At 45.3% G+C, this 136,137-nt stretch overlaps 6 protein-coding genes and 1 pseudogene across 7 annotated transcripts; 5 read left to right on the forward strand and 2 right to left on the reverse strand.

Moving 5' to 3' along the window:
* Window positions 1-1,123: 1,123 nt before the first annotated feature.
* Window positions 1,124-41,997, forward strand: Clpx (caseinolytic mitochondrial matrix peptidase chaperone subunit X). Its single transcript, XM_057768901.1, has 14 exons — window positions 1,124-1,424; window positions 11,340-11,500; window positions 13,751-13,868; window positions 21,107-21,261; window positions 22,837-22,996; window positions 24,445-24,486; window positions 29,593-29,769; window positions 30,233-30,397; window positions 31,267-31,355; window positions 33,344-33,508; window positions 35,610-35,909; window positions 37,147-37,239; window positions 39,950-40,056; window positions 41,541-41,997. Exons 1-14 carry the CDS (start codon window positions 1,346-1,348, stop codon window positions 41,629-41,631), a joined length of 1,902 nt encoding a protein of 633 aa, XP_057624884.1. The 5' UTR covers window positions 1,124-1,345; the 3' UTR covers window positions 41,632-41,997.
* Window positions 41,998-44,803: 2,806 nt separating this feature from the next.
* LOC130874077 (U6 spliceosomal RNA) lies at window positions 44,804-44,893 on the forward strand (annotated as a pseudogene).
* Window positions 44,894-45,482: 589 nt separating this feature from the next.
* Pdcd7 (programmed cell death 7) lies at window positions 45,483-58,049 on the forward strand. The gene is made up of 5 exons (XM_057769055.1): window positions 45,483-46,393; window positions 51,785-51,923; window positions 54,608-54,844; window positions 55,092-55,179; window positions 56,989-58,049. Exons 1-5 carry the CDS (start codon window positions 45,530-45,532, stop codon window positions 57,110-57,112), a joined length of 1,452 nt encoding a protein of 483 aa, XP_057625038.1. The 5' UTR covers window positions 45,483-45,529; the 3' UTR covers window positions 57,113-58,049.
* Window positions 58,050-67,043: 8,994 nt separating this feature from the next.
* Window positions 67,044-79,555, forward strand: Ubap1l (ubiquitin associated protein 1 like). The gene is made up of 5 exons (XM_057768991.1): window positions 67,044-69,324; window positions 70,872-71,411; window positions 73,610-73,819; window positions 78,448-78,549; window positions 79,381-79,555. The coding sequence occupies exons 1-5, from the start codon at window positions 69,199-69,201 to the stop codon at window positions 79,513-79,515; spliced, it is 1,113 nt and encodes a 370-aa protein (XP_057624974.1). The 5' UTR covers window positions 67,044-69,198; the 3' UTR covers window positions 79,516-79,555.
* A 14,310-nt stretch (window positions 79,556-93,865) lies between these two features.
* Kbtbd13 (kelch repeat and BTB domain containing 13) lies at window positions 93,866-95,242 on the reverse strand. The gene has a single exon (XM_057766324.1). It carries the CDS (start codon window positions 95,240-95,242, stop codon window positions 93,866-93,868), a length of 1,377 nt encoding a protein of 458 aa, XP_057622307.1.
* Window positions 95,243-102,244: 7,002 nt separating this feature from the next.
* Rasl12 (RAS like family 12) lies at window positions 102,245-114,087 on the forward strand. 2 transcript variants are annotated; one of them, XM_057767669.1, is made up of 5 exons: window positions 102,245-102,381; window positions 104,353-104,409; window positions 109,222-109,295; window positions 109,922-110,112; window positions 112,223-114,087. In XM_057767669.1, exons 1-5 carry the CDS (start codon window positions 102,279-102,281, stop codon window positions 112,596-112,598), a joined length of 801 nt encoding a protein of 266 aa, XP_057623652.1. In that variant the 5' UTR covers window positions 102,245-102,278; the 3' UTR covers window positions 112,599-114,087. The 2 variants fall into 2 exon arrangements, with proteins under 2 accessions (XP_057623652.1, XP_057623653.1); XM_057767670.1 differs by having other exon boundaries at window positions 112,227-112,592.
* Window positions 114,088-114,264: 177 nt separating this feature from the next.
* Window positions 114,265-116,796, reverse strand: Slc51b (solute carrier family 51 subunit beta). Its single transcript, XM_057766261.1, has 3 exons — window positions 116,709-116,796; window positions 115,392-115,482; window positions 114,265-114,472 (listed from the first exon to the last, which is right to left on the reverse strand). The coding sequence occupies exons 1-3, from the start codon at window positions 116,794-116,796 to the stop codon at window positions 114,265-114,267; spliced, it is 387 nt and encodes a 128-aa protein (XP_057622244.1).
* Window positions 116,797-136,137: the final 19,341 nt, after the last annotated feature.

Here is a 136,137-nt window from a genome sequence, read left to right on the forward strand (position 1 = left end):
CGCTTATGAGTTCAAGGCCAGCCAGCTCTAACAGTGAGTTCCAGGACAGCCAGTGCTGTTACACAGAGAAATCCTGTCTCGAAAAACTCAACCAAACCAAACAACAACCCTGATGTGGGATTCCCCTGTGTACGCTGTGATTACTGTTGATTAATAAACTGCTTTGGGCCTATAGCAGGGCAGAATAACGGTAGGCGGGAGGAGGGTGGGATAGTTCCCTGAATGCTGGGAGAAAGAAGGCAGAGTCAGTGAGATGCCATGTAGCTGCCAGAAGGGGAAAGACACCAGCCGCCAGCTGGAACCTTGCAGGTAGGCCACGAGTCTCATGGTAAAATATAAAATAAGTGGGTTAATTTAATATGTAAGAGCTTGCAAGGAATATGCTATAGTGATTGGCCAAGCAGTGATTTAATTAATACAGTTTCTGTGTGGTTATTTCGATTATTATGGGAGTCTTGGTGGCCGTGAACAAACAAGCAACCTTCAACAACACAGCACCCCCCCCCAAAAAAACCCCAAAACCAAAACAACAACAACAAAACCCAAAGTCCCCAAAACTGTCATCACTAAGCTTGAAAGAACAGAAAAGCTGTTTCTATCCAATAGTTGTTGCTGGGGACGGGGGTGAAATTAGGTGGCATTTCTATACAGCAGGTGAGGAAACAAAAACATAAAAGAAGCCAGATTGTATAGCCCATGAGGGAAGAAACTTGTTGTAGTACACGAGCTTGTTGGTTACTGTCCATTTAGTAATGTATTTATTATGTGGGATTAGGGCCCAACTACATTCTCAGTGTCTGCATCACTTAAAAAACGCCCTCACCTTTTTTCCTTTTTTCTTTCCATGCTTGTGAGACGCGTAGGAATAATTCCTGACTTGCATCTCTTTGGGTCTAAAACTTTTCAATATCAGAATAAAGGCGCTTTCTGAGGAGTTGTGCGACCGCATAACTTTGGGCTCGCTGCTTGCCGTAACGCGCTCATTGGTGCCCAGGTTACCGCCCCCATTCTTTAGCTTCACGTTAGTCTCTACGCACGCGCGGCGTGGACTACGCCCCCTCCCGGACCTAGGACGCAGGCGCGCGCACGCTCCCCGGCTGGGGTAGGCGGGGGATGGGGGAGAGCCGGAGGGAGGGGAGGAGGGAAGGTGTATACTCTGGTGAGTAGTCGGCCGCGGGACACTCGGATCGCCCGGGCCTGGCTGCCTGGTGGCGAAAACGCTGCGCCAGCATAGAGCCGGCGGAAGGGATCGGAGCCCGTGGGCGCAGCCCTCGAGCGTCACCGTCGGGCCGCTGAGCCCCTCGAGATCCGCAGGACGTGAAGACCCGGCCTAGGCCCCGCGGAGATGTCCAGCTGTGGCGCTTGTACCTGCGGCGCTGCGGCCGCCCGGCTGCTTACCACCTCGCTCACCTCCGCGCAGAGAGGTAACGAAGTAATCCCGCGCCGGAGCCCGCTTTGGGCTCTCGGGAAGTGGGCGGGTGAGGACCCTGAGGAGGAGGGCATGAGGGCTGCCAGGCGCTGCTAGCCTCCGAAGTAGTTGGCGGTCTGTTTTTGAGGAAAACTCCGTGTGCTGCCGCCCGTCCGTGCGCTCTCAGGCCTCCAGGGTTGTGGCTGGAATGGGGCCATCTCGTCTCAACTCTGGGAGAGAGACCGAGTGCTGTATTCGGTCGTTAAAAAGTGACAATCGCTCAGTCCTATTCGGGCCTGTCACTTTTTGCGGGCCTCCGGGTACCCGGTTGTCCCGGCTAGCCCCCTAGACTCAGGCAGCGCAACAACACTCGGTGTCACGGTCATTGTGCGGTCGGTGACGCCAGGACATAAACACAGCTCACGGGTCTTCCAGATATTTGGAAAACTTTGGAATCTTAGAAAAACTGCTGGGGAGATGGGAAACGACCACTGGAATTCTTCAAATACTTACACATAGCAACAATCGCTCTCCGCTTCCCCAGTTTGACAGCCGGGATCTGTCCCCAAGAGTAGCTCTTGTTTACTTTGCTTCTCTACTCATCAGGGCCTGTGAACACCTGCCAAGAGATTCCGGGAATGAAACCCGTTTTTCTTTTCCTCAGATCTATGCATATCAGACTGTTGCTAGATCCTGTAAGACTTTGCGATCTTAAAGACGTCTTTTCATGAGGGCTCGGATCAATAAGAGCTGTTTTCCTAAGTTTTTGGATTAACTGTAAAATCTTCATTGCTTACTAAATATATAATTGACATTTTATTCTACACGTGAAATGAAGTAATGTGGGTGGGAACATTTTGTATTAAGTGACATGTAAATGTAAGATTTAGTCTTAAAACATTGCCACACCTCAACAAGTAGATGTCCCAATTCCAGAGGCTTCATTTACTTGGGATACATCTGTTGAGGGCTTATCGGTTGGTGCTAGGGGTAGTAAATTCTTCATGTTTTAATTTGGTGAAGTCTACAAAAACGTTAACAAGGGTGATGTGTTTTGGGTGTTTTGGAAAAGAGGAAGTTTGGGGCCAGAAGCAGGTGGATCTCTCAAATTTGATAGAGCAGTCTGGCCTTGAATTCAGCTCAGTGTGCTAGGGGAGTGCTAGGATTAAGGGTGTGTGACGCCACTCCCGGCTGATGCATATATTTTAAATGGACTTGACGCGTGGGTGGTAAAGATAACTCAGCAAATAAAGGCATGAGCTATGAGTTCAACCCTGGGAGCTGCAAGGTGGAAAGGGAACTGTCATGAGCATACATACATATATATACATGATACCAATTTTAAATGTGCTCGACCTATATGAGGTCACTTTGCATTTTAAATATCTGCATTCAGAAGTACTTGATGCCCAGATAAAATTACTCAGTGACAGTATTGGCCCTGAGTTTGGGTGAAAGAATATTAGAATTGCATCTAACTTCAATTTCTGACTTCTTTGAAACCGTTCCTTGTAGAAAGGGTGTCACAGTGTGTTGGTGGTGGCCCACAACCTTAACCCCAGCACTCTGAGATAGTCTCAGCACTTGGAGACAGTCTGGTGGATGTCTGAGGTTTCAGGCCAGCTTGCTCTACAGAATAAGTACCAGGAGAGCCAGGGCTACGTAGAGAAACTCTGTCTTGAATCTCCCACCCCCAAAAAGAAAGGATATCACTTCATAAAAATGTCTGACTAAAGAGGTCAAATATGTTGATCATAGGTTTTATAATTATAGTGCATCTACCTTAATTTTTAGTCCTATTTCCCTCTTTTTCTTTTCTTCTGGTAGTCAAATTGTAATAAATTAAATAGGGCAAAGTTAATAATTGATGAAACATTTTTAGCAATTTTGCTGGATAGACCAGGCTGCCTTGAACTCATGATTTCTTCATCTTGCCTCTGGAGTGCTGGAGTCATGGGCCTTCACAAGCAAATCAGGTTTCTCAAAACTTTTTTTTGTTGTTGTACTGAGTATTGAATCCAGGGCCTTGAGTATGCCAGGCAAGCACTTTCTTGTTGAATTATATTCTCTGGCCTTCAAAGCATTTAAGATTTCTTTCTTTACTTTTTCTTTTTTTTTCAAGACAGGATTTCTCTGTAACAGCCCTGGCAGCTCTGGCAGCCCTGGCTGTCTGTCCTGGAATGCTGTAGACCAGTCTGGCCTATAACTCATAGAGACCCAGCTGCCTCTCCTGAGTGCTGGGATTAAAGGCATGAGCCACCACCACCTGGCAAGCCTTTTTTTTTAATTTTATTTTTTATTTTTTATCGTTTTTGGCTAGCAGAATGTACTTAGTAAAAACTATCAAATGACCGGGCGGTGGTGGCGCACGCCTTTAATCCCAGCACTTGGGAGGCAGAGGCAGGCGGATCTCTGTGAGTTCGAGACCAGCCTGGTCTACAAGAGCTAGTTCCAGGACAGGCTCCAAAACCACAGAGAAACCCTGTCTCGAAAAACCAAAAAAAAACAAAAAAACCCTATCAAATGTTATATATAGTAATGATGCTATTTTTCCTTATTAAGCAGTATTTAGAACTCAAGAAGCAATAACTTGTTGACAGGGGTTTCTGTCTCGCCCAGTCCCGCAGTCGTTCAGTCCCAAAGAAACACACAGAGGTCTACATTAATCATAAACTAGTTGGCCTATTAGCTCAGGCTTCTTATTAACTCTTATATCCCACATCAACCCATAATTCTTGTCTGTGTCAGCCACGTGGCTTGGTACCTTTTATCAGTGAGGCATTCTCATCTTGCTTCCTCTGCATCTGGGTTATGACTGCCCAGAATTCTCCTGTTCTCCTCGCTCCATCTATACTTCCTGCCTGGCTACAGGCCAATCAGCATTTTATTAAAGCGATACAACTGACAGATCTTTACAGGGTAAAAGATCATTGTCCCACAGCAATAACTAGTGCATAAAATAAAAATGTAAGCCTAAATTGATATAGTAAGTAGTTGTTAAGTTGCAGGTATTTTTTTAAATGTTTTTTTCTTTTTCAATTTGTGTTAGCAGTTAGAGGTCAAACTTGTGAGGATTTAGCTTTATTCTCTACTTCATCAGTTATTATACACTTTAAATATTGTCACTAGAATTGGCAATCATTTTCATCTTTTGAAACTTTTTTGAGAGTATATCTGCTATTTCTTATTCATTCTTTCATGCTATTTTAAATAGATTAGTTTTTTTTTTTTATAAAGCTGGATCATTTGTAAAGTTTTGTAGACTCCTTAGTTCAAAATGAAGTGCAGGAAGCCAAGGATGATCGCAGTATTGGGGTGGGGGATCTCAGATTCAAGGCCAACCTCAGCTGTGTAGAGTATTCACACCAGTCTGGATGAAACTAACTCTCAGAAAACAAAGGTATGGTGTGGGCTCAGGCCTGTAACCTCTTTGGAGGGTCACCATGGATTTCAAGTTACAGAACAGCTGTAGAATGGAAGCTTGTCCTAAAAAAGAACATTTAAATATATATTAAATGTGTATGTTAATAATACTTAAAAGCTGAATAAATTTGGGCTGAAGATATAGCTCTGAAGAGCACTGGCTGCCCTTCCAAAGGATCCAAGTTCAATTCCCAGCATTCACATAGTAGGTCATACTGTGTGTAACTCCACTTCAGTTCTAGGGATCCAACACCCTCTTCTGGCTTCCTTGGGCACAAGGCACACATGTGTTGCATAGATTACATGTAGATAAAATGCCCATATACATTTTTAAATTTTTTTTTTTTTTTTTAGTTTTTCGAGACAGGGTTTCTCTGTAGCTTTGGAGCCTGTCCTGGAACTAGCTCTGTAGACCAGGCTGGCCTCGAACTCTCAGAGATCCGCCTGCCTCTGCCTACCGAGTGCTGGGATTAAAGGCGTGTACCACCACCGCCCGGCACATTTTTAAAAATTAAAAACTGAGTAAGTTACTTTTTTATGTCTTTAAGACAAGGTTTCACTCTGTAGCTGAGACTTTCCTGGAACTCATTGTGTCTGAGCTGTTGTCAAACTCCTGCATCAGCTGTGAATCACAGACATACACCACAATACCTGGCTTTTCATATTTCTTTTTGTTTTGTTTGTTTTTGCCATAGTGGGAGAGAACCAAGGACTTAACACATGCTAAGCAAGTGCTCTATCACCAAGGTGTAGGCTTGGCCCTTTAAGAGTATTTTGTTTTGAGTTAGGGCTTCACCAAGTTCTCTAGACTAGCCTTGAATTCACTTTGTAACCCTGGCTGGCCTTGAACTTGCCATCCTCCTGCCTCAACCCCTATAGGTAGCTGCTGTGATACTGACAAGGCTTTATCTGTATGACAGATGTTCATAGATGGTTTAACTTTTAACTGGTTTTTATCATTGCTGCCAACAGTGTTGCAAAATGGACAGAAATGTTTCCCTGGCTTTCAGGGGTTTTTCACATGCAGTTCATGACCCCTTCAGGGGTTCCGTAGATAGGAATCAGATTTTCCAATAATTGTTCCCAATAATTTTTAACAGAAAAATGGCATTTTCCTTAATTATCAAGGTAGGTGACAGATCATACTTTTAGAAGTATCTATGAATTTGTCACCAATCAGAATCATACATTTTTATATTATAATTTGGGCTGACTTGGATCTAAAAATCTTGCTTTTTGGCCTTCCTTAAAACAACATTCTTTTTAAAAAGAATTAAGTTTTATTTATTTGTATGTGTGGGGATGAATGCGTATACATATATCATAACACTGTGTTGTGACGGTCAGGAAAATTGTGGGAATAGTTCTTTTCTTTCATTTTCTGGGAATCAGGGGTGGAACTCAAGTTTGTTACAGTAGTCACAAATGTCTTTATCTGCTGAGCCATTTCACTGGTCCCTGCGTTAGCCTCTTGGGTGCGTAATAGTCCTATGTCACTAAGCCTTAATTCTTTTTATCTTCCTTAGCATAGTAAATTTTCTTTGCTATGTATTTTATAGTATGTATTCAAAAAATCTGAAATCTGTCCAAGCATTTCACCAGAGTATATGGGTTTCATGTCACAAAAAAAGAGTTGAACCCCCTGGTGAGTTTGCTGTAGTGCCTTATATTTTCTGTAATGGTTTTAAGATTGGTGAATGACCACTTTGTTTAGTACAGTTGTTTTTGAAGTACAGTCCCAAAGCAGTAGCATTGGCGGTAGCATCAGCATAGCATCAACCTGGGACCTTGTTAGAAGGTCATTCTTGGGTCCTGCCTCCAGCCTTCCGCAGAACCAGTGAGGAGTGCCTGCAGTGTGTTTTAACAAACATATCAGGTAATACTGATGCAAACTTGAGTTTGAGAACCACCTGTTTCCTGACTTGACATCTTGGTTCATGGTCATAGATTACAGCATGTTAAAATTTAGTATGGTATTATAGTACCATACTAAAAGTTTCAGTAAAGAAATCCTGGGCTGGAGAGATGGCTCAGCAGTTAAGAGCATTGCCTGCTCTTCCAAAGGTCCTGAGTTCAGTTCCCAGCAACCACATGGTGGCTCACAACCATCTGTAATGAGGTCTGGTGTCCTCTTCTGGCCTGCAGGCATACACGCAGACAGAATATTGTATGCATAATAAGTAAATAAATATTTAAAAAAAAAAAAAAAAAGAAATCCTTCCCAGCACTCGGGAGGCAGAGGCAGGCGGATCTCTGTGAGTTCGAGGCCAGCCTGGTCTACAAGAGCTAGTTCCAGGACAGGCTCCAAAACCACAGAGAAACCCTGTCTCGAAAAACCAAAAAAAAAAAAAAAAAAAAAAAAAGAAATCCTTAACTAGCCAGGTAGTGGCACACACCTTTAATCTCAGCACTTGGGAGGCAGAAGCAGACGGATCTCTGTGAGTTCAAGGCCAGCCTGGGCTACAAGAGCTAGTTCCAGGACAGGCTCCAAAAAAAGCTACAGAGAAACCCTGTCTTGAAACCTCCCTCTCAAAAAGAAAAATCCTTAACTTTAAATGACACATGAATTATTTTTTCTGCTAGTGTTTCTGTGGTGACTCTGTATGGTTGCATTGGTTTTTGCGTTGGAAACACTGTATACTTAAACATGCAAATCCATGATCACATGAAAATAAAATTTAAAGAGTGAGTTCAGAATTTTATAATGAAAAAAAAGAGAGAAAAATGTTTTCTTAAATGTAACATTATTCTCTCCTCTGCCACTTTCATTGTTATTTCGTACCTCCTAACAGCACTTTGGTAAACTGCTAGGAAGCCACCTTAGCGACTCACTACAGACTGTTGGCTTATGGAAGGTTCTTAGTAGAACCACAGTACTGAAGTAGAATACAATTTTGTTTAATCAAAGGCCATTCACCTCTTTGATCTTAGTTTGTTCCCTGAAACCCAGCTAAAGGCAGAAGGAACTGATGGTACAAAGTTGTGCTCTGACCCCCCACATAAACACCATGGCCTATGCACCTCATACATAGATACACAGTAATAATAAATTAAGAAAAAGAAAAAAAAGTCAGGTGTGGTGGTACATACCTTTAATCCCAGCAATCAGGAGGCATAATCAAGGGAAATCTCTTGAGTCAAGTCAAGATCAGCATGGGCTACTGCTGTGGGACAATGGTTTGTATCCTGTCAATTGTATTTTAATAAAATGCTGATTGGCCAGTAGCCAGACAGGAAGTATAGGTTGCGACGAGAGGAGAATTCTGGGAATAGGAAAGCTCAGTTTGCAGTTGTTACCAGACATACAGGACCCAAGATGTGACTGCCTCACTGAAAAAGGTACCAAGCCACGTGGCCAACATAGACAAGAATTATGGGCTAATATAATTCTTATATTATTAATTATATGAATTATAAGAATTAATAAGAGCCTGAGATACTGGGCCAATCAGTTTATAATTGACATAGACCTCTGTGTGATTCTTTGGGACTTAACGACTGTGGGAAACGGGCAGGACAGAAAACTCAGTCAACATTCTACATATTGAACTCCAGTTCAGGTAGGGTTACATGTGTCCTTAAAAAAAAGAAGAAGAAGAAGAAGAGCAAAAGGTGAAAGAAGACATCTCAAGAACAATAGAATATCCATCAAGAGAGGAATATAAGCCTGGCAGTGGTGGCATATGCTTTTAATCCCAGCACTCGGGAGGCAGAGGCAGGCAGATCTCTGAGTTTGAGAGTTTGAGGCCAGCCTGGTCTACAAAGTGAGTTCCAGGACAGCCAAGGGCTACACAGAGAAACCCTGTTTTGGGTGGGGGATTGGGAGGGATAGAATCTTTAGTCCTTGCTGGTTTTAAACTCAGTATATAGCTGATTATGACCTTGGACTAATCCTCTTGTACTACCTAAGTATTAGGATTATAAGCCTGCCCTACCATTCTAGCCTTATTTTATTTTATTTTTTTATTTTTATTTTATTTTATTTTTTTTTTTGGTTTTTCGAGACAGGGTTTCTCTGTGGTTTTGGAGCCTGTCCTGGAACTAGCTCTTGTAGACCAGGCTGGTCTCGAACTCACAGAGATCCGCCTGCCTCTGCCTCCCGAGTGCTGGGATTAAAGGCGTGCACCACCACCGCCCGGCCGCCTTATTTTATTTTTAAAGACAAGCCCAGCTGGGGTTGTGGTGGCACATGTCTTTAATCCCAGTACTTGGGAGGCAGAGGCAGGCGGATCTCTGAGTTCAAAACCAGCCTGATCTACAGAGTGAGTTCCAGAACAGCCAGGACTAAACAGAAAAACCCTGTCTCAATAAACCCAAATAAAATAAATAAATAAATAATTGCTTTTTTTTTTTTTTAAATGGTGACGCATGTTTTTAGTCCCAGCACTTGCAGAGGCAATTGGATCTCTGTGAGTTCAAGGCCAGCCTGGTCTATAGATCGAATTCTAGGACTGGCCCATAGCTACTGAGAAACCCTGTCTTGAAACAAAACAAAACAACAACAAAAAAGATGGGCCCAGTCTAGCCTCCAGATAGGAATTCTCCAGCCTTAGTTTCCTGAGTGCTAGCTTTGCAAGCTACAGGAATGTGTGCACCTTGCCTGGTTTGGGGTGTGGGTGTGTGCGTGTGTTTCTTTGAGTAGCTCAAGATGGCCTTGAACTTAGTATGTGTCAGGGACTGGGATTGAAAGTGCACTGACATTCTCCGCCTGTCTTCACCATTTTAAAATGTATAATTTAGTAGTGTTAAATATTTTTAAAAGTGTTATTTATGTGTTTCTATGATGTGTGCTTGTGAGCTTATACGCCATGACACATCTGTGGAAGCCAGAGGGCATCTTTGTAGAGTCAGTTTTCTTCTTTGATCTTTATGGGGGTTCCAGGAATCAAACTCCATTCTCCAAGATTGCACATAACCTTTATCTGCTGAGCCGTCTTGCCAGCTGTACATTTACAGTGTTCAACTATTAACACCATCCATGTCTACAACCCTTTCATTTTCAACTCTGTCCAACCAAAACCATCAATTCCTTCAACCCTAACAACCACCATTCTAAAGACTGTCTCAGATTTTCTACTGAGAACCTCATGTAAGTGGAAAAGCATGAAATTTTTGAAAGTGAAACTTCCCCCTGGGTAACCAATATAGAGTTGCTATGATATGCTTATTCTCAAAGACAGAAATAATATACAAAAAGCACAAATATAGCATTTAAATTATAAAGCATATTTTTCAAAAACCTACAGGTAAAGCAAGTGTTGAAAAGAACCACAGGTTAAGACTTACATGGTCTTGCTCACTTTTGGGGGGTTGTTTAGTTTTTGGAGACAAGGTTTCTCTGTGTAATAGTCCTGGCTCTCCTGGAACTCAGTTTGTAGACCAGGCTGTGTTGACAGAGGTTTCTGTCCCACCAGGTCCCATAGCCATTTAGTCCCAAATAAACACACAGAGTTCTACATTAATCATAAACTGATTGGCCTAGATCAGGCTTTTCTTATTAATTAATTCTTACATCTTAAACTAGCCCATTCTTGTCTATGTTAGCCACGTGGCTTGGTACCTTTTTCAGCGAGGCAATCACATCTTGCTTCTTCTGTGGCTGGGTCACAACTGCGGACTGTGTCCTCTTCCCAGAATTCTCCTGTTGTCATTGCCCCGCCTATACTTCTTGCCTGGTCACCCCGTCTATACTTCCTGCCTGGCTACTTGCTAATCAGCATTTTATTTAATTTAATTTATTTATTTATTTAGGTTTTTCGAGACAGGGTTTCTCTGTGGTTTTGGAGCCTGTCCTGGTACTAGCTCTTGTAAACCAGGCTGGTCTCGAACTCACAGAGATCTGCCTGCCTCTGCCTCCCAAGTGCTAGGATTAAAGGCGTGCGCCACCACCGCCCGGCTAGCATTTTATTAAAAATAATACAAGTGACAGGATGAAAGACCCTTGTCCCATAGCAAGGCTGGCCTCAAACTCACAGAGATTCATCTGTCTCTCTGCCTTTCAAATGCTGGGATTAAAAGTATGTGCCACTGCCCAGCTGATCTTGCTCACTTTTTAAAGGATTTATCTGAAAACTGATCTGAAAAAAATTTGCTGGAATCATTCAGAGGCCTGACTTGTTATGCCTCTGACAGGGTTATTCTTTTCTGCGTTGGTGTGTAGCTTTGCTGTGAAAGCTAGCATTTCTCAGTCCTCTTTGGTTAAACATTTATTTACCAGGGCTTTGTTTAAGATTTACTATTATTTTATGTGTGTATTTTTTACTTGTGTGTGTAAGTGTGCTGTGTGTGTGCCTGGTGCCTGCAGAGGCCAAAAGAGGCTATTGGAACCCCTGGAACTGGAATTATAGGTGGTTGTAAGCCTCCATGTGGGTACTGGGAATCAAACCCAGGCCCTCTAAAAGAGAAGCCAATCTCTTAACCATTGAGTGTTCTCTCCAGTCCCTATGGGAATTTATTGAGGCACACCAGTATTTGGTATGAAAACTAACAGAATTCTTTCTCCCTCCAGGTATTTCTTGTGGGCGCATTCATGTGCCAATTTTAGGAAGACTGGGGAACTTGGACACTCAGATTCTGCACAGAGCTCCTTTTAGAAACTTTTCAGGAACACCAGCGTACTTTGCCTCAAAAGATGGGGCAACCAAAGATGGCTCCGGAGATGGAAATAAGGTTATTTTTGTCTTTGTTGGCATCTGTATGTTTCCCACCTTTCTGTTTGTTTGCTTTTGTCTTTGTTTTTTGTTTGTTATTTGTTCTTTGTTTTTCCAGACGGGGTTTCTCTGTAGCTTTGGAGCCTGTCCTGGAGCTAACTATTGCAGACCAAGCTGGCCTTGAACTCACAGAGATCCTCCTGCCTCTGTTTCCTGAATGCTGGGATTAAAGGTGTGTGCTGCCACCACCTAGTTTACAATTTCTCACCTTTAAAGGGCTAAATATAATAATAGTGTTACATATTAGCTTAAATGTATTCTGTAAGTAATATGAATTATGCCGAGCAGTGGTGACACACACCTTTAATCCTGGCATTTGGTAGGCAGAAGCAGGCAGATGTGAGAATTCAAGGCCAGCCTGGTCTACAAAGCAAGTTCCAGGACAGCCAGGACTGTTATAGAGAGAAACCCTGTCTCAAAAAAAAAAAAAAAAAAAAAGAGAGAGAGAGAGAGAAAAATAGGAATTACATAAAACAATATGAAATATGAATTGCATAAAAGTTTAACTTGATCTTATTTTGTATTTTATTTGTTTGTTGTGGCTTTTTAAGGCAATGTCTGTGTGACTTAGGCTGTCCTGCATCTTGCTATGGAATTCTCTCATTTCAGCTTCCTGGGTGCCCCCAGGCCCAGCTTATTCAGTGCTTAATTTGTACCATACAATACTTGTATAATCATTGTATTTAGTAAGCGGTAAGTAAAGTGCTAACATCCCCAAGAGTAAAGTGTCATTAAATAACCACTTGTAGGGCTGAGTGGGGATTAGACATTTCCTGCTTTCATACACAACTCTTAACTTATGCTGGTATAAGCATCACTTTATGGGCTTTATGGAGAGATGGGCTAGTGGATAAGTGGTTAAGAGGTGGCTCCTTTCCCAGAGGATTGAGCTTTAATTCCTAGTACCTACATGGCAGCTCACAACTGTCTAACTATAGTTCCAGGGGATGTGATGCCCTCTTCTGGTCTCCACAGGCACTACATACATGTTGTGTGTTGACATGTGCAGACAAAAAAACCCCATACACATAAAAATTAAAGATTTAAAAAAAAAAAAAAACCTCAGTTTGTCCTCTATCTAAAAATCTTAGACTTCTCTATTTGCTGTCAGCTGTACTGAAACTAATAAGTGGATGATTAGTGATTTATTGAGGTCATGTTACTGTTTTTCAGTGTGTAAATTTAACATACCAGAACTATTTTGTGTGTGTGTATACATACATACATATAAACTAAGTCCTAGAGCATTTTCATTTCTATACCTAATCCTGGCAATAACTGCAGAGTTGGTAAAATTTTCCCATTTGAAATGAGGTTTTAAAAAGTTATTTATAATAGTTAGGGTTTTGCCGTAGTGATGACTTTGGAGTAGGTAAAATGATGGCTTTTTAAAATGAGATGAAAAATTTATTCATCAGAATAAGCCAGGCTGGTGGCTCATGCCTATAATCTCAGTGTTCAATAGGTTGGAGCACGAGAATTTCCATTATACTTGAGGCCAGCCTGAGCTACAGAACTAAAACAGAATGTTAAAAAAGTTTCTTCCTGTTATGATAATAGTTCTCAATTTCATCAAAGAATTACTTTACATAGAGTAACATTCCTTTCCTTGTGCTTAGAGGTTTTTTAGGTTTTTCGAGACAGGGTTTCTCTGTAGCTTTGGAGCCTGTCCTGGAACTAGCTCTTGTAGACCAGGCTGGCCTCAAACTCAAAAAGATCCTCCTGCTTCTGCCTTCTGCGGGGATAAAAGGCGCGCACCACCACTGCCCAGCATACTTTGAATTCTTGAAAGAAAGGCAAGATTATATATTTTAGATTATATATTTTCAAAATGGCTTTTAGATAACTACATGTGCTAAACTGAAACTTACTAGATTTTTATGGTAGATCTTACACCAGTGGCAGTAGATACAAACTACTAATAATTCCAGCCTGGAAATTATAAGATTAATGCAGCTGGGCAGTGGTGGTGCACGCCTTTAATCTCAGCATTGGGAGGCAGAGGCGGGCGAGTCTCTGTGAGTTCGAGGCCAGCCTGGTCTACAAGAGCTAGTTCCGGGACAGGCTCCAAAGCTACAGAGAATCCTGTCTCGAAAAACCAAAATTAAAAATTAAAAAGATTAATGCAAATTATTGTTTCTAGTTAAACTACATATAAAATGGTGTCTTGAAACCAAGATTGACTGTCTTTCTATTTTGTGAACATTAGAAATCAGTGAGTGAAGGAAGCAGTAAGAAATCAGGTTCTGGGAATTCAGGGAAAGGAGGAAACCAGCTTCGCTGTCCTAAATGTGGCGACTTGTGTACCCATGTGGAGACCTTTGTATGTAAGTATTTGAGTTTTCTTTCCCCTTTTTCTGTAAGTTATTGGATGTATAGGAATTAGAAACCAGAATTATTTTTGCTGTGAGCTTTAGTGATTCACTGAATGTCCTAAAACACTAGAAGTCCCCAGAATAGTTAGGACTTTGCACCATAAGAGATAAAGTATTTGCTTGCTTAATTTGCTTCAAAGTGTTTATTTCAAATTTTAGTTTTGTGAGTTTTCTTGTGTATATCCACTGGGTTTTAGGAAAACCAAAACTTACTTATACTATGTTGTTACATTCTTCAAATACGTACTAATTTTCTTCTGTAGGTACTGATGTACTAGAACAGATAACACCTCAATTTTAGGAAATGTTTGATTACGAATGATTCAGACACTAAAAGAAGTCAGTTATCCTACCGATAGTGCCCTGAACTATAAGAGCAGTGTGCATTACATCACATGACTCACTGCCTACGTGCTGTAGAGCTAATCACAGTCGAGGGAAAATTACACTGCCTCACATTTCAGTGTGTGTCCTATGTGTCACTGTCAAAGGTTTCTTCCCTTGTTTTTCTTTTCCCCTTTCCCCTTCCTTCATTCTTTTGTCTTTTTCCTTCCCTTTCCTTCTGTCTGTCTCCTTTCCTTCTTCCCTGTGTTTTGAGACCATCTTGCTGTGTAACCACTTGAACACCATTTCATCCTACTAACTATAGGATTATAATCATGCCTCATTGTACATTTTAACTCTAATATCAATACTTTAGTTGCATTTTCATATTTAATATTAATTCAGTACCATGTGAAAGTACTACACATGGCATATTTTTACAGTTTTGGGAAGACTTTTATGTTTGAGATAGTCTCTACGTAGCTCTGATTGTCCTAGAACTCACTCTATAGACCAGGCTGGCCTCAAACTCAAGAGATCCACCTGCTTCTGCCTCCTGATGCTGGGATTTAAGGTGTGTGCCACCACACCCTGTTTCTAATAAATATTTATTAAGTAGCTCTGTTGCACAGTTTGTGTATAAAAGATATTCTTCATGGCTTTAACTGGTAAAAGAATCAATCTGAATGAAATTTAATTTGGATCAGAATCTAAAGTGGAAGATGTAGAACTGAATAATGAAGTTTCCTAGACTAATTTGACATGATACAATAAAATTCTAGAGTCTGAGAATTGCTGTCCTTTGCTTTGTCAGATCACTGCCCTTATGACTCATTGTATGGTTCTAATTTGCATTTTATTGATGACCTATAGTGTCTAGTATCTTCCTAGGTTTTTGGCCATTTGTGGGTGTTCTTTGGTTAGATGAATGACTATCTAAAGACTTCATTTTTAAATAAGATTGTTTCTGTTGTTAAAGTGCTCTGTACTAGCCGGGCGGTGGTGGCGGTGGCGCATGCCTTTAATCCCAGCACTCGGGAGACAGAGGCAGGCAGATCTTTGTGAGTTCGAGGCCAGCCTGATCTACAAGAGCTAGTTCCTGGACAGGCTCCGTAGCTACAGAGAAACCCTGTCTCGAAGAAACAAACAAACAAACAAACAAACAAAAAACAAACAAACAAAAGGTGCTCTGTACTAGACTCCTGTCCAGATGCTTGCTTCACAGTTTCTTTTAAACATAGTATAGTGCAGGGTGGTATTAGCACATGACTTTAATCCTAGGCTTGGGAGACAGAGGCAAGCGGACAGAGGCCAGCCTGGTGGTCTACAAGAGCTAGTTCCAGGACAGGCTCCAAAGCTACAGAGAACCCTGTCTTTGTGGTTTTTTTTTTTTTTTTTGGTTTTTCGAGACAGGGTTTCTCTGTGGCTTTGGAACCTCTCCTGGAACTAGCTCTTGTAGACCAGGCTGGTCTCGAACTCACAGAGATCCACCTGCCTCTGCCTCCGGACTGCTGGGATTAAAGGCGTGAGCCACCACCGCCCAGAACCCTGTCTTGAAAACAAACAAAAAATCAAACAAACAAACAAACAAACATAGCCCAGTAAACAGACATTTCAGGAAAAGAACAAACGGTAAATATTTCAGGGCTCATGGACCATGTGGCCTCTGTTGCAGCTACTGTACTCTGTATCCGTGTCAGGTCTTGTTTCTGTGACAAAGTACTAACAGAACAACTTAAAGAGGAAGGGTTTCTTTTGGCTCATGGTTTCAGAACATTCAGTCCCTGTTACTTGGCTCAGTGTACTTGGACAAGAATACTATGGAAATGGGAACATGTGAAAAGAACAATTCATTTTATGGCCCACCAGAAACAGAAGAAGGGAATGCCAGCAGTCTGCTGACTTTCTCCCTTCCCACTTCCTTAAATTTTTTCATTACACTCATTTATTTGTTTGTTGTGTGTGCACGTGTGAGCACGTGTGTGGTCACACACAGAAGAAAGATCAAGTTTGAAGGGGTTGGTTTTCTCTTTTCACCTTTATGTGGGTCCCAGGGATCAAACTCAGGTCATCAATCTTGGCAGCATAGACTTTTAGCAACTGTGAGTCATATCACTGGTCTACTCCCCCAACCCCCCGTGCTCTGCTTAGGCTTTCAGAACATGGGGATGTGTGATCCATTTTTAAGGGTATTTCTAAGAGTTAAAAATTATGACTCATAATTCATGTCACCTCCATAGTATTTTAATAAGTAAAATTGTAGCCCTGCCTGCCCTGTAACTCACTCTAGACCAGGCTTGCCTAGAATTCACAGAGATCTGCTTGCTTCTGCCTCCCTGGTCCTTAGATTAAAGGTGTGTGCCACCACTGCGCGACCCTCAGATTAAATTTAAGCAGCCTTTCAATATCAAGCACCAAGGAGATAGGTTGGTGTCTAATCTCTTTCCCTTTGACCTAATTTCCACAGAGAAGTATTTTGGTCTTCTGTTTTCAAGCCAGATTTTCCTGTCACACAGCCTGAACTGGATGAGATTCTTTTCTGCCCTTTAGTTCTTGCCCTCTTTACGATCAGTAACAGTGAACCTGCACCTCATTGTAAAATATGCACACTCTTTTCTCTTTAATGGGAAATGGTGATTACATATTTGAACTTGTGTTAGTTGTGGATTTGATGACTTGATATTTCTTTAAACATTTATAGGTGTTGGTAAATACAAAGTATGGAGTCAATCCTTTCTTAGTTTGTTCCTAGAACAAAACAAAGGTTTGTTGTTGTTTTAATAGAATATTTTTTAAGGTTTGTTTTGTTTTTTAAGGAATCATTTTTGAGAGTAGTTTTTAAAAATGATTTTATTTGTATGGATATTTTGCCTGCATGTATGTCTGTACATTACACATGTGCAGTCCCCACAGAGGCCCAAAGATGGTGTTGGTTCCCCAAAACTAAGGAGTTACAGACAGTTGTGAACAAATATGGGGGTGCTGGGAAATTGAACCTGTGTCCACTAGAAGAATAGGCAATACATTGAGCCATCTTTTTTAAAAAATCAATCAATAAAGATTTATTTTGATGATGATGTGTGTGTATCTCTGTGTGACTATTTGCATGAGTACAAGTACCCACAGAGGTCAGAGGCATTGGATCCCCCTGGGGCTGGAGTTACAAGTGATTGTTACCCTCTTGAGGTGGGTACTGTGAACAAGCTCTGGTTCTCTCTAAGATTAGTACATTCCCTTGACCACTGAGCCATCTCTCCAGCTCCTAGAATATCTTTTCCCCCTTAATTAAAAATTTTTCCATATATTTCTTTTTTTTTTTTTTGAGACAGTTTTTCTGTGGCTGTCCTGGAACTATCTCTTGTAGACCAGGCTGGCAGAGGCAGGCGGATCTCTGTGAATTTGAGGCCAGCCTGGGCTACAAGAGCTAGTTCCAGGACAGGCTCCAAAACCACAGAGAAACCCTGCCTCGAAAAACCAAAAAAAAAAAAAAAAAAAGAACAGGCCCTATTTCACAACACAGTTCCCCATCCTCTAGCTCTTAACATTCCTTCCGCCCCTTCCCCACTCCTTGTTTGGGTGGCCAAAGGGGATTGATAAGGTGTCTCATTTATGGTTGAACACTTAATAGTCATTTACTTGTAGCACTTTGATCAATCTATCAGACTTGGCATTAACTGCTGACCACCATAAGGAAGAGCTTCCCTGGTGAAGGTTAGGAAAACAGTAATCTGTGTATCAAATGTTTAGAATCCTGTTTGACATCATGGCCTTTTGTCAAAACAAAATAGTAAATTTCCCCGCCTAGGACCTTTGACCTCTGAAGTCATGGGTTTTTTTTTGGCCAGCCAAGAGTTCCTTCCTCTGGAACAGGCTTCAAATCCAAGTCAGAAGAGGTTAGTTATTATCATTACCTTTGAGCCACTGTTGCACTAGTGGGTACAACTTACTGAGATGTCAGTTTTGTAGCATGCAGAATTTCCACAACGTAATTGCCCCAGTGGCCTGCATAGCACCTTCTGGTACTGTGAAAGCCAACTAGTACAGAGGAAGTTTTCAGGTCAGTTCCAGCTTGATTTCTCTATGTCCCGTAACCAAGTGCTATGTTCTTGGCATTATGGTTGTACCCTCTAGTTTTCGTGATTAACCAAGAGTAATGGCAGTGGCCTGGTTTGTTTTGCGGGGGGATCTGGGCTCTCCCTGACTGACTCATAAAGAAGATTTCCCCACCTAGCATTAGAATGTTCATTGTTCACCCTTCAGGGTATCTGTTTAAACTTTTAAAATTTATATTTAAGATTAAGTTAAAAATTTATGTATGTATTTTGGGCTTATATGTAACACTTGTGCACGGGAGCCCAAGAAACCCGAAGAGAGTTAGATCCCCTGAAAATGGTGTTATAGACTGCTGAACTGCCATGTGGCTACTAGGGGTGGACTCAGGCCATTTGGAAAAGCAGTAAGCATTCTTAGTCACTGAGCCATTCTCTAGCTCTAAAATTACATTTTAAAAATGAGCTTACAAAGTAGTGGGCTTCTGTAAGTTTTTCATACATATTTAGTTTGGGTTAGCCTACTTCTACTTTCCCCCAGCGTGTATTCCTAATTGGCTTTGTGTTTCAAAATGGAAACACAAATGGTTAAGAAAGTTTGCTACACTTCCAGAAGATCCAAGTTCAGATTCCTGCTCCTACATTCAGTGACTTATAACCACCTGGAACTCTAGCACCAGAGGATCTGACACCCTCTTCTGTTCCCCCTGCTCCCGTCTCTATGCATTGCCTGTGTGTGCACATGGGTGTGCACAGTGCACACACGCGCGTGTTGCATGCGCGCGCACACACAAATTAACTGGGATTTATTTATTTGCTTTTGGGTTTTTTGAGATAGTGTTTCTTTGTATATCCCTGGAACTCACTCTGTGGACCAGACTGGTCTCAAATTCAGAGATCTGCCTTCTGAGAGCTGGGATTAAAGACAAGTGCCACCACCGCTGGAATTTATTTTTAAGATGTAGAATTAAACATTTTTAAATTTATTTTGTGGAGCCGGGTGGTGGTGGCGCACGCCTTTAATCCCAGCACTCAGGAGGCAGAGGCAGGCGGATCTCTGTGAGTTCGAGACCAGCCTGCTCTACAAGAGCTAGTTCCAGGACAGGCTCCCAAACCACAGAGAAACCCTGTCTCGAAAAACCAAAAAAAAAAAAAAAAAAAAAAATTTATTTTGTGGATGTTTAGGTCCCATTTTTTTCTGGTAATCTATATGTACTTGTTTATAAATTTTTTTTGAAAGGAGAGAGGTTCCCACCAATTTTTTTCTTTTGTTTTCTTTTAATATCTTTCCTGTATTTCTACCTAGTAGAAACAGTCTATAGTCATATACTACCCAGAAATACCAGTTCTATATTATTTTCTATGTTTATATAGGATGTTTCATACTGCTTTTAGAGTTTCCTGGGACTGGGATTGAAGACCATACCGATGTTTTAGACTTTTAATTTTAATCCTTTTATCTGCTTTTGTTTTGCATTTAAAAGTTGTGTTGACTTAAATGACTGACATTTATTTTGTTTCTTAATGACATAATCAGAAAAATAGGAATTCGTAGAGTTAAAAATAAAGAAGACATGAGTTTATTTTATTTTTTTTCTCCCAAGACTAGGTTTCTCTATGTAACAGTCTTGCCTGTCCTGGAACTCGCTATTATAGACCAAGCTGGCTTTGGACTCACAGAGATCTGTTTGTTTCTGCCTCCTGAGTGCTGGGATTAAAGGCGAGCGCCACCACACCACCATACCCGGCAAGTTTATACATTTACTAAGTGAAAATTTTAGAGATGTTCATATGTGCAAGATAGCTAAAGAGTGTATCTTCTTGTCGGTCGGGTGATAGCTCACACCTTTAGTCCCAGCATTCAGGAGGTAGGGGGGGCTTCTCTGAGTTCAAGGCCAGCCTGATCAACAGAAGAAATTCTAGGACAGCCAGGGCTACACAGAAATCCTGTCTGAGGGGGAAAAATGTATCTCTTATATTTTCAGTGGTTAAAATTGTTTTATCTGAACTGAAGTATTGAAATTTTTCATTAAAAAAAATAGAGAAAATCTGCTTAGACTCTTGTCACAGTTTATTCAAGTCTTTCAGTAAATAGTCCATGTGATCAAACTAGTTTTAAAATTATCTCTAATCAGACTAGTTTTAAAAATTATCTCTAAGCCTGGCCGTGGTGGCGCATGCCTTTAATCCCAGCACTCAGGAGGCAGAGGCAGGTGGATCTCTGTGAGTTCAAGGCCAGCCTGGTCTACAAGAGCTAGTTCCAGGACAGGAACCAAAAAGCTGTGGAGAAACCCTGTCTCAAAAAATCCAAAAAAAAAAAAAAAAAAAAAAATTATCTCTAGTAAATGAATAGTTGAATTGCAACCAGCTTTCTTAATGAATATTAGATCAGGAAAAGAACCTAGTGGAAATCAATAAAATAGTTTGTATTTAATACATTTTTTTTTTATGTGTGTGCATGTCTAGAGACCATAGCATGTCTTTGACAGTCGGTTCCTTCTTACCATGTGGGTTTTAACAATTGGATTTAGGCTTAGAAGTGCAAACTTAACCTATTAACCATCTTGCTTGCCCAGTTTTGTTGTTGATTTTGTTTTGGTAAGGGCCTTACTTTCTAGCTTAAGCTGGACTTTGGCTGTGTGCTCAGTACGACCTTGAATTTTCGGTCCTGCTCAACTTCTTGTGCTGAGATTGCAGCCACATGCTGCCACACCCATTGGACAAAATGCCAACCAGCCAAGGCTGTGTTCACGGAGCCACACATTCAGCAAGATTTTAAGATGAACTGTATTTTCTCTTTTGACCTTCCACTTTCAGCTTCCACCCGGTTCGTCAAGTGTGAAAAATGTCATCACTTTTTCGTTGTGCTGTCAGAAGCAGACTCAAAGAAAAGCATAGTTAAAGAACCAGAGTCGGCAGCTGAGGCCGTGAAGTTGGCATTCCAGCAGAAGCCACCTCCGCCGCCCAAAAAGGTAGACAGCTTTTCCCAATCTTAGAGACAATGTCTTTATCCTGAAGATATTCTATTGCTTCACTCTTCTGTTTATGTTAAATCCCAACACTATCTAAATAAGTTTATAAGGTTTTTTTAACCTTTTTTGGTTGTTTTTGTTTTGAGACCCATATTCCATGTAGCCCAGATTAACCTTGAACTCCCTATGTAGTTGAAGATGAGCTTCTGATCCTGTAGTCTTCACCTTAAAGTGCTAGTATTATGGCCATATATACTGTGCCTAGCTCTATGAGTTTTTTAATTTTTTATTTAGCTTGTGTGTGTATGTAAATGTGCACATACATGAGCTCATTGTGTGTGTGTGTGTGTGTGTGTGTGTGTAGCTCAGACGTTCACTTTCAGGGCTGCCTTACATGTGTTACTATAGTTTTGATGGTATGAATGCTTTCTAGAAATTTCAGACACTGATTTGGCCCTGTGAAATATGACAGAGTGTTCACTGGTTCCTTTGAATACATGGTGTGTACTTTTTGAGAACCCAGGAGCTCTTACTTCTTGGCCCTGTGTTCTATGTTCTAGCCATCTTTCCATGGTCTGCACAATTAGCACTACTCCTCACTCTCTGCCTCGTTGTATTCTGCTATGTTTAGGGCATTCATGTATGTTTGTTTCCATATATATTATGGCAAATTTAGTAATGCAGAGATATAACTTGAAAGGAGTGAGTAGGATCTGAAAACTTAATTTAAGGCTAAAGTAATGGTCACACAAAAATAATGTAATAGTTTTATCTGTTTACTAATTGGTAGATTTTATAAATCTGAGTCAAAGTTCTAGAAATAGTGATTTAACTTTTCAGGAGTTCATCAATATTAATAGGTTGTGTGTATGCTTGTGTTTGCATATGTACGTGCATGCATGTGGTTATTAGAGATAAGGTGTTACTGTGCCACTCAGTCTGTCCTTGAATTTAAGATTCTCCTTCCTCTACCTACCACATAATAGGATTTCAGACGTACAATTCAACAGTCCCTTCTTCACTAAAAACTGAGGAGATTGATGTCTGGTTCCAAACAGTTGGTAATAGGAAGTATGAACCAGAACTTTAATTTTTATTGACAAAACTGAGTTGTGTGTCTCAGTGGTAGAACATATAAGGCCACATCCAAATCTCCCTGGGTTTGATTCCCAGGACTTCTCTCCCCCACAAAAAGGAAAGAACAAAGCTTTTAAGTTGCTATCCAGGTAAATGAATATCTTTTTTCAAGATTACTTTTTTAAAAAAAAATTGTGTAGGGATATTTATGTGTGTGTGCATGTGTGTGTGCCTTTTGAGATCAGAAGAGGGTGTCGGATTCCTTGGAGGTGGTTACAAGCTGCCTGATTGGGGGTTGGGAACAAAACTCCAATCCTCTGCAAGAGCAGCAAGCACTCTTAACCACTGAGCCATCTCTCCAGCCCCAGCCACTTCATTTTTAATGGGAATCTTCTTCAAATTTGAAATTCTAAGCAAATTTGTTTAGTATGTAGTTCTGTAATGTGTTTGTTTTTATGATGGCTCACAGTGAATTGTTCATACCTAATCATTTTTCAGATTTATAACTACCTCGACAAGTATGTTGTTGGCCAGTCGTTTGCTAAGAAAGTACTTTCAGTTGCCGTGTATAATCATTATAAGAGAATATATAATAATATTCCAGCTAATCTGAGACAGCAAGCAGAGGTTGAGAAGCAGACATCATTAACACCTAGAGGTCAGTGTTTTTGGTAATTGACCAAAATATAGATTACTGTGCTTAATCTTTATTTGTAACTCTTTTATCTGAAATTCATTTACAGTAGTACAACATATTAAATTATTCCTTATATAATGAAATCATTTTGGTGGGTTTCTAGTGGCATTAATTTTTTTTTTAAGTAGGTGAGAATAAGAAATACCAGAATACATTAACTTTTAGTTCAGGTAAGTATTGTTTCTTAAAACTTGGAGTCACAAAGTAAAATGTGTTTCTTGAGGGTGTATTTAGGAGATGTGTGAGAAGCTCGGGTGTGGAGTACCTGCCTGGTGCTCATAGGCCTCTGCCTTTGATTGCCAGCACCACAAAAACCAGCAAGACTGTTGGAGTAGAGATTGATTGTCTTGAATTCTTGAGATACCTTGGACAGAGCACTGCAATGCTCTAGACAACTCTAGTTTTTCTTTTTTTGGGTTCAAGATACAGGATTTCATTTGCCTAAGTCTGAGCTTCACAGAGATGAAAAGTTAATGCAGCATCGCACTCTCTTCCTTGGACCCCAGCTATAGAATGTGAGGTAGAGGGCAAATTTCTAAGTGATTCTCGGTGTAATTCGTATTTAGCTGAGATTCTAACATGTGTCATCGTACTATGAATCTCATCTACTGTGATATTTAGGTTTTTGTTTTTTTTGCAGGGGGGTTGATGGGTTGTTTTTGTTTTTGTTTTTCGGTTTTTTCATAATAGGGTTTTTTTTGCATACTCTGGCTGGGCTGGGATTCACTTTGTAGACCAGGCTGGCCTCGAAGCACAAACATCTGCCTGCCTCTGCCTCCCTGAGTATTGGGAATAAAGGCCTGTACCACTACTGCCCGGCGCATTTCTGCTAAGTGCTTTTTAGTAGGGACTAAATATATAACTGACTTAATGAAGACACTGTTCACCTAGTGAGCTTATTGCAAAATAGTTATGTGGTAATATGAGTTGACCTTTTTTTTTTTTTTTTAGAAAGCAGTAGTCATGCCTGCAGTGGACTTAGGACTTTCATTTTTATAAGGTCCAAAGAGTGCAGTCTAGTCATACAACAACTGTTTTCTGATTTTTTCCAGTGATTTAATTAATATCTAAATTGTGTGAGGTGCTGGAAGAGCAAAAGATTTAACATTTATAGTATGAAGAACTTCAACTCTCATGATACTTAAATTATTATTCTCTTAAAGTAGATAATAATTTTTAAATCCTACTTTTGTGCCTATTAGTAACTGGGAAACCATCATTAAGCTTGGTTTTGTTTTGTTTAAAATAGAAAGGATGTTGCATAGAAATTGTTTGTGAAAAGGTGAAAACAGCGAATACATCCTGTAAATGAATTTGGAAGAAGGCAGGAAGCAGACATTCAGTTTTGACTGCCCCAAGCTCAACAAATATATAACGCTTCATGTTGCCCTTTTTATCTCCTTTCTTAGAGTTAGAAATAAGAAGACGGGAGGATGAGTACAGATTTACAAGTAAGTCACCTCCCTCAGGTCCTGTCTGTACTCTTTATTCTTTCTGAGATTTGCCTTGGTGAAGCATCTCAGTAGCGATGTATTTAAAGGTTTATTTTATTTTTGTATACACTTGTATTTTCTCTCTTTTTTTGTTTTCTTTTTTTTCTTTTGTTCACTTGTATGTTTCTGTATGTGGGTAAGTACAGATGAGAGCAGATTGTACCAATTTGGACAACCAATTCCCAAATCACAACATGGAGACTTACTAGTTACAAATGCTGGACCTTGCTTAGGCTCATTTCGGGCTAGGTATTTTAACTTAACCTGTTTCTCTATATCTACTTTTGCCTTGGGGCCTTTTACCTTTCTTCTTACTTTCATTGCTTCTCATGTCTGTCTGGTTGGTGACTGCCTGGCTGGCCCTGGGCATCTCCCTCATTCCCTCCTTTCTTCTCTCATTCTTCCTCTCCAGCCTATTTATTCTCTCTGCCCACCAGCCTGACTTATCCTTTATCTGCCTAGCTATTGGCCGTTCAGCTTTTTACTAGACTAGTCATGTGCCGTAGGCAGCCAAGGTAAAACAAGTGCAACACGTCTTTTCATAATTAAACACACATCTTTACATCATTAAACAAATGCAAAATAAACAAATATAATATATCCTTACACAGTTAAAGTAATATTCCTCAGCATAAACAAATGTAACACATCTTTTCCCAGTTAAAGTAATATTCCACAACATTGCAAGAATCCATCAAAGCCAGAGGTGTTAGATCCTGGAGCTAGAATTCCAGGTGGTTGTGAACTGCCCATTGTGGGTGCTAGGAACCAAACACAGGGCCTTTCCAAGAGAAGTATGTATGTACTCTTAACTACTGAGCCATCTGAGTGCTGGGATTAAAGGCGTGTGCCACCATTGTCCAGCTAAATTTAAAAATTTTTAAGAGAAAATGATACTGTCTCCTGTGAATGAGTGCTTGTGTGTGCTTGATGCAGGATTTAGTTGTGTAGTCAAGAATGGAATTGTAGAGTGTTGAAGTTACAGATGTGCTACCGTGCCTTGACCAAGTTAATTTAAATTTGTGGAAATACTGATTGATATACAATGAATGATAGAATAAAATTAAGACATACAGATAGTAGGGTTGGAAAGATGGCTCAGTGGTTTAGGGCAGTGCTGCTATCTAATGGCAGCTCACAGCTATTTGTGACTCCATTTCCAGGGGATCCAATGACCTTTTTAGCTTCCACAGACACTAAACAGGCAAGTGGTACACAGACAACATGCAGGCAAAACACCCGTAACGTGAAAATTGAAAAAAATAATAAAAGAAATACAGTTGGTGCACTATAATTAGATTGTATATAAGAATGTAAGATCTAAACAAAGTATGATGGCACATGCTTGTAATCCCAGGACTTACTCTGTAGACCAGACTGACCTCAGACTTAGAGATCCTCCTGCCTCTGCCTCCAGAGTGCTGGGATTAAAGGTGTGCATTCGGGAGGCAGAGACAGGTGGATCTCTGTGAGTTCGAGACCAGCCTGGTCTACAGGAGCTAGTTCCAGGACAGGTTCCAAAACCACAGAGAAACCCTGTCTCGAAAAACCAAAAAAAAAAAAAAAAAAAAAAAAAAAAAAAAAAAAGGTGTGCAACACCACTGACCGGCTATAATATTGTTTCTTAAATCATCAAGTGCCAGATACAGTCCTTAGCTTGAATTTATACTGTATGAATAATTTTTTCCTAGTGGTAATTATTGTGAGATGTTTTATTCTTTTAATTCATTTGAAGGGACCCACCACCTAACTCCCAAATAAATCACACATAGAGACTTATTCTTAATTATGAATGACCAGCCTTAGCTTGACTTGTTTCTGACCAGCTTGTCTTATCTTAAATTATCCCATCTACCTTTTCCCTCTGGGCTTTTATCTTTCTCTATTTTTGTATGCCATACTTCTTTTGCATGGCTTGCTTTGTAGCTGGGTGGCTGGCCCCTAGTGTTCTCTCCTCAGTCTCTTGTTGCTGCTGATTCTCCTTCTATTTCTGTCTGCCAGTACCGCCTATCTTCTTCCTACCTCACTATTTACTGTTCATCTCTTTATTAGGACTGTCAAGTTTTTTAGACAGACACAGTAACACAGCTTCACATAGTTAAGCAAATACAGAGTTAAAAAATGCAGTGTAAACCGGGTGGTGGTGGAGCACGCCTTTGATCCCAGCACTCAGGAGGCAGAGGCAGGTGGATCTCTGTGAGTTCGAGGCCAGCCTGATCTACAAGAGGTAGTTCCAGGACAGGCACCAAAGCTAAAAAGAAACCTTGTTTCAAAACAACAACAACAAACAAACAAAAAAAAGATGCAGTGTAAACAAAAGTCACACCTAAAAATAATATTCCCCAACAGATACTAAAGATTGAACCTGGGGCCTCATACACACTAAACAAGTGCTTTGCCACTGAGCTATATGTCTAGTCTTTGTATGAATAATTAAACTATTGGAAAATAGCATTAATAAGAGCAAGTGCTTCTGTAATAATAATGTTTATCTTACAGACACTGTGCTGTTTTGTTTATGATCAGTTAATCTTTTCCAAACATGCAAGGGATAAACTTTCATTTTTACTTGTATTTTATAGATGAGAAAACTGGAGGACACAAATACAAGCTATTTACACATTGACACACACACAACTGTTGATCTCCATGCCACAGACCATCACACTAACCTCTTTGCTCATAGCTCTCATTGTGGAGAACAACTTACACAGCATGAATGGAGGACTAACTAAAAGAAGACTCACCGCAAAGTATAATCTAGGGCACATACTCCTAGAATAATAGACATTATCTTTATCAATTAAATTAGTCATTTGTTTATTTTATTGTGTGTGTGGACCAACATAGCACGTATGGAGATCAGAGGACAACTTCCAGAAGATTCACTCTGTTGAAGCAGCAGCTTTCTTGTTTCCGCTGCTGCCCTGTGTATTCCAGGCCAGCCGTGCATCTCTCAGTAAAGGTATAGATTTTGCATGAGTTCCAGAGATCGAACTCAAGGATGCCCTTGTTATTCAGGTCGTGGTGCTTTTCTCTGCTGAACCTTCTCCTACCCTCCCCCCCCACTATTTATGTCTTGTGATTTTTAAGAAATTACTTAAGTCATTTTTCTCCATTGGGCAGAGCTAAATCAAAGTTAAGCCCTTTTTTTTTTTAATCACCACAGTTCCTAAGTGGATTTTCTAGAAACTAAAAAGAAAATTTTACCAATAATAGCTAAACTCAAATGAAAGAGTATGCTTTCTTCTTGCCTAATGTGAAAATAATATTGTGAATTACTAACTCTCAGATTTTGCAATTCAAGTTTTGTATATATTGCACTAATATTTTTTTTTTTTGGGAGGGGGTTAGTTTTGTTTTGTTTTTCCAAGACAGGATTCTCTGCAGCTTTGGAGCCTGTCCTGGAATACTTTGTAGACCAGGCTAGCTTCTAACTCACAGAGATCTGCCTGTCTCTGCCTCCCAAGTGCTGGGATAAAAGGTGTACACCACCCCTGCTTGGCTTGCACTAATAATCTTAAGGACTAGAATAACCTTTTGTCTTAAGCATGATGATATTTTTCAAGGTGATGGTTGATAGAATAGGACAAAAATAATTGATATGACTGCTGAACTATTATTCTACCTATTGACTTGTTAAAAATGGTCACTAGACAGCACTAAGATTCTTAACTCATATCTTAGAAGCAACTTAAAAATAAACCCATGGGGCTGAAGAGATGGCTTAGTGATTTAGAACACTTGATGCTTTTGCAGAGGACCTGAGTTCAGTTCCCAGCACGCACATGGCAGCTCACAATCATCTGTAACCCCAGTTCCAGGGAATGCAGTGCCTTCTTTTTGACCTCAAGGACAGAGGCATGCACATAGTACACATATACGCAGGGGAAACATTCATACACATAACTTAGAAAATAGCTTAAAATCCAAAATTATAAGCAAGTATCACAGTCACAGAAACAAGTAATGAGAACTGGCAAAATTTGGTTATTTACTGAGGTAAATAATCTTTAAAGAATCTGGGTTTTTTTTCTCCTAGTTAAGAGAATAATAAACATTCATTTTGTAAACTAATACCCAGTGGTATCATCTTATGTAGTAAAATATTTAGTCTTTTGAAGGCCCAGAAAGATCCTGTTGATTCCCAGAAAAGTCAGTTATTCAGATAAGGTTATTGATACTGAGATTTACCACACTTGGTTTCCTGTTATACTAAAAGAAACATTTTTGTAGGAAGATGAGACTAGAAAAGGTCTGTGTCACAGTGGAAGCATGTCTAGGGAAGTTAGGCAACTTTCCATGATTGCATAAGCAAGAGGCTTGGAGCCAAGCTGAGTTTAGGAACCAAGTTTTCTAATTCCCTGTTCTTCCTCTTCCTTCTCCTTTCTTCTTTGTTCTTTCTTCTCTCCCCGTGTAACTCTGGCCTGGAACTCACTATGTACTTCCTACTTCCTGGAACTCACTATGTACTTCCTACTTCCTGGAACTCACTATGTACTTCCTACTTCCTCTGAAATCACAAATGATCTGCCAACTTTCTCCCATACTGGTCTTACTGTTTTTGATTTTCTTTATAGTCTAGATTTTCATTTTTACAGAAAATAAGAAAGACAGACAGATAGATCTTACTTTTGAAATCAATTATGCTGTATCCTCATAACATCCAAATATGTGTTTGATGTTAATAGGACAGATAATAATGGTGTTTTATAGATAGAAAACAGAATCAGAAACTAATTTGTGTAAGATTATGCAGCTCTTTAGCAGCAAAGGAAGGCTGGCAGCTGTAGCACTGTTCTGTTGCATTGTCTCTGAAAATCATGTTTACACATCATTGTAAGTAAGGATGAGCATTGTCTTCCAGTTCCTTCTGAAGCTCCTTGATTGTAATCATGTATGTAACATTTGTCACTAGTCAGTCTGAAGTTCTCTTAGGTAAAGCAGGGCTGAACTATTTGAGTTGTTTCTTAAAAAGTGGCTTGTTTTTGGATGTAGGATTATATGGAACACTTTCCAAGTTAATTCAGATGCAGCTCTAGTAATCCCTTTGTTTCTGCCCAGAGTTGCTTCAGATTGCTGGAATCAGCCCACATGGCAACGCCCTAGGAGCGTCTATGCAGCAGCAGGTTAACCAGCAAATGCCTCAGGAAAAACGAGGAGGCGAAGTATTGGACTCTTCTCATGATGACATAAAACTTGAAAAAAGTAATATTTTGCTGCTTGGACCAACTGGGTCAGGTAAATAACACTTTTGGAAACTTTATTACTCATTTGTTAAAAATACAGAGTGATACCTGGTAACTATAGTGAATTCTGCCTCTTAGGCCTGCCTATAAGCAGAGCACTTGAGAGGCTGATGCTAGAGGATTGCCACAAGTGTGAGGCCAGCTTGGTGTGCAGTATGAGAACCTGTCTCACAAAACAAAATCTTAGATTGTTTTGGCTGCATCGTTAGTGTTCACTGTTTAGACCTAAAACTGACTTGGAGATATTGGTGTGACCCTTTGGTCTAATTCCTAACTCTTTAATTAATATATTAATTATATCAATCTCTAAATTGGAACATTAAAATTAATAAGATCTGAATATATTAGAGAACAGATATAAGAGTTAATGTTTCAAGTTTCATTACATACTTAGGCTTATTTTTGTAGAACAATTGTAAGACAGTGTATGTTTTAGTTACTATTTTTGTTTGTAGGTAAAACCCTGCTGGCACAAACTTTAGCTAAATGCCTTGATGTTCCTTTTGCTATCTGTGACTGCACGACTTTGACTCAGGCTGGATATGTAGGTGAAGATATTGAATCTGTGATCGCCAAATTGCTCCAAGATGCCAATTACAATGTAGAGAAAGCACAACAAGGTATGTTGTGAGTGTAGCTTATCGAAGAGTCTTTGGAATGCAGTTTAATATTAAGGAGTAGTATAATTCTCATTTTGAATCAAGGGCTATCTAATATTTCTAGTTATTTTAAAGTACCCGATATTACACTTTCTCGTATACTTGTCTACTTTGTCTTATGGCTGCAAAGATAGCTTGTAGGGTGAAATCAGGCTGTTATTATCCTTTCAGGTATTAATATTCCCATCAGCTTTCTTATTCTTACTCCTCATGTTGTGGAGTAACCACAACATGAAGAACTGTGTTACAGGGTTGCAGCATCAGGAAGGTTGAGAACAGTTGCTCTAAGACAACGCTATAGGTGACAAACAGGTCATTGAGATGGCTCAGCAGACAGTAGCACTTGCCAGCAAGCCTGATGACCTGAGTTCAATCCTCAACCCCACATAGTGGAAGGAGAGAACCACCACACGTGCTATGATACATGTGTTCCCATACACATACGCACATACATCTCCACACTAAATAAATAAATGTGTATTTCAGGATAAAGGTAGGGAAGAATAGACTGAAGATTTATTAGTTCTGGTAAATGACTCATACCTACATGCTTCATCTTATCTTCCCAAGGAAAAAGTAATTGAATTCATTATTAGTTATATAGATAACAGACTAGCATTTTGCTTATCATTCTCTAATTATATGCTATAGAATCCCGTAATCGTTGCATGAGAAGGTGAATGAGAAAGGTAGTAGTGTATTCAAGCCTTTGCATGTTAAGTGTAAAAAAATTGACTAACTTTGCTTTGTAGCTATCTGGTCTTTTAAAGCTAAGACTGTCTTGTGCCTTTCTTTTTCATATTGTAAATAGAATCCTCCTTAAATTGTAGGAATTGTCTTTCTGGATGAAGTAGATAAGATTGGCAGTGTGCCAGGCATTCATCAGTTACGGGATGTAGGTGGAGAAGGCGTTCAGCAAGTAAGCAGTTGAATATTTTGTTCAAGCCCACTAAAAGGAAGGGAATACATCAACTTCCCAAGTATTGTACGTTTGGTTTCACATTCAACTAGATTTTGTTTTATTTTTCCCGCCCTAAACTTCATATACCACTTTGTTTACTTAATGTGGGTTTTTGAGACAAGGTCTGTGTAGTCCAGGCTGCCCTTGAATTTGCAGCAGTATTCTTGTTTCATTCTGCTGAATGCTGGGATTACAGGCATGTGCCACCAAGCTTTACATGCTATTTAAAGTAGGTCAGATCCTAAAAAGACGTTATTAATGATTTTAAATAAGAAAGTCCATTGGGGCTGGAGATATGGCTCAGTGGTTAAGAGCACTGACTGCTCTTCCAGAGGACCAGGGTTCAATTCCCAGCACCCACATGGCAGCTCACAACTGTCTGAAGATCCAGTTGCAGGGGATCTGACACATTCACACCAATGCACATAAAGTAAAGTTAAATAAACCTTAAAAAAAGAAAGTCCATTTCTTAGGAAATTTAAAATATTTTAGTTTTTGTTTTAGTTTTATTCTTCAAAGGTCCTCTTAAAGATTTCTAGAAGACTGAAGACTAGACATGAATAAACCATCCATGTTTCTTATTCTTCCTGTTTAATTATATGATTAGTATAAAAGCTGAGATACAGCTCAGTGGTAAAGGACTTGCCTTGTATGCTCAAGGACCTGGATTCAGTTCCTAGTGCCAAAAGAAACAGAGGGAAGGAGAGACAACAGAAAAGAAAGTGGATTTGTTGACACACATCTGTAATCTTTGTGCCTTTATGGAACAGGAAGGAGGATCAGGAGTTCAGTGTCAGCATTGTCTACATGCAAGCTTGAGATGAACTCAGTGACACTCTGTCTCAAAAAGAAGATGGTATAAAATAACATTTCATTTTTTGTAGAATCATAATTAAAGTCACAGTGATCTATTGGCCACCTTGATAAGCTTAATCTCTAATGGCAATTAGCTGTGACAAACCAGATTTTTTGACAGACACGGAATTATTGAATGTCATGGCTAATTTTTTTATGAAGCCATCTCAAAATAGACTCACAAAGTTGACTATAGAATTAAATTAGAATTTGGGCTGGAAAGATGGCTCAGAAGTTAAGAGTACTGACTGTTCTTCTAGAGGCCTTGAGTTCAAATTTCAGCAACCAGATGATGGCTCAAAATCATTTCTAATAGGATCTGATACCCTCTTCTGACTTACAGGCAAACATGTAGGCAGAACACTGTATACATAATAAATAAATATAAATCTTTCTGTCTATGATCTAGAACTTGCCTTCAATAACAAAAATTTTAAAAGTGACACTCAATTTTTACAAGTCTAAATTTAGTCTTTATCCCAAATCAGGAAAAAAAAAATTGGGAGCGAGTTCCAGGACTGGCTCCACGGCTACTGAGAAACCTTGTCTCGAAAAATAAAACAAAGCAAAACCAAAAAAGAAAAAAAGAAAAAGAAAGAAAAAAAGAATTAAGTTAGAATTAAAGAATTTATGTGAAAGATCTACTGTTTCATTTTTGACTATTTGCCCTGTTTTATTACCATTTTTCAGAACCCCATTCTGTCTGTATTAAGAGTTTACTATCAAGCTAGGTATGATGGCTCTTGCCTGTAATCCAGCACTTGGAGAGACTGAGGCAAGAGGATCACTGTTTGAGACCAGCCTGGGCTACAGTGACATGAGGATGGGGGGTGGGATGGGGAAAGGAAGGCTTTACCATCAAACTCAACTTCCTTAGATGATTGTTTCCTGAATTGCAATTCATTCGTGAAGTACCAAAGTGATAAGTGCAGTTGATTTTTATTTTGGTTTTTATTTTATTTTATAAATGTGGGAGTTTTTGTTAGGTATGCTCATTGGCCATAAACATGTATTATTTTCTCCCATTGAATCCTATTCTTGATGTATAATAATGTCTTTTTATGGTAATGCTATAATTCATTCATCATCAGGGTTTACTGAAACTTCTAGAAGGCACAATAGTCAATGTCCCAGAAAAAAATTCTCGAAAACTACGCGGAGAAACAGTTCAAGTTGATACAACAAATGTTCTGTTTGTGGCATCTGGTGCTTTCAATGGCTTAGACAGAATCATCAGCAGGAGGAAAAATGAAAAAGTAAGTATTTCTGAGCTTTTCCTTTGAAATTCTGCATGAGATGGTAAAGTTTCACAGGACAGACACTAGGACACTAGCTTCAGTCCTCGTGTCTACTGGTTAATAGTCATTGGATTCTTAGAAAGTTCTAATGTATATCCCTAATGGTTTGAATTTATAGTAATAAGTAATAAGGTTCCCAAATACTTATGAATTAGCTTTGCATGATGGTGCTGGCTTTTTTTTTTTTTTTTTTTGGTTTTTCGAGACAGGGTTTCTCTTTAGCTTTGGTGCCTGTCCCGGGACTAGCTCTTGTAGACCAGGCTGGCCTCGAACTCCCAGAGATCTGCCTGCCTCTGCCTCCCGAGTGCTGGGATTAAAGGCGTGCGCCACCACCGCCCAGCTGGTGCTGGCTTTTTATCCGGTACTTGGGAAGCCAAAGCAGGAAGATCATTGTGATTTTAAGGCAAGCCTGATCTACTCAGTAAATTCTGGATCAGCCTAGATGATATAGTGGGACCCTGTCTGAATGAGTTTAATTTTATATTTTGTCTAAGGAGTATCATACCATTTGAGATTAGCTGCAGGAAGAACAAATGGACTAGGACCCAGTGAACTGCTTGTCTCATTGCCCATATAGTTTATCATAAATTACCACTGGTTTTTCCAAATAGAAGGAAGAACTTAGAGGGAGTAAGAAGGATTGTGATTTACTGAGTTCTATTGATGTTTCTTATAAAACTTTCTTATACGCCATGATTTTAATGGGGCTTGGATTTCAGGGTGTACATCTAGCACCAAGTAGTCAATGGGTTACAGTAAAATGCCATGGTAATATGGTGGATGGCAAAGAACCCAGAACATACCTGTGTTTTTATGCTTTTGTGTTTTATCTAGTAGCCACCAGCACTCTACATAACATTCCTAAGTGAGTGTATTGTAGATGTGCTTTCTAACAGTTGCTTTAAGTTGTCCTTGAACTCTTACTGTGCTGTTTTTTTTTTTTTTTTAAGTTATAAACCAATTGGCTCATTCGCTCAGGCTTCATATTAGATCTTATAACTTATATTAGTCCGTTATTCTAGTATATGTTAGCCACATGGCTCAGTACCTTTTTCAGCAAGGCAGGTCACATCCTACTTCTTCGGTGTCTGGACAGGACTGGGGAGGAATGGGCTTTCTCCTTCCCAGAATTCTCCTGTTCGTGTGGTAGTTTTAAGTAGTGGTTGCATAGCCTACACTCTGGTCACAGGTACTGAGTTATGTAATCAGTTCTCATTCAGCATGGATACAGTTAGGTCCTTATTTTAGCCAATTTATTTCTTGCTGTTTAATTCTACATAAGTTAACAGAGGATCCTTTATTTCCTTTGTGTGTGAGAAACATTGTGTTGATGGAAGTTTCTGTCCCACCTGGTCCCAAAGCTTTCAGTCCCAAGTAAACACACAGAGGGTTATATTAATTATAAACTGTTTGGCTTATTGCCCAGGCTTATTACTAGCTAGTTTTTACTCCTATCTATGTTTAACGGTGTGGCTTGGTACCTTTTCTCAATAAGGCATACTCTTGATTCCTCTAAGTCTGACTGGTAACTATATCTGGCTATTGACTGCGTCTCTGTGTCCCAGAATTCTCCTAGTCTGGTTACCCAGCCGGTACTTTTTGCCTAGCTATGGCCAATCAGTGTTTTATTAAGCCAGTATGAGTGACAGATCTTTACAGTGTACAAGAGCATTAACCCATAGCAACATAGTAACAGATAAGCTTGTATTTGAGTGTTTGTAACTAAAGGCAGGGACCTTGTAATATTAATAGTAGTGCTTCTTCAGACTTCCAAAAAGGATTTGATGGTAGACAGATGCAGAATTAAATGCAATGTTAAAATTGATTCTTTAACATGTCAAAAGAGGATTTGCCACATAATTTTAACCTATTTGGATTTAGGTTATTTCATTTAGCTGTAAATTTAATGGGAAATTTAAGACCTGACTTTGCTACTTAGAGAAGCAAGCCTTGGTCAAAGCACTTAACCTCTGTGGCCCTGTTTCATATGGGCTTACAGACGTAAAGCACGTTCATAACATCTGTCTATTGTTTATAATCTCTATCATTTCTTGGATAGTATCTTGGATTTGGGACACCATCTAATCTGGGAAAAGGTAGAAGGGCTGCAGCTGCTGCGGACCTTGCTAATCGAAGTGGAGAATCTAATACTCATCAAGATATTGAAGAAAAAGATCGGTTACTCCGTCATGTGGAAGCCAGAGATCTCATTGAGTTTGGCATGATACCTGAGTTTGTGGGACGGTTACCTGTGGTGGTTCCTTTACATAGCCTAGATGAGAAGACACTTGTACAAATACTCACAGAGCCACGTAATGCAGTTATTCCTCAATATCAGGCCTTATTCAGCATGGATAAGGTAAGGTTTTATTTTTCCTTTATGTTTTTTCATATTAGAATTCTATTACAATAACCCATATATTAAGAGATCCTTGCTCATCTGGAATAGTAGCCTGCTCTTCACTTAGTATAGATGTAGGAAGGCATAGTGTGTTACATCCAGCATTTGAGAGTTAGAGTTGTTTTTATTTTTCTGAATTAAATGACCATTGAAGCATAAAATTACAAAGATAGAGAAGTGTCAGTCTAGCTCAGCCTCTGCAGGCCACGTGCACAGAATTGTCCTTATAGAGTTGCGGTTCACGGACTATGTATATATTGTTCTATGTTTTGCCTAAGTAAATTAATTAGTTCTTACATCCAAACACGGAGGTCACTCTGGCCAGCTTATCCAACCAGATTAAAAATATTTTCAACTTTATGAACTTAGCATCTCTAAATAGAAGTTTTCTGTCCATTTCCATGTAAGCACGTTACCACTGAGCTCCAGTGCCGCCCAAGGAACAAACTTGTGACTCATAATAGTGATACTACTACCATAGGTTAATTTATTAGGTACAATTTAATGAGGATGACATTCTATGGTTTTTTTTGTTTGTTTTGGTGGGGTTTGTTTTGCTGTTTTTTGAGATAGGGCATCTCTGTATAACTGCCCTGTCTGTCCTCGAACTCACTTTGTAGACCAGGCTGGCCTCAAACTCAGAGATCTGCCTACTTCTGCCGTCTGAGTGCTGGGATTAAAATCATGTGTCACCACTGCTCAGCGAGAATGACATTCTAAAACATCATGAGAAAGGACAGACTTGTCTGAAGTTTTGCCTTTTTTAAATGCAGGGTTATAATGTTGCACTTGTTAAAATACAGTTAGACGGCTGGGGAAATAGCTCAGAGTAGAGGACAAGGCCCTGTCTCCAGTCAGGCTTTATCACTACAGTAAAAAGCAGAAATTGAGGGAGCAGTGACCATTTGTAATGAGGTCGTTAGTGACAGTGATCGTCTAATCTGCAAGGGGTAGGAAGGTCTGTCAGATAGACTACACCAGCTTAGCCTCTATCTCTTGCCTCTTTCCTGAATCTCAGTTTCTGGAGCTTGTTTATCTGTGAATAGTCATTTGTTCTATCTATAAAAATCTCTGAATCTGGAAGATTAATAATGATCACCACAGTTAGTAGATCAATTATTATGTGACTGTATTAGAAAAAGATCGCCAAGGACTAGCTTAAGTTTTCATTTATCTTTCTTTTATCCATCTGTAGTGTGAACTGAATGTTACTGAGGATGCTTTGAAAGCCATAGCTAGATTGGCACTGGAACGAAAAACAGGTGCACGAGGTCTTCGGTCCATAATGGTAAGTTGGAGTTATAAAATTAACACCCCCCCCCGATTATTATTGATTTGATGTTTTGTTTTGCAGTTGCGAACGTGTGTGTGTGTGTTTCCCCAGTATGCAGATGCATATGCAAGGATGCCAGAGGTTGATGTTAGGTATCTTCCCTTTGGTGGGGTGGGTAGGTGTTGAGACTAGGTCTCACTATGTAGCTTTGACTGTCCTGAAATTCACTTTGTCGACCAGGCAGGCCTCAAACTCACAAAGATGTGCCTGCTTCTCCTCCCAAGTGCTGGGATTAAAGGCATGCACCACCATACCCCTACAGGTGTCTTCCCTAATCACTTTCCATTTTCTTTACTGAGAATTGGTTTCTTTGCTGAACCTAGATCTTGCCAACTTGGATAGTGTAGCTGGCCAGCTTGTCTTAGGAATCTGCTTTCTCTGCTTCCAGGCCCTAAGGTTATAGACAGGCTGCCGCACCCACTCAACTTTTATGTGGGTGTTGGGGATCTGAACTCAGTTCCTTATATTTGCAAAGAAGTACTTTATTCACTGAGATCTCCCCATACCCTTTGTCCAGGTCTTGAGGCTATTAAGCTTTCCTGTTTTTCTTCTGGAAGTAGTATAGAGATCTGCCCTAAAGATTTTTTATTTTTATGATTTTCTTTTGTGGAGGACGGATGGGGTAGTCACAGTTTTTATTTTGCTTCACCTCCCAGAAAAAGGTATTTTATGACTGATAAGTGTGGCTAAATTGTACGAATGTATTTAGCATGCATGAAATACTGGATTCAATTATTTTGTAAATGTATTTAGCTTACATGAAGTAGGACAACACACACACGTGTGTGCACACACTTAATTTGGGCTTGAGATATAGTTCAGTAGGCAGAGTGCTTGCTAAAATGCACGAAGCCCTCAGTTGTAGTCCCAGCATCATATAGGTAGACGTGGTGGGTCAAATTTGTAAAGCTAATACTCAGGAGGTGAAGGCAGGAGAATCATGCATTCTCAGTTATATAGTGAGTTCAAGGCCAGAGTATCGTCAATCCTCTTGCCTTGTTTCTGAGTCTGTTTACTTAACTTTCTTGAACTCATCTATGAAATAGGCATTGGTTCTATTTCGTTACACAATTCTGATTCTGGGAAGATTAATAATGGCTGTTATGATATGTGACTGTATTAGGAAAAGATCGCCAAGGACTAGCTGGTTTTCATTTATCTTTTATCTCTCTGTAATGTGAACTGAATATTACTGAGGATGCTTTGATTGAATCTAAGCCATTGCTTAGATTGAAACCGGAACATAATACATGTGCATGAGACTTCCATTGAAATCCCCATTGCAGACACCATGACACAGTCTCAAAAAAGAGAGAAAATATCGACCCAAAATTGTAAACAAAAAGTACTCTTAAAGCCTTGAAGTTTAAGGTGTTTGCAAATAAGGGCACACACACTATAATTGAAGAAATACAGAAAATATGAATCAGCTGGGTATGGTAGTACATACCTCTTCTAGTACTTGGGGACAGAGGTAGGCAGAGCTGTGTGAATCTGAGGCCAGCATGGTCAATATAATGAGTTGTAAGACAGCCAAGACTAAGTAAAGACAACCTATCTTAAAAAAAAAAAAAATCATTAGGAGAATGTGAAAAATTCTTGTTTGTAGGTGCATATGGAGAGCAAGGCCTCCCAGGCTGGCCTCAAACTGGCAGCCATGTATGGCCTTGAACTCCTGTGTCTGGGGTTACAAATAGCCTTTGACCTTTTGAAATCTCCATCTTAGCTCCTCTGCTTCAGTGTGCTATGAGCTGCTTTTAGAGACCCTAGGTAGGACACAGACTTCCTGATACAACTGATTCCTCTTTTTTTTTTTATTTTTTATTTTTTTTTATTTTGAGACAAAGTTTCTCTGTAGCTTTGGTATCTGTCCCAGAACTAGCTCTTGTAGACTAGGCTGGCCTTGAACTCACAGAGATCCGCCTGTCTCTGCCTCCTGAGCGCAGGGATTACGCGCCACCACCGTCCCCCAGTTCCTATCTTTAAACTTCTCTGTCCTGTTTCTCAGATCTAGATGGATCACATTTCACTGTCTTCTCCCAAAGCAAGTATAGGATTATCTTCCCTGTTAAGAATTTTACTCTTGTCCCATCTTCATCTCAGTGTGACTTCAATTGTATAGCTATGCTTTTACCACAAGCAGTTTGACAGTCTACCCTCTGGTGAGGTCCTGCTGTTTACGGTATTCCTGAGGACAGACATAGACATCCAAATTAGAAGAACAGGTTATTTAGTTGACATGCCTGAAAAATTTGATGTGCCAGCAATTCCCTTCACCCCTATCTATAGGAAAAACTAGATTTCTAAAGCCTTCTTAAGGGCTAATGCTATACTTGAGGCAAGTGTTCATTTGAATCAGAGTTTGAAATCAAGAACTTGGTAGAAGTGATTTTAAGATTGACAGAAAAGTGAGGATTATGAGTTGACTGCCTCAGGCATAGGAAAGGCCAGGTATGCCAGGCAGCAATGAGTCTGAAACTACAGGCTTTGTTTGTGCATGTTGCCTAGATAGGCAGAACAGTAGGCAGCTGACTTATTTATAAAATGACTTGAATGTAATTAGAAGCTATTTTAATATAACAAATATGAAGGCTTTTACATTGATTAAAGTTGAAATGTTTTGCATACAATTTTCTTCCTAATTTATTACCTTTTCTCTCTTTAGGAAAAGCTGTTACTAGAACCAATGTTTGAAGTTCCTAATTCTGACATTGTATGTGTGGAAGTTGACAAGGAAGTAGTAGAAGGGAAAAAGGAACCAGGATACATTCGGTAAAACATACTCTCAGTCAGCATAGAGCTAAAAGTTAAGGCCTTTACTGCTTGAGTTTATTATTCTGTTATTGAAAACCTGGGTAACTTATTTTTTAAGGAATTAATAATCTCATGAATTTTCTATAAGAAAAATCTAAAATTATATATAAAGCAATTTTGTGAGTCATTTTGAAAACTGATCTTCAAAATTAGCCTCTACCTTTTTTTTAATGTGCTTTATGTACATGCGTGCTTTGTCTGATTTGTACATTTGTGCACCAGAAGAGGGCGTCTGATTCCGTGGCACTACAGTTATGGTTGTGAGCCACCATGTGGATGCTGGGAATTGAACCCAGACCCGTGGAAGAGCAGTCATTGCTTTTAACCACTCAGCCAATCCTCCAGCCCCACCTCTCCTTTTTCTGCAACAACAGTATACAAAAGAGATATCCATGTTTCTGTGTGTGAAGGGGAATACTTGTAATGCCAGCATTTTATCACCATCCACACTATGAATTTGAGGCTAAGCTGGATTTCATCATGAGACACTGTCTAAAAACAAAACCAAGGAGGCAGACGTAGGAAGATCTCTGGGCTTGAGGCCAGCCTGGTCTACAGAATGAGTTCCAAGACAGCCAGGGTTACATAGAGAAATCTTGTCTCATAAAACAAACAAACAAACAAACAAACAAACAAACAAAAAAACCCCAAACAAACCAAAAACCTGACTTTGGGTATTTGGTGCTAATTTTCTAATTGATGAATGACTTTTTTCATGGCTTGCCCCATGTGTTTATTGTTTGGACACAGCCTAGCCTTGAAGTCACTAAGTAGCTAGGAATAGGCTTGAACTCCTGAGTGCTGAGGTTGCTGGTATGTACCAGCACATTCAGCTCTTTCTAATAGCTTTTACATGACCAAACCTTTGTTCACAAAATTTATTTTCCCTCAGTGTCATACCTGTCAACAGATCTGACCGTTATTGTTTTATGTATTCTAGGAGTCAGCAGACTTTCTCAAATTCTTCAGAGCCATACTTTCTATACTACAGCTGCTCAAAACTGCCCCCAGCACAGAAGCAGTCATACACAACACATAAATGAATTAATATGTCAGTATCCCAGTAAACCCCAGTTTACAAAGCAGACAGTGGGCTGGATTTGGTTCATAAGTTGCAGTGTATTTCTGTACTAGTTTGATTAGAGAAATCAATGAACTCTTTTATGACTAAAAATCCCTTATTTTACCACTAAACAATCCTAATATTAAAAATGCTTTTCTTAGCTGTCTTCTTTGAGGACAGCCTGCTGTACCCAGGACAGACTCCAAAGCTACACACAGAGAAACCCTGTCTCAAAAAACAAAAACCAAACAACAAAAAAGTTCTTCTTGTTTTCTGTTTTGAGAGGTTATTTAGCTGTGAAGATTAGTTTACTATTCTGAGTCTAGAAATCATATCCACCTCCAATTTGTTGGAAAACAAACATGGTTTTTCATTGCAGGGCTCCGTCGAAAGAGTCCTCTGAAGAGGAGTATGACTCTGGAGTTGAGGAGGATGGATGGCCTCGCCAAGCGGATGCTGCAAACAGCTAAGCTGTCAGACTCCTGCCTGTACATACAGCTTTCCTTTGTTTTGTTTAGGGTCATAACAGTTTCTGCAGTCTTGCATTAAAGGCATTGACTCTATCTTGGATATCATACATGGTCAGAAAGCCTTTAAGATAAGAATCCGATCATGTATATTATTGTAACATCACATTGATTTATACAGAAGACAGTACATGGACTTTAATGACACAATGTTTAGAGATAAAAATGTACATTATTTTGGCTCTGTTTTTAAAAATATGCTTTAACAAAATTCTTAGGAATTCTTTTAAGCAATGCAGGTGTTGCAATAACTGTGGATTTTACAATAATGTTACTCTACAAATGAGAAAATAAATTCTTTAAAGTTGAGTATTGGCATTCCATTCTTTAGTATTACTTTTTTTCTACCCACATTCTCTGGAAATATTAGAATTTTCATTTATTTATTTATTTATTTATTTATTTATTTATTTATTTATTTATTTATGGTTTTTCGAGACAGGGTTTCGCTGTGGCTTTGGAGCCTGGAACTAGCTCTTGTAGACCAGGCTGGTCTCGAACTCACAGAGATCCGCCTGCCTCTGCCTCCCGAGTGCTGGGATTAAAGGCGTGCGCCACCATCACCCGGCTAGAATTTTTATTTTAAAAAAAAGCCTGGACCAGGTAGTTTTCAGATATGGAAAAATACCTTGAAAATCCACATTTTGATGGCATGTCTATTTTCTTACTCTTTTCAGCTAGTGTATGACATTGATTTCCCAACCAATAGCATAAAAAAGATCTATTCTCTTGATAACTTGTCTGGCTTATTTGCCATCTTGAACCATTTTTAGTACCATCAGTGAGTAGATAGAATTGGTAGTCTGATTTAAATATTAGAAGAATATAGACAACTAATTATTTAGGTAGCATGCTGTGTCAGCCATGTACCAGACTAAATAAAATGCCTTAATAGTGTACACTTTTTCTAAAGTACTGAATTGGTCTTTTGTCTATAGGTGCTAGATGTCTGTCAGTTTTTTGACTGTACAAAACATAAAGAAAATCTTATGTTTTATCATTAGTCAGTGTCCTCACTGACATATAAATTATTACTTTGTATTATAGGGCAAAACTAAGACACAGGTATGAGGTAGACTGAAATGAAAATTGCATCTGAGTCCATAATTAAGTATGCTTTTCTTCCAAAATGTTACAAGTTTTTATAACATTCCTTCAGTTCAATCTTATTGAAGTTCTTTACATCACAGTATCTGTAAGTATTCATTTTTTTGGTTTTTGGCTTTAGAGTGTTTTCACCAGCTTTTCCCCTAGGAAACACACATTGCACTTAAAGTCTAAATCCCATGAAGACTTGGGTTTTCCGTGATATAAGGGATGTGAAGTTTCTTGATATGACAGAGGTAGGATGGGCCACACATTGGATTTTGCAGATATTTCAGCCTGGTAGCTGCAGTAAGGAACAGATGTCCCTGCTTTCCATAGTAATGGTTTTGGGTCTCATCAAGTCTTTTGTACTATAATTTTAATATTCTTCCCTTATAAGCATCACTTCCATTTTTAAGAGTAAAAATTGGCAGTTTCTAAATATATATATATATATATATATAAATCCTCCAAAAATGGACTACGAGACAAACACAGCCACATACAATTATGATTTATCCTGGAATTTAGGTGTTGGCACCTGGATAAACAGAAAGATCAATAAAAGCTACTGTGATGCCGAGCAGTGAAGGCAAAGGCAGGTGGATCTCTGAGCTTCCGGCCTGGCTGGTCTACAGAGCAAGTTCCAGGACAGCTGGGCTACACAGAGAAACCCTGTCTCAATAAACCAGCCCCACTCCATCAAACAGAAGCTACAGTAGTGGTGTTCGTGTGGTGGACAGTGATACGGCGTCAGCAGTGCCAAGCAGCCGGATTTGCCTTTTGGGTTTTTTCTCTCTCTTTGTTTTTCCTTTCCTTTGTTTTGAGACAGAGTTTCTCTATGTAGCCTTGGCTGTCCTGGAACTCACTCTTTAGACCAGGCTGGCCTAGATATCCCCAAGTGCTGGGATTAAAGGCATGCACCATCCCACCCCCCTCCACCCCAGCCGGCTGGTCTTTTGTTTTTGAGGCAGGGTCTTTCTTTCTTTCTTTCTTTTTTTTTTTTTTTTTTTTTTGATTTTCGGACAGGGTTTCTCCGTAGCTTTTTTGGTTCCTGTCCTGGAACTAGCTCTTGTAGACCAGGCTGGCCTCGAACTCACAGAGATCCGCCTGCCTCTGCCTCCCAAGTGCTGGGATTAAAGGCGTGCGCCACCACCGCCCGGCTGAGGCAGGGTCTTTCTACATAGCTCTGAACTATATCAGAAGAGTAAGCTACTTCTTTGTTACTTAAAAGTTAATGGTTAACTTTTTTGGAGACTCACTGTACATAGCCACAGACTGTCCTGGGACGGTGGTGACGAGTTCAAAGCCAGCCTGATCTACAAAGCGAGTTCCAGGACAGCCAGGCAGTCAGGACTGTTAACAGAGAAACGGGGGCGCGGGGGGGGGGGGTAGAGGGAGAAGATAATGAAATCCCAAAGCATGACTGAAGGCCTTTACTATGTTTGACATCACAACAGAAGGCATAAAAAGGCGGTGGTGGCGCACGCCTCTAATCCCAGCACTCGGGAGGCAGAGGCAGGCGGATCTCTGCGAGTTCGAGACCAGCCTGGTCTACAAGAGCTAGTTCCAGGACAGGCTCCAAAACCACAGAGAAACCCTGTCTCGAAAAACCAAAAAAAAAAAAAAAAAAAGTGGAATACATCAGTGTTGACAGCCTAGTTCACCAGGCAAAATGGTGCAAGAAGTCATTATATTAAAAGTGCCCTGTCCTCCCCTAAATGGCTAGAGAACAGCCCGTGATGTGTCCACAGAGCTCCATTTGGCTTTCGAGTGTTGTTGACTGTCAGTGTCAGATAGTGGACTGTTCTCTCACACCTGCGCTCCTTCTCCCTGGGTGGTGGCAGCAGTGGCAGGAGCAGGTGACTCAAGCAGGTGACTCCACTTTCAAAACAAACAAACAAAAAAAACAAAAACAAACCTATCACTTTTTTTTTTTTTTTTTTTTTTTTTTTTGCGAGACAGGGTTTACCCCAGCTACGGAGTCTGTTCTTGAAGTCGCTCCGTAAACCAGGCTGGCCTTTAACTCACAGAGATCCACCTGTTTCTGCCTAAAATTGGAACGATACAGAGATGATTAGCATGGCCCCTTAAAAAAAAAGAAAAGATGCCCATTTAACATTCTCACGCCCAGCATCTGGCTTATAACCACTGTTGTTTTTCATTGTTAAGCTTTAACAACCTGGAACCAGGCAGTGGTGGCTCACGCCTTTTAATCCCAACACTAGGGAGGCAGAAGCAGATGGTTGGATGCCAGCTTGGTCTACAGAGTGAGTTCCAGGTCAACCAGTGTTTCACAGAGAATCCTTGTCTCAAAAAAACAAAAAGCAAACAACCAAAAAACCTGATATGACACCTGTTCGGTTGGAAGCTCCGGCCCCTCTAAGAAAGCCGCGACTCCTTCCCCAAAGCAGTTCAAGACCGTGCCTACAGGGTATTTAAACTGCTTTCTAGAGGGCGGCCACATGATTTCTCCCGGTCTTAGCTCTGGGGGCGGAAAGGTCACCGGAAACGTAACTCCTAGTCTTTGAGATCTTAGCCGAAGTCTCACGCTGAGTCCCTGTAGTTCCTCACCTAGAACACTCTTAAAGGACAGGATGTGTGAGTTCGAGCGAACCAATGTAACGCAGGACGGCGCACTTCCGGGAGGCGTGTGAAGCGAGGAGTCGCGCGTTGTAAAACGTCACTTCCTCCCGGAACTCGCGTAAAGAAGTACACACATTACTGTCAGAGCTCGCACCGTTGCGCTACAGACATGGCCCTGCCACCTTTCTTCGCCCAGGGCCGTCAGGGACCGCCGCCCCCGCAGCCACCGCCTTCCGCTCCGTTCGGCTGTCCGCCCCCGCCGCTGCCCTCCCCGGCTTTCCCGCCGCCTCTTCCCCAGCGGCCCGGCCCCTTCCCGGGGTCATCCGCCCCCTTCCTCCAGCCTCCGCTGACACTGCAACCCCGCGCCCCGGCCGAGACCTCCCGCGGCGGCGGCAGCGGTTCCTTCTTCCCGGTACCCCCTCCGCCGCTGCCGCCACCGCCTCCGCAGTGCCGGCCCTTCCCGGGGCCCGACGCCGGCGAGCGTCCGCGGCCACCGCCTCCAGGCCCCGGGCCGCCCTGGAGCCCGCGCTGGGCCGAGGCGCCGCCGCCGCCCGACGTGCTCGGGGACGCAGTCCTGCAGCGCCTGCGCGACCGGCAGTGGCTGGAGGCGGTGTTCGGGAACCCTCGGCGGCCGGGCGGCCCCAGGCCACCGCGCACACCCGTCGGGCCCAGCCTGGGCGAGGTGCGCGCGCGATTGCGCGCCGCTTTTCGCCTGGTGCGGCGGCTCCGCAGCCTGGGGCAGTCCCTGCGAGAGGCCGAGGCCGACGGAGCGGCCTGGGCCTCGCTACACGCTCAGGCTGTGCCACTGCGAGCGGAGCTAGTCGAGCGGCTGCAGCCTCTGGCCCAGGCCGCCTATGTGGGCGAGGCGCAGCGGAGGCTTGAGAGGGTCCGGCGCCGCCGGTTGCGGCTTCGGGAGAGGGCCCGGGAACGCGAGGCTGAGCGGGAGGCGGAGGCCGCGCAGGCTACGGAACGGGAGCAGGAGATTGACCGCTGGAGGGTGAAGTGCGTGCAGGAAGTGGAGGAAAAGAAGCGGGTGAGAATTACTAGGCACTTGGGGCGGTGGTGACTGGAACCTGAATCTGCGTGCTGGTTAGCTTTATACTTATCCGTGAAAACTAGGCTTTCCCACCTCTTTGCTCTGTTTTTCGTTAACGATGTGTGGTGCACAAAACTCTATAACGTACACTATGAAGTCCTGTGAACACACGACAAGTTCACACTGGTGTAGTTCTGGGAGGACACCCCTGTGCCCTGATTCAAAGTTGGATCCGCTTACTGATGTTCAGTACTAACCGGTCTTCGTATTATGTTTTATACTGTCCTAAGCATGCAAATTTAGAGGACTCTCTTCGAGCCACACCTCGAGACCTTTATGGCCTAATTAGCTGGTGTTATTAATAATAGTTTTCCCCAGGGTTCATTTGTTTATTAGTTTGAAACTATGAATTGCTGTGTTTTGGATGGTATGAGTCTGTCTTGTCCAGGTGTTTCCAGGTGCCTGACCTCTTATTCAAATGGTTGAAATAAGAATTCGCACAGGATTGCAAAAATAGCAAGAAAACTTTATTCAAAAAACAAAGCAAATAGTAAGTACAGTTTAGAAAGGATGCACTGTTAAGATTGACAGCCCCATGGCCCACACTAAAGAAAATACTCAGTCTAGTTTTTTGGCACTTCCTTTTGTGGGATTAAGGAGGAGGACCTTGGTTACTTATGTGTCTAATGAAGATGGATTTCTGTTTTGATTGAGAGATTAGGCCCTGTAATCTTTTCTACTGTGTACATCCCTTTCTGTGATGCATTTGATCTTAATCAGAAGCACTTCCCATTGTGTATAGGCATAAGATGGTAAGTAGGTTACTCTCTCTAAAAGTTTCCATAGACAGGGGTTTACCTTTTACCTTACTGTGCATGCACCAAAAACCAGTTCAGGCTGGATGGGCCCTCCTAGTAGCATGTATTGGGAATATGTTTGAATAGAAACTGTCCGTGTTTGATGGTCACTGGGGAGAAGAACCCTATTCCATTGCTTAGTGAGGAGTAAATGTAAAGATGGAGATCTGAGGTTGCTGGAGAGGCAAAGCAGCTTGGCTGCTGAGTACATTATTGTAAGAGGAGAGTGTGTGTAACCCAAATACACTGCTGTCCCAGGTTCTACACTGTTTCTGTATTTGTCTTCCTCACCCCAGTTCAGCACTCGCATCTAAGGTAGACACTACACTAAAATCCTACATATGGCCCTGAGAAACTCATTACCCTAATTTTACACATTGAGACTTAAAGCAGTTAGCGTGGCAACAGTTCCGTAAGTTTGTACCAATAGTTTCAGACTTAAGCCTGGGTTATCTGATTTCAGAGCTTATCTAGCTTGTCTTCTTCTGTAGAGCCAGGAAGAAAAGAAATTGCCAAGTGTTGGTTGATGGCATCCTCGTTACCTTTGAATTCTGTTGCTGCTGTTGTTGTTACTCTTACTATTTTAGATTTATTTGTTTTATTTTATGTGAGTGTTTTGTTTGCATGTTTATATGTGGACCACATGTGTGCCTAGTGCCCATGGAAGTCCAAAGGGGACTTTGGATCCCCTGGAACTGGAGTTTATTTTTGAAATTGTAATTATATCATTTCCCTTTTTCCATCTCTTCCCTCCAGCCTTGCACCTCCCTTGTCCTCTTTCAAATTCATGGCCTCTTTTTCTTTACTTATTGTTACGTATATACATAAATACAACCTGATCCGTACATCTAATGCTGCTTGTATGTATATGATTTCAGGGCTAACCACTTCATATTGGATAATGACTTGAGCTGTTTGTCCCATTTTTCCTGCTCTGAGCGTTCCCCAGTTGCCTATAGTTGTTTGGGGTTAAGCATTTTGGAACTTTCCTCATTCCATGCTAGTGTGTCTATTGGTGTCATTGTTCAAGTCTTGTTTAGGGCAGTGCTTAATGGTCCTTCTGCCCTCTGTTCTCCACAATCAGCTAATATTTTTGTCTTAAGTTTTGTCTTGGTTAGGGTTTATTATTTTATTTTATTTTTGAGATGGGGTTTTTCTGTGTAATAATAATCCTAGCTGACCTAGAACTCACTTTGTAGACCAGGCTGTCCTCAAACTCACTGAGATCCGCCTGCCTTGCCTCCCAAGTGCTGGGATTAAAGGTGTGTGTCACCACCGCCTGGCTTAGGGTTTCTATTGTTGTGATGAAATGCATCACTAAAAGCGACTTGGTAAGGAAAGTGTTTATTTCACTTATACATCCACATCCCAGTTCATTATTAAAGGCAGTCAGGAAAGGAACTCAAACAGGACAGGAACCTGGAGGCAGGAGCTGATGTAACAGCCGTGGAGAAGTGTCGCTTCCTGGCTTACTCTCCAGGGCTTGATCAGCCTGCCCAAGGGTAGTACCACCTGCATTGGACACTCAATTGTGTGTCCCTCTTCCCAGAGGACTCTAGCTAGCTCATGTTCACATAAAATTAACCAGGACAATCTCCCTTTTCCCTGTGTCTGCTACTACCCTAGAGACCAGTATAGCATTGCTGGGAAGTATGTTGATAGCAAGTTTCAGCATTGTACCCGCAGGAACGTTAGCACTAGGGAAACAACATTTTAATCTGATGGAAGTGAGTCACTTCAGCAAACATTTAGTAATGTCCATTAGGTGTTGGGCCTAGTGTCTAATAGCAGGGACCGAGAGGAATAAAATTTTCTTTGATTGCTTAGAGTCTTGGAGGGGATCATGTCAGTACAGCATGGTATAAGTTTTTCAACTGAAGGTAGTATAAGGAGCCCATGGAAAGCTACCTAGTTCATTGGAGGAAGGTTCCCGAGATAATTTAATGACATCTGAGCTCTGAGCTGAGTCTCAAAAGCAGCGCCAAAGCCAAGTGAAACAACAGGTAAAGATAGTTGTAGTTTTCCAGGCAGAAGAGTGAAGTGCATGGTTTTTGACTGTAATGGTGGAATTGCAGGCACTTATTTGACAGATGGGAGAGAGAACTAGGCAGGCAGCTGAGGATATGGAAGACAAAAAAAATTCCTGGAAGATTTGCCTCCAATGTGTGAAAAATGACTGTGTAGAAGTGATCTTTGGGAGCAGAGAAGGACAAACAGTGTTACTCTGAGACGTTGTACAGTCCCAGGCTTTTCCAGTTCCATTTCTTGTCCTCCTTGGGAGCCTGATTATTCAGGTCTGTTAGTCTGCATTGGGGGGGGGGGGGTGAAGTAATTTTTTATTGGTATTTATTGAGCTCTACATTTTTCTCTGCTCCCCTCAATGCCTCTCCCCTCCCCCCTTCAGCCCTCCCCCAAGGTCCCCATGCTCCTAATTTACTCAGGAGATCTTGTCTTTTTCTACTTTCTACTTCTCATGTAAATTACATCTATGTAAGTCTCTCTTAGTGTCCTCATTGTTGTCTAAGTTCTCTGGGATTGTGATTTGTAGGCTGGTTTTCTTTGCTTTATGTTTAAAAACCACCTATGAGTGAGTACATGTGATAATTTTCTTTCTGGATCTGGGTTACCTCACTCAATATGTTTTCTAGCTCCATCCATTTTCCTCCAAAATTCAAGCTGTCGTTACTTTTTACTGCTGAGTAGTACTGCATTGTGTAAATGTACCAACCACATTTTTCTTATCCATTCTTCGATCGAGGGGCATTTAGGTTGTTTCCAGGTTCTGGCTATGACAAACAAAGCTGCTATGAACATAGTTGAGCACACGTCCTTGTGGCATGATTAAGCATCCTTTGGATATATACCCAAAAGTGGTATTACTGGGTCTTGAGGAAGGTTGTTTCCCAATCTTCTGAGAAATCACCACACTGACCTCCAAAGGGGCTGTACCAGCTTGCATTCCCACCAGCAATACAGAAGTGTTCCCTTTTCCCCACAACCTCTCCAGCATAAGTTGTCATCAGTGTTTTTGATCTTGGACATTGTTACAGGAGTAAGATAGAATCTCAGAGTTGTTTTGATTTGCATTTCTCTGATGACTAAGGATGTAGAACATTTCCTTAAGTGTCTTTCAGCCATTTTAGATTCTTCTGTTGAGAGTTCTCTGTTTAGGTCTGTACTCCATTTTTTTTTCTCTTAAGTTTGTATATTTTGGAGATCAGACCTTTGTCTGATGTGGGGTTAGTGTTTTCCCATTCTGTAGGCTGTCGTTTTGTCTTGTTGACTGTGTCCTTTGCTTTACAGAAGCTTTTCAGTTTCAGGAGGTCCTATTTTTTAATTGTTTCTCTCAGTGTCTGTGCTGCTGGGGTTATATTTAGGAAGTGGTCTCCTGTGCCAATGCGTTCCAGTGCACTTCCCACTTTCTCTTCTATAAGGTTCAGTGTGGCTGACTTTATGTTGAGATCTTTGATCCATTTGGACTTGAGTTTTGTGCATGGTGATAGATATGGGTCTATTTTCATTCTTCTACATGTTGATATCCAGTTATGCCAGCACCACTTGTTAAATATGCTTTTTTTTCATTTGATATTTTTTGCTTCTTTATCAAAAATCAGGTGTTGGAAGAAGTGTGGATTGATATCCGAGTCTTCTATTGGGTTCCATTGGTCTGTTCTTATGCCAATACCAGGCTGTTTTCAGTACTGTAGCTCTGTAGTAGAGTTTGAAGTCAGGGATTGTGATGCCTACAGATAATCTGCATTTTTTTTTTTTTTTTTTTTTTTTTTTTTTTTTTTTTTTGGTTTTTTGAGACAGGGTTTCTCTGTGGTTTTGAGCCTGTCCTGGAACTAGCTCTTGTAGACCAGGCTGGTCTCGAACTCACAAAGATCCGCCTGCCTCTGCCTCCCAAGTGCTGGGATTAAAGGCGTGCGCCACCACCGCCCGGCTGCATTTTTAATAGAACTAAAGCTTGACGAGGTAAAATAGAAGCAGGCACTCCTGGACCACACCTGGGAACACTGGGAAGAACTCAGTACAGGTATTGAAGCTGCTGAGGGAAGAGGTTCCCCTCTAAGAAGGTTATATGGAGTTGGGTGACTCATATCTATGATCAACCATTGGGAGGCTGAGGCAAGTGGAATGCTGCAGTTTGAAGCCAGTCTGGGCTGCAGAGTAAGACCATCTCTTAGAAATAAAACAAAATCCCAAAAAGGGGAGAGGGCTGTATGATCGACTAGGAGAGGTGGATCACGTCAATGGAAGACTGAGGTAAGAAGATAGGGAGTTCAGTCAGGACCTGCCTGGGTTCCACAGGGTCAGTCTCAAAGCAAACAAAGCAGCCATGGTTGTATCATTAACCAGGCAACAAAGTCCTTGACTGAATAGTGTAGCGTGCCAGGCCTGGGAAACAGAAATATAGACTCAGTGGGCTGTTGTGGATGGCCTGACCCTCTGAAAGTTTGCCTCCAGGAAGGTGTAGTATATTGTGAGGAGGTTCCTAATGCAGGTTCTTGTGGACTTTTTTCCCTTTCAGGAACAGGAACTCAAAGTGGCTGCTGATGGTGTCTTATCTGAAGTAAGGAAAAAACAATCGGACACTAAAAGAATGGTGGACATTCTGCGTGCTTTAGAGAGGTTGAGGAAACTGAGGAAAGAAGCTGCAGCGAGGAAAGGTCAGTACAGCTTTGCATTTTACTCCCTTTGCCTCTCTTCCTCCTCCTTTATCCCAGTACCTCCCCATCCTAAATATTGTACACATAATATCTTTGAGTGTGTTTTCCTTTTCTTACCTTTTCCTCATCTTTTGTTTCTTTTTTTGTAGCTAGAATCTCAGCTCAGCAGCTCATGCTGGCTTTGAACTTGTGAGAGTTGTCCTTAGCTTCTCTATTGTAGAGATCATAGGCCTGGGCCACCATGCTTGGCTTGCAAATATTTTTGGAGTAAGAACATTTGGTACTTAATTATTTTTACTCTCTAGAGTAAGTAGACTTGACAACAGTAGCTCAGAAATTTGGGATTGACTTTTCTTTAAACCTAATTTTAATGTGTATGTGTGGCTATCTGTGTATGGTGTGTGTGTAAATACCTGTGGATGAAAGAAGAGGGTGTTGATACCTTGGATTTGGAATTACAGATGGTTTTAAGCCATCATGTGTGTGCTGGGAACCAAATGGGTCTTCTGCAAGAGCAACAAGTGTTCTTAACTACTGAGCCATCTCTGTAACCCCGGACAAGGATGGTTTACCATCCTTGTCCGGGGTTACAGAGATGGCGTTTTTTAAAAAGGTTTATTATGTATTGTGTTCTGTCTGCATGTATGCCTGCAGGCCAGAAGAGGGCACCAGATCTCATTACAGATGATTGTGAGCCACCAACCATGTGGTTGTTGGGAATTGAACTCAGGACCTCTGGAAGAGCAGGCAGTGCTCTTAACCACTGAGTCATCTCTCCATCCCCCCCAAAGATGATGTTAATGATTTTTATACTGTAATTTCTCAGGCTGTAAATATCAAATTCCTATATTTTAGTATTATGTTGTATAAGAATAATTAATTAATTTGGTTGGGTGGTTGGCCATCCTGGAACTTACTTGATGGAGGTGGTTCTTGTATTTTATCTGTTGCTTTCATTGGTTAACTAATAAAGAAAACTGCCTTAGCCCATTTGATAGGCCAAACCTTAGGTGGGTGGAGTAAACAGAACAGAATGCTGGGAGAAAGAAGCCGAGTCAGGAGTCGCCATGATTCTCCCACTCCAGACAGACGCAGGTTAAGATCTTTCCTGGTAAGCCAGCTCATGGTGCTACACAAAATATTAAAAATGGGTTAGATCAATATGTAAGAGCTAGCCAATAAGAGGCTGGAACTAATGGGCCAGGCAATGATTAAAAGAATACAGTTTCCGTGTAATTATTTTGGGGCATAAGCTAGCAATGCGGGCGGCCAGGTGCTGGGGACGCAGCCCTGCCGCTCTTTATTACAACACTTACTTTGTACACCAGGCTGGCTTCACACTCAAAGAGATCCTCCTACCTCTGCCTCCTGAATGCAGGGATTAAAGGCGTCTACCACTGTGCCTAGTTTTATTTTGGATTTTTATATAATGTATCACTATGTAAGCCTTGACTGGCCTGGAGTTCATTATAGGTATAGGCTAATCTGACCTCACATTCGCAGGAATCCACCTAACTCTATCTCCCAGGTGTGGGATTAAAGTTATGTGCCATCACACCTGGCTGTTTTGTATTTTTGAGGCCCAGATTGGCCTCACACTTCCTATGTAGTAACCAAGGCAAGCCTTGAACTGCTTATACTTCTGCTTCCACCACATGAGTTCTGGAATTGTATGTGCCACCTACTGTGTCTGACTCTGAAATTTTGAAGCAGAAAGCTTCAGAAAATCTGATTTGAGAATCACCTCCACCAGCCTGGTCTACAAGAGCTAGCTCCAGGACAGGCTCCAAAGCTACAGAGACCAGAGACACCCTATCTCGAAAAATTAAAAAAAAAAAAAAAAAAAAAAAAAGAAAGAAAGAAAGAAAGAAAGAAAGAAAGAAAGAAAGAAAGAAAGAAAGAAAGAAAAGAAAAAAAAGGATGGTCTCTATATCTCTATAGGCTCACATATTTGAATGCTTGGGCCCTAGTTAGTGGCACTGTTTGGGAAGGATTGGGAGGTGTGTCTTTGTAGAAAGAGGGATATCTATTCTGGATGAGAGTTTATCAGCTAGGGGTTGGGGAGGTGACGCAGGGTGTATGCACCTGCATTTGTATCCCCCAGGACCCATGTAAAAGGCCAGATGTAGTCACATATGCCTGTAATCCCAGTGTGAGGCTGGGGGGTGTACTCAGGAGAATAGCTAGGATTGCTAGGTGCCAACCTAGCTCCAGGTTCAGTGAGAGACCCTGCTTCACGGGAACAAGACAAAGAATGATAGAACAGGATGCTGCTCTGGTGCATGGGGATGCACGTGCACACACATGTGCGCTTGCGCAAATATGTTTATGTACATACCACTCACCCCACAAAACACAAATGAGTTAGTTCATCATCATGTAGCATGAGTTGGAACAACCTCGAGATTATAATATGAGATGAATTCCAAAAAGACAGACTTCTAGAGGATGGCAAAGTAGAGAATTCAATAAAGAAATCAAAATAGGTCAGAGAGCTAGAAGGAAAAGGTGCCTCCTCCTGACAGTGGCAGGTGGTGCATCAGTTTTCTCAGCTGGTGCCCTGCTGTATTAGGAAGCGTGTGTAAAGCCCATGGCAAGTGCTGCAGAGGTGTTCCTTTTACCTGTCTTTTTACTGCCTAGCGATGCAGAGACAAAGGAACTTCCATTTGCTTCTCTTTGTACAGGGGTCTCTCCTCCTGCCTCAGCAGATGAGACTTTTGAGCATCATCTTCAGCGACTGAGAAAACTCATTAAAAAGCGCTCTGAACTGTATGAAGCTGAAGAGAGAGCCCTCCGAGTTATGCTAGAAGGAGAACAGGAGGAAGAGAGGAAAAGAGAATTAGAAAAGAAACAGAGAAAAGAGAAAGAGAAACTTTTACTTCAGAAACGAGAAATCGAGTCCAAGTTATTTGGAGATCCGGGTAAGTTTATCCTTACCAGTGGAGAGGGAGGAAAGATCTAAGTTGACAGTTCTTTTTATCATGAGAAACCTAATTTACTCCGAGAGGAAGTCCTGACTACAAGTTGAGATTCTCAGCTCTATGGTGAAAGTCAGGGCTACAGAGGAGATGAAGTTACCCTGTTGTCATAATCAGAGGCTCAGTCACCTGCCTTGAGAGTGCACTGTTAACAGCAAGCAAGGTGACATGTTGTACCTTTCTCTTTCAGATGAGTTCCCACTTGCTCACCTATTGCAGCCATTCCGCCAGTATTACCTCCAGGCTGAGCACTCCTTGCCTGCGCTCCTTCAGATAAGGTCAGAAGGGCAGCCTTGGGTAGCAGTAAACTCTTCATGAAATGCATTTACTGTTGAAGTCTGTTGCCGTGTCTTTTTTAAAAGTTTCTTTTGGGTGTGCAGTGTTGACAGATTTCAAGGGTACCACTTGTATCTTAAAAGTCTTCATTAATTCTTGGAAGTCAGTGTCTCCACTTGAACAGGTAAAGAAACTCGGCTGTGACTGCTCTGTCAACCAGGCTGTTCTTGAACTCAAAGATCTACTTGCCACCACCTCCTCAGTGCTGGGATTAAAGGCCTGCATCATCATAGCTGGCCTTGGTTTTTTGTTTTTTGTTTTTTTTTTTTTCTCTCTTACTGCTAAATCAACCCAGGAAGAGAAACCTTTATTCCTGAATAGTTGCCCATGAAGGCTAAGGCCCATGCTGACCCTGAGTGCCTGCAGCGTAAAGCTCAGTGCTGTCAACAGAACCAGCTACTCAGAAGCTGGGTAATTCTCAGCTGTCTAGTTGTGATGCCCTCATGCAGTCTTTTGAGAAGTCAATAGATAAAACAGTAAATGATTAGATGTCCCAGGCAGTATAAACTTGTTTTCTAGGCTAAAACATCTTAGGACCTAGGGGTCTCAGAGAATGCCTTGAAAATAACTGAAGCTCCTTCCAACACTACAGTAATTTCTGAATCGTGGGAAGGAATTTTTCTGGCATATCAAGTTATTTTTCAGGAAGAGTTAATTCCAGCTTTGTCTGATGCACAAGTTTTAGCCTTTAAACATAATGGGGTGTTCACTCAAGTTACTTTGAATATTGAGTCACAGAATACCAGACCTTGCTCCTGAAGGAGACAGCTGAGCCTCTTGTCTTGATTTTGGTTTTTTTGTTTGTTTGTTTTAATCTTATGTGATTTAATATTTTGCCTGATTGTATGTCTGTGTGCCATATTTGCACCTGCTGCCCATGGAAGGCAAGAGAAGGCATCAGAGTCTATGGAACTGGACAGCTACAGATAGTTGTGAGCTACCATATGATGCTGGATCCTCTCTAAGAGCAGCCAGTGTTCTTAACTGCTGGACCATCTCTCCAGCCTCTGCCTTACTTTTTAATTAGCTGATCACCATCAGTTTTGTGGTTCTGTTTGAAGACACCTGATTTAATATATGCTGTTGAGTACAAGCATTGCATCAGGGCCAACTGTGCTGTAATCTGAGTCCAACAAAACTTGTCTAGATCGCACTATCTTCTCCAAGGTGATTCACAACTCTTAGACTAAGCCACAGCAGCACTTCACCAGGACACTTGGGTGCCATTTTAAACAATAAGGTCACCAGTAAGAAGCATAAAATTGAACATCATGGCACAGAGCAGACCACAGCAAGGATGCTAATTTACTATAAGAGCTGGAAAGAAGAAAGAGAGATGACATATTTTTTTCTCTCTCTACATTTGTGGTTCATGAAAATGCCATATGGGATGATTTAAATTTGCTAATATAGCCAAGTGTGGTAGCTCATGCCTGTAGCCTTAACACTTGGGAGGTGGAGACAGGAGGATAAAGACTTCAAGGTCAGCCTCAGCCCTGTCTCAGAGAGAGTATGCAAATAATGAGTTAACTGTACATTCATTGTTTGGCTGTCTACACAGTTAAAACTTAAGGTTTTCCTTAAATGTGTACATTAGTGTGACCCTTGGCATACTTCCTGGAAACCAAGTTCTGTAGCAGGTTAGTGTATCTGCCATTTGAAAATAGTATCCTAGATATAAAATATAGTTTCTGAATATCTTGCTTGGGGAAAACCAGAAATAAACATTGTTTTGTAATGTTCTCATTAAGGCATGATTGGGATCAGTACCTGGTGCCGTCTGATCATCCCAAAGGCAACTCTATTCCCCAAGGATGGGTTCTTCCCCCGGTCCCCAGCAACGACATCTGGGCAACGGCCGTTAAGCTGCATTAAGACGCTCCAGGAGTGTGATCCAGCAGGCAAGCACTGCAGCTCTAGATATTAGTGATGCTGTCATCTCACGCTGTAGTTTTCTGCACAACTTAAACTCCATGCGCCATTGTCTTAGCTGGAAGTCCTGCTTCTTTCTGGTCTCTGCCCTGGCCAGAGGTGCCTTTTGAAACAGATTAATAAGGTTCTTCGGGAAAGGGCCTAGATGAACTGAGGTTGTTAGCATGGACAGGGGCCTTGGCTCACTCAATGTGCCTCTGTTTTGAGGGGCTTGGTGAAATGTGGCCTGCTCATTTTCTCTAGATTTGTTGTATATTGGTGGATAAGTACAGTCATCACACTTGGTTACTCCTTATCTTCCTGTACCAATTGTCCTCCAGCTCCCAGGAGTACAGGTCAAAGTTTGACCTAAGTTCCGTTAATCCCAGTTTTGGTGCAGTTGGGAGGCTGCCACTGAAGATAACAATGGCTTTAGACTGGGCTGCCAGGAATGCTGACAGCTTAGAACTGTTGTCCTGTGGAGAGCTTAGAAAGCCAGACCAGACCAGTGCCAGACAAGGTTGGCTCCTGCTCTGACAGACATTGCCTGTGTCCTCATGAAAGCATTAGTCTGGAGTTCCAAGAGATCCAGCTATGTGGGGTCTTCAGGAATAGAAATGCGTGTCCCTATGGGACTTTAAATCTCAATCACATGGTAGGGGCTTGGGTAGCTCTGGGATTCCCCCCACCCCCCTTAGCTCAAGCTTCTAAAAATATCCATGTAGTAAAAGTTTGGAAAAGAGCAAGTACGAATGGTAAATTTTATTTTTTATATTCATTAATAAGGGCTATTGTTATTGGACATGATCAGTCATGACATGTTACAGTTTTTGTTTTGCTTTGTTCTGGGTTTTGTTATTTAATTTTCTAAAAGCTAAATAAATATCATTTTCACTTTTTCGTTTGAGCCTTTGCCCCTGATTTATTATCTCAAATCATTTAACACATTTCATCTTCACATTGCTAAAGCATTTCACTCCAAAATTCAAATTTAATAAACAGATGTGTACTCCAGAAAAAATGATTTTAAACACAAAACTTTGTCTGCAAAACATGACTGGATAGCAAGAAAGATCACCATCAATTTTGGAAATGATGTGGTCTTGGGAGCCCTTTGTCCCTTTTGTAATTTAATACACATTGCTCAGTTGTGCATTCGCCTGTACACCTAGAGAATAGAGCTGTTGGGCCTGGAGAGATGGCTCAGTGGTTAAGAGCACTGACTGCTCTTTAGAAGACCCAGGTTCAATTCCCAGCACCCATATGGCAGCTTACAACTGTCTATAACTCCAGGATCCAGCACCCTCACACAGATATACATACAGGCTAAAAAACGAATAAAATAATAAAAAGAGAGAGAACAGAGCTGTTTTAGACTGGACAGGGGCTATTTTTCCCAGCGAGTGTGAGCTCATGCGTTCAAAGGTCTGCACAATTAGCCTCTCTGGACTGCACGGGCCTGTGCACCTCGTCATTCGAACTCTTCACTTCCTGCTTTGAGATGAGCTGCCTGCAGGAAGAGCAGCAATGAAAGATGGATTGTATGAGTTGTGACAGGACGTCCTTATCACCATGGATACCAGCATTGATGGGCAGGGATTAGAGAGATTCAGCAACTGAACCAGAAAAGGAGGCGTTGAACTCTGGGTGGAGAAAAGCTACTCCTGATCTATATTCAGTGCCAGCAAGGCTCTTATAAAGAGCATTTTTGTTCAGTTTTTGTTTGCTAAGTTTTCTGGTACATTGCCTGCCTATGAGTTGTAGCAGCAGCAGCCACTGTTTCTGTCCAGGCTTAGGTGCAGGTGAGTGCTGTACCCGTGACTACACCCCCAACCCTTGGTCATCCCTTAGTTTTTCTTTTTTTCTTTTTTTTTTTTTTTTTTTTTTTTTTTTTGGTTTTTTGAGACAGGGTTTCTCTGTGGCTTTGGAGCCTGTCCTGGAACTAGCTCTTGTAGACCAGGCTGGTCTCGAACTCACAGAGATCCGCCTGTCTCTGCCTCCCGAGTGCTGGGAATCCCTTAGTTTTTCAATCAACAGTATTGGATCTATAGTTCTGTCAAGCCTCCAGCCCTTGATGAATTAATAAAGGATTTTTCACTTTTACCTAAATTTTACCTCACTTCTCCATATATTAAAAATCAATGTTTAATAAAAAGAAATAAAATTTATAATAATAATTTTTAAAAGTTAATTGTTGATTTGTAAGCAGAGTTTTCCTGTGCCAGCAGCTGCTCCCAAATAATCACTTAGAATCTTAATATTGCAAATGGCTTGGCTGGTAACCAGGCTTGTTACGAGCTATGTCTTACATTTTAAATTAACCCATATTTCTTCTTATCTACCCTCTACCATGTGGCTCATGGCTTATTACCTCATTTTCTACACATCCTGCTTCCTCTCTGCTGACATATCCTCTGACTCCACCTTTTATGCCAGCATCCTTAGTTTGGTCGCCCTGCCTATACTTCCTGCCTGGCTACTGGCCAGTCACTTTTTATTAAACCAGTTTGAGTGACATCTTTATGGTGTACAGAAGGATTATTCCATAGCATTGATTTGTCGTATTCTTTCTTAAAGATATTTCTTTTATGTGTATGATTATGTCTGCGTGTATGTCTTTGCACTACATGCACTCCTGGTCTCAGAGACCAGAAGAGTCTGATCCTCTGGGGTTGGCGTCACAGATGGTTCTGAGGCACTATATGGGTGCTGGGAATCAAACCCTGGTCCTCTGGAAGAGCACCTGGTACTTTTAACCACTTAGCCATTTTTCCAGCCCAAGATTAATTATATTTTATATGAAAAAATTCATACCCCAAAACCAGGAATTGTGAGAGACTAACACAAGCTTTTAAGGAATTAGATAAACAAGCCATTAAAGACTCGTTATATGTTAAATGCTAAGCATTTGGCTGGAGTACCTGAGTTTGTGCTGTCTGAGAATTTGCTGCAACAAGCCAGCCAGTTTAATCACTCTGAAACCCTGTATGTTTCTTTGTCCATGTGACTTTTTAAAAAGCTTAGCTGGGATTACACCATCTGTTGTACTGTTTGTGTCTTCATATTTTGTCCACAGAGAAGCTCTTCTGGGAATTACAAGGTAAGTACAAATTATGTCTTTTTCCACTTAGCTTCTTGTGTTAATGTTTTAAAAGGCTTCTGTCAGCTGATGAATGTTTCTGCTTTACCTTGTGAGTTGTGAATGAGCTGTGTACTCTTGTATCTAACCACACAGTAGTTCCGGATTGTCACACCTGGCTGCCGCTGAAGATAGTTTCCAAAGCAGATTCCATTTGCCTTTGGAATAAACTTGTTTTCTCATAATCTCTGAAGTAACAATTGAGGTGTTTGAGGCAGGTGGTGTTATACTTGTATAACTGCACATCTGTAGGAAGTTTCAGCTTTATTAATTCATGTGAGGATCAGGAAGCTAGAATTTGAGCTGTGTCCTTTGGGAGCTAGCTTTTTGTTTTCCATTTTCCGTAACTGTAATTTAAGTGTTAAGAACATAAAAAGGAGTGAACAGGATTCCTGCCTTCCTGGTATTGAAAGAAGTAAAGACTTTGTGAAAGGTTTCTCTCTCTTACCCATCTAGACTCACCTTCACTGACCCAGACTTCATGGATTGTTCCTCATTATCCTGTCTCCCTCTTACCCATCTAGACTAGTCTTCACTGACCCAGACTTCATGAGTTGTTCTTCATTATCCTGTCTCCATCTTGCCCATCTAGACTAGTCTTCACTGACCCAGACTTCATGGGTTGTTCTTCATTATCCTGTCTCTCTCTTACCCATCTAGACTAGTCTTCACTGACCCAGACTTCATGGGTTGTTCTTCATTGTCCTGTGATGGTGCTACTGATCCATCTGTGTTTTTATTGCCCAGATATTTCATACAAAATGCTCATAGATGCTAAGAAATGAATTATAAACTCTCCCCCCCCCCGAGAACACAGGTTAAAAGGAAGATGGCCAATAATACAACAGTCAAAACCTGTTTTGAGTACTTTGAAGGTTTTATGAGATCACAAAGTAGGAGTTGACTTCAGACATAACACATTTAAGATTATATAAACAATGTCATATGGTAAGAATAAGTTACTATTCCACCTACATGTGTGTCCTAGTTCACAGTATAGCTATGGGTCGGAGTAAAGGGGTGCAGGGAGCTGGGAATGTAGTTTGGTTGGCACAGTGCTTGACTAGCATGCAGGAAGCCCTGACTTCAGTCCACAGCACCCATTATAACCAGATCCCACACTTAGAAGATGAAGGCAGGGAATCAGAAATTGAAGGCCATCCTCGGCTGTCGGAGAAGGCTGCTTTGAGCAGGAGATGTTTCAGCTCTGGGGAAAACTTAGTTGTTGAGAAAACAGAAAAACAGGCAGAATGAAGAGTGGCTGTGAGAGGCGCTGTGGATCAAGGGACTATGCATGGCAAATGAAGACAACTCCGGCTGGAGGTACTAGGTAAGAATCGGTCTGGTACCGGGTGTGGTGGCGCACACCTTTGATCCCAGCACTCTGGAGGCAGAGGCAGGCGGATCTCTGTGAATTCCAGGACAGCTATGATTACACAGAAAATCCCCGTAACAACAACAACAACACACACACCATCTGTCTAGCTATTGCAAGCCTTGAGAATTTTAATTTTTTGGAAAGAACCTGAGAACTATGGAAAGAGGAAGAATGTCGCTTAATGTTTTTTAAAAAATATTTATTTATGTATACAATATTCTGTCTGTGTATATGCCTGTAGGCCAGAAGAGGGCACCAGACTCCATTACAAATGGTTGTGAGCCACCATGTGGTTGCTGGGAATAGAACTCAGGACCTTTGGAAGAACAGGCAATGCTCTTAACCTCTGAGCCATCTCTCTAGCCCCCCCCTTTTTTTAATATTTATTTATTTATTATGTAAACAATATTCTGTCTGTGTATATACCTGCAGGCCAGAAGAGGGCACCAGACCTCATCACTGATGGTTGTGAGCCACCATGTGGTTGCTGGGAATTGAACTCAGGACCTTTGGAAGAGCAGGCAATGCTCTTAACTGCTGAGCCATCTCTCCAGCCCCCTGTTGCTTAATTTTGTAGTTTAAAATGATCACACTTCTGTGTGTGGAACAAAATTACAATAATAGCACACGAGAAGATAAATGAAGTGAGGAACACCAGCTTGGGTTCCCACGTTCGCCCTGGAGGTGACAGGCGGACTTAGGAAGAACCTTGGCAGAAGATTTGAGATGGAAGGTGGTAAAGGTCTGAGTGAGTGTTAGTGCTCTGGATCAGCTCATCATACCTTGAGACAAAGACCTCTGGGGAGGAAAATCTACCTTGAATGCTGTTGCAGACTGCACATAGCATTTACTCACTTGTGACCCCTCGCTCCATCCTGGCTTCCGTATCTGCTGTCTGTCTCATGCTGTAACTTCCTGGATGCCTGCTCTTTGATTCTTCTTCTGCTCACAATCCATCCTCCTATCCTCTGATACCCATGGTAAACCCCTCCAAAGCCCCACAAGAGCCGGGCTGCCCCTTCCCAGTGCATTTTAAAGTGTTCAAACTTGAAAATTTAAACTTTAACTAATTTCCTCTGTGGCCTTTGCTATTCTTCAGAAAGAGACCCTCAGAATCTCCAAACTAGAAGCTGGATCAGGGTTGTAGAGAAAACAGTTATTAGGGATGCAGCTGTCAGGTGGAGGATTGGGAAAGGGATTGTTATGTCTGTATTTCAAGTGGACGAGAATTTACACTGGAACCTCACTAGAACCTGGTCTTTTCCTTCTCTATAATTCAAAATTCAAGGGTAGCTGATACTGAAAGAAGTCTGAGGATGGTAAAACCTGCTGAGCTTTCCTGAACTTCCTGGAACATCCCTAGACCTCACAAGTGCCCAGTAAAAATAAGCCAGCAGGGCAGATTTTACCCCAAGACTTGCCTGATCTTGCCCATAGAGAGGCATAATGAGCCATCCACTGACGTGCAGTGACGTGGATTCGGGCGGAAAGACACTGATGAGAACACACAGACTGGAGAGGAGATGTGGGAACTAAGGGCTTTGGCCGCCTGCCCTTGCTTGACCTGCCTGCTCCCAGATTACCCACTCAGCCTCTCTACATGAGGCTGTCCTGTTGGGAACAGGATGGCCACATAGTGACCCCAAGCAGCAGGGCTATATTGTCATCCTGTCAGTGCTGACAGGTTGTGTGGGGCCAAAGGTGAGCCCTAGTCCAGGCTCCTGAGTGTTATCACACTGTCAGGCTATGATCAGGAATTTAGTTTATAGGTAGTTGGGAGCTTGAACTCTGTGTGAAAGAATTGAGGTTTTTTGTTGTTGTTGTTTTGGTTTGGTTTTTTACGGCAGTGAACTCGATATTAAACCCTGTATAAAGACAAGAGAAATGAAGATGCATTTTGAATTCTCGAATTTCAGCCTTGGTAGATACTGTGGACCAGTTCTGATTAATGACCTTACCATAGTGCTTGAAAATTACAAATGTTCATATCTTCAACAGCTTGTCATAGCCAGGCTTTTTAATTCAAGACATTCATGGTTGGGTGTGTGTTAGGTCACTGTTTTACTTTATATACCCTATGACTAAAGAGGTTAAATGATACATCCTATATCTATTGACCACTTGTATATCCTAATGAGAATTTAAAACTTCCTATTGTGCCGGGCATAGTGGCGCACACCTTTAATCCCAGCACTTGGTAGACAGAGGCAGGCAGATCTTTGTGAGTTCAAGGGCAGGCTGGTCTACAGTGAGTTCCAGGATAGTCAAAAAATTACGTAGAGAAACTCTGTGTCGGAAAAACCTAGAAAAAAAACTTTCTATTGTTTGTAGAATTTCATTGTGTAGGCTGAATATGAGTCCTTTGTCAGGAGATATTTTGCAAATTTCCCATTCCGTGGTTGTCTTTAAACTCTGGTGACTAAGACTTCTAGCCTTAATCTGGCTTATCGGTGTTTCCTTCTTGGTTAGCCTTTGTCTTTGTGTTCTGGTGGTACTGGGAACTTGCATGGCTTTCTGCCTGCTGTGAAGCGCTCTACCACTGAGCTTCGTAGCCCAGCCCTCTTCTCACTACCATGTTAAAACAGAGCCTCACTAACTTGCCCTGGCTAGACCTAAACTCATTCTGTAATCCAGGTTGGCATTGAACTTGCAATCCTCCTGCCTCAGTCTTCTAAGTAGCTGTGATTATAGACTTGTGCGACCAAGACTGACTGTGTAACATTAGTGCTTTGTAAACTTCTCTAAGACACCTTCATTTTGGGTATCCCAGAACAAGGCATTGCTACGAGCTGGGACAACATGGAGATGACCTAGCACCATACCTTCCACAATGAGGTGTGTGTGGTCCCCAAGGAGCACCCCATCTGCTCTCTGAGGCTCCCCTGAACTCTAAGAGCAAAAGATGAAAAGATGACCCGGCCGTGTGGTGGTGGTGCACAACTTTAATCCCAGCAGTCAGGAGACAGAGGCAGGCGGATCTCTGTGAGTTGGAGGCCAGCCTGCTCTACAGATTGAATTCCAGGACAGGCTCCAAAGCTACAGAGAAACCCTGTCTCAAAAGAAAAAAAAAATGCTTCTGGGTACACCTTTTCTTGACAGAACCTAACTATTGCAGGAAAACAAACATCAGACAACATTGGCATCACCTTGTTTTGTTTTGGTGCCTTTGAGTCAAGATTTAAAAACTGGAAGAGTGAAGACAACTGCAGTTGGTTGGAGCAAACGGCCTCAAAGTTGTACCGTGGAACTGAGGAGTAAGATTTTTTTTATTGTTTTTTTTTTTTGTCATTGTTTTTGTTTTTTGTTTTTGTTTTTCAAAGCAGGGTTTCTTAGTAGCTATGAAGATAGTTCTAGAACTCACTATGTAGACCAGGCTGGCCTTGAAATCACAGATATCCACCTCTTCTGCCTCTGGGATTAAAGGCGTGCACCACCACTGCCCATCTGTGGCTGAGGATTGATTGTATGTTGCTTTTTTGTTTAATAAACATTCCAATAAACTACATGGTTAAGAAAGTTATTCATCCCCCAAAACCGACCAAGTCTGTGTCCCAGGTTCGCACATGGGAGGTGACAGCATTGCTTTTGTGTAGATTATATGTATTACTGATTTTTAAAAATCTTCTGCTATGGTGGTTTGAAAGAAAATGGCCCCCATAGAGAGTGGCACTATCAATAGGTGTGGCTTTGTTGGAGGAAGTGTGTCAGTGAGGTGGTGGGCTTTGGGGTCTCCTATGTTCAAGCCACTCTCAGTGTGGCACATAATTGCTTCTGTTGCCTGTGGGTCAAGATGTAGAACTCTCAGCTCCCAGCACCATGTCTACACTGCCATGTTCCTCTCCAAGATGATAATGGATGGACCAAACCACTGAAACTGTAAACCAACCCCAATTAAATGTTTCCCTTTATAAGAGTTGCCGTGGTCATGGTGTCTCTTCACAGCAATAGAAACCCTAAGACATCTGCCTTAATACCTTTTTACTTTTGTTTTTAATTTTGAGTAGCCAGTCATAATGCCCTCCTTTTTTGTCCCCCCAACTTGAGATTATAAACTTTTGGTCTCCCTGGGAGTGGGTGGAGATGTTGATGCATCCAGAGGCTCACCTACACACTGACTTGAGACCAGTTTAATAATAAAAGTGAACACCCTACAAACAAATAGAAAAGAAGTGTTTGTTTTGGGTAGAGAGATGACTGACTAACCTGTTATGAATACTTCCTGCTCTTTCAAAGGACCTGGGTTTAGTTCTCAGCACCCACATGGTGGCTCACAATTGTAACTCCAGTTCCAGGGCATCTGATGCCGACTTCTAATCTTGAAAAGCACTAGACGACACACATATACATAACACACAGGCAGGTAAAACACTCATAAGTATGCTTTTTTAAATTAAAAAATATTTATTTTCACATGGTGACAGCCTTATCTTTAACATATATATGATATATATATATATATGGAAATATATATTTGTTTTTTTGTTTGGGTTTTGTTTTGTGGGGTGTTTTTTGTTGTTTGTTTTGTTTTGTTTTTTTTCTGAGACAGTTTCTTTGTGTAGCCAAGAGTGGCCTGGAACTGGCCACATAGACCATGCTGGCCTTGAACTCACAGATACTCGCTTGCCTCTGCCTGCCCCACTGTGCTGAGATTAAAGGTGTGTGCCAGAGCTCTGTTGTTTTACTTTGCCATTTGCGTCTGGAATTGCAGGATTGAAATTAGTGTATGGTGTGACGTAGAGGTCATTTTTCTCCAGTTTTGAAGGTCATTTACATTAAGAACGTGTGCTACCTCTGCTCTTCACCTTCAGACCCAAGACTATTTCGTTTTGCCCTCAAGGTGGATGTCAGGTTGCCGAACATTTACTAAGAGGTCTTTTCCACTGTTCTGCAGAGCACACATTTATCACCACCAGGGTTCTGTGTGGTGTGGCGTCTCTGGATTGTCTTCGTCCTTTGGGCCTTTTGAAGGACCTTGTGTCACTACCGCACTTTTTTTCCTGTTTGTTGGTTGTTGGCTGGGCAGTTTTATTGTTGCTTGTTTGTTTTCTTTAGTTTTGGGGAAAGGGTTTCACTCTGTAGCCCTAACTGTCTTAAACCTCAATATGTAAACCAGACTGACCTTCGACACACAGAGATTCTCCCCAAGTGCTAGATTAAAGTATGATGTCTGGTAGTCTGTCCGTCTCTCTGTGTCTGTGAGTCTGTCTCACTTTCTCGTGTCTCCCCTCTTTCCCCTCCTTTTTTTTTTTTTTTTGTTGTTGTTGTTTGTTTTTAAGATTGCACTGGGGCCACCAGTCAGTGGTGGTACACACCTTTAAACCCAGCACCTGAGAGGCAGAGGTAGAAGAATCTCTGAGTTCGAGGCTAACCTAGTCTGCAGAGTGAGTTCAAGGACAGCCAAGGCTGTTAAACAGAGAAAGAAAGCCTGTCTCAAAAATAAGAGAGAGAGAGAGAGAGAGAGAGAGAGAGAGAAGATTGCACTGGGGCTGAGGAGATGGCTCAATGGCTAAGAACTCTTCAACACTTCCTGTGCTTACAGGGGCCAAAAGTTAGAATCCAAACCCCATGTTGAGCAGCTCATAACATTCTATCTCTGTGGGAACCGGCACACACATCACCTACATTCATGCAACACACATTAAAAAATAAAAGCCCTAGAGTTTGGAGAGATGGCTCAGTGATGACTCAGTGGTTAAGAGCACTGACTGCTCTTCCAGAAGATCCAGGTTCAATTCCCAGGAGCCAATGACAGCTTACAACTGTCTGTAACTCCAGTTTCAGGGGACCTGACACCCATAGCAAAACACCAATGAACATAAAGTAAAAATTTAAAAAAATCCCCTGGATTTTCTTGACTCTTTGTAACCCATTTAATTTTAGAATTAGCGTGGCAATTTACACCAAAAAATGTGCTAGAATTATGATCCTTCAGATCTGTAAATCACTTTGCAGAGAATTACATATTGAAGTTTATCATCTTCCGGCAAGGAATGTTCCTCCATTTTATCTAGTAGCTTTTGGTTTTCTATGTAGAGGTCTTACACATACCGTGTTAGATTAAGACCTTGGTGGTGAATATGTCAATAAACACCAATGGTCTATTTTTAAAAGTTCAATCTTAATTTTTTTCTTTTCTTTTTCACAACAAAAGCTTTGGCGCCTGTCCTGGAACTAACTCTAGTAGACCAGGCTGGCCTTCAACTCAGAGATCCACCTGCCTCTACCACCTAAGTGCTGGGATTAAAGGTATGTGCCACCATCGCCCAGCTCAATCTTAAATTTAAAAAATGCCTTTACATGGTTTATTGTTCATATATAAGGATATAGTCTACTTTGTATGTTGACTGTGTATCCAGCGTCCCTTCTAAATTAGGCTACAAATTCTAAGAGTTTTGCTCATAGATTCTTTTGGACTTTGTTCCTATAACTGTGATCTACCAGAATGATTTCTTTCTTTCCAATCTGTATGTGTACCTTTTCTTCTTGCACAAGCTAACATCTGGTGCCACGTGGGACAGAAGAGACAGTTGCCCTGTTTCAGCACCAGCCTTGAGGATATCGCTCAGTATTTCACTTTGAATGGGGTGTTTGCTGGGGATGGTTAAGGATATTCTTCACTAGGCTGAGGAAGTTGCTTTTTAGTTCTGAGCTGCTGTGACTTGTGGAGTTTTGTTTTGTGTGGGTTTTGTCTTTTTTTGGGGGGTTGTTTGTTTTTATCACTCTAAGTAAGAAGCCCAAAGCCTCATCAGAGCAGGCAAATATTCTCCCACTGAGTTGTATCCCCAGCTCCATGTTTCTTAAAAGTAATAGAGAGGGGGTTAGAGTTGTAACTCAGAGGTGGAGTGCTTGTCAAACAAAGCAAAGCTCTGGGTTTGGGCCTCCACTCCAGACAGTAAAATAGCAGGGAGATGGCTCAGTGGTAAGAACGCTCCCTGCTTTAAGGGGACCAGAGTTCAGTTACTAGCTCCCATGTCAGGAACTTTATGGTCAAACCACTTATAACTCCAGGTTTAGGGCATCCTGAGTCTTTGGAGATATGCAATTATATAAGTTTTCCACTTTATTTTGTTTTTCTTTAAATTTTTTTACATTTATTGTGTGTGTGTGTGTGTGTGTGTGTGTATGCAGCGCAGTGCATGTGTGGAGGTCAGAGGGCAACTTGCAGGAGAATGCACAGGTTTGGATTACCAAACCAGGAAAGTAATTGAAAAACAAATCTTGTAATATTTTAGTAAGTTTATAGTTTTGTATTGTGCTCTATTCGTAGCTATCTTGGTGTGCATGCAGCCTGTGGGCACAGCTGGGACATGCCTGGTAATGCATGCCATGGACATGAAACAGTCAGTACGGATGCTCTGGGTTTTCCTCCTTCCTTCCCCATACAGCACAGGCCACTTCTTCTTTCCCTTCCAGCTGTGGGGCCTCCACACAGAAGAGCACGGCCTGAGCCTGGTTCTGAGGACTCTACGCCCTCTCACTACCACCAGGCCACTTGCTCAGTTCTTCTGAGACAGCTTCACCATCTCTGGCAGAATGAATGTCCTTGATGGTGTCCCCTTTAAGGTACCTAACGGCCTTGTGATGGACACAGAGCCCTACCCTGCTCCAGCTCCAGAGATCAGTGTCCGGTACTGTAGAGAACTCCTCCTGGGCTCGATGGTAAGTGAGTCTGTGTCTAGCTATCCTTGGATCTGATGCCTGAGGCTGAGCCACTGGGGCCTGCCTCGTGACTGTACAGGGAAGCTTGGTTTGCTTTCCAATAGTCTAGGGAGTCTGAAAATAAGCCAGTAGGCTCCATGGAGAAGCTGGTGTCTGGGTGGTGAAGCTGTTTCCTAGGTCACCTGAGAGCCTGCCTGTGTGAGCGGCCTCTGTGAATTGTTTGTCACTGCCAGTGTGCTCCACCTCTTTCCCTCTTCCCTCTCAGCTGTTAGAATCACTCTAACCCTAACCCTAACCCTAACCTAATGATAAGACTCCATTTCCAGAATCTTCTGTTAAAAAGTACAGGTAATGCCGGGCGATGGTGGCGCACGCCTTTAATCCCAGCACTCTGTGAGTTCGAGACCAGCCTGGTCTACAGAGCTAGTTCCAGGACAGGCTCCAAAGCCAAAGAGAAACCCTGTCTCGAAAAACCAAAAAAAAAAAAAAAAAAAAAAAAGTACAGGTAATGCCAGGCATGGTGGTGCACGCCTTTAATCCCAGCACTCGGGAGGCAGAGGCAGGTGGATCTCTGTGAGTTCAAGGCCAACCTGGTCCACAAGAGCTAGTTCCAAGACAACTAGGACTGTAACACAAACTTTGTCTCAACCAAAAACTAACCAAACAGAAAACCATAGGAGGGAGAGAGGAAGTGGTCCTGGAATTCAGAGCACAGAGCACAGAGTCTAGGAAGGAGAGACCTGGGGTGGGTGCAGTGGAGAAGCTCCAGTGGCCTCCAGAGCACACAGCAGGATACCAGGTCCCGCTCTTTGTGCACAGCTATCCCTGTAGCCTGCACTGTGGCCTCTCTTACTCTGACACAGGCCTGTGATGCAGCCGTGCCTGGCCTATATCTTACTAGACAAGGCTAGTCTGGAACTTGTAGAGATCTGCCTGCCTCTGCCTCTCAAGTGCTGGGATCATCACACCTGGCTCTGTTCTGCTCTTTGGGGGGGGGGGGGGCAGTTGATTTTTCAAACTAGGATTTCTCTGTGTAACAGCCCTGGCTGTCCTGGAACTAGCTCTGTAGATCAGGCTGGCCTCCACCTCACGAAGATCCACTGCCTCTGTCTCTCAAGTGCTAAGCTCACAGATGTGCGCGACCATGCCCTGTTTATGTGGTGCTGGGGTTAGAACCCAGAGATTTGTGTGTGCTGCAACCACAAAAGTGGTTTCTATAGAGAGTCTTGAGGTAGCTGTTGCTCAGTGACATACTGAATGGTGAAGGGTGTTTAAATATTGAAGTTTTACCATGGTCATTCTATTAACTCATTACTTGATTTGCCCTTCATGTCAGGGTTTGCCATTAAACTGTTATGATGTCTGTCAGCCCCAGAAACATCTGTAAAGGAGGATGGGAGTGGGCTGTGGGGCTATCCAGAGCTTAGAGCCAGGAGCTTTCCCCAGCTGGCAAATTTGAACAGGGTTCTCAAGGCAGCACTGAGGGCTGTGTCTCCACGGGCCCTGGCTTGCCACAGCTGAGCCTCACATCAGCCTTCTCTCTGCAGTATGACTTCAGCCTGGAAAGGGAGGCTCTCTTCTGGGTGGAAGCAGCCATCCGAGGACCTTGTCCCCAACAATGCAAGGACTTGGGGATGGCATCAGCTCCTCCAGCCTGGTTCTTACTGGTCAGTCCAAAACACAGTCTGATGCCTGCACCTGCTGAGAAGGAAGAGGGGGAGGAGGAAGAAGAAATAGGGGAGAAGAGGGATGAGGACGATGCTTCCTCTGCCAGCGAGGAGGAGATGGGCTCCAGCAGCCCTCAGCCTGGCTCCCCTACAGCCCGTCGCCGCTGCTCGCTGGATGTGCTGCGAAACATAAAGTCTGAGTTTGTTGGTGCCCGGCGACGGCTCTCGGAGAGCAGACTAGCCTCGTGTCCTCGAGCCCTTCTGCACCGCTTCCGAGGCCACCGCACTCTGAGCTTGAGTGCCAGCCTGGCGCCAGCCCCTGACCCAGCACCGCAGCCCCCCAGTGAACCTGTGCTGCCTCCACGACCCTCTACCGCCGGCGCTATGCCTCCACTGCGGAGCCACAAGCCCACTGTCGCTGTAAGACCTTTGTGTTCTCCACGGCCATAGGCTCTAAGCCAAGACCTCCAAGTTGAAGGTCCCCAGCCTGGGTTCCTTCCTCCCTGCACTACTCTCTGCTCATCTGCTCCCACCTGGCCCTATGGTCCTGCCCTTCCTACAGCCTAGTACATTCCGTTTGGAGGCTCGTCCTTCTCTCGATTTCCCACATGTTGCATGTCACAATGATTAACAGCCGCAGTGGAATATGAATTCTTTTAGGAGTGGGACGGGATAATCATTTTTGCTTCCTGGGCACCTAGCAGTAAACCCTACCGACAGGGGGAGCTCAGTGAATGCCTGCTGGAGACTCAGCTCTGGGGCTTCACACTGAGCAGGCTGGAGAAGCTGGCAGCTCAATCAGGAAATACGGAACAGTTGCTTCCACCAGATGCCCACAGGACAAAGCATCAAGAGGATGTGGGGGGAGGTCCATACTCGGTTATGGGATTGGCTTTGACAGACAGGGCTTATGCATCAGGCAAGACCGGGGTAGAGGGAGTGCACAGATAGTTCCTAGAGCAGAAGGGAGCCTACAGTCCAGAGAAGCTTACCATCCGGGCAGCTCACGTGTGCCAAGTTTTGTATTTATATCTTTTTCTATTAAGAAATGAGTAAATTTCAGAGTTCACAAGTCCTGGATCCAGGGAAGACTGAGGCAGATCCAGCCTGATAGCAGAATGTGGGGCTTGGACACAGTGATCTGTTCCACAGTCAGACACGGAGGTGCTACAGAATAAGGCCAAGGAGAAACTGAATCCAAAACACAGAGTCCGGAAATAGGGCCGGGTTGCTGGACCTCTCTGCCACCCTGTACTTATAAAGATCAGTATGACAGGAGGGGCTGGGAACTGGACAGATTCCAGGTGTTGTTGCCAGGAGGATCTTCCCTGGTCAAGATCAGTTTAGTTAGCAGAGCATGGTGGGACACACTTGTAATCTCAGCAACTCAAGACTGAAGCAGGAGAATTGTCACTGTGGGGCCAACCTTGGCTACATGACTACTTTAAGGCTACTCTGCTACGTAGTTATGAAACAAGACATTGTCTAAATGGGGGGCAGCTGGGGCAGAAGGATGAGGCATAGGGAAACTGAGGCAGACAGTAGCTAAGAGTCTTTTTCAAAGACAAAAGCAACACCACTGCTCAGATCTGGATGGCTAGCGGTTAGGGCTAGAGGACAGTCAAAGCAGAGTCCCGAGGAAGTGGCGAGAGGTGGGAACTCATGTGGCCATATTTGCACCGAGGCCCAGGAACAGGCAGCACCTGGATTTCCCTCAGGAGAGGGCAGATCTCGCCTGGTGGTGTGCCAATGCCTTGCTAGTTTGATTCCCGGCTGGGCGTCCTTCCTTGGGATACCAGCCAACCACAGGAATAGCCTCTGTAGTGCAGCATCTACCTGAGTGGGTATGCTGGATTCCGTCCTGCTGGGGCCACCTGGGGTACAGCATCCCCAAGGCAGGGTTCACATCTCAAATGTCTATTGTGCATCAGGTCACTGACGTCTCTGAACCTGGATTTCAATCTGTGATATGAATTAATGGGGTGATTCTCTCTCTCTCTCTCTCTCTCTCTCTCTCTCTCTGAGACAGAATCTCAAGTAGCCCAGGTTGACCTCAAACTTGCTATGTAACGGTAGCTGAGGACAACCTTGAACTTTTATCCTCTTGCATCTGGGATTACAGGCATACACCACTAAGCTCTATGTATGAGATGCTAAGGACTGAACCCAGTACCTTTTGCATTACAACCAAGCATGCTACCAACCTTGTCTGTCTGTCTTTTGCTATTTCTTCCTGACAGCCTTTTACTGTGATGCCCAGGCTCACCTTAAGTCTCTGGGGTCAAGCAATCCTCCTGCCTCAGCTCCCAAATTGATTCCAAGTGTGTACCACTACACTTGGACTGTCTATCATGTCTCATTTTCAGTGTTGTGAAGTCTAAGTGAAACATTAGCCTTTGCTGACAACTTTTACCTACCAGGCCCTTCACCAATGAATCACTTTGCTCATGTTCTGATTTGTGCCTTCTAACAGCCTGATGAGGTGGGTTTAACTGGCCTCTGTTGACATCTTGGCCCTGCAGGACCTAAAGTTCTCCACTATGTGTGTACAGTGACGTCCAGCCCAGCTGACTGTGACCTCCTTTGGTTAGTGACATGCCGTCCTCTCTGTGTTTCAGTCCCTCAGCCCATACACCTGCTTGCCACCTCTCAGTGGGACACTCCAGCCCCTCAACTCCTATAGATTGCTTCCTGATTCAGCAAATGACCTACTGTCTGCCCTGACCAAAGAGGAGCAAGACCTCATCTGGCCAGTGGTCGCTTTGGGCTATCCCCTGGGAAGGGCCATTGTGGCTCTGCAGAAGACAGGAAGGCAGAGCCTAAGCCAGGTGAGTGGGCCCAGGAATGAGGGGCTGCCATGCTGGAGCTAGGTAAGGTCAAACGGCTTTTGACATTTGACTTGAAAGAAGTGTTTCTCCCTTTCTCTCCCTCTCCTGTCTCCTCTCTTGCAGTGCTGGGGCTCGACGGGCCTTGTACACAGTAGGCAGTCTCTCTACCATTGGGCTAGAGCCCCAGCCCTTGCTTCCATCTCTTTATTGGTAGAACCTCAACTTGGCACAAATTACCAAGTTTTTGATTAAATTTCTAGGCCTTACTATTATGCCCTCCACAGGTCTTTAGCAGGAATCCCTATGGCCATTTAGGGGATCTCTATATTTGAACCCATGCCCCAAACACAGGAGGCTGGAGCTTTAACCAATGAAGATCCTCTCTAGAACTGTCTGATAGGGCAGTCTCCACTGAGAGATCTCTGTATGTGTGTATTTGCTTATGCGTGTGCTGGTGGGGGTGGGGGTGAGTGTCTGCACTCGTGTGCAAATGCATACGCAAATATGCATAAAGACCATAGGTCAGCCTTGGGTGTCTTCCTCAGATACTATTATATCTGTTTAGACAGTCTCTTACTTGTAAGTGATGTTTGCTGCCTCAGCTAGGGTGGCTGCCTCGGTCCAGTGATTGGCAATACTTGCCAACTAGGTCCCATTTCTTCAGAAAACTAGCCCCGTTGATTCTAATTGATTGTAAGAGTGGGAGAGAAAAGCTTCAAGGTCCCCTGAGCCGAGCCTTCAGCCTTGCATAGGTAGTCACTTCCATCTCTACTGTTAGAGACATCTTAGAGCAGTCGGATCTAAAGGGTGGAGAAGTAGATTCGACCTCTCGATTGGAGGACTACAGAGAAACCCTATCCATTGTCAACCTTCCACAAAGAGCTTCCAGTGCTCAGGAAAGGCTTCAGGGGAGTTCCCCACACTGAGGGGGCCTTCAAGGCAAGAAGAAAGAGCTCTGCTTCTGAGATAAGAAGAGCTGCGATGACAGGGACAGTGTCTTCGGGAGATGCTACTAACCAGTGTAGCTGTGGGAGGTGTGAGTGGCAGGCTCCTGGGACTTAGATAAGGAAGGAAAGTTGGGGCCAGTTGAGGGTACTTAGATCAAACGTTGGCAAATGACCCAACAGACAAAAGGGACGTACGGAAGGACCGTGAGCAGGGATGGTAGGTGGTACTCAGTACCATTGCCTTCACCCACACCCCTCCCAATGTGCCATCCCTGCTTTGCACCATTGTCTAAACGGCAGGATTCTTTGTGGTTGGAAAGCTGGCTTCATGACAATCGGCACTTCCTTAGTTCCTTTGGGATCACTCCCTGCTGAAAGACATTTTAGTCCAGTAACTCCCTTGGCCTAGATAAATGATAGATGGCCCGGGAGAAAGGACATTGGGTTATGGAGAGAGGGGCACTTAGAAAAATATGGAAAAAAGCTTTGGCCATTACTCACTCCTCCCTCCCTCCCCCCCTCCCTTCCCAGGCTTCATGTGTCCACTGCAGCCAGCGACACAGGCATGAGCAGCCCAGGAGAAGGTTCATGGGCCAAGTGCATCAGCTGAGGGACACTTGTTATAACAGGTTCCCTTTGAGGGTTTCTTTTGAGGAATATATGTTTGGAATCAGTGACTTCTGAGGCTTTATTTTGGTGTCTGGAGGTGACATCCTTACCTGCCCTGAGCCTGCAGCAAGCCTGGTAGCTTTTACAGTTCCGTAGGCCCAAAAACTGACCAAGCAGTAGAATCTCCAAATGTAGATGCCCAGGCCTGGTCCCCAAGGGCCCTTCAGTGGATCTGGGGCCTGATAAGTAGTTTGTCATGGTACACAGGCAGTCAGCTTTTCAGAGAGCCCGTGATTTGAAGATGTGACTGCACGTCAGAGTCACCTGAAGGAGCAGTGACAGGATCCGGCCGACAGAAGAGAAAGCCCGAGGTCCTGCGTTAGTAGAGGTGGAAGGAGAATTGACTCAAAAGTAGCCCTATGATGTTCATACATAGCATGCATGCATTGTTCCCCTCCACACACACACATCATACACACACAATAAAATAAATAAAGCATTTTTGAGACACACTCTCCAGGCTGTCATGGAACTTGTAATGTTGACCAGACTAGCCTGGAACTCAGAGATCCTCCTGCCTCTGCCTCCCAGTGCTGGGATTAAAGGCATGTTCTGCTAAACACAGCTATAAGTAATTTTTTTTTAGTTAAAATCATCTGTAGAGGCTGGTGGAGACACATGCCTTTAATCCCAACAAAAGCAGACAGATCTCTGAGTTCGAGAACGGACTGGTCTACAGAGTGAGTTCCTGGACAGGCACGGTCACACAGAGAAATCCTGTCTCAAAAGGCAAAAACAACAACAACGAAATCAACCTGGAGAGCCACAAGGTTGTCTCAAAGTCCAGATTCTGTCCCAAACCAGTTATATGAGGCCCTGTTAGTAGCTTCTAAAGCTGCCAGGATGGTTGTAACAAACACCAAGGTTACGAGCATTGCTGTGAGGGAGTGTCCACCCTCTGCCCCTGTCCACTCTCCCTTTCTCTGGAGGTGGCAGTTTCTCCAGAGTCCCTGTCCACTGTCAGCTAAGAGCCCCTCCTGCCATTCCTGATCAGAGTGATCGAGAGGCACTGAGAGGTCAGGTGATACAGATGTACATCATATTCTGGAACTTCGGCAAACCATCAGCTCTACCAGGGCCTCAGTTTCCTCAACCGTGGAAGGGGTTGGGATGAGTGACTTTCAGAATGCACTCAGAGCCAGGTCTACATGTCCCGTAGCTCCTCCCGCAGGAGCTCTCGACTCTGCTCCTGCAACCCCAGGCCTCCAGCTCCAGGCAGCCTGGTCTCAGCTGCTTCTTGTGGAAGCTTCCCGTGCTGGGACAAGCAGACCAAGAGCTCCAAGCGTTTAAAAATCACAGGGCTAGACTCTCTGTGCTTCTACAGGCTCTGAAGGTCAGCAGAAACTTGACCTAATCCTTCCCAGCTACACACGTGGTTCTCACGGCCTAGAGCTTTCATCCGGCACCTGTTGGCTGTAAATCCTGCTTCGATTTGTCCTGCACTGGCATAGTCCCCCATGTCTGGTTTATCTCCTTGGCTAAGCTGTGTGTTCCTTGAAGGAAGTTCTTAATTGGTTTTATGAACATGGCATGTGTTTATTGTGCCGGTGATCGGGATGCCGTGGTGACAGACTAACCTCCCACTGTGTGCCAAAAGGGAGTGGACCCAAATATAATGAGAAGCAGTATGCATTGCACAGCGTGGGTCTGGCCAAGAGCCCCAAGGATGGATGGCCCAGTAAAGACAGTGTGCAGAGAGGAGGCCTCCTGGGAGGAGAAGGAGGCTGATCTAGGATGGGGAACTGGAGGAGGAAGCTGAGGTTGTGAGCAGGCTGGAATATGGTGAAGAGGCAGTGTGTTTGTTTTGGAGACAGGGTTACCTGTGCTGGGCTGACCACAAACTCGCTTTGTAGCTGAGCGGGATCTTGTGTGTGTGTGTGTGTGTGTGTGTGTGTGCGTGTGTGTGTGTGCGTGTGCATACGCATACGTGCATGTGGCGTAGTGTTTGTGTTTATGTGTGTGCAGGTGCAGACACTCATGAGTGTATGAGAGACCAGAGAAAATATCCTAGTCTCTGCCTTATTCCCTTGAGATAAGGTGTCTCACTGAACCCACAGGCTGGCAGGCAGTAAGCCCCAGGAATTCTACTTCTACCTCTCACAGTGCTGGGGTTGCAGGTTGGCATGTGACAATGTCCAGATTTTTCTGTGGGTACTTAGCACTTAAATTCAGGTCCTCATGTTCAAACACTCTTATCCCCTGGGCCATCTCCTCAGCCTTGACCTTGATCTTCTGATCCTCCAGCTTCCACCTCCCCAGTGTGCCCAGATTTATGGTGCTGGGGATTGAACCTCATACATGCTAGGCAAGCACGCTACCAGCTTAGCTACCTTAAGGCAGCACTGACTTTGGTTTTTGTTGTTAGTTTTTTGAGACCGGTCTTTCTGTGTTACTGGCGAGCCTCTAACTCGCTGTGTAGTCAGGCAGCCTTGATGTCCTCTGGTGCAGCTATTTACCCTGAAGGCAAAACAAGCCTCTGATGGTGCAATGGGGGGCAGTGGTTAGAACGAGTTTTCAGCCCCTGGAGAACTTCCTCTGCTGCCAATTCCCCTTCCCCCCTCCCCCAACTCTGGGGCAGACTGTTGCCTGCTAGCATTCTAGGTGACAGGTGTGTCTGGGGATGGGGAGGGGGCATGGGGATGGGTGGCTGAGGAGGTGCCTTTTACATGAGGGTGCTGCTCTGAGAAGGATGGGTAGTCGGGTGGTAGGATATGAGGTGACTGTGGGAGTTGACTTTTTTTGTTTAGAGCTCGTCCTGCACCCCACTTAGGCTCCATGAATGTTTGAAGAACCCTTCTCTTGGATTCTGTCCCTCAGCCTAGGACATGTATTGAGGGCCTGTTGTCACTCACCTGCTGGTTCCCAAAGCAAGCCTGTCCCTCTTCTGTTGGTTTCCTGTTACTTGTGACAGGTTGTCCAGTCTCCGTGACCTTGGGGAGATCCTTGGGTGACTCCCTAGCACATCCTTGACACCCCTCTTACTATCTTTCCCCCGTGCCCTCTTTGACCCAGTTTCTCGGCTACCTCGGTGCCTGTGAGAGGCTGCTGCGGCAGGGCTACGATGAGGCCCTGGTGGATGAGGCCATGGAGATGTTCCAGTTCTCCGAGCACCAGGTCAGCTGGGCCCCTGCTTGGACCCCAGGGAGTTGCAGGGGTGCAATGGCTCCAGAGCAGCCTGTGGACTGGCCAGGAGAGAACAGGCCTTCTCACACTGGGGAGAAAGTACTGACCTAGAGAGTAGAGTGCAGCCAAAGGAGGGGACAGAAGGAAGTGGAGAGGGCACCTGGAGGCTGGGGGAGCCGGGGCTTTTCTGCAGGTGACTAAATCAGCACAACACATATTATTGGATTTCTGATGTTTTTGAGACTCCCATACTGGAGCAGACCAAAGATGTTTGAACTCAGGGAGATTGCTGCCCTCACAGCATTCAGGGAGCTACAGAAACAAGTGTCCATGATAGCCCCTGCCTCAGTAACAGGGCAGCAATTCACAGGGCTGAGAGTTGCAGGAAGGATACCAAAGAGGAGAGAAACACGGGGCGGGGTGGGGCGGGGCGGGGGGAGGGAGTCTTCAACAGAGGCTGAGCTTGGTAAACCCCAACAGAACCAGCACACAAGCAGTACTCCTGGCTGGGCCTGTGTGTCCTGCAGACCCGCTGTGCACTCCCTCATCCTGCCCTAATGCACATCACAGAGAGTCAGAGTGGGCCAGATGATGGAGCCTCAGCAAGACTGGAGCCTCCTTTCCTTGGTGGAGGAAGAAAGCATAGAGTTCGCGTCCCCAGAGGAAGAGGAGAATGACAGGCACAGCCCAGAGTCAGGCTTCTCTGCTCAAGGGAACACAGCTTTCTGGGATGGTTGGAGGTGTCGTGGGCACCAGGGAGGGGTACACCCAGGATTGGGGCAGCCTTGCAGTGATGGCATACCCTGTCTTCCTCCTCTTCAGGCAGGGGAGTTCCTGCGACTCTGGCAGCAGTTCAGTGACATGGGCTTCCAGCAAGACCGGATCAAGGAGGTGCTGTTGGTCCACGGCAATCAGCGTGAACAAGCCCTGGAAGAGCTGGTAGCCTGTGCCCAGTGACAAGCCAGGACACTCTGTGATGGATGGCTGACCAGTGAAGTACAAGACTCAACACCCATCCGAAATCTATTATTAAAACCTAATAAGACAAACCAGGTGGTGGTGGTGCACGCCTTTAATCCCAGCTGTTAGGAGGCAGAGACAAGTGGATTTCTGTGAGTTGGAGGCTAACCTGGTCTATATAGCAGGTTCCAGGACAGCCTGAGTTACATAGGAAGACCCTATCTCATACAAAACAAAACAAAGGAATCTGACAAGGTCTACATTTTCCAGACCTGGCTCCTCTTCCATGAGAATCCTTAGGTAATCCCTGGGCCCTTATATTCTGACTCAGAAAGCACAGATGGGCAGCCTCCAGGAACATGGTTGGCTAGAATTATATTGTTTAGTTTTCTCTATGTTGCCTGGTTGGCGTTGAACTCGTGAGCTCAAGTGATCCACCTGTGACCTCAGTATTCCTGGTAGCTGCCTAAGCTTGTTTAGTTTTATATCCGAGGCTCTCTGGAGGCCTTTGCAATGCAGCAGGCCCATGACCCTCGTGCGTGATCCTCTAGACCTCCAATCCATGCCTCTTTCTGCTCTGATAATCTGGGTTCTTTACCAGCCTGTATCTTTGGGTTGGGGTGGGGCGACAGCTGTCTCTAGCCACCCCAAGCCTATATTTAAGAGGCCTCCAGAGATTGAGAGGACCGATTGCTGGAGTGGCCTGAGGTCACAGGTCAAAGCAGCCCACCCAAAGTCCTCTGACAGTTACCAGGATTCAGCAAAGCCTGTGGGAAAAAGCTCAAGGAAATCGCCTGTGTCTCCCGGCCCTTCACTTCTTTGCTCAGTTGTGTATATGAGACTTCTACGGCTGAAACAGCAAGCCAGGACTGTGACCCAGATCTCCCGAGGCCCACCTAGCTCCCTGTGCTCTCCACTAAGTCTCAGTGCCAGCCAGCTTGAAGTCATATTGAAAATACTCCCTGGTCTTCTAACTTGCTTTGAGTAAGTTGAAGGTAACACAGAGAGAAGTATTTGGGAAAATCGGCTAGAGAGTATAAAGTTGGTCAGGAGTCTGTTGCTAAAATCAGACTCAATTGGAAAAGAGTAAGTATCTGAAGGCTGAGAAGCCGCGATGGACCTGGCGCTTCATATTCCACTCAGTTAATCTGGCTCTGAACGCCATTTTTATCAAGTCCGTTGAATGAGAAGTGACCAGCTGGCAGGCCCACAAACCACTCGCCATTCTATCTTCCCGCCTGCCACCGATCCTTCCATTTCCATCCCGGGGAAACTATTGATTACAAATGAGACAATGGAAAAGTTGTTAGTTTACAATTAATATTGTTTAATTTTTTATTTCATTCATTTATATAGTGACTTCATAAGTTTAATTAGGGTAATTTACCAGTAGCTACACTTCTGAAGAAAATGTCTCCCTCCCCTCATACTCACTAACTGCCTGTAGGATCTATAGTATAGCTCCTCAGGGAGGGGTGGTGTCTCATAAGCCACACCCCTTAACTCTCCTTTTAGGAGGTGGAAAAATAGAGTTTGAGGCATAGACTCTGAAATCAGATGGGGCTACAAGTTCAGCATTATTGCTAGCTAGCCGTGTGGTCTTTTGAAAGTTGCTCATCTTCTCTGTGCCTCAGTTTCTCTCATTCATAAAACAGATGACGTGGTGTGGGACAGGGCATCGGATGCTTGTAGCGCTGTGTCTACCAGTTCATTCACATCTGTGCCCTCCCTTTCCTTGTCCTACAGCCTCCACCCTTCCCTGCTCATCCTCCCTGTCTTTAACAAACGCCAGCTGCTGTGGTTTGCTTAAGTGGTCCTGAGGTTTAAGACTTAGTCCCCCACTGATGGTGCTGGTGGGAACAGTGGACAGAAGTTCCACCACGTCCTTGAAGAGGACCCTAGCCCTTTCTCTCTCCTCCACTTCTCAGTCACAGTTATGTGAACACCTTTGCTCTATTATGGATTCCTACCACGATGCCCTGCCTCACCATGGGCCCCCAAACAACACAACAGAGCGCCCATCGGCTGGAACCTCTGAAACTGTGAGTCAGAAATGCCCTTGCTTTTCGCATTCATTTCCCCGGCAACAGAAAACTAACACAGCTGCTTTCCATAACTAAACTCAAAACACCTGAGCAAACCTGTCTCTGGGAACCCAACCTCTGCTCAGCAGAGGGGAAGAAAGCAGCCAGAAAGGAGGGTTGTGGAAGGGACACCTGGGAAAATGGCGGCTCTGCAGCTAAGGGTCAGGAGGCTCCTGAGTATCTTAGGTGGCACACACAGGCTGCCTGAAGTTGGGCTCTGGATACAATGACCCCTACAGGGGAGGCCAAGAGGATGGGGGGAATCCAAGCTCCAGGCAAAGCCACGCCTGGCCCAAATCCAGCCTTGCTTCCTGTCATCCCACTGCCCTCTTAGGTGTTGTCCTCTCTTCTGGTCCCCACTAAGTCCCTGAGAGACACATGCCAGGGGGTGATGAAGGAAGGCCCCTGATCTGACAGGACAGCTGTACTAGAAGCCGCTGCAGGCTCAGCTCTCAAACTCATTGTGTCCCCAGGGAACTGTGCAAAATGTCCTCTGTCTCACTCACCCTTGGCCACTTCCTCTGAAGCACCCTGGTGATTACTGTGGGCCCACCAGACTAATCCAGGATGATCCGCCTTCTCACTGGGCCTAGCCTAATCCATCTGCAAAGACCTTCTCACATGGAAATGACAGCTCACAGGTTCTAGGAGTTTGGTTAGATTATTGGGGATCATTATTCTCCCTGCTTCATGGGGGCAGCGCTTTCCCCACACAATATGTGGTTAATGGTAACAGCCTGTGCATATGTCATATATGGGACATTCCTAGTGCATATATCATACATGGGACATTCCTAGTGCATATATCATACATGGGACATTCCTAGTGCATATATCATACATGGGACATTCCTAGTGCATATATCACACATGGGACATTCCTAGTGCATACGTCACACATGGGACATTCCTAGTGCATATATCATACATAGGACATTCCTAGTGCATATATCATACATAGGACATTCCTAGTGCATATATCATACATGGGACATTCCTATTTTAGAATGGAATGATAACAAGGCAGGTTGTCTATGTGGTCCTGAGTTCCCAGTTCCCCTGGCTGAAGTGCAGATAGGTCCCAAAGGCCAGTGCCTAGGCAAGCCTGGGCCTTGCTGGCACAGCTCTATCTGAAGGTACCTTGCTGCTCTGGCTTCAGTATGAGTCCGTCTCCTGCAGCTGTCACGGGAGGAGTGCTGGCCAAGGTGCTGCCATAGCCTCCTCTCAGCCCTGACCTTTCCAGGCAGGGGGCGGTGGAGGGAGACACACCCCTAGGTCTTGGTTGGTTGGAGCAGGAGAACTCAGGAGTCCTGAATCTCTTCCAGGGCCCTCCCCATCTGTCAGCCCTTTCCTTCCATACTCCCTAAGCCCAAGTCTGTCCTGTGGCCCCTGCCCTCCCGTCTGCCTGCTGTTAAGAAAAGTCTACTGGTCTCCACAGAGGGCACATGGCCCTTTGCCGTGGTGGGGTCTAAGGCACAGTGTAAGAGCTGGTCAGAGGAAGGGGCAAATCCCAGCTCTTCAACCTTGACCATGAGACCTTCCAGAAGAAAGATCTGGGCTTCAGGGGTCTCAAGGAAGTCTTTCCTAATGAAGGCTAGGGAGGATCTCAGAGCTTCACCCTGGATGCCTCTGGGACACTCTCCTCTCCTTCAGACCCTAGGGGCCAAACCTTTGCTCTTACATGTACTGATGCCACAGGAACACGGGCAACCAGGAATCTCTCAAAGCACATAGTCTCTCAGTCTCTACCTACCTACTACCCACCCCCACCACATGTCTCTCTCTCCCCCACTCCGTCTCCCTCTTCCTTCCTTCTCTCTCCCTCCACATCTTCCTCCCTTCCACCTCAGGAAATGAAATCCTGCTATATGCACTACCTGAGGGAAGTTTGAGATGCATGTGCTTTTATTCTGGGGACAGGGTGGTTCGGGCAAGGCAAGAACTGGTGGCTCAGCCCTTGTCTCTAGCAGGTCCCTCTCCAGGAGCCCTGTGTTGCTTTTCCTCAGCTCGGCATTGGTGCCTGTGAGGGGGCTCTGCCTTGCGTCCCAGGAACTGCTGCCCAGGTCACGAGCCAAATCTGCCACCAAAGAACAGCTAATTTGGTTCTGGGGATATGGCTAGGATGTGACTCAGTCAGTTGAGTGCTTGCCTATCATACACAAAACCTTGGGTCCAAACTCCAGCACCGCATAAACCAGGAGTGGGGGTGCATACTGGCAATGCCAGCACTTAGGAGGTAAAGGCAGGAGAATCAGAAGTTCAGGGTTACTCATTCTCAGTCACATCTAGAGTTTGAGGCCAGCCTAGGCTATAGAAGACGCTAGGGTTTTTTGTTTGTTTGCTTTTATTTTTTTAATACATTCACCAGGTCTCCCACCATGCATATCTTTATTGATTAGCATACCAGCTGGGCACAGGTCAGGGCGAAAGTACATGAAAAAACAGGAAATGGTCTCAATCCTTCAGTGAGCTGCCAGAGTTGGGCCGGCTTGTGGGGCAGGCATGACACTGGTAACTGCCTGGGCTGAGGATGGCAGCAATAAAGGGGTCCAGCAGGAGTTCCTGGGGGCTTATTGGGCCAGATCCTCCTGCAAAACTGGATCCTGGCCAAGAATGCCTGCTGGTTCCGCAGCCTGCCCCGTCGGGGCACCCACACCAGCCTCCAGGGCTCCTGCCACTGCTGGTGGCCCTCCCTTCTGCCCACTCTCCTCCTGAACCTGCCCTTATAAGGCCACCCACTCAGGAGATGCAAGTTCTGTGTCCCCTGGGCAACTGCCCACACAGCGTCATCTGCTGTTCTCTGCCCAAGATTTTAAACCTATGATCTGATTTATTTTGTCGTTAAGAAAATGTTTCCAGATTGAACAGGGACATTAACTGGTTTCCAGATGAGGATACAAAGTTAGAAACCAGGGTGCTAGGGTGCTGAGGAGCTGGGGCCCAGGTCAGGCCCCAGCTGCTTAGCCAGTTTCCACTTCCCTCAGTAGCTAGGCAGTTCCAAGAACTTAAGCAAGCTCTGTGCTTAGGTAACTAACTCCCAAGTACGGGGAAGGGTGGGCAGCCCCTCCCCCCGCTGTGAGACGACTTAGTGCATTGTCAAGGTGCCCTGTCCTCCCTTGACCAGGAGTAGACACATGTCCCTGCTCCGGGCCAACTTCCTCTGGCCTGTACCATTGGATCCTTGAGAGCCCCCCTTTATTGGTCGTGGCCTTGGAGAAGTGAGATCGACTCCTGCTGCGGAGCCTGTGTCCCTGAGTGCCTGCCCTTCCCTGTCCCAGGGAGCTCTGAGGAACCCAAAGCCTTCGCCTTCTGGCATGGTCTTGTGTTCCTTAAGTAGCCATGGCGCTTCTGCTGCTCACAGCCACGCCCCCTGTCGGATGTGGTGAGGAAACACACGTAGCCTGGGTACCTCCTGCCTCCTGAAGACCTAGAGACAGGCCTGACTGAAAAGCCGAGAGAGAGGGAGAGATGGGTGAGACTATGGGCCACCAGGAGGTCTGTGTCATCACCAGGGAACTGACCCCCAAGGTCCTGTGGTCACTAAGCAGCTGCCTCAGGGACAGAAGCCAAACCTGGCTTTCTCTGTCCTTCACTGTGGCATATCTCATGTTGGAGGGGACACACTAAAGTATTTTCTGGATGGAGAAAAAATAAGGCGAGAAGAAAGGAAGGGAAGGAGGAATGGAGAAGAGAGGGCAAACTCAAAAAAGCCACCCCTGCAAGAAGTGGCCCATACTGAAGGGAACTGGCTTCCCTTAAAGGCAAAGGGAAACCGGGGATTTAGGATGCTACTCTCAGTTAGGCAATTTAGGGAACAAGGCAGACATGTTTGGTCTTTAGTGGCCATCCCTCAGAGCCTGGAGGACTCTGATGCACAGGACTGGGATAAAGAAAAGATCCTGGTGGCTTCTGGGAGGGCCCCAGCATTTATCTTCAGAAGGCGCTGTGAGAGCAGGGCTGACTGGCAGCCCCAGCGCCACACCGTACCTTTTGGAAGCTTCTCAGTGGCCTTGGGGTTAAGCAGAGAGAAGTCCGGGCCTGAGCAGTCAGATAGCACACAGCTCTGTGGTGCAGTAGGCCAAGCTCTGCCTAGAGAGGCAGGTGCTGCTGGTCTAGGAAGCTTCCACCTTTTTTTCTTTGCTATGTCACCCTAATTCCTGCTGTGCAGGAACAAGTGACTGAGGAAGCAGCCCGGGGACAGTTCAGGGTTGTTGTTTACACACACACCCACACCAGAGTTGTTTTTGAGTAGGGGTGGGGAGGAGAAGGGGTGGTTTCTGGGGTACAGAGCCCTCAGGGACAGGTCATAGGGACCGTGTATTTCTTGGTATCTGGATCTTCGTTAGACCTGTAGCAGGGAAAGCCATCTGCACAACCCAGTGAAGGGGACTCCTGCCTGCAGGAGCACGGTCCCAGGTCCCTGTAATGGAAAGGGATCTGGATTTGTGTTCTGGAGACAATGGTCCAGAAGGAGGAATGGTGACAGACGCTTCCCAGGCCAAGAGCCCCTCTTCGTGCCTCCCACTCTTGCCACAGTCGATGAATGACTGTCTTCCTCCCTTGCAGCCAGATCAGCTGCTCCTGGGAGACAATCCCACAGCCCTCCCTGGAGGTAGAGAGCCTTCTAGTTCATTGATAGAAGCCAGCCCCACTGCTTGTTTGAAGTTGTTTCTGTGTTCCTTTTGGCCCTTTGAGTTTAGGCATTGTTGTGCCCACTACCAGATGCCCACCTGATGTTCAGAAGCTAAACAGCTGTCCAAGAGCACACAATCAGAAGGCCCTAGAGATGGATTTGAATCTGAAAATTTGAGCCAGCTGCTAGACCATTCCTCCCACTCTGCTTGCCCTCCTCCCTGGGGGCCTGCACTCAGCTCCCTCCCTGACCCCATTGCAAATAGGCACACAAAATGCCTCCCATGGGTGGCACTTCCTAGCCTATGACAAGGGCCTCCAGAGCTCTCTCCCTGTTGGCTCTGACGAACTCCTTAGTTAAGACTCCTTTGGCTACCTTCAAACCTAGCCAAGAGGAGAGAGTCAGGCTCAACCTAGAGTCTGGAGCTATGGGTCTGCTAGATCCCTTACCTAGAAGGCATGGCCAGGAGCTCTCACATCTGCTTGTTCCTATGTTTGATAGGTCAGTTTTTATCCCCTCAAAGTGATTTGGGGAGGCAAGACTCCAGCTTCCGGTCATGGAGACACCACCCCTACCCGGAAGGCATGTCTCTGGTTCCCATCACTGTGGGATCAGTCCAAGCTTTGAGATGGACAGTCGCCAATATGCTTTACTGTGCCCACACTCAATGGCTGAGTGACTGGTGCCCAGACTGCTGAGGGCCAGAGGGGACAGGCACACAGCCAGCAGGTTCTTGCCAGGAAAGATGGCACACTCGAACTGGGTCGTTAGAGGAAACCTGACGACAGAGGCTGTTTACGAAGGGTGAGGGGCCATTCCAGGGGCAGCGTGAGGCAGACAGGGCACTCTCTCCACCCCAACCTGAGGCCTTAAAGGACTACTTGGAAATAGCAGTGGGGGAAAATCAGTACAAAACTGCAGGAGGAGGGAGCTGGGGACAAAGTCCCTGACAGAAGCTGTCACTCAGATCAAGGGAGGAAGAAAGTCAATGCAAAACTGCTGGAGGAGGAAGCCTGGGACCAAGTCTGTAACTCACTCTCCCTTTCTGGCTCCCTCTGCTGAAGCACCAGTGATGTGACCCAAACAGAGGTCTAAGGGTTGCTAAACATCTCTGCTTGTCACCTTTGCTGCCTTAACAACAAACTGCAGCTCCCATTTTCTGCAAAGTAGAAGCCATATTCTCCAGTCTGAATGCTCAGGCTCCACCCCCATCTCTAGCCTCACAGCCCAGGGGCTCGACAGCCTTCAGTGTTATCTGCATCTCCACCCCTCTTTTATACAGAAACCAGGTTTAGAGCTGGGGTGGGGGTGCATGCCTGTAGTTTCAACACTTGGGAGGCTGAGGTTAGAGGATTCCCCGAGTTTGGAAGTCCAAGGCCAGCCAGCCTGGACAACATAAGATCACATCTCAGTAAGTAAGGAGTTGGGGACACACACCTGCAGTCTCCATTCTGGTGGGAGTGGAGGATGAGAAATTCAGAAATTCAGTATCAGCCTTGGTTACCTAGCAAGTCCAAGGGCAGCCTGGGCTACATGAGACCCTGATTTAAAAGAAAATTAAAAAACATAGTCGGAAGGGCCTATCTACATACAACTCTCTCTCTCATAAATAAAAATAAATCTTTAAAAAAAAAATCAAGCCAGGGCTGGAGAGATGGCTCCTTAGTTAAGAGCACTGGCTGCTCTCCCAGAGGACCTGGTCCAATTCCCAGCAACCACATGGTTACAGTCATCTGTAGCTCTAGTTCCAGGGCATCTGATAACCTCTTCTGGTCTCTCCAAGCACAAGGCACACACATGATGTACAAACATACAAGCAGGCAAAATGCTTACACAAATAAAATAAGAATGAATTAAAATGCTTTTTTAAAAACTATGCATGGCAGCACACACATCTTTAATCCCAGCACCCTGGAGGCAGAAACATGTAGATATAATTGAGTTCAAGGCCAGACTGGTCCATATAGTGAGGTCTAGGCCAGTTAGGACTACATAGTGAGACCCTGTCTTTAAAAAACAAACAAAAACAACAGAACCAGCCAGACAGACGTCTCAGGAGGCAGAAGCAGGTGGATCTCTGAGTTTGAGGCCAGCCTGGTCTACAGAGTGAGTTCCAGGACGCCAGAGCTGTTACACAGAGAAATCCTGTTTCAAAAACCAAACAACAACAAAACAGTTGGAGTCAACATTTAACACTAAAACAAGATGGCTGGCAGGCGAGCAAGGCTGTCCTTCTGCAGACTGAGCCCCTCGAGACCCACCTGCCCACAGTGCCTTATTTCTGCAATCCTACAAAAAAATCATTTACCTATGTGTGCGCACGCACACATACATGTGTATGCCAGAGGTCAACCATTGGTATAATTCTTTTTGAACCATCTACTTTGTTTTTTGAGACAAGGTCTCTCACAGGGACCTGGGCTTGCCAGTTAAGTGAGGCTGGCTAACCAGGGAGTCCCAGAGACTTGGCTGCCTCCCCCTCCTCAGAACTTAGATTACAAGCCCAGCTTTTGTTGTTGTTTGTTCTTCAGTAGCCCAGGATGTCTCAAAGCCACTATGTAGCTGAGGCTGGTTTTGAACTCCTGATCCTCTTGCCCTAGCTTTCCATGTACTGGGATTATAGGTAGGCTCAGCAGCTTTTCAATGTGATTACCAGGAATAGAACTCAGGTCCTTGTGCTTACCGGGCAAACACTAATGACTGAACTCTCCACAGCTTCCCCATTGTCCTTTTAAGCTACTGAGATGTAAGAGAGAAGGTTGTGTGTTTTCAAGCTTCCTGACAGCCAAGGCTGCCGAGGACAGTACTAGATGAGACTCTCCACTGTGGTCCTGTGTCCATGATCCCCATACCCAGAGAGACCTTGTCCCCTGACAGCTAGATCTTCTGCCGGCACAGTTAATCTGCTGCTGTTTCTGAGGAGTGACAGCAGTTTGAACACAGCAATTAGGATGAAAAAGAGGCCCAGCTGCTTGGGGCCAGAGGAAAATAAACAGACTGGTCCTGTGTGTATTCCATGGCCAAGAGGAGCAATCCTTCACAGGGTGATTAGCTTTTCCAACCACAGCCTCTTCCCAGCCCTGGAAGGAAGGCAGGGTGGCTGCGATTCCTGGATCCCACTCTTCCCAGGGTGTCCAGGTCATCCTTCTTCATGAAGTCGTCTCTACCCTCACCTCGACCCTTACTGCCCAAACAGAAACTTTCCCCACCCTCTGAAGTCTGAGGCTTGCTATGTACCTACCCTAGGAGCTTTTGTCCTAATTGATCTATTGGCTCATCCGTTCATTCTTTCTGTCAGCAAACATCCATTAAACACTACTCATTCATCTAACAGATGGTGTACATCCTTGCTATTTTGTAAACACTGTTTCTGGTACTAGTGACGCATCAGTGAACAACACAAACAAAAGTCTCTGCCCGTGGGCTGGGAACATAGCCCAGGGGTAAGGTGCCTGCCCAGCATGCTGGAAGCCCTGGGCTCAATCCCTAGCACCACGCGTTGGGAGGTACCTGCTCTCATGGAGTTCAAATTTTAGCAGGGAGAAAAAGACAAGAGACAGGTGAAAATATAGCAGGGAGCATGATGCTAAATGCTGTGGAGGAAAACAGTGCTGGAGAGAGAGTTCAGCAGTTAAGAGGTCCTCTTGCAGAGGACCACAATTTGGGGTGTGTGTGTGTGTGTGTGTGTGTGTATGTGTGTCTTAGTGTTCTACTGCCGTGAAGAGACACATGACCAAGGCAACTCTTTTTTTTTTTTTTCGGTTTTTCGAGACAGGGTTTCTCTGTAGCTTTGGAGCCTGTCCTGGAACTCCCTTTGTAGACCAGGCTGGCCTCGAACTCACAGAGATCCGCCTGCCTCTGCCTCCCGAGTGCTGGGATTAAAGACGTGTGCCACCACCGCCCGGCCCAAGGCAACTCTTACAAAAGAAAGCATTTAATTGGAGCTTGCTTACAGTTTAAGATGCTTAATCCATTATCATCATGACAGGAACATGCTATCATATCATAGGCAGACATACTGGAGAAGTAGTTGAAAGTTCTACATCTGGATCCACAGGCAGCAGGAAGAGAGAGAGAGAGAGAGAGAGAGAGAGAGAGAGAGAGAGAGAGAGAGCCACTGGGCCTGGCTTAGGCTTTTGAAACCTCAAAGTCAACCCCAAGCTATGCACCCCTCCAACAAGGCCACACCTCCTAATCCTTCTCAAGTAGTGCCTGCCATTCCCTGATGATTAAGCATTCAAATATATGAGCCTGTGGGACCCTTTCTTAGTCAAACCCCCACAGTGTGTCTCTGTGCACATGTGTGTATGTGCGCTTGCCTGCATGTGTTCGCGCACATGCATTTGCCCCGTAAGCCAGAAGACAGTTGTTATTCCTCAGATGCCATCCACATCCATTTTCCTTTTTTTCCTTCCTGAGAAAGGGTCTCTCACTGGCCGTGGAGCTTCAGGGACTATGCCTTGCCAGTGCTGGGATTGCAAGCCTATGCCTCTACTCCCAACCATTTAAAGATGCTGGAGATCAAACTCAAGTCCTTGTGCTTCCAAGGTAACATTCTACCAACTGAGCTGTCTCTGCAGTCCCCCTCATTACCTTTCCTTGTTGATGGCTGGATTCTTTATTTTTATATTTTATTTTATATACATAGGTCTTGAGATTAAACTCATGTCCTCCCACCTGGAAGGCAAGTACTTTGCCAAGTGGGCTATCTCCTTAGTTTTGCTTTAAAAATGTTTTTTTGAGGGCCGGGCAGTGGTGGCGCATGCCTTTAATCCCAGCACTTGGGAGGCAGAGGCAGGCGGATCTCTGGGAGTTTGAGTCCAGCCTGGTCTACAAGAGCTAGTTCCAGGACAGGAACCAAAAGCTACGGAGAAACCCTGTCTCGAAAATCAAATAAAAAAAAAAATGTTTTTTTGAGACAGTGTCTCTCTATGTAGTCCTAACTGTCTGGGGCTTCCTACCATAAACCAGTTTGGCCTTGAAATCAGAGATCTACCTGCTTCTGCCTCTCTAGTGCTGGGATCAAAGGCATGTGCCACCAGGCACGGTTATTGCTTAAAATTCTCAAATGCTTAAAAAACTGAACTTTGGGAAAACTGTGTGAACGGTGTAAGCTCATTACTATACACCAAAGACATCTCTGAAAGAAGGTGCCGCTTTGAGTGAGAAGAGTGTCGAGAGCAGGCCTGTCATAGTCAAACCTAGAGCCCACGAGCTGACAGACCTTAATGGCACAAAAGGCAGTGCTCTGGCTGCCAGGAAGAATTAGAGGCAAAGGAGGACTGTGGGTCCCTACAGTGTCACTGGACTGTGGGTCCTTACAGCATCACTTTCAGGGGGACCGTGGGTCCCTATAGTGCCACTCTTGGGGGACCGTGGGTCCCTACAGCACCACTCTCAGGACTGAGCACTGGGCCGACTTGATTTTGAAGGGCGATGCCCTTCTATTTCAATGACTCACTGTGGTGTGGCCCAGACATCACTAAGTCCTGTGCCAGCCTGTGGGTACACACAAGTCTGTGCATGTGCACATGTGAAGATGCAAAGATTCTTTTCCAGAACAAAACTATTAAAAATGAAGGTTTTATTGCCCTCCAGACAAAAACCTAGCAAACTTACTGCCTGGCATCTTTGCCAATTCAATATACGAATCTCTGTCTCTCAGATGATCTGTCTAAGCAGCTTCCCATTCTTCTAGTACCCCCATTAGTGAGTTGAGTAAGTCATTGACTGGTGACAAGTATGCGTGTGTGTGTGTGCGTATGCACACTTTTATAGAACCACAAGTGAGGGACTATAGAAGAAATGAAAGGACACAAATGTCAGGGTTTATTGCTGGGACTCATCAGATTAGACTATCACAAAAGCTAGAAGATTTCACACTCCTGAAGGCAGCTTATCTAGGTGTAGGACACAAGTCAGGAGAAGAGGTAGCATGTGACAGCCCGACCCAGGCTCCATGCCCAGGAAGCACCATGCCAATGCTGTGTTCTCTATTTCTGAAGCTGGGGTTTTGTATGGTGTGGGTTTGGAAGGATGAAGACAATACAGGACCTTGAAAGAAGTCTACTTGCCGACATGGCCAGGGTGGAGGGCTGAAGCAGGTATCTGTAGCAGAAGCTAGGTCTGGGTACTCGTTTGTTTGAGATGGAATTTCTGTGTGGCTCTTGCTGTCCTTGTACTTGCTCTGTAGACCAGTCTAGCCTAGAACTCAGAAATCCTCCAGCCTTTGCCTCCTAGGTGCTAGGATTAAAGGTGTACGTCACCACCACCCAGCTCTGTGTATTGCTTTTAAGACAGGAATTGGTTTAACAGCATATCAGTGGGAGACCCCTAACTAGAGATCCTTGTAAGACATCATTTTATTCTGCAGGCAAGGAAGTGCCCGGCTCAGTTAACAGCGTGGGACCTCTACTCTTATCACCTGCATACAGGTACAACTGCACAGACAACACAGTATCACAGAGATCAAGGAGCAAGGCAGCAGCCAGGTCAGGGAAACAGGAGCTGGATCAGCCAATCCTGCTGGAAGGAAATAGGAATGGAGCCCACAAAGAGAAAGAAGAAAGGCATTACCGGCCCAGGGATTGGGTACAGAGGAGATTAGGAGAGAGGTGGAGCCTGTGGCTTATCTAGGAAGGAAAGCAGGAGATCACAAGACTAGGCTCCTTACACCTTAAGGAACCTAGTCAGGAGGTTGACAATCTACTGTCCCATAGTGATAACAAAAAAAAAATAGGTAAAGGAATTACACCCAGGTGCTTGCTTTCCATCCCAGTCCCCAAAGCTACTGTAAGGAACCCTTGCTTCCTCCCATGATCTCACTCGAGGCTCAACTGAGTTTTGTCTGCTCTAAGAAGTCTGTCCAAACTCACTGCCTAAATGTCTCCATCTTTAGCTGTTCTCTTTTAAAGACTGGAGTTTACAGAGATCCTGTCTGGTCCAGTCTTGCCCCTCTTTCCTCTTGGAGGGCTCAGACTCTGTGGTCTGACTCCACTCCTGCAGATTGTCTCTGGTTTCCTCTACGCCATTTAAATATGTGCCTACTTCCTGACTTATATTCTTCATCTTCCCTTCTCCATGCTGACTGCTTAGTATTCGTTTTATTGCATCGTTTGTTTTTTAATTTTTTTCAATCGACATGTTGCTCTCAGTTTGAGAAGGGAGGCAAATTATGTGTAGACCTTTTTTTGAACATCCTGACACTTCTATTAAGACTGAGTTTCCTAGGCTAGTCTCCAAGCTCTTAGTACCCTGACCAACAGCTACAGCTCACCAAAGGCCCAGTATTGTGCTGCCCCTTCGTGCCTGCTGATTAGCTGTTGGTTAGCACATCATTCAGTCCGCTTCTAGCCACAGCTCAATTGTTGGCTATTAGCCTACAAGCCCGGATTGTCCAATAACCCCACCCCTTTCCCTGAGATTGTAACCCACCAGCTCTCAGGAGAGCCTAAGGGATTTGAGGACCCAGGAATCTGCGTTGCTCAGGGCTTCTTGGATATCCACACCACCAGAAAGCAGAGATCAGAGTGTCCCAATAGGGAAAAAAGAACTCCCAAGAGCTCCTCAATCCAGAGTCACATAGTCAGGGCTCATGAAGACTCGCGAGTCTTCTGACGTCATTCCGAGCTCACAACTCTGGCAATGCGGTGGCCACAGGCCCAGTAGTGCCCGGCGGCAGCCGCAGGAGAAAGGTCTGCAAAGAGCCAGGCCGAGGAAACCCAGCCTTCTCTCTGAGCAGCCGCCAGGTGCCATCTTCAATGGCGTACACCAACGTGGATACACGGTTGACAGTATAGACGGTGTCCCCACGCACCACGGACGTGAAGAGTGCTCCCTTGCTGTTGACAAACTGGCCAGGAAGCGATGTCCACTGGCCTGTGACCAGGTTGAGGCAATCGATGGCACAGTGCAGGAAGTCATCAGAAGGTCCATTACGCACCACATAGAGACTGTCACGATGGGCCACCATAAAGTGGCCGTAGCTCTGCGAATGACACAGTTCAGCCACCAGCAACCACTTGTCCATCTGCACCACGTACTCAACAACGGCAGTGATATCTGCCGGCCTCCACAGGCACACAAAAAGGCGGCCACGCGTGTGGGCACAGGGAACCCCTGTAGCTGGCTGTGGCAAGTCCGCCACAAAGCTCCAGCAGCCTGTGGTGGGATCGTAGCACTCCACGGAGCTCATGGGCGTCCTCTGGAATTCGCCACCAATGGCATAGAGGCGGCCTTCAAAGCCGGCCAATGCCAGATCATACCGCGGCTGGTGCGGGCTGGGGAACTCGCACCAGGTGCCACCTTCTGGGTCGTAACAGAAACTCAGCTCCACAACCTCCTTGCTGGCGCCACACACACCACCCACGATGTAGAGCTTGTTGCCCAGAGTGGCCACGCCTGCCAGAAGCGTGCTGGCCTCCAAGGGCAGTGCAGCTAGCGTGCGCCAGGCATCCTCTTCCTCGTCCAGGTAGCACATGGTGCGCGACGCGTCCTCTAGGAAGCCAGGTGTGGGTGTGTGCGTGCTCACGGCCACGTAGGTGCTGGGTCGCAGCCCCGCCACATAGGCACGGGCCTCGGGCAGCTCCAATTCCGACACCAGCTCGTGCGCGCCGTCGCGGATGAAGAGCGCGGCGCTGTGGAGCACGTCGTGCAAACCAAAGGCGGCGGCGGCGTCGCACAGCAGCGAGCAGTTGTCCGACGTGACGCTATGCTCCAGGAAGCGCGCGAGCACGGGCGCCTGCAGGAACGCGGCGCACTCCACCGCCTGCAGCAACTCGTCGTCGGCCGCCAACGCCGGCCGCTCTCCGCGCAGCACCCGCAGCGCTGTGCCGAAACCCGCGGCGCTCAGCGCACCCAGGCGCACCTCGGCCGCGCGCGCCTCCCGCATGCCAGAGCGAAAGAGCCCACGGAAGAAGCCGCAGTGCTCCACCAGCAGCGACTGCTCGGCCTGGAAGAGTTGGCCGTCCACCCACACCTGCACAGGGACCTCAGGACCCGGGGACATGATAAGCCAGAAGGGCGGAGGCTGTTGCCGCTGGGGGGCCTAGATTTGCCTGGGGCCACTGACTCTGGGGCTACCCCGGGGCGGGGAGGAAAAAAACTTCCCTGGGGGCTATAAATACCTTCCGGACTAAAGATAGGACGGCTCATGTGATGTAGGCCGCAGGCTTGGATGGCCGCCTGGCCCAGAGGACATCTGGACACCTGTGTGGTCACTCTGTTGATAGACTAGTGACAAGGGCCAGTGAAATGGCCCAGCAGGTTCTTTCTTACAAGCCTATTTGACCTGGATTCAACCTGAAACCTACATAAAGCTGGAAGGAGAAAACCTGCTTTACAAAGTTGCCCTTTGACTTCTGGATTCACACTATGGCATGCATCCCACCTCCACAGAGACTCAATTACTTTTTTTTTCTTTTTTTTAAAGAAATAGTGACAATATTTTTTTTAAGATTATTTATTTATTATGCATACAACATTCTGTCTCCATGTATGCCAGCACACCAGAAGAGAGCACCAGATCTCATTACAGGTGGTTGTGAGCTACCATGTGGTTGCTGGGAATTGAACTCAGGACTTCTGGGAGAGCAGCCAGTGCTCTTAACCTCTGAGCCATCTCTCCCGCCCCCAGTGACAATATTAACCATATACGAAATAGCCACTGCAGGCTGGGCCCTGTCAGGCCCTCTTGTAAAGATAATCCATTTAACTTGCACCATCCCACGCTGTTTTCCCCACATACAAAGCATGTACCTCGGCTCTGTTCATTTTTCAATAGAGGTAATAGAAACAGCTATTGACAGTATTGGGACAAATTCCATAAGGTGTTCTGAATGAAGCCTGGAGACTTTATGTGACTTGTTCAAGGTCATTCAGCTGGGGACAAGAGTTCATCAGCTCAAAATGGTGGGGCAGGCAGAATGAAGAGAGACCAAAGTCTAGAGCATCAGGCCAGGATTCTGAAGTGTACCTTTGCCCAAGCTTGCAGTGTAGCCTAGTCAATCCCCCCACTCAGGTTTTGCCTGTTTGTATGTAGGTGTATCACATGCATACAATGCCCTTGGATGCCAGAAGAGGACCTCAAATGGCTTGGAACTGGGGACCAGGATTACAGACAGTGAGAGTCACCATGTAGATATGGGTATCAAGCCCCCATCCTCTGGACAAGGAGCAAGTGCTGAGTCTTACTGCCGAGCAGTCTCTGCATTTCCAAATCTCTTTTCGAGCCCATTTCCTTCCATGTAAGAGAGCATCCAGTGACCCCTACAGGCGGAAGCCACCCCTCACTTAGAAGTGCGGAGCTGGTGTTTGGTCCTCACTTGCCTGACCCTCTATGGTGCTGTCGTCTTGGGTGAAGAAAAGTATAGGTGCTGGGAAGATGGTATACCCGTGGATGAGAAAGTCTTCTTCATACAATAACTTAAATTTTTTTCTTTTCAAGACTGGGTTTCTCTGTATAACAGCCCGAGTTGTACTGGAACTAGCTCTTGTAGACCAGGCTGGTCCTGAACTCACAGAGATCCACCTGCCTCTGCCTCCCAAGTGCTGGGATTAAAGGCGTGTGTCACCACCACCCAGCTACAATAACTTAAATTTAAGCTACACTTAAACTGTTTTGTGATAAACACTTAGACTCCTAATCCTTGCAACACTCGTGAGTGGTTACCATGACCCTACCCCCAAAACTGTGCCAAATACACAATATCCATTACTGTTTACAGCAACACTATGAGCTGGATATCTTTGATAGACAGGGTCTGATGTATCTTAGGCTGGTTTTATACTTGCCGTGCAGTGAGGGTGACCCTGAATTTCTGACCCTCCAACTTCTACCTCCCGAGTGCTGGGATTACGGCATGTGCCTAGTTTATGTAGTGCTGTGCTGGGGGCTGAACCCAGAGCTTTGTGTCTCCTGGGCAAGGACTCTGCTTACTGAGTTGTACCCCAACCCTGAACTAAATTCTACCGATGGCCCCATTTGATAAATAAGGAGACCAAAAGCAGAGGTTTAACCCAGAAGCAACAAGTGACAGATCTAGGGCCAGAATGCAACCGGTTTGACCCTAGTGTCTGCCGCCCTTAACCTTGCTGCTCTGTTGCCTCCTAAGCCAGTGAGAGGCAGTGGAAGGAACTTCAGGCTCACTAATTCCCATGAGGACCTGGTACAAAGTGAGAGAGAGCCCTGGCCAGGGTCTCGCAGCTCGGGACGGACAGCCCCAGGCCTCCGCAGCCCAGCCCGTGGCGCTTTTCCAGCTGTACACGACTTTCTTGTTGGCCATCTAACACTAGGTCCCAGATGTCAGATGAAAAGGAGTTTGATGATCGTCTTCTCTTACCACTACATTTTGTAGGCGAGGAAACTGAGGCCCAGACTTTGACGGGATGGTCTATGCCCTTTGGGAGATGTTCCACTTTGGTCCTCCCTTGGGAAGACAGAACAGCTATCCCTTATCAGAAAGGAAGTAGGAAGGCAGACACAGAACATGTAGATGAATCTGCAGACCCAAAGAAAATGTGCCTCCCTTAAGGCACTCTCTAGTTCACCCCATCAAAACAACCCTGGGGTGTGGGGCCCACTTGTGTGAGCCTGGGAAGCCAGAGGCCTCAAAGACACTGCCAGAAATATCTCAGATGCTCTGCCCCAGGGACTAAGAAGGAAGAGGGGAAGAAGTTGGGGGTGGGGTGGGCAGAAGTCCCATGAGTATTGTCCCAGGCCCTCTGCAAGTATCTCTCCTCTGAGACCAGACATTGGCTAGAAGGGCCTAGAATGCGTCCAGCAGTAGGCATGGCAACCCCTTCTTGGAGACAAGTGAACGCTGAAGGGTCAGATCTTTGCTCATATTCTTGTGAGGCCTTAGTGTCAGGGAGAGATTGTCTGGGGGCTTGCAGATGAGGCGGCTGCTTTTCCTCAGTTGTGAATGACAGTGTAGGACTTGACAGACTCTGTCTATTGACCCTATAGCCTACTCGCCACCTAGCCTGGGTCTGTCTCTTCACCTACGTAGCCTTGCCTGAGACAGGAGTGACGCTAGAGAAGGCAGGCTGTCAGGAGCCCAGGTCTGCTGCAGAGTTGCCCTCAGTTAGTCTGGTCCAGGCACCCGGTAGAAGCCAGGCAGAGCCAAACAGAACCTTCACAGGCCTCTCCTAGAACGCAGTAGGCAAAAATTACAAAACTCATTCAGACTGAATAAAGTTTATCCTCCAACCCATTTTATCCCAAGTCAAGACCTCTTGAGTGGGTGGAGGGGGGGGGTCATACACACACCCTGTTTCCACCTTCCACAGCCTGATGATGGGGAGGGGTCCAACTAAGGTGGAGATTGTGGTTCTGAATCTGAGTTGAGGCGCTGCCCTTTGGTCCTACCCTCGGGGCCCCAGATGGTCTTGTGTGCAGCTGGGAGTTTCCTCCTCCCAGATCCTGAGTGGCCCTCTGGGAGATGGAGAGGACAAGGAACTGTCTTGGCTGTGGGCAGCCCACAGAGTTCCCAGGCCCTGCCTGACCCCTGCCCGACCTCTAACAAACCCCCTCTCCACTTTGCACTCCCCACACTAAGGGAGGTGGGGGTGGGGAGGAAAGGCAGGCATCAGGCTCTGAGCCTTAAAGTAGCACAGACCCAAACCTTAGTCGTATCTGCAGCTGCACAGTCAGCATCCAGTAGAGTCTCTCTTTTTATTTAATTAAAACTTTTAAAAGATGTATTTATTTAATTTTTATGTATGAGAGTCTTGCTTGCATGTATGTATGTGCACCACATGAGTGCCTGGTGCCAGAAGGTGTCCAATCCCCTGGGATTTGGTGTTAGAAATGGCTGTGAGCCACCAGGTGGGTGATGGGAACCGAATCTGGGGCCTGTGCAAGAGAGATAGGCGTTCTTAATCGCCGAGTCGTCTCTCCGCAGGGTCTGTTCAGTGAAAGCCCGAGCTCCGACCTACTGGAATTCCCAGCCGGCTGAGGGAAATCCAGTTTCTGTTCCAGAAGAGCTTTCTTTATCTGATGAAGGAGACATAACTTTTGTCCTTGGAGAAAACAACCCCTGCCCCTCGCCACCCGATTTGATGGTGGAGCCTTTTTTCAGTCATGGTGAAGACAGTCCATAGGGCAGGGAGTCCTTGCAGCTCCTGGGCTTGGGAAAAGGATGAACACGATACTAGAAGTCAGGATTCTCGCCTGGCATCTGAAGCCGTGTGACCACCAATTTGCTAAAGCTACTGAGCCTCTCCAGGCCTCAATTCCATGCCTGCAAAGCAGGATTTGCAACTGATTTCCAAGGTTCTACTCAGTTTTGATGCTGTGATATATCATAGAACAACCATAGAAAGCATGTGTTGGGGCCCTGGAAAAACAGTGACATCACAGAGCTCCCCGAAGCTTAGCGTTTTGTGCAATTGCTCATGGGTATCTTGGCATCAGGAAAGACAAGTCCTCTTTCTCACCTGTTCATCCCCTACCTGTTTTGTGCATCTATTGAGCACTGACTGCATGCCCATCGCTGGGCCCACATTTTGGTATCTGAAGTCTTCTATAACAATTTTAATTGAGAGGACTAGACAAGAAGATGAGCTACTTGACCAAACAGTATAACCTCGCTCTTGAGTAAAGAGTCCTTGACCTCTTGGTAGGTGGAAAAGAGGTATGTGCTGTTAATGGAGAGTAGAAGGAATTATTGATAGTTTTATGGGTCATGGGCCAAGTTCTAGATTCTGGGGCCAAGTTCTAGGTTCTAGTTCTAGGTTCTATTTATTTCATGTTATCTCATCTAATCTTTAATATTACACCAGTTTTAAAGATGAGGAACTGAGATCAGGAAGGTTAAAGTAGCCTATTGTAGAGTCTAGCAGCATGTGGCAAACTCCCAAGGCCTTTCCAGGCCGGGTCAGCGTGTCAGAATGCTAGACAAGCAACTATCAAAGCAGGGGACAGAGGCCAGGCAAAAGAACTGGTTAAAGAGGCCCTGTTTCCTTCCTAAGCCTTGGACTTTAAACTTTAAACAGGACCTTTTTTAGTCCCAGTTTTAAAGATGAGGAAACTGGGCTGACAAGATGGCCGACAAGAGAGTAAAGGTGCTTGCTTCCAGGTCTGATGACTTGAGCCTGACTCCCAGAACCCACACGATGGAAGGAGAGAACTGACTCCCTCCAGTAATCTTCTGACCTCCACACACATGCTCAATAAATAAACAAACAAGCAAGCAAATAAACAAATGTAAAAAGTAATTTTTAAAAGTTGAAAAAACTGATGCCAGGTTTTATTTATTTATTTGGTGTGTGTGTGTGTGTGTGTGTGTGTGTGTGTGTGTGGTGGAGGTCAGGGAACAGATTGCAGAAGTCACCCATCTCCTTGGACCACATGAGTACATGGGTCCCAGGGATTGAAGTCCGATCATCAAGCTTGTGGTCAGTGCCTTTACCCACTGAGCCGTCCTGCTGACAGCACCATGCTACTCCCAAGGCCATGGACTTTACAGGCTGGGCCAGTGTGTCAGAATGCTAGACAACTCTTTCCTTTTGTTTTTGAGACGGGATCTGATGTAACCTAGGCTCCTCTTGTACTTCTGACCTTGTAGTGGAAAATGATCTCGTACTTCTGGTCCTCTTACCTCCAACTCGGAACAGCTGGGATTATAGGCATGTACCATCCGTCATCAATGGAGTTTACTTGGTGCTGGGAATTGAACCCAGGGCTTTGTGTGAACTGAGCCCTAGCCTAAGAAAGATTTGAAGCAACTGCCCCCACCTCACACAAACTGGGGAGTGGCAAAGGTCTCATCTGTAGGACCTGGGCAGGCTCCACCCTTCCTCCTCCAGCAGTGAGACGAGATTTCTCCTCCTGGACACTGCCCAGAATGTCTGCACAGAACTGTAACCAGCTGGGGATGTGGCTGGAACCAGGCGCCCAATTTTCAACTCCCACAACTCAGAGGAAAACTTTATCCATTAGCTGTTCAAGCAAGTCTGGTCTGAGAATGTAATCTAAACAAATCCCTGTGGTACCTTGTAATCTTTTTAACAGCTGGGCCACTGTGATTCCCCCTCAACAGCTATATCAAGTCAGGATTCACATCCTGTCCAGAAAAAAGATTTTTTTTTTCCTTCTTGGTTAGGAGGGACACTGCCACCCTGCTTGACCCTCCACCCTCTGCCTGCTGGCCAGGTTTTAATGTTTTTCTTTTTTTCTGGTGAGTGTAGTAGGCTCCCAGACCTTAGCACAACTGACGCCATGATGGGAGTGCCGTTCAGACTCTAACACTCAGCACGTAGAGAGAACCACCTGCCAAAACAAAAGCAAAGACCTAATCCATCAAAGTTCATAGTTCTGGGAATGTCTCTCAATGTACTAACCTTGATCTTTGTTGTTTGAAGTTTTAATGGCATGTTATCAATTACGCACAATAATGGGCTTGGTTGTGACATTTTCACACATGCATATAATGTATTTTGATCATATTCTCTTCCCCACTCCCTCTCTCAGGCCCCTACCAATCACTTGTTCCCCTCCTCTTCCCAATTAGCCTCCTTTCTTATTTTCATGCCTTTTAGTTAATTTTTGGCCACCCAATGAGTTCAGTTAGGATTACTTACAGGAACATGGGTAAAGTATTTCGTTTGTTTTTTGCGATGGTCTCGCAGGTAACTCAAGCTACCCTGGATTTCACTCTTATAGCTCAGGCTAGCTTCCAATTGACCACAAGGCTTCCTTAGCTTCCCAAAAGCTTGGCCATGAAGTCTTAGCCAGAGGCACAAACCCTTTGTCCCAGGAGCCTGAGTTGTGCAGCGATGCTACTTAGAGTCCCCAGTGCAAAATACAGAAGTAGAGTGCTGAGGTTGAGCTGGCTGTGTTCTAAAGCAAAAAATGGCACCAGCAGGGCGCTCCGACCAGAGCTCAACTGCAGTTAAAAGGTGTTTGGAGCGTGAAGGCCACGCCCCATCCACGCCCCTCCTCCAGCAGGCGGACACCGACGGGCGGGCCCGAGGGTGACTGAGGCCGCGCAGCTCGCAGCCCATCAGCCCCCGAGACCGGCGTGGCTTTCTGCAGCGTCGCCATGTCGTCGGTGTTCGGCAAGCCCCGAGCGGGCAGCGGGCCGCACAACGTGCCCCTCGAGGTCAACCTGGCCATCCTGGGGCGCCGCGGGGCGGGCAAGTCTGGTGAGTGGCGCGGAGCGCGGAGGATGGGGGCTGCTTCATCCACGGCTCCCAGAGACTTGCTTCCCCGGGTGGTTGGGTGAGTTCCTGTGACTTTGATTTTTGCCTCAGTTTCTCTGATGCTGGCTCCCACTCCGTCTTCCTACTTTGTTCTCGATTTCCCTATCTCTTTTATCTGCCTTCAGCTGCCTGCTTGGTTCTTCCCCTGCCGCTCTTCTCGGTACCTGTGACTCCTGCTGTCCCCAACAAAATTGTCCCTCTTTGTGTTTCTCTTAGGGCCTCCGCTCAAGGACCAGCAGCCAAGTCTTGTCAACTGACACTAAAGAGACCTAATGGCACCGGTCTCCAGCCCTGGGTCCCCTTTGAACTTAGTGGCATCCTTGCTACTCCTTGATTTGGACTGTCCCACCCCCTCACCACTTCCTCCAAGAGACTTGGTAGAAGTCAGTAGAGATTAGAATTTCTCAGGCTCACTCCCCCACTGCCAACCCTTGGAACTCTGAAACAGATTATTTTCTTATCAAATGTATTTGTTTCAAGCCAGACCCCTCTTGATTTTCTGGAAACGTGAGAGTACGGTCCCAGGTGCCAGGAAGTTGTCCTTGAGGAACCTGGATCTTGGGCTTCCCACCACTGAGACAATTTCTGTCAAACCTGAGCTTCACTCCTTTAGAGCTATCACAGAGACCTCCAAAAGGAGGGTTTGCCCTGCCACCTGCCACTGAAGGACCCAGACAGCTGAAGATGGGGAACAGACGGGGCTCCCCTGGCTGTTCAGTTGCAGCCAGCAGTGAATGGCCACCATGACCCATGAGCTGTGACTTTCCTTCTCTTTGTCTCTCTGAGATCCCCAGGGAAACTGTTCTGAGTTTGAAGCCAGCACCCCAGGCTCAGAAGGAAAACCCAGAACACGAATTTCCTTTGAAAACCAGCCTGTCCCCAGTAACTTGGTCAATACCATAGGTTGACTAGTGACTAAACGGATGAAGGAATTATTTTTTTTTTTTATTTTGGTGCAGAGTCTCATGTAGCCCAGGCTGGCCTGGGACTAGTTAGGAAGCCACAAATGACCTCGTAGTCCTAATTCTACACACCTCCACCTTCCCAGTGCTGGACTTGTAAACCGCACTACCATTGTTGGTTTACGTAATCCTAGGGAATGTAGCCCAGGGCTTCATGCCTGGTAGGCAAGCGCTCTACCAACGCGGCTACAGCACCAGAAAGATTAAAGTATGTATTCCCTGTCTATTAGTTTGCAAATTGGCAGTGTTAGGAATCCTTCAAAAGAATTTTATTTTTAATCCTATCAAGAGCCCAGCATAATATATTTGGCTGACCCTTGCCTTTTCGTGGCACACAATGAACAGAAGCAGTCCTGTTAGTGCACTCTACTTGGGAGAGAGAACTACTTTTTCAAGGCTTCCATTCTCAAGAGCTACCTCAGAGGGTCTGGAAATCCCACCGAGACCAAAAGCCCTAGGTGTAGAGGACTCAAACTGGAGTGTGTTTACTTGGGACTTAATCTGTCCTGGACCTTGTCTGGAAAACTCATACCCTTGGGTTCAGATCTTCCTAGCAATAGTCAATCAATTCTTCACTTACTGTCTTTGACCTTTGAACTGAGACATGTCCCTTCAGTTGGGGGTCTCGCTAGTCCCCAAAATAGCTAGGTGTAGGGTCTTGACCCTGGATCTGGTTGTTCAGAGACACCCCAGTGAGACATGCCTTTTGCTGCCTTTCTTGCTTTTAAGAACTTTTAGAAAATAATCCCAGGGTTCATGCAATTAGTGGGGCTTGGCCCTTCATTTCTACACCTTCTGAGCCAGTTCCTCTGCTCTGCAGCCTGAGGCCCTTGGAAAGCCAAGCTTGGGGTCAGCCAGAGACCACAGAGGTCTAAAGTGAGAGGGACAGTGTCCTGGGGGCTAGCCGGAGACCCAGCAGGAGTCTGAGACCACCTCTTTCCTCTTTCTGCAGCCCTGACTGTGAAGTTTCTCACCAAGAGGTTTATCAGCGAATATGACCCCAATTTGGGTAAGATGGCATTCCTCTCTGAGCCTCCTGCTGCCTGGGCCCCACCTGGATGTTCCCCTGGGGCCTCCCCATGGGTGGGCCCTGGCTAGCACTGTGCATCTCAGGGTGGGATCACTGGGATAATTCTATGCACACCAGACAACTGGGGGGCCGGTCCAGTTCAAGGGCCTGAGACTGTTTGCCCTAAACTATGCAAAGCAACGAGACTGTAGAAGAATGTTTCTTCTTAAATAGCAGGATGTCCACATCCAAACAGGCACAGTTCTTCAAAATGTTCACTCCGTGTTCTCCCGAGGGCAGCCAGACGAGCTATTTAAGGCATTCTCTACCGGTGCTGGACATTCTTTGAACCAGGGAACATTCATTTTGTTTTAGATTTAAGAATTTATTTTATTTTATGTTGATGAATGTTCTGCCTGCATGTGTACCTGTGTCCCATGTGTGTGCCTGGTGCCTGTGGAGGTCAGAGGAGGGCATCGGATCCCCTGAAACTGGAGTGACAAATGATTGTGAGCCACCAAATGGGTGCTGGGTATGGAGCTGGGTCCTCTGCAAGAGTAACAACACTGAGCCATCCCCTCCCCCACTAAAATTCGTTGTGAAAAGCTAAGTTTGAGTGCTGGCTCTGACATTTATTGGCTGGGTAACTTTGAGACAGTCACTTAATCTCTCCGAGCTACCATTTCCTCACCTCCCAAAGGAGCATAGGCATAGCTGTATCGGAGACTCACTGTGAGGATTAGGATATAGTACACACTAGGCAGTGCTTGACCCCAATAGACTCTTGGTGCATATTTGCTTTTTTCTTCCTCCTTAAATGGCTTCCCGTGCGTGTTGCCGAGAGTCCCCCACATTCGTGAGATCTATGTTGTGAAACTTATTTTTAACAGAAGAACCATCCCCTAAAATAAACTCTTACATGGAACCCTAATACCCAAGACAAACAAAATTAGAATCTGCTTAGCATCAAAGTCACTTCTAGCTCTTGTTCATAATATCCTTATTTATAAACCGTCCATTGAGAACAATGAGGTGTCTGAATGAGCGTAGCCTTTTGAAAATGGTGTCGAGTTGTTTCCCCATTCAAAAATATCAAATAAAGTATTGGTGGGACCAAAAGGGGAGAGCATGTCTCAGACACATGTGACTAAAACAGCTCTTTATAAGAAAGGACCTGAGGCAGAGGGACCTCAGTGACTCACCTAACATCACAGAACCCCCTCAGGTTCCTGTCTGTGGACTCAGAAGTAGGGGTGCATAGGGCCCTGGGCTCTCTGAGCCTCAGTTTCCCCATATGGAGGGTGGGACTGAGTTGTCTGTGCTGGAGCCGTGTCTTGTGGGCTGTGACTGAAGCTGCTAGGAGCTAGAGACTGCATAGAAGGGCTCTGCCTATGTTCTGCCCTGGGCGGGCAAGAGGTGCTAGAATGTTCTTGCCTGGCTCCACTGGGAACAACAGCTTCTTATGTCATTTGCTTCCATCCTGTTTCTGCAAGGACATGGATGCTCATTGTGTCTGAGGTGCCACCTTATCTAACAGAACTTCTTTGGTGCCTTTTATAAAAATACTATTTTAAGGACATCAAAGTGCCCAGAATCAAGGTAGGCTTGACTACTATACCACTATGCCTGGATGAGAAGCTGCCATTCAAGCTCCTGAGGTCAGTCACCTGACGACTTGAGGCTTCATGCAACTTTTCATATCTGTGCTAGAATTCCTACGGAATAGAATACTTCAGGTCAGACATAGCTGGAGGACCGGCAGACTCATCATTAGCCAGGATTGAGGGGGTCATAGGGGGAGGCATCCCAGAAGACCCAAGTTCATTTCCCCCCATTACTGGGGACTAAATGAATACCGTGTATCATGCATGCATGCTAGCACACTCTGCCTTTGATTTGTAGTCCCCCCCCCATACACACACACTTTTTTTTCCTCCCAGTTTTAAGATAAGTTCTCACTACATCGCACAGGCTTGCTTGAACTCATTCCGTAGCCCAGGCAGGGACTGACCTTGCAATCCTCCTGTCTCAGCCTCCTAAAACAACCTGTCATCTTTCTACAGTGGAGACAGCAGGAGATCAGGAGGCTCACCAGGAGGGCTACGGCTAGAGTAATGCTTGTCACCAGGCGAGGCAGGACTTTGCTTGGAGGGAATGCCTAAGGGGCAACTTGGGCTGGAAAATAAAATGTCTGAACACAATGCAGGCATCCAGCGACAGCTCTTCTTGGGCCAAATATAGTTACACATTTGGGGCATATTTTCCATTAGTTTTTTTTCCTCTTTGTATAAGAGCAGCTATTTATCCAAGTCCCCAAAGCAGCCTGGGGACGAAGAGCTGTCTGTGACTCATGTTGGATGTTAGTGGGCCTGGCCTGTGCCCAGATCTGCTTGAGTGCCAGCAGCCCTCAGGGAGAAGTGTGTGACCACATTCAGTCAGGGATAGGGGTGCTGTTCTCACAGGGACCACGGCCAGGAAGGCAGAGGACACCTCAGATCTGCCTAGAGGGGTCACCCAGGGAAAGGTGGGGACCGAAAGTGTACTCATCCTCACATACACGTGCCAGGGAAGAAGGGAGTAAGAAAAGCAACTGTTAGCATGCCAGTGACATTTCTGTATGCCTGGCCACATTCTGATTTCTTGGGTTTAAAGTCATAAGACTAAAAAAAGAAAGAAAAAAAACTGGTGGAATCCAAATAAGGTCAGTAGTTTAGTTCATAGTACAGAACCAGCATCAGTTTCCTGGTTTGGCGATTGAGCTGTGGTTATATAAGGTGCTGTGCTAACACTGAGGGAAGAAGGGTGAAGAGCAGGTAGGAGCTCCGTTAGTTTGTAACTTCTATTTGAGTTTAAAATTATTTCTCTGTAAAATAAGTCAGCATGAGGGTTAAGGATATAACTCTGTCAGTAAAGTGCCTGCCGTATCAGCGTGAGAACCTGAGTTCAGAGCCCCAGCACCCATGCGAAAAGCTGGGTGTGGTGGCATGTATCTGTAATTCCACCACTGGGGATGCAGAGACAGGTGGGTCCCTAGAGTGGGATGACATCTATCCGGTCACTTCTGGTTCAGAGGAAAACCATGGCTCAAAAAGTAAGGTGGAGGAGTGGGGCTGGAAAGATGGCTCAGTGGTCATTGGCAGTTGCTGCTCTTTCAGGGAACCCAAGTCCTGTTTCTAGCACTGTGTTGGATGCTCATAACTGTCTATAACTCTAGTTTCGGAGAATTCAGTGCTCTCTTCTGGCCTTTGTGGGCACCAGCACACATCTTGTGTGTGCACACGTGTGCACGCACGCACACACACACACACATACACATAAGTAAAAATAAATGTAGAACCTCTTTAAAAAATAATAAAGTGAAAAGAGGTTGAAGAAGACACCTGATGTCAAACTCTGACCTCTACACACATGCACACATGAATATGCACATATACATGCATACTCCATATACTTACCCATATAAATAAAAAGAAATGCAGAAAAAAATTACCTGGGAATGTGGACCTGCCCTGTTAATCTTGGAGGTCCTACACATTTCTCACTGTCATTTTCAGGTATTTATTATGGGCCAGGCCCCAAGCCTGGAGAACCAAGCAGTCCTCCCACAGTCCTGGAAGATAGGGATGTTAAATGTGCTAGCTCATGGGCAAGCCAAGCAGAGTGAAGGCTTGAAAACTGTTAGCTCTGGCCGGGCAGTTGCGCACGCCTTTAATCCAAGCACTTGGGAGGCAGAGGCAGGCAGATCTCTGAGTCTGATGCTAGCCTGGTCTACAGAGAGAGTTTTAGGACAGCCAGGGCTACACAGAGAAACTCTGTCTCAAAATAAGAAGAAGAAGAAGAAGAAGAAGAAGAAGAAGAAGAAGAAGAAGAAGAAGAAGAAGAAGAAGAGGAAGAGGAAGAGGAAGAGGAAGAGGAAGAGGAAGAGGAAGAGGAAGAGGAAGAGGAGGAAGAAAAGAAAAAGGAAAAAAGTGAAAGAAAGAAAAGAAAAGGAAGTTGGGGGGGTGCAGCGTACGTGTGTGCTGTGTTCATGCAGGAGTGTGTGCAAGTTTGCAGATCTGTATGCACACAGAGGCCAGAGAGGCATTAAAGCATCTTGCTTTTTGCTTTATACCTTGGAGACTGGGGTCTCCATGAGCCCCTGGGGATGCTGACAGTCAAGGTTCCCCAGCGATCCTCCTGTCTCAGCCTCACAGGGCGGGGATCACACACCAATGACTGACTTTTTACGTGGGTGCTTGGGACTTGAACTCAGGTCTTCATGCTTGTATAACAACCACTTCACCCCATTGAGCTTTCTCCCCATTTCCCTGAAGTTGGCTTGGATCCAACATCACTTTGTCAATTTGATAAGGATGATTTATAAACCAGTGGAACTTGTGTGTGAGGTCTGACAGCTCTCGCTCCATCCTGTCATAAGCTTCTCTTTCCATTCTCTCCTCTCCTACTGAGGAAAAGTCCTTTTGGGGGACTCCCTGTGGACCAGGTAGTATGGTGAAAGGGACAGAGAGTGGAGAAAATTGAGGTTCTTAGAGGAAGCACCAAGTCTTTGCTACTGAGCCAATGGGCCACACACTCCACACCACAGGCTTTGTGCATGGATTTAGAAATAGCCTGTCCCCCAGGGGATGGTATATAGTGGTCTCTGATGCTTCAGGCCTGACAAATGAAGAGGGACAGTGGCCTGGTAACAGCTCCCAAGGGCCAGTCAGGGCTACACTGGAGTCCAGCACAGAAGGAATCTGGGACATTGACCCTGTATATTATTTGAGTGGGCTGCCATGCCTCTGACCTGGCTGACCATCTGTGTTGCAGAGGACACCTACAGCTCCGAGGAGACTGTGGACCACCAACCCGTCCACCTGAGGGTCATGGACACTGCAGACCTGGTAACATTATCCCTATTCCCTCAACCTCCCAGAGAGGGCAGCGAATCCGCGCAGCCTCCCAAGTTCTGACCTCACACGGGAATCTGGATCCCGTTAGGCTCCAGGTTGCTGTGTGGCCCTGAATGGGGCTCTGACTCTTCTGGGCCTGAATTGCTAACATCAGCCCAGATATCCTGTGCTGTAAGGCTAAGCACACACGTGTACATGCCCGTTTACACAGACACTCCAACTGGAGTGTGCCAGCCTGTCTCCCCAGCATATCTCTCCAAGTCCTCCCTACCTCCTGCCATGGCTGGAGTCAGTTCTCAGAGGTCAAAGGGGCAGTATGGACCTGACCCAAAACCAGCAGTACTCAGGGACAGCAGGTCCTTAGAGGGCCATGCCAAAATCTTTGAATCAGTGCCCAAGGGGCCAAGGTCTCCAGGTCTCTGACTGGGTGGTGGGAGGAGGTTCATGAGACAATGTCTCTTTTCACGCCGAGCCAAATCAACACTGAAGTGCCCCTGTGCAGAGATCTGCTGGGGAACAATATACACAGACTCGGGAGGTGGAGAGGACCGCCCAGGTGACGGCCTTTCCCCCCACATTCTCCGGCCTCTAAGTTGGATTCCTCTCCTTCAATCCAGGACACCCCCAGGAACTGCGAGCGCTATCTGAACTGGGCCCATGCCTTCCTGGTGGTCTATAGCGTCGATAGTCGCCAGAGTTTTGAGGGCAGCAGCAGCTATCTGGAGTTACTGGCTTTGCATGCCAAGGAGACTCAGCGCGGCTACCCTGCTCTGCTGCTGGGCAACAAGCTGGACATGGCCCAGTACAGGTGAGTACGGGCATCTTAGCCCTCTTCTCTAAAGCTCGCTTGCATATGGATGCAGAATGATATACCTAGGGACCACTGATGCCAAGAACGGCGGTGCTGTCAACTTCAGGTAAAGGGATTATGCCAGGAGTTTGTCTCCTAGGTGACCAATGACAGGAAGGGCCATTTAGGGGTGGGCTGGACTCCAATAGGCAAAAGAGAGAAGGCACCCCTTCTTTCAGGAGTCTCAGTGTCTCTTTCATCAGCCTTGCCCGAGGCTATGTGACATTCTGCGCACACCTCCCCCCAGCAGCTGACTCATCATTTGGTGCCCAACTCTAACCCCAAGGAGAGGGTCTAATCTGCTCATTGGATCAGGTGTTTGCTGTGGTCCAACCAGCCAGCCCTTGCCTCATCCAGGCATGGCACCCCAGGCTAGTTGCCACAGTAGGCTGCTGAGGTCAGGCCTCTCTTAGAAAGGCTTAGACTTGAACCAAAGGTCACAGACTGGGCCAGAGGGCAGATCGCCGCAGAATCGCCAGCCATGTTTTGCTTGGCTGGCACAATGTTTTCAATGACTTGGAATTGGAATGCTTTGAGGTGGGGCCTGCTTCCTTCAGCTGACCACAGACCCTGCCCCTCCCTGTGGTTTCTACCTCCACCCTCCCCACACATCCAAGTCACCCTCCTGGCCCTGAGGCCCTTGACACCAAGGCCTACACTTGAGCAATGGAGCTGAGACTCTCCAACGTGGACATTGTTCCACGTGGCCAGTACACCTGCTGGGCGTGGTGCCTTCTGCTAGTCCCGGTCTGCTCTTAGCTTGCTCTTGCTCTCCCAGACCCCAGAGGCCCAGTGACTGAGGTTGGGATTTGTTCAGATCACATCACTCAGGCAGAGGGAGAAGAGAGTTGTGTTTTTCCTGAAAGGGAGCTGTGATGGTATGGGGCCTTCTTCGTGGGAGGTCCAACCTTCAGTCTGAGAAAAGTTGGGGAATAAGGGACGTTGTACACTGGGTACATTGCTGAAGGTGGGCCTTGAAATAGCTCCGAACCTGAAAGAGCGAGCAGAAGACTAGACAGTGGAATAAGAGGGAGAACGTTCAATAGGACACAGAGCGGGGGAGGGTGACTACAGAATGCTGTTTTAACCCCAGTGTCTACCAAAGAAATTGTTGAAAAATGGCTTGCAAGCGATTGAGCAGGAATCCAGGGTTTGAATGAAGCAGCCCTGGTTTCCTGGATACAAGGCGAGATGGTTTACCCCACTTCCTTTTCCGCTGAACGCAACACTAATAGGTTAGGGCTCAGCAGCACACTGGGTCTCCAGTCCCCTTGCTCTTGCTAAATCAACCTTGGTCCAGAAACTTTCCCCTTTCCCTGGTATCTCCTCCCATATTGGGCTGTGTGGTGGTTGGGGCAGCTCATCAATGGGTGGCGGTGAGCAGGAGTCTTAGCCTCAAGTCCCGAGGAGTCCCTGTCTGGATGGATGAGCTTCCCAAGAACCAGCCTTCATTTGTTCTCCACCTCCATTCCCATGGGACCTTCTATCCTATCCTCGCAGGAGGCGGAGAGGACCAAACAGGAGTGCACGCAGCACCCCTGTCCTGTTCTCTGCTCTCCCATCCTGCCCTCAGCTGGACAAGCAGACAAAACATTCACGAGCCCCAAGAGTCTGCCAGTAACAGGCTTCCTGAGTAATCTGAGGGGTGAGGCCCCCTTCAGTGCAAACCACTGTTCCTTCCTAATGCCAGTCCCTCAAGCTAGGGCTAAGGGTGGCCATTTCCTGAGGAGACAGGCAATGGCTTTCTTCCTTTGGCCACAGACACAGTCCAGCATGGGAGAATTTGGTTTCTTCTTTTCCCTTTTCTTCATATTCATTCCTAAATTCCAGCAACATCAGCCCCTCTTTATTCAGTGCCAAGTCTGTGCCAGGTATTACGCTAAGCATGCCATGTAAATTGTCTTTCGTAGTCCTAACAGCTCCCAGAGGTGGGTGCCATTCCCCTGTTGTATTGATGAGAAAACAGATTCAGAAGGTGAAGATGGGTGGGGAGATGGATATGGGGGAACCCTCCCTCCCTGACTCTGAAGGTCACGCTCCTGACTGCCTCACCCTGCTTCCTCGCCAGGCAGGTCACCAAGGCTGAGGGAGCGGCTTTGGCAGGCAGATTTGGGTGCCTGTTTTTTGAGGTCTCTGCCTGCCTGGACTTTGAGCACGTGCAGCACGTCTTCCATGAGGCAGTGCGGGAGGTACGGCGGGGGCTGGAGAAGAACCCCATGGCCCGGCCCCTCTTCATCTCTGAGGAGAAAGCCCTGTCTCACCAGACCCCGCTCACAGCCCGACATGGGCTGGCCAGCTGTACTTTCAACACTCTCTCCACTATCAGCCTGAAGGAGATGCCCACGGTGGCCCAGGCCAAGCTGGTCACTGTGAAGTCATCCCGTGCCCAGAGCAAGCGCAAGGCACCCACCTTGACCCTACTGAAGAGCTTCAAGATCTTCTGAGGACCCTTCTACGGGAATGTAGGCTTCACTGATGCTCGGGGCTGCAGGCAGGAGCTGGCTTGCCCTCTGCTGAACCAAAGGCCCTTATGCTCTGGTAGATAGCAGACTCCACCTCCAGCACCAAGCAGTCTCCACATGCTCACTCTGTGAGCCAGGGGACAGGCGGGGATGCTGCACTGAGTGCCTCCAGGCCTTGGGCTCCATGGTAACCTTTGCAGCCACCACCCTGGAGAGAAACTGTCCCGTTACAAGTCAGAGATCTGGAATCAGCTGCAAGCAGAAAGAACAGCCGTGCATATCCTGTGCCGTGACTTCTGCCTGCTTCAGCCCCTGAAGCTTGCAGCCCCTGTTCAAAGTTTTGTCTATGTGAAGGCGGCTAACAGTTTACAGGATGGCTGGCCCTGAGGTCCCGCTGTCTCCTGGTGGTAGAAAGAGGTAGGGCAGTTGTTCAGAGGCCCAGAGCTGGTGCCTCCCTTGCCTTCTGACCTCTCAAAACCCCAGGCTACACACCTTAGAGCTTATCCAAGAAAAATCCAGTTAAAATAATCCTGTGAAAGCCTGGACAGGGCTCTGAGCGGGATGGGAGCATTTCAACTCTCGCTCTAGTGAAGGGTGCAGAAAGGGGCTGTGGGTTCTCCAGGCTAGGGAGCCTCTAGCATTTTTTCCCACCAGCATTTGGGGGACTCTTGTGTCCGCTTTATTAGTAGACCCCCAGGACCCCCGTTTCTTGAGCTTAATCACTAAGGCTGCAGAAAGTCATCCTGCCCAGTGATGGTCCTCAGGGAGTCCACAGCTGGCGGGAACAGACACCCCCTGGTGGGCACCATAGGTGCAGTCTGGTCTGGTTGGACCTAGGACCCTCAGCAATGGAGCTGAGAGTTCAAAGCCCGATTTGGGGAGCGAGATCCCTAAGTGTTTGGGATTAATAAGGTGGACTTTTGCACCAACCATTTGGTGTTCTACCAAGTCCCAGATGTGAGAAGGCTGATGGGCAGGGCTACATCTGTTTCACTGTTTACCACAAACTAAATGAGCTGGTTCAAGAGGAGGCATTAGAAGGACTGTGCCGGGCATCCTCACCTAGGAAGTCTACTCCTTCGGCTCCCAGCCAACAGGCCAACAGACCCAGGAGCTTGAACTGAAATGTCTCTAACCCAGTCTTCAGCTCTGTTCTATTGCTGGAGATGCTGAGGCCATGGGGAGCCTGTGCTACAAGCGACCTGACCAACAGGCCAACTCTGAACTTTGTACTCTCCTATTTTTTTAAATACAGGGTCTCTCTAGTATGTAGCTCTGGCTGTCCTGGAGCTCACTATGCAAACGAGGCTTGAGTTGAACTCACAGAGATCCACCTGCCTCAGCCCTACTAGTGCTGGAATCAAGGCTTCCACTACACACACGACTGAACTCTGTACATTTGATCCAAGTCACTAGTGTGTGCTTTGTAGAACACCAGCATTTGAACTGCCCACCCGGAGAAGCATTTTAATAAAAGACTTTTTTAAAATAACGAATTTTTGTCTGGTTGTAGTTTGTTTATTGTGTCTGTTGAAAATAAGTTAGGCTGACTGGACGTTACTGTCCAGCCTGAGGGGTTTGAGGCCACAGAGCCAAGCTCAGACCACAGTCACGTTCTGGCTGGGGTAGTGTGTTTTCTCAGCGCCCCCTAGCTCTCAGTTTCCTGTGGGTCGGGTAGAAAGAAGACCTGCGCTGCATCTTTCTCATTCAGATCAGTTTCCCCCAGGGGCAAGTCTGGCTTCTCTGAGATCAGTGTCTCTTTTAGCTGGCTCAGGCTGCTGTTTTCTTTCATTCTGGAATCGTCTAGGTGCAGCGTTTCTGGTGTTTCTTTGTCTTGGGACTGCTTCTTGCGGTTTCTGGGGGAGAGGAAAAAGTGTTGATCAGGGATGCGGAGCGGCTGGGTCAGGATCGAGCAGTTAGAGAGCTTGAGGGGAGATCCTCTGTACAGATGTGGCGGTGGCCAAGTGGCTCCCACTTTTATATCTAGCATCTCTCTGCAAGGCTACCTGGGAGCTAATTGTTGATTGACAGCCCTTCCCCCTTAGAGATGAGGAAGTCTCATACATGCATTGTACATTTCAATCTACCTATTCTGAGCCCTGTGACTTTCCCCCAAACCATGCTATTCTGATCCCAGGGCTGTCATCTTACTTAGTACAGGTTCTACAGATTCTTAGTTCATGCTCTATTCCTAAGATGCTGCCAGAAACCCTAACTAACCTTCGATCTCTCACTCTCCTTGTTTCTACAAACAGGCTTGCCCATGCTGTTAGTTATGCATGTGAAACCCAACCCTGCACACAGCTCCTGTTGCCTACTTCCTCAGCCTGACAGTCTTTCTGCTAATTCTTGACCATCTCTCCTTTCTCCAAGCTGGTTTACTTTAGGAACTCCTGGGCTTCCTGAAGGCCACGGTGGAAGGACCTGAGCACCAGAGAATCTGCCTGGCCCACAAGGGAGCAGGCCTCCCTGTTGCCCCTATGGACAGCCACCTTGTCCTTCAGTTGAGTTTGCTGAGAGAAATCCTTCCTGACAGGGTAAAAGGGGCCGGGACCACTTAAAGGGTGACACCTTCTGAGTCATTCCAAATTGCTGGCCAGGGCTAGGGGATTGTAACCAGAGGCAGTTGTGGGTTGTTTGTTTAATAGCTTTCTTCCCTGGCAGCTGCCACCAAAGAGTGAAGAGCCAGTTTCCCTAAGTGACTTCTTAGATTGTCATCTAGGAAGGAAGCCCCGCCCCCTCCCTCTGGAGACCCACTCCAGACCTACCCCTCACCTGTTTGCCAGGATGCTCCGTCTCAGGAGGAACATGCTTATCGCTGTCACCAGGATTGCCAGAACCAGCATGGAATAATTCCAAGGAGCCGCTGAGGAGGGACACACAGACATAAATCCTCAGGCCAGGTGCCACTCAGACCCACTCACAGCTGGGGCTTGGACTCGGGCCCGTCTCTGATCATTCTGTCTCCTGCTATGGAGACCCCATCAAGACCCCTTGCTCTGAGGGAACTGTCCGACTGACCAGTGGGTGAATGGGTGGAGGGGAGACAGAGTCTCTGCTCTGGACCAGCCCTGATCCCATGGGGGAGACAGCATTGCGTTTGGATACTTGCTGGGTAAAGGGGGTGGGAGTGGCAAGGAGGAGGAAGTGGGTCACCTTGAACTTCGGTCTTCACCTTCACTACCTTTATGAGGAGGAGGAAGAGAGAAGGAGAGGGAGAAGGAAGTGGTATGACGTCTAACTGGATGCAGTGACTGCCCGCCAAGGGTAGCTGAAGCGGCAGGCTGGGCTGTGGGAGCTCAGGACGGTCAGACTGTCTCCAAGTGAAAGGCTCACAGCTTTTACTTCCCCCTGGCAGGAAGGGTCATCCACCAAGTGATCTGACAGTGAATTCCTTCCCTTCCTGCAAGGGTTTTTCCCACAGCGAGCCTTCATCAGAATGAGGCTTTCCTTGATTACATTATCTGCCTTGCTGTGTAATCCATACCCCCTCCCCACCCCCATTCCCCCTCCCGCTTCTCACCCCTACCTCCACCTCCCACCCCCACCACACACATTGTATTGAGGTTTGAATTTAGGGATTCCTCGTGTGCTAGACAGTCACGTCACCGTTGAATGCCAAACCCTTCTTAAGTTCTGAGACAGGATTTCACTTCAACTCTGTGGCTCAAGCAGGCCTCGAACTTGTGATCACCATGGCTGAGCCTCTTGAGTAGCTAGGATTACAGACCTGGGCTACTGGGCCCAGCTTGCTTCTTTTTTACTATGCACTGGGAACATGTCATACTTTTTGTTGTTGGTTTATTTTCTATGTCCTCTACTAGAATGGATACTCCGTGTGGGTAGAGACTTGTGTTTGGTTCACTGCTGTAGCTAACCCCAGTGCTAGGGACCATGCCTAGCACACAGTACAATAGAGGTGACTGATGGCTGAGTAAGTGGCCCATACCCTGAGAAAGGACAAATGGGCTCAGCTCAGCCCCCTGTGATGAGATGCCTAGCCTCACTCCCTTTTGAAGAAAATGTGCCACTTGGTGGGGTAGAGGAGACAGTGCCGAATTGCTCCACCTCCCGTAGTCTCCCATCACTTACCATCTTCTACACGAAAAACCCAAATCATTTCTTCCAGAAGTTCCTGGGGCACCTCAGGACTGACTGCAGCTCCCTCCACAGTGTCCATGTCCCTGCTCCCGGTTGAGATGTTTCTGGGCTGTGAACAGATAAGTTTTAGAGCCCCAGCTGCCCTCCTGGCCTCTCAGGTTCTGGCCTCTGAGCAGACAACTCTGGCAACAGCAGACAGCTCACCTTGTCCCTGGTCCCTTCCCTCCTTGCCCAAATGGCCGTCCTATAGCCCACAGTTCTAGGGCTGCAAGAGGCTGAACTGACACTGACTGTGGCAGAGAACACAGTGGCGACATTTAGGAGACCGAGTCAGGAGGACTGGTAGCTAGTTCAAGGCCTGGGTAACGGGAAGCATTCCAGATCAGCATAAGCTACGTAGGGGACTTCCTGTTACCTAAATGACTGACAGGCAGGTAGAATGAAGTACCTTGAAAGAAGCTTATCTTACAAAGCTGATCACCGATTAGAATCTCAACGTTCAAAGGTTGGAATGTTACAAGTCCAGAGCCAGGTTGTCTTGGGCCATCTTTAGCCCCCTCAGTGGCTGTATATCACCTGTCTCTCTGGGCATTACCTGTCTCTGGGTATGACCTAGCATCTCTGTGACTAGCAGGTAAATCCTTTGGACTCCTAGCTCCCACCACCCAGAAGGCTACGAATGTTGCTCTACAGCAAAGACTTCCTTGCTTTTCTGCACCCTGCCTGATTACTTGGTATTTACAATGACACATTTATAAAGTGTCTTGACTTGTGACTTTCTTTGCCCTGTTACTATAAAATTTCATGAGGCCCTTAGGAGGCAGAAGCAGGAGGATCTCTGTGAGTTCAAGGCCTGCTTGGTCTCCACAACAAGGTCTGGGCCAGCCAATACTTCATACTGAGACACTCACCCCCCCAACTCCATCCCCAACTCCCCTACCCCTGCCCACTACAACCCTTCCTGAAACTGCTACCACTTGAAGCGTGGAATTTAGGGTAACTGAGGTCTGTGTTCCTGGGCCATGGTTACTTATATTTGGCTCTAGGATAAACCATTTCTTATCTCCTTTGAAGTGAGATTTATGGGTTTTTTGTCCATGATAGCTAGATGGTAGATAGATATATGGATAAAATAAGAATGTGATCCCAGGAGCAGATGGGATCTGGTCAGGAACCACAGAGGAGAAAGTGGCTCAAATCTTCATAAAAATGCTTAGTGTGCATGGGAAGGGACAAAGATGCATAGCCAGTGTGAGTTGTCCCACTGGAGGGCAGAGGGGCCCTTGCAGAGGACTTGAATCGCATCCCCTTAGTTTGAGCCTATTTCTGTCCCTGAGAAATAACGCAGGTAGCTGTAATAGACCAAGCCTTAGATCCCTCAAAACAGACACGCATGTTCACACACATACGCCGCCTTATTGCTACTTCACCCAAGATTTTCTGTCCCTGTATTTAAAGGAACAGTGACGCTAATTTTGATAGCATATTTCAGCAAAGACAATACACTTAAAGTATTATTTCCATGTGATTGATGTATTTGGGTGTTTTTACATTTTTTTGATACCAGGCCTTTGAAAAATGGGTGTAAAATTTCTGCTTGTAGCAAGCTGACCTTGAGGCTCATTAGCCGTGGTTCAGTGCTCAGCAACGCACGGCTGGAGGCTATTGTACTTCTCAGTTCTGGCCTTGACCAGCAGCTGTTCCTCCTGACTGCTCTACAGGTTCTTGTCATCTACAAAAGCTTTGTAATCTTAAAAATCTCGTGTTTTAAGTAATCTTACAAGTGAGTGTGATACCACATTCATAGCTCTTCTCAACAGCTTGTGGCCTGTGGGCTGCGAGTTGAACAGTCCTGGCAGATTAGCTTAACCAAGGAGACAAAACCCTTGCGAAATTCTAAGTCTGGATGGATAAACTGACTCAGTTGGTAAAGGTGTTTACCATGAAGCCTGACAGCTAAACTGAGTTCAATCCCCAGGCCCTGCATGGTGGAAGAAGAGAACCAACTCTTGTAAGTTGTCCTTTGACCTCTACATGTGTGGCATGGCATGGGAGCACCCCCCCATCTCAAACAATTGTAATAAAAACTGTCCTCAAGGAGGACATGCCATACCACTTATGAAAACTGGACACGTGTTTTCCTGGAACAACTTTTAAGGGACGTGTTAGATACAATAAGATAGTTGCCTCTGAGAAAGGAAGAAAGGGGGAATAGAAATCAAACAATATTAAAAGTAAATAATTGGAGACATAAAACAGAAGAAGGGTGTGGAATAGATCTGTCATGAAAACATGACCTGGGCACTCACGAGAGCCACCAAAGGCAACGAGTTTACATGGTCTCAAGGGCAGCGGTTCTACAGCTCTGCCTGAGACTGCTGTTTGTATGTGCAGTCTAGAACTTTCTCAAACAACCGGATGGCAGACAGCCAAAGGGAAACAAAAGGACCAGACTGACACCAGAGTTTTCTCTGGCACTAAGTCCTCTTTAAAAAAACATAAAAACACCAACAGACTGGGAGAAAATATTTTGACATGAATTTAAGAGTTAAGCTTTCTCAGCTAAGTTTAGGCACTCAGTCATGCACGTAAGTAGGGACGAACTGTGGGGAGAAAGAAAGACCCTTTGGGAGCTAGACAGATGACTCAGGGATTAAAAGCAAGTCCTGTTCTTGTAAAACATCGGTTCTCAACCTGTAAGTCTCGACCCCTTTGGGGGTTGCATATCAGACATTTACATTACCATTCATAGCGGAAGCAAAATCATATTTCTGAAGTAGCAGCAAAATAATCTTATGGTTGGAGGTCACCACAGCATGAGGAACTGTATTAAAGGGTTGCAGCGATAGGATGGTTGAGAACCACTGTTGTAAAGGGACTGGGTTCAATTCTCAGCACTTAGATCAGTGTGACTTACGTGGTACTATAGTTCCAGAGGATCCAACACCCTCTCCTGGCCTCTACAAGTGCATGCACACACATGCACATGTGCATACACACACATACATACAAAATTAAAAATAAAATAAATCTTTAAGAAAAAGTAAAGATTTAAGACATTTTAGGACTCAGATGCCTACTTCCCACTTCCTTGGTTAGGGATGTGATAGAAAAGACAAAGTCAAGCAGATGGCTAATCAATGAGATCTGGCTCCCTTTGGCTGTCCGGAATGCCACACTGGGGAGAATGAGGCAGTCCAGCCAGTTGCAGTGCCTGTATTAATAATATTAGATTAACCCTGCTCCCCACACCCATAGAAAAGAACAGGGACGTCTAGGTAGCAAATACTGTCTTCTTCTGGGGACTGTGATAGAGCCTAGACACGTGCATGTGACATTTACTTTGAAAACTTCTGTGCATATTAGATTTCTTTAGAGTGTGCCACTCATTCATAAAAATAAGGAGTGTAATTCCTGTGTGTGTTGCTGGAGATCAAGCCAAGGGCCTTACACATGCTGGGTGAGTAAGAAGTCTACCACTGACCTACAATACCTACATTTTTTCCAGTTTTATTGATTTTATGTATATGGGTGTTTTGCCTGCATGTGTGTCTGTACCACTTTTGTGCCTGGTACCAACAGAGGTCAGAAGAATGCTGGATCCCTTAGAACTGGAGTTACAGGCAGTTGTGAGCTACCACATGGGGCTGGGAATCAAACTCCTGTCCTTTGGAAGGGCAGTCAAAATTCTTAACCAATGAACCATCTCAACTCCTACATTTTTATGTGTTTATATTCTCTACACTTATATGCATGTTTCAATGTAATACATATCATATACCTTTCTGAAAGAGCAATTCTGACTTGGGATATTTAATTCATGGACTAAGTGTGTGCAGATGCATGCATGCTTGAGCTGTAGCTCAGTGGTTGAGTGTTGGCCTAGCATCAATTCCCAGGAGACATTGGGATAGCGACAGAGATGGAGGAAGGAAGAGGGATCCCAAGAGGGATGGAGATGGGAAGCGGTGAGACGGCTCCAAACCCAAGCTGCTGAGATACCACAGCAGCAAGAGGCTTTCTGTCATGCCCTGACCCCCATCCGCATCTGTTAACATCTAAAGGGTGTTATCTGTTAGCTTCTGTGATCAAATCCGTGTATGAAGGCTGTGCGTCTTTAATAGAGTGTCTTATCCTCTCTAGGTGGGAAGGGGACTAAGTTTAATGTTGGTAGAGCATTGCAGCTGTCACTCTCTGCACACTGTCAACTCACATAGTAAACCAGGTCCTTTGCTTCCATCGTTGACAGCACAAGCAAAGTTTCAAAAACTGAAAATGGTGTGTTTGTGGGTGAGCGGGTGGAGAGAGCAGTGATAGTAATATGGAATGCACCAACGGCAGCAACAGCTTTTCCAGGTTCCACAGCCATCTGAGCCGGACTGTAGAGCTGTCCCATCTGAGCGAAACTGTGAAACTGTCCCATCTGAGTGAAACTGTGAAGCTATCCCATCTGAGTGAAACTGTGAAGCTGTCCCATCTGAGCGAAACTGTGAAACTGTCCCATCTGAGTGAAACTGTGAAGCTATCCCATCTGAGCCAAACTGTAGAGCTATCCCATCTGAGCCAAACTGTAGAGCTATCCCATCTGAGCCAAACTGTAGAGCTATCCCATCTGAGCCAAACTGTGAAGCTGTCCCATCTGAGCGAAACTGTGAAGCTGTCCCATCTGAGCGAAACTGTGAAGCTGTCCCATCTGAGCGAAACTGTGAAGCTGTCCAGCACAATCTATTAAAAGTGTGTGTGTGGTGGTGGTGGTGGGGAGCTGAAGCAATGGTTCAGCAGTTAAGAGCATGTGTTGTTCTTGCAGAGGACTGGGGTTGGATTTTCAGAACCTACAGGACAGCTCACAACCGTCTGTAACTCCAGTTCCAGGATTGAACACTGGCTTCTGGCTTCTGAGGATATTGTACATGCATGCTGCACAGACATATGTGTAGGCAAAATACTCATAAAATAGAGTTTTAAAAAGTAAAACTCGGCCAGGTGGTAGTAGTGCACACCTTTAATCCCAGCACTCAGAAGGCAGAGACAGCCGGATCTCTGTGAGCTCGAGGCCAGCTTGGTCTCGAAACACCAAAAAAAAAAAAAAAAAAAGTAAAACTCAATTTCTCAGAAACAGCAAAGTTTAGTTACTCTCATGGCACCTCGCACAGACTATATCATTATCAAATTAATCTCCATGCTTCCTGTGGATGTCACTTAGTTTTCCCAATGTCCTTGTCCTGTTCACGATTCTGCCCAGGACATCACTTTGCAGCGAGGTACCACGTTCCTTTGGTTCTTCTATCACATCACATCCTATCCTTTCATTTTAAACAGAGCTTACCCATTGCTGAGATAACTTACCCTGGATCTGGAATTCTTGGGACCTCAGGCTGGGTGGTGGTGGCCTTGGTTTCTGGGTTTTCCTCTTCTTCCTCTCAGGAACCTGGGGCAGTCTTTGCACGGGAACTCTCCCCCGGAATGTCCAGTTGTAGCGAGTCGATCCACCTCCAGAGTTCACAGCAGCAGGGGCCCATTTGGTAGCTCTGCCCTTAGCACACGCCCAGGCCTGATGCCTTTGCTGCCATTCCAGGGTGAATGACCTCTTGAATGCATGACCTCCGGTGACAAACTGACTCCACTGGGCTCACAAGCACCAGGAGCCGAGTGATCTGTCATATGGAGTGCCCACTCCAGTCCTCTGACTCTTAATTATTATCAATCGTTAACCACAGAAGGAGTCAAGGCTCCTTCCTTTTACAGTCAGTGATTTCTCATAGCAAAGGTCATCATATGAACTGAAAGTCAAACCCTGGAAGCCAGGGCTTGGGAGATTGTGTGGTCAAGGATCCACAGAGGAGAAAGCAGGCCAGGAGGTGCTCCCCACATCAGGCCAGACCTAGTCAATTCTGACAACTGCCAGTGTGAACATGTGGAAGCAGGCTGAGTCTGAGTGAGTGCTAAGTTCAGGATCCTCTCTGATTTAAGCAGTGGAAAGCACGTGGATGGCAGTGTGCTATAGAGGAAGCGACCCAGCAGATCTTTGAGCTGTATCGACTGCCACACCCTGTGTGTTATAACGCATTCATTCAGTAACTGATTACTGGCTGTGTGGATAGACCATGGCAGGGCACAAATTGCCCAGGGAGATGAACAGGCACAGCCATGATGATCCAAGTGCTGTCCTCAGAACCAGCACGGGGGAAGCAGAGAACCAACTCCTAAAAGCTGTCCCCTGACTCCACATGTGTTTTGTGTCACCGATGTTCCCACACTCGCGAATGTCATAATAATTGCAAACACACATAATAATTAAAACCAAATTAAAAGATGGGCTGGTGCGATAGCTCAGTAGGTAAAGGGTGCTTTGCTGCCAAGACTGACAATCTGAGTTTGATCTCTAAGACCTACATGGTGGAAGGTGAGAACCAATCCTACAAACTGTCCTTTCACCAATACACGAGTGCTATGACATGCATGTACACACACACACTCACAGACACACACACACACTCTCTCTCTCTCTCAATAAATAATAAGTATAGAGATTAAAGTAATAAGCAAGAATAAAGACATAGGGTGTGGGGAGCCACAGTTATGTCACCATGTTAAAGAAAATGAGCTAATCACACAAATTCCTGAGAAAGTGGATTTCAGGATAGTGGGGAAACCAGGAGCTTAAGGAGTTTGAGAAACAAGAAGGTAGCCAGAGAGAAGGAGCCTGAGATGAGGAGAAATGGTGAAAAGTTCAGTCAGAGGACCACATGGGATATCTCAGGCAGAGAAGTGACGTGATCCATTGGCATTTGTCTAAGACAGTTTATCCTGCTGAGTGGACAACGGGTAACAGGAAGCAGAAGGGGGTCAGGGGGCCGCTGGTGACAGTGGAGTCAGTGAGAAGTAAAGGAGATTCAGGGCTTGTTACAGAAAGGAAGGTCTATGAGAGCAGAGGTCTGAGAAAGAGGAGCTCAGCACTGAACAAGGAATTTATTGGCTCACATTACTAGGGAAGGCAAGGTGGAGCTGGCCCCAGGAATGGCTGGAAGCAAGGTTCAAAGATCCTTAGCCATTTCCTTCTCTGTGCTCTCCCTGCTTCTCTCCAGAGAGCCTCATTACCTCAGGTTGGCCATCACCAGGAAGTTGGGCCAGGCTATGGGAGACCCAAGCCCACACTCTTAGGGGAAGGAATCTGATTGCTTAGTTGGTGTGAACATTCCTAGGCCTGTGAATTCTATGTGTTTTGTATCAATTGTTCCAGCTGAGAGGTTAGCTCAGATGGCCAGCTCAAGGGTTAAACCCTCAAGTCTCCAGGCATGAGAGGCTGTGCTCACATGTGACCCCACAGTCCCCCTTCTGTTTTGTAGGGTACTGCAAGGATCTGGCAGGTGTGCCCTTGAAGCAGAGCCTGCCTGCCCTGCAGCAGATCTGCCTCTTCCGCTGGATTCCTTTTCTTTCTAACCCTAGTTGTTATAGAATAATCTTTTTGTACACTGTGAAAATGTGTTGCTCTCAGCCGGGCAGGCGGTGGTGGCACACTCCTTTAATCCCAGCACTTGGGAGGTAGAGGCAGGCGGATCTCTGTGAGTTCAAGGCCAGCCTGGTCTATAAGAGCCAGTTCTGGGACAGCTAGGAAAGGAAGGGAGGGAGGGAGAGAAGGAGGGAGAGAGGGAGGGAGGGAGGAAGGAAGGAAGGAAGGAAGGAAGGAAGGAAGGAAGGAAGGAAGGAAGGAAGGAAGGAAAAAAGAAAAAGAAAATGTGTTAGTCTCATTGTTAATAAAAAACTGATTGACTAATAGCGAGGCAGGATTTTGGGGGCAGAGAGAGTGCTGGGAAGAAGAAAGATGGAGTCTAGGGAGTCGGAAGCCAAACTCGAAAGAAGCAACATGGGACGTTCATAGATGAGGTAAACGAGCCTCAGGGCGACACATAGATTAATAGAAATGGATTGATTTAAGTTATAAGAGCTGACTGAAGACAACCCTAAGCTATCGGCCTAGCATTTATGATAACTCACTGAGCGGTTATTTGGGAATGACTGCCAGGACACAGAGAAACCGCGCCCACATCTACATTTAGCTCTTCCTGCTGTGCTCTTTCCTGTGTGACTGCCATCCCATGTGGCTCCAGGACTTGTTGCACGCCAGTCTATGATTCTCCCAGAATTTTTTTTTTATAAACCATGGGATGTTTGTTTTGTTTTTTGTTGGGGGGGGGGGCGTAGAGTAGTTGTTGTTTGAAGACAACTGGTCTCAAAATCCAGGCTGGTCTCAAAATCACAATATATGTGAGGCTGACTGTCCTGATCCCCCTTGCCTCCGCCTCCCAAGTGCCAAGATTACAGACAGGGCTGCTATGCCCAGTTTAGGAAATGCTGGGGATTGAGCCTAGGGCTCTGCATGCCAGGAAAACACTTCACTGACAGAGCCACATTCTTAGCTGTGAATCACGTTTTTGTAAGAAAATGTCAAGCCCTCAGCTTTTTAGAAAACTACATTTGTTTATTGTGTGCATGCGTGTGTGTATGTAGGCCCATGCGTGGTGGTGTCCATGTGGAGATCAGAAGACCTTCATGGTGTTTAGAGAACCTGTAGGAGTTGGTCTTCACCTTCTCTCATGCAGGACCAGGGATCAGACTTGGGATGTCCACCCCCACTTACCATCCATCCTCACCCCCTGAGCTCGCTCTCTCCTCCTTGTCTCTTTCTAGACTGTATTTTTTAATAGTAAAAAGGATATCTTAGGACAGTGGCCAATGAATAACAATCCTCAGGTCAAATCCAACCTGCAGATTGTTTGGTATGTGAAGTTTTGTCAGAACATGTCAGACTTCCTTGATTATGTAATGTCTGTGGCTGCCTCAGGCTAGGCTCACAGAACTAAGCAGTGTTGATAGTCAGCTTTAACTATAATAGTTAAATAGTTTAATAGTTGTTTTGAGACAGGGTCTCCATATGTAGACCAGGCTAGCCTTGAACTCACAGAGATCTGCCTGTCTCTGCCTCCCAGAACAATAATTGACTTTTAAAAATTTATTATTTTGTGTATGGGAGTTTTGCCTGCATGTATTTCTGCACAATCCTGGTGCCTGAGGAGGTCAGAAGAGGGCTTTGGATCCCCTGGGACTAACGCTAGACAGTTGTCAGTCACCATGTGGTTGCTGGGGATCAAACCTGGGTCATTTGCAAGAGCAACAGTTGCTCTTATCCGCTGAGGCAATGCTATAGTCCCAGCTTTTTAATATTTTTTTGCATTTATTTATGTGTATGTGCACATGGACATGTGTGAGTATGTGTGCATCTATGGGTACGCATGTATTGCTTCACATATGTATGGAACCAGGTCTCTCCTCCCACCACGTGGGTTCCTGGGATTGAACTCATGTCATCAGTCTTGGTGGTAAGTACCTTTTATCACTGAGCTAGCTTTCAGCCCCTAGAAGCCAACTTAATGCTCTTTCAAACAATGCTTTTTCCAAGTCCTCAGTAGCATCTTGTCTTCTCAGCAGAGAAAATTAGAGCGAAATATGAAAGGGATAATTTGAGACTATCACATACAGGAGCAGGGATGCCAACACCATGTTGTTTGTTGAAGCTGGTGTAATGGGGCATTCCTGTAATCCCAGTACTTTGAAGGCTGGGGCAGCAGAATTGCTGTGAGTTCAAAGCCAGCCTGGACTACACAGCCAGCCAGGAATAACATAGGAAAATCTTATTTCAAGATAGTTATCGAATAATAAATGTTAAAAAGGGCAAGGGCTGGGAGTATAGCTCAGTGCTAGAGCACTTGCCCTGTGTGCTTGAGATCCTGGTTCAATCTCTAGTACTGGGAAGAACCCACAAACTGCTGCGGTGGCAGCTCATGCCCAGTGCTTGGGAGGCAAAAGACAAGAGAAAGGCTCATTACAAACTTTAGGTCAGCCTTGTCTATATAAAGTAATTTTCAGGACAGCCGGGACTACCTACGAGACCTTGTCTAAAGAATAATAAGAATCTCTGTGAGTTCGAGACCAGCCTGGTCTACAAGAGCTAGTTCCAGGACAGGCTCCAAAACCACAGAGAAACCCTGTCTCGAAAAACCAAAAAAAAAAAAAAAAAAAAAAAAAAAAAAAAAAAAAGAATAATAAGAGACAGGTCATGTTGGCGCATGCCGTTAGTCCCAGCCTTTGGGAGGTAGGCACAGGAGGATCCCTGAGTTTGAGTCCCACCTAATCTACATAGCCAGTTCCCAGACAGACAGGTAAACACAGGGAGACCCTGTCTTAAAACAAACAAAAAGCCAGGCAGTGGTGATGCACGCCTTTAATCCCAGCACTCGTGAGGCAGAGGCAGGTGGATCTCTGTGAGTTCGAGGCCAGCCTGGTCTACAAGAGCTAGTTCCAGGACAGGCTCCAAAGCTACAGAGAAACCCTGTCTTGAAAACAAACAAACAAACACCCCTCAAAAATGTACACCCTGCCATACTTCTTTGAGGGACTAATTTTCATGTTAAAGCCAGAGTGGGGAAAAAGAAAAGCGGGAATTTGTGAGATTTTGGAAAAGAGGAGGAGGGTAACTGAATCTGTAGGCATTGGTTGAAGGCCCTGACTTGATCTCTACACAAGAGGACAGTGGAGGGCTGACAGGTGTCCCCAGGCAGAAGTAAAATGATTTTGGTGAATGGATGCTTTTCCAGGAGATGCCTGTTTTGCTGTCGATATTTCAGACTGTCTTCAGCGTGGGAAGTTTGGGCTGTAAGTGTATGAGATAATGCAACAAAGTAACTACTTTCCAACAAAAGACCTTCTGCTCTTATGTTTATCTAAAGTGCCAGGGACTTTCTGTGTTATTGACCTCAATTTATCATCCTCATTTATTTTATTGCTGTGGCTCCTTGGTGCTGGTTATAGTGTAACTAAATAGCTTCTTCAGCTCCTGGAAGAATCAGAGTCCAAAAGTAAAATAAACTCAAAGTCTAATAGCCTTCTGTGTAGCCCTCCACTGTCCTGGAAGTTTAATCATTGCAAGACACAGCACACTCTGTGTTATAATTTATTTAAAACAGCCCATGAGAGGGTCAAGCCATACAGCAGGGCTCCCGTGGGAGGTTTATTGGAAGAGGAGAGAGAAGGGGCAGAAAGGGAAAAGGGGGCAGAGAGGGGGGACAGAGACCGGTTCCTAGGGATAAGAATGGTGAAAGAAAGAGAAAGTGAGAGATGGAGAGAGACAGGAGGTAAATAAGGCCCACCTTTTATAAGGGAAGTAGCAAATGTGCGTGCATGTGTGGTGTGCCACTTTAGTGGCTACATTTGAGGATGTATCCTGTCAGGACCTCAAGGTCAGGCCAGAGCAGATGCCTGAATACTAATATTCCTTCCTTTTGCTTATTAGAAAAAGGTGAGGAGTTAGGAAGGGACAGCAAGTGAAGTGGGGGTGAGGACACTGTGCTCTTGAGACTACTTCCTGCTGACCTGGAGGCATCGTTCTTCTTTGGGGGACCTGAAAAAGTTGGGGTGCTGGTCACATCCTGGGGTATCTGGCTGTTTCACTTCACTGTCCAGGCTCTGCGGAATCTTATCAGGCGCGGCTTGTACCTGGCAAAATGTTGTTTGAGGTGGAGTCAAGTCACCTCCCTGGAGCTGACAAGAATTCTTTGAGTCTGTGGAAAGATAAGTTTTGGGCCCATTAGCATTCCCACTGTTTGTAATCTGTACCAAATCCACATTGCAGAAAAGGTAGAGGGCTCACATAGTGGTAGTACTCTGCCAGACTGCTAACTCATCAGAATTCCACTGATTGATGTTAAGACTATGAACTTCAAGCGGGTATTAGATGTAAAGCAAAGGATAGCCAGACTACAGTCCACAGCTCCGGAGAAGCTAGGTCACAAGGAAGACCCCAAAAGGGACACATGGGTTGCCCTTGGAAGGGGAATTAGATGAGATCTCCTGGGTAAACCGGGGCCAAGTGGGGGTGGCAAAGGGGAGGGGATAGGAGATGAGAGCATGAAGGAACGGGATGGTCGAGGAGGGGAGAGGAGCGGAGTGAGAGAGCAATGAAAAAGAAATCTTGATAGAGAGAGCCACTGTGGAGTTAGGGAGAAACCTGGTGCTAGGGAAATTCCCAAGAACCTACAAGGATGACCCCAACAATGCAGAGGGTTCCAAATTGGCCTTCCCCTGTAGTCAGATTGGTGAATACCCAATTATCATCATAGAGCCTTCATTCAGTAACGGATGGAACAAGATGTGAGATCCACAGCCAAGCACCAGGCCGAGCTCTGGGAATCCTGTCATTGTAAAATTAGTCCCTTTTAAATAAAGTATTAACCAAGGATCTGTTCTGTGAGTCTCTTTTCTGAATCTGGGGGACATGGATACCTCTGGGGTGCCGTTGGTTCTCACCACTTGGACATGTTTGGTAGTCTTGTACCTCTGGCTCTGTGGCTAACAGTTGCTAGTCCTGTAACGATAGCTGATTAGTTGTTTGATCAGAAATTTTTGAATGTAACATTGAAGATACATTGAGAAGAAATAGATGAAGTGGGGTGTGGTTGTTAAGCAGGATTTAGAACAATGAAAAAGAAAGAAAATGGAAAATTCTTTCTTGGTTTCCTGACTATCTGGTCCAAGGAATACCGAGGGGCCAGATTTGATTTGAAAGGAGTGGTCAGTGGGTCTCCAAAAGACATCTGGATGGGAGCAAGGAGGTGTATGACAGTTCCCAAGGATGAGGCAGATCCAGGGACCTAGGGAGGATCAGATTAAGTGGCACAAATTGTTCAATACGTGGTCACACAAGAGCAGAAGCCAAGACCTCTGAGCCTGAGAGAGTCAGCAGTCGCCCGACACCAGGACTTTGAGAAAAACCAGAAGGCAAAGAGAGCACTGTGCTCAAGAAAGGAAGCCGGGGAATGTGAGGTCAGAGGCGGGTAAGCCCACCAGAGACCCTATTGCCGGTACTGGATGGAAGGCAAAGCCACCAGCGAACAAGGAAGCAGAATTTTTGCATGTGGAAGAGAGTGGGTCTGTTGAGGGTGGAGCAGGTGGGTGGGGCCCAGCGTGAAGTGATTACCTTCCAGTGAGTCCTGCCACTTAGCAAACATGCCGCATGCAACAGAGTTAGTGTGAGTGGTTTGCGGGGGAGGGGGGCAGCAGAAGAGTGAAAAGATGAAGGGTAATGCCTCCTTCCATCTGTCGGACCCTTGGCAGAATGTTGCAAAGGTCCCATAAAATATCGGGATATAGAGTGCTAGGAAACAGCATCTGGATTGACATCTAAGGGGTATTTGGGTCAGTTTGGACTGCAAAGATAGATGTATTTAGAAGCCCTTAAATCAGGCACTGAAAGCAGATGTTGGCGGTATAGATGATGCTGAAGCTCCTATGAGTGGGACAGGTAGGTGAGACACTAAGGTCTGTAATTCCTAGCAGCCCAGGATTCAGAAACGGTTGTTTTTGAGAAGGTACAAGCTGCCCAATGGGTCATCACCCAAAGAACAGGGGCAAGTTGAACCTGGAAACAATCTAGATGCCCTTCAATGGAAGAATGGATGAAGAAAGTGTGGAATATATACATATTAGAGTACTACTCAGCAGTAAAAAACAATGACTTCTTGAATTTTGCATATAAATGGATGGAGATAGAAACCACTGAGTGAGGTAAGCCAGACCCAAAAAGAGGAACATGGGATGTACTCACTCATATTTGGTTTCTAGCCATAAATAAAGGACATTGAGACTATAATTCGTGATCCTAGAGAAGCTAAATAAGAAGGTGAACCCAAAGAAAAACATATAAGCATCCTCCTGAATATTAACCTTCATCAGGCGATGAAAGGAGACAGAGACAGAGATCCACATTGGAGCACTGGACTGAAATCTCAAGGTCCAAATGAGGAGCAGAAGGAGAGAGAGCACAAGCAAGGAACTCAGGACCACGAGGGGTGCATCCACACACTGAGACAATGGGGATGTTCTATCGGGAATTCACCAGGGCCAGCTGGCCCGGGTCTAAAAAAGCATGGGATAAAACCGGACTCGCTGAACATAACGGACAATGAGGACTACTGAGAACTCAAGAACAATGGCAATGGGTTTTTGATCCTATTGCACGTACTGGCTTTGTGGGAGCCTAGGCAGTTTGGATGCTCACCTTACTAGACCTGGATGGAGGTGGGTGGTCCTTGGGCTTCCCACAGGGCAGGAAACCCTGATTGCTCTTTGGGCTGACGAGGGAGGAGGACTTGATGGGGGAGGGGGAGGGAAATGGGAGGCGGTGGCGGGGAAGAGGCAGAAATCTTAAATAAATAAATAAATAAATAAATAAATAAATAAATAAATAAGAACAGGGGCAAGAGCTCCAAGCCCGAGAGAGCTGTCGTTGCCTGGTACCAGAGCTTAATGGGGCCAAATAACAAGAAACCATGATCGACACAGGAGTCCTCACTTGTGGGAAATGGCCAGAAGTGGAGAAGGGGCGCTCACCAATCATGCCAATGTTGGATAGAGGGGCCCAGTGATCCGTTAGTTGGAGAAGTGAGGCTGTTGTATGTGGACCTGGTTCCAGGGTTCCAGGGTTCTGGCGTAACTCAGTGGGCAGGAGAAAGTACCAGGAGAGCCTGCTGAGTCTTGGGGTACCAATGTTATAATTTATTTAAAAACCTGCAGGAAGGGAGTCAAGTCATACAACAGGGTTCACATGGGAGGTTTATTGGAAGAAGAGAGAGAAGGGGCAGAGATGGAGGCAGAGACCGGTCCCTAGGGACAAGAGTGTTAGAAGAGAAAAAGAGGGAGAGAGGAAGAGAGAGAGAGGGTGAGATAGGAGGTGGACAAGGTGTACCTTTTATAAACATGGGGAACATAGGGAGCATGCACAGGGGGTGTTCTTAGTGGCTGCAGCTGAGGATGTACCTTGTCAGGCTCCTAGGGCAGACCAGTACAGGTGCCTGAATACTGCCACTCTGACTAGTTTAATTTTAAGATGATGTGCACAATGCCATACTTGAAGACCAAATATCTGTCAGACGTGCTCTGTGAGTTAAGCCGTGTGCATTCTTCGACGGGCCCTGTGTAGTATGCAGTTGGCCTCAGCATGAACACTTGATGCCAGGCACAGTGGTGTGTGTGTGTGTGTGTGTGTGTGTGTGTGTGTGTGTGTGTGATCCAAGCATTCAGGAGATGGAGTCAGGAGGAGACGGAGTTTAACCCTCAAAGGTTATCAGGAAACATGTAAGCACTTTTATCTGGCATCATAATTTCTCTCCAGAAGAAAAATGTCAACTAAATCATACCAAAAAAAAAAAAAAAAAAAAAAAAAAAAAAAAAAAAAAAAACAGTAAAGTTCTATCCTGGTTTGGCGAGCTTGCACAGTTGGTAAAATACCATCACACAAACATGGTTCCCCAGAACCTGGGTAAAAAGGAGTTTGGTCTGGGAAGAGCCAGGTGTGGTAGCACATGCCTTTAATACCTGGGCTAGGGATGTGGAGACAGGCAGGTCGCTGGCACTGATGGCCACCTCAGGCTGCTTGATGAACTGCAGGCCAGGGAGAGACTCAAAAAACAAGGTGAACCCATGCAGCCATGACCTCTGGCCTTCACGCAACAAATCAAAGATCTGTCTTGGGTCTCTTACCTAGATCATCACTTTTTACATAAAAAAACAAAAAAATAACAGAAGCCAAAAGCCGAAGGGAAGCCAGAGGTGGGCAAAGCTCGTGCCTGCAGAGCCCTGGCACACATTGGTGTTATTCCTTTAGCTCAGCTTTCATTTTAGGAAGAGTTTCCAAATGAATCCAAGACGCCTGGGCCTGGGGTAACTCTTTCATGCGGTTTGTGAGTCTGAATTGTAAATGATCTCTGTTTAACTCGGAAGCACTCATGCAGTGACTTCTGTAATGGGCGGGCCTACTTCTCACAAGACAGCAGCCTACATCTATGCATTTGTGAAGCCCCCGGGTTATCTGCACGCGGTGCTTCAGCCTGCAGTTCACGTTTCTGGAATTATCCACCACTAAATAAGAACTCGGGGGATCCTGAGACCCAAGTGCTCCAGTATTGATAGATAAGGTCCCTAGTGTGCTGCCGGCAGGAGGACAAAAGGGTGTGGGTTGTTCGAGAACAGCTTCCAGCATGGCCAAGTGTTTTACTCAACATTTAACCTCTTAGAACTTTTAAGTTAGAAGGCTTTTCTTTTAAAATTCCATTTATTTTGTGTATGTGCATGTCTTGGTCACCTGTGGGGGTGAGTCCGCCATGCTGCAGGTTCTGGAGCTTGGGTTCTCAGGCTTGGCAACAAGAACCTTTACCTGCTGAACCATCTCACTGGCCCCAAGCTTTTGGACATAACAAGATGATGTTAACTAATGACTTTTTTGGGCCATTCTTTGCTATTGTGGGGCACTAGGGGGTCCATGGGCCACAGGTTGGACACACCTGGTAGCTGTTCCACCTTGGGGAGTTCACCCAAAAGACCGGAAAGCATTTCCACACTTAAACATGTACATGAATGTTCCTGGCAGTATTAGCCATAATTACTAATGTGACCTATAAGGTAAGCATAGGGGATTTAAAAAATTCTAGTTGATTATAATAATCAGAATATAATCTGAGTCTTATATTTGATAAAATCAGACATTTGACCTTTTCCTCCCTCCCTCTCCCTTTCTCTCTCTGCCTGTCTGCCTGCCTTCCTTCCTTCCATTCATCCTTCCTTCCTTCCTTCCTTCCTTCCTTCCTTCCTTCCTTCCTTCCTTCCTAAGACGAAATCCTTCTCTGTAGCTCAGGATGACCCCAAACAAACCTGTATGTAGCCCAGGCTGGGTTTGAACTCTTTGTAGTCCTCTTGCCTCAGCCTTCCAAGTGCTAGGATTACAGACATGAGCAACCAAAACCAACTTAACCATTTTCCCTTTTATAAAAGTGTACTGCTCTACACAGAATCCCTAAGTCATAGAGCGATAGGATAGAATCATCTGAAATGAGAGGACATGGTGAAGGTGGTCAACTTGACACAGACACAGACACACACACAGGCACACACAGACACAGAGACACACACAGATATAAACACAGACACACACACAGACACAGAGACACACATACAGACACAGGCACACACACACACAAAGACACAGAGATACACACAGAGACACACACAGAGACACACATACAAACACACACACAATGACACGCATAGATACAAACACAGACACACAGAGACACACACACAGACATACACAGACACACAGAGACACACACACGGACACACATAGACACATACACACATGGACACACAGACACAGACATACACACACACAGACACACACACAAATTAAAGATGTGCTCTCACACACTCAGCTCTGATTCGTTGTTGCTTTATTTGAACACATTTTTAATTTTTCACTTCACTTTCTCTTCCCCAAAACTTATTTTTGTTTGGCTTTCAAGACAGGGTTTGGCTAAGTACTCCAGCCTGTCTTTGAACTTGTGGCAATCCTCCTGCCTCAGCTGGCACTGAAGGTATAAACCACCATGCCTGGATTCCCCAAGTAGTTTTTACATATAAATTTATCTAAGTGTTTGGCATTCTCTAGACCAGTCAAAATATGAGCTTCTGGCATCTGCAACCTCCTTAATTCTCTGTGGAGGTGAGCAGCTCTCTCCTGTATTAGCTATAGACAGTTGTTAGCATAGTAAAACCTTTCCTCAGAGTGGAGTTGGGAAACAAATCAACTCCTTTCAAGAATGTGATGCTACTTATCTTTTGTGGCCCACTCACAAAGAAAGTGAGCAGCCAGACAGAGTCACATCTACTGAGGGTCCACAGTCAGTAAGGACATAGACTCACTGTCAATACTGAGAGCCAGCGAATTGGCCACCCGCCTCAACAAGGGGAAAGGTTGGTGAGCAGCGCCCCCTTATGGAATTGTGGTGCAATAACAATATAGAAGGGATGGTAACAGAACAGGAAGTGCCTCCCAAAAGTCTCAATGGGTTCAGTTTGTGCCCTTGACACTGGACTGGTGCTTGTGTATAAAAGGCATTTCCTCTGGTCCTGGGGAGCGTTGCTTCCCCTGATGAAGGCAAAAGATCTTGTTCCTGCTTCCTGTCCCATTGGTTGATTATATGTTATTGTGTGCAAGCACAAGTGTACACATTTATCCTAATGGCAGGTCTCCTGGTCCCACAGAAATCAGACACAGCAAGCAGCACGGTAAGATGGTGAGAACAGGGAAGGATGCTTTAGAGGGAGGCTGAGCTACTTCCACATTCCAGTTCTCTACCCTGAGCGTACAACAAGCCAGTTATGTCTGTGTCAGAGGCACTGCTGGCGTTTGTCATCCAGACAGATCCGGAATAGCTCACTGATTCAGCCTGACACAGGCACCAAAGAAGTTTCCAGAAGAAACTTCTGAAAACTAGAGCATTGACCGGAAGCCCATGGTCTAGCTTCCAGTTATACTTTATGGATATCTTAGTGCTGTGTGATTTTTCCAGGGGAGACAAATGCCTGTTTATCTCAGATAGGGCACCAACCACAGACCAAAGAAATCACTCCATTCCAGTGTAGCACGGCGGACCAGTGACTTTACTTAGGTGACTTACAGGAGCGTGACAACTTACGGGCCGTTATACCATGAGGAAGAGTCCCTCACCAGCCACTGTTGGCCACCACTTTGTATCCTGGGATGGGATGGGGGTCCCCCTGGTTCCACGGGGAATGTTTCGGGTGAAGGGCTCCAGTGGGCACTCAGAGCTGCGCTGATCTCACAGTCAGCAATGCCCAGAGGACACATATGCAAGCCTTGTCATACACACCTCCCTGCCCTTCGCCGCTAGAGACCTCATATCTGCGCTTCAGGTGGAGGATTAATCTGCACGTGGAAGGGCCGAGCCGCTGTGCTTCTAACTCACTATGAAGAATCTCATTAAAATTTTCATTTTTGAACATGGCAGGGGTGGCACACACCTTTCATTCCAGCACCTGGGAGGCAGAGGCAGGCTGGTCTCTGATTCAAAGCCAACCTGCTCTACAGAGTGAGTTCCGGGACAGCCAGGGTTACTCAGAGAAACCCTGTCTACCCCCGCCCCCAATTAAAAACCCAAAACAAAACAAAATTTTGTTTTTGTTTTCAGGAAAAACTTCCAGTCTTTACACTCATACCATGCTTTTTTATTTTTAAAAGACATTTACTACGGAAGGATCCCAAGGTCTTGGCCAGCATGGAAGACATAGCCTCAAACAAGCCAGCAAAGATAGAAAGATGCCACTAGCAGGAGGCTGTGAAGGAACGATTCGTGCTAGCCCGTGCACCGAACAGCTAGGGGGTGGTGGGCAGAGGGTGCTGAGTGGCTAGGGACAGCGTTAGGGGCACAGCCACATGGGAAAACTTGAGCTACTGAAAATTAAATGTCCCGAAAGTCAGGCTTGCACCTATCTCTGTGTACCTTGTACTTTCAAT

The sequence above is a fragment of the Chionomys nivalis genome, chromosome 4, assembly GCF_950005125.1.
Source record: "Chionomys nivalis chromosome 4, mChiNiv1.1, whole genome shotgun sequence".
NCBI lineage: Eukaryota > Metazoa > Chordata > Mammalia > Rodentia > Cricetidae > Chionomys > Chionomys nivalis.

Excerpts from the sequence above, each read along its gene's own strand:
- Slc51b (XM_057766261.1), bottom strand. The coding sequence starts at position 116,796 with ATGGACACTGTGGAGGGAGCTGCAGTCAGTCCTGAGGTGCCCCAGGAA. Across the intron at positions 115,483-116,708 it reads GGTTTTTCGTGTAGAAGATG|CGGCTCCTTGGAATTATTCC; the intron begins GTAAGTGATGGG and ends GTCCCTCCTCAG. Across the intron at positions 114,473-115,391 it reads CGGAGCATCCTGGCAAACAG|AAACCGCAAGAAGCAGTCCC; the intron begins GTGAGGGGTAGG and ends CCTCTCCCCCAG.
- Pdcd7 (XM_057769055.1), top strand. The coding sequence starts at position 45,530 with ATGGCCCTGCCACCTTTCTTCGCCCAGGGCCGTCAGGGACCGCCGCCC. Across the intron at positions 51,924-54,607 it reads AGAAGCTGCAGCGAGGAAAG|GGGTCTCTCCTCCTGCCTCA; the intron begins GTCAGTACAGCT and ends CTCTTTGTACAG. Across the intron at positions 54,845-55,091 it reads CAAGTTATTTGGAGATCCGG|ATGAGTTCCCACTTGCTCAC; the intron begins GTAAGTTTATCC and ends TTTCTCTTTCAG.
- Rasl12 (XM_057767669.1), top strand. The coding sequence starts at position 102,279 with ATGTCGTCGGTGTTCGGCAAGCCCCGAGCGGGCAGCGGGCCGCACAAC. Across the intron at positions 104,410-109,221 it reads CGAATATGACCCCAATTTGG|AGGACACCTACAGCTCCGAG; the intron begins GTAAGATGGCAT and ends TCTGTGTTGCAG. Across the intron at positions 110,113-112,222 it reads CTGGACATGGCCCAGTACAG|GCAGGTCACCAAGGCTGAGG; the intron begins GTGAGTACGGGC and ends CTTCCTCGCCAG.
- Clpx (XM_057768901.1), top strand. The coding sequence starts at position 1,346 with ATGTCCAGCTGTGGCGCTTGTACCTGCGGCGCTGCGGCCGCCCGGCTG. Across the intron at positions 11,501-13,750 it reads GCTCCGGAGATGGAAATAAG|AAATCAGTGAGTGAAGGAAG; the intron begins GTTATTTTTGTC and ends TGTGAACATTAG. Across the intron at positions 30,398-31,266 it reads TGTAGAGAAAGCACAACAAG|GAATTGTCTTTCTGGATGAA; the intron begins GTATGTTGTGAG and ends CTTAAATTGTAG.
- Ubap1l (XM_057768991.1), top strand. The coding sequence starts at position 69,199 with ATGAATGTCCTTGATGGTGTCCCCTTTAAGGTACCTAACGGCCTTGTG. Across the intron at positions 69,325-70,871 it reads AACTCCTCCTGGGCTCGATG|TATGACTTCAGCCTGGAAAG; the intron begins GTAAGTGAGTCT and ends TTCTCTCTGCAG. Across the intron at positions 78,550-79,380 it reads TCCAGTTCTCCGAGCACCAG|GCAGGGGAGTTCCTGCGACT; the intron begins GTCAGCTGGGCC and ends CCTCCTCTTCAG.
- Kbtbd13 (XM_057766324.1), bottom strand. The coding sequence starts at position 95,242 with ATGTCCCCGGGTCCTGAGGTCCCTGTGCAGGTGTGGGTGGACGGCCAA.